The sequence below is a fragment of the Microchirus variegatus genome (assembly GCF_963457635.1).
Source record: "Microchirus variegatus genome assembly, chromosome: 13".
NCBI lineage: Eukaryota > Metazoa > Chordata > Actinopteri > Pleuronectiformes > Soleidae > Microchirus > Microchirus variegatus.
Window position 1 is genome coordinate 15,521,690 of NC_139814.1, and position 121,479 is coordinate 15,643,168.

A 121,479-nucleotide genomic window follows, 5' to 3' on the forward strand; every position below is an offset into this window, starting at 1 on the left:
CGATAGACTCAGCTAAAACTGTAGCTAAAACTGAGTTTTAGCTACAAAAAGAAGATGCACAGTGGGAGATCGTCATTAACTGTTTGATTTGTCTGCTTTGACTTTCAGCAATTTCCTTTGTGTCCTTGTCAGCAGGAAACAGCCCAACCTGAACAAGCTGATACCAAGCACCGTTGGTACTGTAAACAATAATTTATAATTTAATTACAGAACAACAAACAAAATTAGAGAGGTTTCTGTTCAGAAAGTAAAGACAGGGTCTCATCTGTGCCATTTGTATTTTCTCATGTACAAAACTACTTGTTTAATTTTTATATCACTATTAGTGTTCAATAAAACAGTTTATGGCCTTGTTTCAAAGTTCAATTAGACTTCTACATATTCCCCATTCCAAAAACGAACACAAGGTGGCAGGACTGAGCTGTATCTCAACTCAACCCAACTCAGCTCAAAGTTCATTTATAGAGCACATTTTAAAACAACCACCAAAGTGCTGTACAGAATGAAGTCAAATTACCAAAATAGAAAACAATAAAAATAGAAAGCCTAGACACAGAAAACACTGAAAAACAACATAGAGCACAGTAAAACACATACAAAGCAAAAAAAAACAAAGACCAGACCATTACATCCAAGACACCAGTTTTATTGTGTCATTAGTCTGTAGTTATTAATCTGGACACAACAACGATTAAACTAATAAAAGTCGACTATGTTTTAAACCTCATTATGTTCAACTACTGAGCTAAATCACCCAACACTGCTGTAGTGCGTCAGCCACAACCCTATGCTTGATCGTCGTGTTAAATCTGGCAATAACTTTCCATCCAGTGAACTGTCAGTGAAACCTTCGGATCAAATGTTTCTCTGATCTATGATTAGAGTTTTTCTTTAGTGACCGCCATTCAGGGCCGGCCCAAGCCTCCATGGGGCCCTAAGCAAAATTTGATCTTGGGGCCCTCTATTACTGCCAAATAATAATGATTTTTGAGCATTCACACACCTACTATACTAAAGATATTCTACTTATTCTCTCTGTCACGAATACAAATACCCTTATAAAACTAAATGTGAGAACTTTTTGTTGCATGGAAGCAGACACCAGATTTGCAAATCTTTCAATTATTATTATTATTTGGCAAAATCTGCAACTCCCCCTAATCCATTCTACACAGAGAATCAATACATAAAATATAAAATATAAAATAAACTGTTTATAAATAAAATATTAAGATATTAAGGTTCTGAAAATCTAAAAATGTGCACAATCTTTGGGCGGGATTCAAAAATTCAAAAATTCAAAAACACAGCATTAAATAAAATAAACAAATACATATCAAACAAATACTCAACAGAGGCACCATGAACAAGGTAATAAAAATGGTTTATAAATAAAATATAAAGTTAAATAATCACATCTGAAAACTATGTAAAAACTGTGAAAAAGCTTTGGTAAAAATGGGGAGAAAAATTCTAAATAAACTACAGCAATCCAAACTTTTTTTTTTTAGTTAACTGCTCTTGGGGGCCCTCTAGTTGTCGCGGGGCCCTAAGCAGCAGCTTAGTTCGCTTATGCCTTGGGCCGGTCCTGCCGCCATTCATCAGACAGTGCCTCCACTTTCTTTATAATGTCCTGTTAGTGCAGAATTGGTATTCGTGCATGATTCCAGAATTGTTCTACGTTATCCAAAGTGTCTGTAGAAGCAACTCTTGTTATATGTTTAAGTTCCATGTGACAATGCAAAAAATAGCTCAACCCTTGTCCTTTGGATGGGAATTTGGCACCAGTTATATTCTCCTCGAGGACAACACATCCGAGAGCGGGGATTTTGGAAGCCATAACAGGTTTTCACAGGGGTTTAATTCAAATGATCACTTAAACTATTTGTCATCAAATTCTCACAGCACAAATCAGTGCACATCGAACAATGACTCAGCAAACCATGGACACCTGCAAGCAGCCAGTCAAAACAAGAATGTCCTGTGATTTGACAGGAGATTCAGACGTGATGTGAGACAGAATAATAGATCGTGGGCTTTACCCAGACATAACAAACTTTCTGCCAAAATATGTCAAATATATGTGTACTTTGAATTTAAGAGATATGCATTCATTTTCATCTGGTGCTGCATAGCAATCTAATCTAATCTAATTTCTGCATTTGGCTTTTTAGCATTGGAATCAAGTATTATGATTGATCACATTGAACACTTATACACTGTTATGTTTGTATTATTTATTTATTTATTTATTTATTTAACCCTAACATCTGTGAATTACCATTTTATGTATCTTAATTTTCACAAATATCAATAATAAATGTCAACACCGTCATAAACAGCTTGACGCAGAACACCATTTCCAAATGAGCACATTTGAGTCAGTCCACTATACCTATACATCTCTCTATATAATCTATATAAATGTATGTAATTTGTTCTGTTCTCGTGTCAGAAATGATCAGAAGCTCTCTCTGCCTGTAGGGAGCGTCCCATGTTACTCCAAATGACCCCTGATATCTCCTGAGCCCGATTGTAGACCAATGTGTCCAAATGTTGCTTCATTAGTTCACTCCTGAGAACAAGTTGTTCTAGATTACGTGGATTACTTCAGCCCAAAAATGACTGGATTGCATCTTCTCTCATCTGCAACATCCACACAGCACACTCCTCTTTTTCCTATAATGAGACAAAGGACATTTCTAAAGAAACAAAACCATGTCACAAATTCAGCTTAAAACTATTACTATTTAATCAAAGTTTACCATATTCATTTTAAGTGAAGAAAACCTTAAATTGTTATCGTCAACAGTAAAGCCCCTTGAAAAATCTAAGTATATGAGTTCTTCTGTATATGCACTTCTTCTGGCCATGAGAGATTGCCAGGACTGGAAGTGTTGTCACTCCAAGTCAATATATGGTTCGGAAACTTTTACTTTGAATACAGGAAACAGCATTAGTTAAGACTGTCCAACTTGGCGCTTAACGGGATTTAAACGCAATTTGTATTATTTATCAACTGGGGCCGCTTCATCCATTCAAAGACAGACAACAGAAATCCTTTGAACAGTGTCTATGTTCTTAAATCGTTACTGTGATCACAACTGCACTTTATGTTTATCTAATTGCAATTTTATATTTCAATGTTTTGGAAAATGAAGAGGATTATTTACAATGTAATGCATATCTTTTTTGCTCAGTTTATATATGTTTTTTTCCCAGTTATTTACAGTATTTTATTGTTCTTTACATTTATATTTTCACATTCTATTTAATTACAAGGTTTTTCCATGTTATTTCATTCATTTTGAAAAAAAAAAATACTTTGAAGTTGGTGTCAGATTATTTATAACATAATGGTGATGAACACTGGTTGAAAGGGCCCTCTAGGAATTTTTGCCTAGGGCCCCAACAGACTCTACAATCGCCTCTGGTCATGACACACACTGATATAAATACATGTACCAATTCTGCTAAGCTGCTATATTATATGCACCTGTCACACTTCAGTACATTTGGCCTTGGGTTTTTATCAGAAATGATGGCGCTCATGAGCTGTTCCTTGGGATTGTAGTATTGTTACAAATGTATTCACTGGTAACAGACTGAGTGACTCACACATTTCTCTCAAACTTTAATCAAAGTCTTGTTTTGATCAAATATGCCAAATCTGCAGAATCTCTAACACTACATTAATAAGAAATATGAGTAGATGTCATTAAAGGTAAACTTAACTGCACTAAAACATCATTTATATAATATTTTATAGTGTCCCACACCAAGTTGTTGTTGGTAGAAATGGAGATTATGTAGACTAAAATAATGACTGTAAAATACTGTAATAATAATATATATCACATGAATACAACTGTCAAATAAAGATTAAATAATGTCATCTGAGTGTTTCTTAAACGCAGTACTCTTCACAATTAAATATACACTCCAGTGTGAACAATGTTATCATGAAATTTTATTTTATTTTTTTTAATAAAGACATTCCACTTGTGAATGTTTTCTTTCTTTTGGTTACAAAGTGCATACGTATAAACAGAGGGAACGTTTCCAAGGTCCCATGATGCGTGGGGGGTGTCCACTGAAAAGCAGGCAGTGGCAGACCTTATTCCCAGAAATTTGGTCACACTCAGACCAGTCTCATCCTCTCCTCGTCTCATCCTCTGCGTCCTATACTCTCAGGCTAAATCAATAGAGTCTTCTTTCGGTTATCACCTATACCCCTTATGGCGAGTGGTATGGTGAGTGGAATGGTGAGTTCATGTTCAAGTTGCTTAACATGCTTGTGGTCAATATTGATTTATCTTAATTTATCCTTTTTTTTACTTCATTTTTTGCAGGACCTGTGCTTTGGATTACTTCAGCCCCGTGGATCGAAGATGTTTTCCTCATGGATCTGCTTGACCCTTCTGTATTCAAGTGTGTACACACTGAATACAAAGATTACCTGAAGTTTCCCCGCGTTTGTCTTTCTCTTAATAATTTATGACATTTTCTCCTCAGTGCTGTTCACGTGGACCAGTGTAGACAGTTGGACTTACCACCGCTCCTCAACCACCATGAACTGGGATAACGCTCGGACCTGGTGCCAGACGCACTACACAGACATGGTGGGCCCCCGGAACCAGGAGGAGGCCAAGCATCTCATTGACTGGCTGAGATCCAAACCCGATTCCGACTGGATTGGGATACGAAAGATCAAAGGTGTCTGGACCTGGGTCGGCACTAAGAAAGCTGTGACAGCAGAAGAAGCCAACTGGGCAAACGGCGAACCAAACAATGTCAAGAGTCCACCTAGCTACGAGGGTGAAGACTGTGTGGAAATGCGCAGTCAAGGCAAGTGGAATGACTATCAGTGCAGGGGAATGAGAATGGCTCTGTGCTACAAAGGTGAGTAAATGTTTGGAATTAAGATTCTTGTTCAGGGAAGCTATTCATTGAACAATTTAGATTTCGATCAGCAAAATGATATAGTCCTTCTTCCCTATAGCTGTCTGTAAGAAGGACTCTTGTCGCAATGGAAACTGTGTTGAAACCGTCAACAGCCACAAGTGCGCTTGTTTTAAAGGCTACGGTGGAGAAAAGTGTGAGCAAGGTAAAAAAAAAAAAAAAATACAATGATTTTGCACTTTTTTCATTAACAGAAATGCTTTTTCAGGAGAGTGACGTCACTGGGCGCTCCCCTTGTTCTGGCTGTGCTACACACACACACACACACACACACACACACACACACACACACACACACACACACACACACACACACACACACACACACACACACACACACACAAAGTCAAAAAAGCAGCTACATTTTGCAGCCTTGAAGTTGAAAATGAAAATGCAGTTTCGAATATTGATTATTCATTTTATTTATGAGACAAAAAAAATGCTGCTACAATTTCAAAGTGAAAAAGCATTTCTGCTAATTCATTTTAATGTGGAATATGAGACACATTTGCTATCATAGTTTCACAGCAACTGAACGTGATGTAATCCCTTTTCACAGCGGTTCAGTGTCCGGTGCTGTCTTCTCCAGCAAGGGGCTCCATCAACTGCTCAAATCCCCCGTCCAGCTTCCTGTCCACCTGTGTGTTCACCTGTGATGAAGGCTTTGAACAATCTGGTTCTTCTCTCATTCTGCAGTGTGGAGCGTCTGGTCGTTGGACCGCTTCACAGCCGTCTTGTGTTGGTGAGCTCATAAACTGTATTTGATTTTAACTTCCTGGGTGTAATTGTCAAAGAAAAAGGGGAAAAGGTTGTTGCTGACCTCGTCTACTGTTTTGCAGCTATCCCAGTGCCTGCTCTACAGGAGCCAGAGAACGGCTTTGTCAGCTGTGGAAATGTGGACGAAAAGTTGGTCCCCAGAAGATCCTGCAACTTCAGCTGTGCCTCTGGCTACCGCCTGGTGGGTCAGGACATGTTGACGTACACATCAGCAACTGCACTGAGTGGAAAAACCCCTCGCTGTGAAGGTGAGGATGCACTTTCAGTGTCATCCCTCATATGCATATGATATATGATGTCATTCGATTTCTGTGCCTTTGTGACCAACACACTCAATATATTCTGTTTCAATGTATTCCCCTGCATTAGCGATCACTTGTCAGAATCCAGAGGGAGACACTGAGCTGATCCCAAAGTGCAGCAACTCTACCACTGAGCTGCGACCAGGCTCCACCTGCAGCTTCAGCTGTGCTGCAGGCTTCAAACTGGAGGGAGTGGACACGATTCAGTGTTCTGATGACGGGCAATGGAGCGAAGCTACACCGAGCTGCCAGGGTATGGAAGCATATTTTCACATAAACCTGCACAAGTGATGCTACTTTAATTTTTTTTTCTTTTCTTTTAGCCATAACATGTCCTGCTCCTGAGGTTCCAACAAACGGCCTGATCAGCTGCAACCTTTCACTTCCTTCACCTTCTCTCAACGAGACCTCCTCTCACCCGTTTGGTATGATCTGCACCTTTAGCTGTGATGAGGGTTACGAGCTCCAAGGAGCACACAGCGTGGAGTGTGAGCATCCAGGCCAGTGGACTTCTGCACCACCAACCTGCACAGGTATATAGATCTGTGTGTTTCTGCGTTATATGAACTATTACCTGCTCAGATGTTTTATACGAGTTAAGAATTCAATGAAATATGGTGTTGCTGAACATGTTGTAATGTCTTTTCACAGCGGTTCAGTGTCCGGTGCTGTCTTCTCCAGTGAGGGGCTCCATCAACTGCTCAAATCCCCCGTCCGGCTTCCTGTCCACCTGTGTGTTCACCTGTGATGAAGGCTTTGAACAATCTGGTTCTTCTCTCATTCTGCAGTGTGGAGCGTCTGGTGTTTGGACCGCTTCACAGCCGTCTTGTGTTGGTGAGCTCATAAACTGTATTTGATTTTAACTTCCTGGGTGTAATTGTCAAAGGAAAAGGGGAAAAGGTTGTTGCTGACCTCGTCTACTGTTTTGCAGCTATCCCAGTGCCTGCTCTACAGGAGCCAGAGAACGGCTTTGTCAGCTGTGGAAATGTGGACGAAACGTTGGTCCCCAGAAGATCCTGCAACTTCAGCTGTGCCTCTGGCTACCGCCTGGTGGGTCAGGACATGTTGACGTACACATCAGCAACTGCACTGAGTGGAAAAACCCCTCGCTGTGAAGGTGAGGATGCACTTTCAGTGTCATCCCTCATATGCATATGATATATGATGTCATTCGATTTCTGTGCCTTTGTGACCAACACACTCAATATATTCTGTTTCAATGTATTCCCCTGCATTAGCGATCACTTGTCAGAATCCAGAGGGAGACACTGAGCTGATCCCAAAGTGCAGCAACTCTACCACTGAGCTGCGACCAGGCTCCACCTGCAGCTTCAGCTGTGCTGCAGGCTTCAAACTGGAGGGAGTGGACATGATTCAGTGTTCTGATGACGGGCAGTGGAGCGAAGCTACACCGAGCTGCCAGGGTATGGAAGCATATTTTCACATAAACCCGCACAAGTGATGCTACTTTAATTTTTTTTTCTTTTCTTTTAGCCATAACATGTCCTGCTCCTGAGGCTCCAACAAACGGCCTGATCAGCTGCAACCTTTCACTTCCTTCACCTTCTCTCAACGAGACCTCCTCTCACCCGTTTGGTATGATCTGCACCTTTAGATGTGATGAGGGTTACGAGCTCCAAGGAGCACACAGCGTGGAGTGTGAGCATCCAGGCCAGTGGACGTCTGCACCACCAAACTGCACAGGTATATAGATCTGTGTGTTTCTGCGTTATATGAACTATTACCTGCTCAGATGTTTCATGTGAGTATAGAATTCAATGAAATATGGTGTTGCTGAACATGTTGTAATGTCTTTTCACAGCGGTTCAGTGTCCGGTGCTGTCTACTCCAGCAAGGGGCTCCATCAACTGCTCAAATCCCCCGTCCAGCTTCCTGTCCACCTGTGTGTTCACCTGTAATGAAGGCTTTGAACAATCTGGTTCTTCTCTCATTCTGCAGTGTGGAGCGTCTGGTGTTTGGACCGCTTCACAGCCGTCTTGTGTTGGTGAGCTCATAAACTGTATTTGATTTTAACTTCCTGGGTGTAATTGTCAGGAAAAAAGGGGAAAAGGCTGTTGCTGACCTCGTCTACTGTTTTGCAGCTATCCCAGTGCCTGCTCTACAGGAGCCAGAGAACGGCTTTGTCAGCTGTGGAGATGTAGACGAAACGTTGGTCCCCAGAAGATCCTGCAACTTCAGCTGTGCCTCTGGCTACCGCCTGGTGGGTCAGGACATGTTGACGTACACATCAGCAACTGCACTGAGTGGAAAAACCCCTCGCTGTGAAGGTGAGGATGCACTTTCAGTGTCAACCCTCATATGCATATGATATATGATGTCATTCGATTTCTGTGCCTTTGTGACCAACACACTCAATATATTCTGTTTCAATGTATTCCCCTGCATTAGCGATCACTTGTCAGAATCCAGAGGGAGACACTGAGCTGATCCCAAAGTGCAGCAACTCTACCACTGAGCTGCGACCAGGCTCCACCTGCAGCTTCAGCTGTGCTGCAGGCTTCAAACTGGAGGGAGTGGACATGATTCAGTGTTCTGATGACGGGCAATGGAGCGAAGCTACACCGAGCTGCCAGGGTATGGAAGCATATTTTCACATAAACCTGCACAAGTGATGCTACTTTAATTTTTTTTTCTTTTCTTTTAGAAATTACATGTCCTGCTCCTGAGGTTCCAACAAACGGCCTGATCAGCTGCAGCCTTTCACTTCCTTCACCTTCTCTCAACGAAACCTCCTCTCACCCGTTTGGTATGATCTGCACCTTTAGCTGTGATGAGGGTTACGAGCTCCAAGGAGCACACAGCGTGGAGTGTGAGCATCCAGGCCAGTGGACTTCTGCACCACCAACCTGCACAGGTAAAAAAGAATAAATGTCTCATGAAACTTGCAATTCACATCACGCAAACACAATTGACGCATTTAAACTGTCAATTGATTCAAAGTTTCATCATCTTTCCACAGCCTCGCCACCGAAGTTTGCTGCTCTTGCCGCTGGTGTGGCAGCAGTTGTCACCCTGTTGATTGCTGCGTCTCTGGTGGTATGGTTCCTGAAACAGTTCCGGAAGCAGAGAAAAGAGCCGGAGCAGTTAGGAATTGAGATGAGCACGTAAGACCAGCATTCATTTGTCTCCTGTCCTGTCAGACTAAAATAAATACAATAAAAAAAAATAAAAAAAATACTTTTTTGTCTTTACAGCTTTCCCAACCCCGCCTACAGCACTGAAGGGGTCATATAGAACGAGGTTGTATGATGACTAGGGCTGCAACGATTACAAGTAATTCGAGTAACTCGATTACAAAAATTCGTTTTAGCAGATGTTCACCCGTATTTCAGCTGGTCTGATGGCGTACCACAACAGCATGTCCTCAATGATTTATATTATGACCATTATTATTTCTCATATACATTAATGATTTGTCTAATGTCTCTTATATCCTTTCTCCAATAATGTATGCAGATGACACAACTCTAGTTCTCTCTCATTCAAATTTCACACACACACATTACACACTCACATTTTTTGCTTTTATATTGATGTTTGTTATTGTCATTATTGTTGGTATTGCAACTGCTTGGGGCCCCGAGCCGATACGGGGGCTCCCGACACTCGGAGCCTGAATGCATCAGTGAGCAGCCGCATCCCCGGAGACGGGTATGGCTGCAGCCCGGAGCCTCCAGTTGCGAGCCCTCCCGTTGCTAGCCCTCCAGTCTCAGGCCTGGGCGTGTACAACCCAGAGTGTACAGCAAGCACACGCAGTCCAAAATACAATTCGCGAATTAGATCTCAGGGAGATTTACCGTTAGGTGGCGGTATTCCACTAACTTAAGCAATAGTGACAACCAAAAGAAAAGGAAGAAGAAGTTAATCTTTCGTGATGACAGGGAGGATGACGGAGTCACAGGTAAGTTTGTGAGCTTGTTTTCTGCAGTTCATTTCAAAACATGTTAACTCTTAAAATAACGTTTTTTATTTCCATATAGTTTGCAGATTTGCGCTACTATTTGCTATCTACTCCGAAGATCCCCACCCTGGATTCTGCAGCCAGTTCTACCGGAAGCCAAAATGGCTGGCAGTATAAAAACACAAAATAAATAAAACAATTTAATCCAACTCTAATAGTATGTGATTTTTTAAATGATATTTTACGCACAAACGGTATTCTGTATTCTGTGTAAGAATGACTTCCCACGACTCTTATGTTACTTCCAATGATGTGGTTATCTGATATAGATGTTGAACAATACATTTTTTTTGCACTATTTACTATTCATTTTATGTTCTGTATATTTTTTCCATTCCATTTTTTCGTCTGGTATTTTTATAAGTATTAGTATACGTATATACTAATAAGTATTAGCATGATTACTTTTACTCTTTGTTTAAAACACAATTATTAACAATACCGAGCTTTTATTTTGAAATTATAAAATAAGCTGCAGCTCGTTGGCACGAGATGAGAGGCTCCAGACTGCAGCCACACTTTGGCCTTTACTGAGGCATATCCAGGCAGGTTAAAGTGTGGAGCAGACATCTCATGTTGAACAATACATTTTATACAATTTACCAGTGTCATTTTATGTTTATGGCAACAGACGAGCGGTTCCCGACGCGAGCTTTTATTTTGAAAATTATTTTCCTTGGGGGCGTGGATTCTTAGCTCAAATCGGGAGGGCTCGCAACGGGAGGGCTCGAAACGAGGGGCTCCGGTCTGCAGACATACACTCTTGCATCCCCGTCCCCCTTAAACAACAAGGGTTGATTTGCAATGACATCTCAGTAGGAAACCTCCCTAACGGGGCCCCACGTCACCTCACGTTAACCTGTGTGAAGTTATTCGTTCTGCAAGTTGTAAATGAAGCTGAAGGAAAATGAAGAGGAGTTATCAATCAGGTCGTTAAAAGAGGAAGAAAAAAAGAGGATGAAGAAAAAAGAAAGAAAGACACACAGTTGTAAGTGGCGCTATTGGCGCAGATAATGATATAATCATAACATTAACAGTCACTGTCTAACTAATGGGGACACAGACAGCAGCTAACATTAGCGTCAGAATGCTAGCTGACGCTAACGCTAACTAGTAAAAGCAGTGCGTCAAAGGTGCTGATGAGGAATTTCCTGCTTTGGGTTTAGTAAGAAAACTATTTAACTTCTATACTTTATATTTTGTTTATAATGTGAGTTATTTACAGTGCAATGTATAGTTTTTTTTTAAAGTTATTTACAGCATTTTATTTTTCTATTTATTTATATTGTCTTATAATGTGTGTTTTTTTTTTTTTTACAATGTAATGTTTATTTTTAACTAAGTTTGTATAGGTTTTTACAAGTTATTTACAGTATTTTATTGTTCTTTACATTTATATTTTCACATACTTTATTTATCTCTCCGTTCCTACAACAATATAAAGAGAAAATTTGATATTTTTTTGGCATATTTACGAATGGTAATTAATCGTGATTAATCGTGATTAATCCACAGCTACCCTGTGATTAATCTGATTAAAAATGTTAATCTTTTGACAGCCCTATAGTTTTTATTATTTAGTCTTGGCTCACTGTGTCCTGTGGCTCTTCAGCTCTCCAGAGCCATGATGGAGCAGTGACCACGACAGGCTCGCCACAGAGCTGGTGTCGGGGCTTGTTACAGCCTCAGGAATTTGTTTGATTTATTAATTATTTGTGCTACAAATAAGGGATTTAATTTGTATTTTGTTTAATAATGATTTATTGTTGTTTAGATTCGTTTTCTTATTCAAAAAACATATTGTTTGATGTGTGTGTGTGTTTTTTGGATATTAAAGTGTTACGTTTAGCTGTGAGTCTATATATTTACCTTTTTTGTCTTTGTGAACAGGTGCTGTGGGCCAAAGCGACCCAACCCCTGGTACTGCGGTCAAGCCGTCTTGGGACTCTCATGAGATTACCTCATTTTGATTATGTTTTACATTGTGTTAATAAGTAAATATGAAGTGGCTGTTTGACTGTACAGTTGTTTTATCCCCAACATAATGCTGTTTTCACACACATAAATGACTTCTCATTCTTTATATCATGTTCAAGTGCTCTGCATCTCCGATGTTCTATAAAAAACTCCCATTTGTAAATAAAAAAAATAAAAAGCATGACTTTAGTTGTTAATGTTGGAAATGTAAGGACTGATTAGGTTGTGTATGTAAATGATGGACTGTGACGTGAAACAGTACCGCTCAAAAAGGGAAGTGTCTGAAAATCTATGCGCGGTCTGATAATCATCTCCAAAGAAATATTTAATTATCTGCGCAGTAATGCTTTCATCCACAGGATCAAAGTCAAAAGGACAGGTCATGGTAGTGAAATGAACGAATGAGGAAATCAAATACCGTGTGTGTCTGAAAGAGGGCGGAGACAGAGAGAAACTCCAGGTTTGTTTGAATCAAATTTTGACCAAAGCGGATTTTGCTCAATATTTTCTCAAAGTAAAAAGTCTGACAGCCATGGCTGTAGAAGTCCAGTTTTCACCGTCTTGGCATCAAAAAAAGTCCAACTCATTCAGAACATTTATGCTCACATTTAACCTTTTTTCTGCTGTTTTTTAAAATATTTTTCTACTGAAGAATGTACATTTTCAAGATTTGATTTGTGTATATCTCCCACCCCAGTATTTTTAGTCATAGAACACTATAAATGTAGAGCTTGATTGATATGGGTTGTCTTTTGACTAATGCAGGGGAGTCGGTCACCTGAAATTAACGCCTGCTTTGTGTGTGTGTGATAGGAAATGTGGTGTCATCAGAGGAAGAAGTACTCTGTCTTAGCAGTGATCCTTCTCGCTGGAGGATTGTACTTAATTTCAACAGTAAGTCGAAATGCACACTCGCACACACACTCACAGGTTGACTTTAGGGCCATTACTAAATACACTTGAATTTATTACTCAGCATAGTGTTGATTTAACATGTCATAACTGATTCAGAACTGTCTTGTCTCAACTTGTAACTTGATCGATGAATTGTTGGTTTTCTGCTCCTGGTCTCTCTCTTCTTCCTCTCTTCTGTCCCCCATTTTTCCTTTCACCCCAACCGGTCGAGACAGTCGGTCGAGATGGCTGCACATGTTTGAGTCTGGGTCTTCTCTCCACTGACGCCTAGAGTTTGCTCATTGTGTGAACTGTTTGGTTTCGCTCCTCTCTATAATGTAAAGGTTGGAATTAAATTGAATTGAATTGATTGAATTTACTGCAGATGGATGAGAAAGTATTTCATAAGAAATACTGTCCCCTAAAATAGCTGCACAATTTGGATGTTATGTAATAATTTGCTACTCAGCTGTATACTAGACTCGTCTCTACTCGGTTTGGTATCGTCACATGATTTTCCACTACTTCATTGTACCTCCTCAATGTGGGAATCACATATGGCGGGTTTCCACCGGCTCGACTTGACTTCCTTTCGGTTATTTTGCGTTTCCATCAGCGATAGTACCTGGTACCTGGTACTTGGTACTTTTTTAGTACCTTTAGAGCAGGGGGTGGGCCAGCTGTCAATCATAGTGGCACTGGCCCACGTTAGCCCTTATGTGGCTCCATCATTTGGTCATTCTGTTGACGGCGCTACAGCGTCTTCCTCTGCGTCTTCGAACCAGGCTCGGCCTCTGGCTCTGCTGTTACGAGCAGGCTCACAGCTGTCGGACGGCTGCCCGACAGAAACTTCTGTATAGCCCCCCCCCACTGCCTCTTCTGCCTGTCCCGCTTAGTCCTGACACCTGACCTCCCCTCGGACTGAACTGACTGCCGTTAATGTGACATAAACAACGTCACGTTTTTTAGTGAATTTATAAATATTGATATATTAACACTGGAATAAAGTGTAGATGACATTTGTATATATATTTTTTTAATTTATTTTTTAATCTATTTTTTATTTTTTTGGTCCCTCTGTCTGGGCCCCTCCTACCAATCAGGCCCTAGGCACGTGCCGAGTTTGCCTTTGCGTTAATCCGGCTCTGGCCAAAAGCACAACAATCTTGCGTAGCGACCCCTACTGATCGGGCGGGAAATTGCAGTGCGTATCCGTCACCATGACGGAGAAGTATGAAGGATCGAGGGGTCTCCGTGGTTACGCAGTCGGATAACGCATTACGCAGTCAGAGAAGTATAATGTGGCCTTAAGGCTCCACCATGCAATACCAACACCACACTGTCTCCGAGCCTCTGAAGATGTGCGTAACCATGTCTTCATGCGGCGCAGAGTGGAAATGTTCTCTCTGATGATTACCGGGAGAGAGTCGCTGAAGACGTCTCGTGGTACTGACTATGTGTGATGTCGCCAGACTGCCGACTAATGATTCGAGTGACACAAGAATCAAGCCGAACTGTAGATCAGTTAAAAAGACTTAAATAAGACTTCATAATCCTAAAAACGTGAGTTAATCTAAATAAATGATTACGAAGGAAATGTCTAAAATCTCAATATTTAACAGAGGAGTCTGGTGTATTTAGCGACAGCACCACTGATCACGAGCAGTGTCACAAACCCTTGCCAGTGTATTTCAGTCCAGTGACTGTGTCAGAAGGAGTCTGTGCTCCGGTCAAGGAGGAAGTGCTGAATAATTATTTTCAATTAACTGATTGATTCCGATGATTCAGTTACACTGAAAACAACTGCTTTATAAGTCACTGGTCACTCATTTGTGTGTTTGTGATGCGTGTAAAATGAAGTCACAGCAGTTTCATGCAGCCATGCAGTGATGACTCCACCCACATTGAGTAGGTACTATTGTAGAGAAAAAAAACCTGGAAACAATGTGAGAGAAATCCATATAGATTGCGATATCTAAATGATTAAAATATATACTATATAGTTTTATTTTGGAGTTGAAGTTTCAAAAATATATATTTTTTAAAGGGGAAATAAGTAGTTTATAGTGCCATCTAGAGGAGAGGCTGAAATTTACAACAAAGACCTGCTGCTCTGCTCACCCCCTCCCTTCCCTGAGCGCTACGGTGTCCGCAGCTGGTCAAATGTCGTCCTCGTCGTCTTTCTCCTTGTCAGCAGATGAGGTTCGTGAGGTGAGGGAGAGGGCGAGCTACCGCGGCCGTAGCAGACGAAGCGGAGAGAGAGGAGGCGGGACTTCCGCTACAAGTAAAGAGACGCTTGTTTTGTTCTCTCGCGTTTGTCCTTACAGGCTCCGGTAGAAACATGGCGTCTCGCTGCTAACAGTGGCTATGCAACCGCGGTCCGCGGTCATGTTATTTAACATGACTTTTTGAAACACTACGAAAATGAAACAAAAACTATTATACAGCGACTAGACAATGCAGGAGCACATAATGTGTATAAAAAAGTGGATTTTGGGTCATATAAACCCATAAATACTACATATTGTACCTTTAAAACATTTTAATAGTCAATAAACTGATTTACTTTTCATTTTCAAGTTCAGTGTAGAAGGGTGCCACAAGTCGCATCACATCTCCAACACAAGTTAGAGTTCCTAAGTCCGAAGTCATTTTGTACTTAATCATTCGGGTCCGCACTTCCCTTTATACTTTAAACCATGAGCCAATAATTTCCCCCCATACTTCACCATATATTACTTTCCATAAATCTGTCTCCAGCATCTATTGAGGCTAAAGTTGTAAAAACATGACGTTTTCCTTTTGGAGTGTCTATAATGTACCAGTCTGTCCTGTATTTCAGTTCTGAGTATGAATACCACATGTCTAAGGCGCATCATAACTACAAGTACTTCCAAAAATCCTTGTTTGGGACTTTATGCTTTTGCTTTAGTTGTTCTCCATCAAACAGGTCCCTGATATAAATAATTCCTACTTTGATCCATTCAGCCTTGTCGCTTCCCCGGAAGTTAAAATTAAGGGGCCCCTTTAAAGATGAACTGTGATGACATCCGGACGTACATCACCGTTTACATACTACACCACACATTTTAGGTGTGGCCTTCCTTCTTTAAGAACAACAGGTGGTGATATGATGATGCAGAAAGAGACGCCACTGACTTTAAAGAGAACTCTGTTCTTAAAATGACCATTCACGCCTCCTTAAGGAAACATTTGAAGACAACACCGTGCGCTGACATTATGTGGTGTGTTTCTTTTCAGGGCTCCACAGGGTCACATGAAAACAGTCCTACTCAGTTATCTTGGCAAACAGAGAGGCTGGTCAATAAGAAGTCATGGGTTGAACGCGGAGGTTACCTGCCTCTCAATGTGTCCTATCAGCTGCTTGCTGGAGCGCCATCTATGCAGCAGAGTGAGTGATGCATTCTTTATTTTTTTTTTTACTTTATGTTAGTGGTGTGTGCGAGGTGAAACACAGTGATCAGATTGGGAATTGAGGTCGAGGTTCACACTTGGATTTAAAATTTGTACACAGTGAATCACGACTTATGTTTTTTTAGGTGAGTGATTATAGGGTGATACATTATTGGAGCAGTTCAAAAATTTGAAAAAAAAATTGGACAATTTTACAAACAATTGTCCAATTTGTTTGTAAAATTATGTTTTCCATTATAATTCACACTTTTATTCATCAAATTAGTTTCACAATGAATAGAAAATATAGTCAAGACATTGACAAAATTACAAATAATGATTTTTATTCAAATTAATAATTTTGCCCTTCAATCGTCAACCAATCAAAGAACCAGCAGCTGTGCTAACATCATTGCACAAGGGTTTTCAAGGGTTTTCTAATCATCCAATAGCCTTCAAACGCCATTAGCAAACACAATATACCATTAGAACACTGTAAATGGGCCTCTATACACCTATGTACATATTCCATTAAAAACCAGACGTTTGCAGCTAGAATAGTCGTTTACCACATCAACAATGTATAGAGTGTATTTCCGATTCATTTAATGTTATATTCATTGAAAAAAGTGGAAAAAATAAGTGACCCCAAACTTTTGAAAGGTAGTGTTTCACGAGGCGTCAGTTATGTGAGTGTTTTTTGTTTGTGTAGTCTGTTAGTTGTTTGTTAGTTGGTTTAGAGTCACGTTAAGCTCATGTCACATTTTTGGTGTTGGGTTTGATTTTCACTTCCCCTTTTATTTTGGTGATGTTCGTGTCTTCCTGTTACGTTGTCACCTCGTCCTCCTTGACACACCTACCCTAATTCCCTCATGCACTTCACCTGGTGATCCTTAAGTAATCACTCACACCTGCCCTTGATTCCCCCCTATATAGTGTTCCCAGTCCCTCAGTCATGTGTTAGTACGTTGTTTATGTTGCCAACCGCACGCCCGGCAAGTCAAGTCTGTCAGCTTCTAGTTCTAGTGTTACGCTTTTTGTTAGTTCTTATCTAGCCATAGTGTTACGCTTTTTGTTGTTCCTTTCTTATCTAGACATAGTGTTACACTTTTGTTTTGAATTCAAGAGACTTAAATAAAGACTCTTAAGACCTTCCAGCATGCCTCCAGTCTCAAGCATTTGGGTCCAGCTGTGTTCTGCCTCCCTAACACAGTGTAAGTGAAACAAACCAAACCTTTTTGTAAACTTATTTTCTAGTTAGTGTTTTGTCAACAACCGTGCAGTATATACATTGTCTTCCTGCTCAATCCATCTGGAAGCAACATTTATAAACAAAGCGGTACCAAAGTGTCAGCGTGATTATGTAAACAAAACTGTAGACGCTGCAGAGTCACAGAGTTGTTATTATGCACCGCACAGGGAGCATATTTTTTTTTTTTTCAAAACAAGTTCTTTTTAGACTAATAGTCACATGTAAATAAAATTAAATGGGTTTTAATAATTTAAAACCCACAGATGGTGCCAAACTGTGCCAAGAGAAAACGCCTAGACATCTCTTTACTAAAACCTCTGTAATTTCAACAGCATCAGACTTTGCACAGCTCATGTCCACATGTTGTTACATGACCTCCATGTGTTTTTAAGCTCCTGCTGCATATTTTAAAGGTGATATTTGCTTTAAAATGCAATATTTTTTTAGGCGAGAGAAAAAGAGCCTTAATTTATGTTTATGCTATGTTCCATGTGCATTTACTCTGACACAGTGTCATCTAGAGTGAAACTTGCACCTGTGGTGGAATCTCACAAGTGTTATCTGTATTTTGATACCAAGATAATCCACATAGAGCTTGTAACTGCAGAGATTTACTCTATTTAGTTTGGGCATGTCATTTTCGAGCAGGGACTCCAAAAAGAGGGTCAGGGAAGAAGAGGTTAAGATGACTCTAATTATTACTTACTTACTTAATTAATTAACTTAATTAATTATTTAATAAATGATTATTAAATAATTATTTAATCAATGAATTACTTGATTGTTTGTAATTTTTTTGGGGTCATTTGTTTCCTTTTTTATGCACTCTGCTAAAAATCCCTCAGCTCCACTCTGATTGCATACCCAGGTTTATATAGAAGAAAAGTATTTCTTATTTATTTATTATTTTACCGCCAGAGGAAGCTCGCGTACCACTGGTGGTACACGTACCATAGTTTGAGAACCATGGACATCGAGAAAGGTTTGTTGCCGTGTGATGTGAACGCGGCATCAGGTTTAAGACGAGAACACATGTAGGCACATAAATGACACAGAATAAGTGCGTCATTATGTTAAAATTGTTATTTTTGTGTTGTGGTTGGAACGATATAAACTCTGCTCCCGCTTCTCATTTCCGTTTTCAGGATTTTTATGTATCGGGTTGTCATCGGTGAAGAGGAAGAAGGAAAGCTACCTCATCTCCACCCTGCAGTCCCTCTTCTCGCAGTCGTCCCCTGACGAGCGCTCCTCTATGGTGGTGGTGGTGATGCTGGCAGACTTTGATGTTGCCTGGAGAGTCGCCACGGTGACAGAGATCAAAACTCTGTTTGCCTCAGAGCTGGAACAAGGCCAGCTGGTGGTCCTCCATGTTCCTCATGACTGGTATCCTCCTCTTACAGGTGTGCAGCACAATGTGTGATATTAACAGTGCATTAAAGGTCACAAGATGTCAGGAAACGAATGGTATATAGCTCATGTGCACAAGACAAGCGCATTCACAATCCATTAATGCCAAGTTTTCTGAATGCTCCGGGTTCAGAATGTCTGTAGACAACGTGTATGTTGCAATTACAAGTTCACTGCTCCAATGCAAGAATACACACAGTGAGAAGGAAGGCAAATCAAAAGAATCAGAAAGTATGTTGTCAAAGTCATGTCAAAGTATGTCATTCAAAAGAAAGCTTGTTTTCTGCATAAACTTCAGACAAGGAGAGATTAATAATATTAATATTGGTCAGACATTTCCAGAGCTCTAAGAATGACTCGGAGGTTGACCTTTTCTTTCTGGACTAATAAGTAACTTGGTGTACACATGAGGAAAACATGTGGCAGATGTGCAAAAGTGAAAGCACTCGAGAAGTAGTTAAATCTCGTCTTTGTCCACACTGACGTATGCTTTTAAACTCCCATCATGCAGATGAAGTTCCTGAATCAGTTGAAGGATAGGATGCGCCCAGGCCATTTTTCTTTACTTTTGCAAGTTAGAATTTCCTTTTTTACATTTTATTTATAGTTAAACATGTTTTGTGTATTCAGTGAGGCTGCAGCCACTATCGGGGAAATCCAATATATGTACTAAAGTGGCATTTATTTTTATGATAGGAATTTTTCCACATAAATGAAAAACGAAACACATGCTGAAGTTGCACCGCCTTAGCACGCCATTTGACATCATCGGTGGCCAAGCATTAATTCAAGATTTGAGCTACAACACTAGTATAGCTGCCAACTCTCACCCATTGGCCGTGAGACACACGCATTTGATTGATGTCTCACGCTCTCACGCCACATCGCCACTCGTGATCGATAAGTTATGCCTGCAAAGACTATGAGTATCAAACTGTCTCTGGTTCCGAAATATTTTTCTGGCACCTATTCAAAAGTGGTAGCTCGGTGGTTAAGTAGACGGACTTCCGTCGGGAAGGTAGTAGGATTGAAAATGTTGTTATTGTTTTCCTTTTTATTGTATAAAGCATTATGCGTATTAAGCATTATTAATAAATAAAGAATATTGTGTAAAGCATTAATAAGCTTGGGATGTATAAAATATTACTATAGCCATACATTAGCCCCGCATGCCACGATGTCTCGCTCCAAGGTTTTCTCAAAAGTTGGCAGCCCTGCACTAGTTCTGCACTTTTTAGACAAGACTTCATTCCCAGAATGTAAACACAGTGTCCGCCATCTTTGCTAACAGTTATGACCGGCTCTGGCTCTCTTTAATTTAGCCTTGTAAACTGAGAAGACGACGACAGAATGTCGTTTTCAAACTGATATGGCTGCGAGGGAAAAGAGCTGCTTTTCGAGTTTCCAGGTTTTTTCTTCAGTGTCTTCTCAAAAGCTCCAAACAAGCTCAGCTCTGAATCCCTGACCGGCAAATAATGGGAACTAACTGCTTGTTCTTGTTTTTACTGCACGTCCAGGTATAATTTAGCACCATAGAAAACAACCCTGTGTAATTCGCAGGTCCGTAATGTATTTGCCAACTAATTCCTCATGGGGATTTTATGTCACGCCGTCTCCTTCACTCGGTAGAAGAAGTGATGCACTGGAGGCATCGCGGGACTATCGTGGGGGCAACGAGCGCAGTGCATTCTGGGAGTTGTTATCATTGGTGTACATAAGCGAAGTATAAAATGGTCTGCCTTTCTCAGCCAAGAAGGCAATTCCTTCAAATATTATTTCACATTTGTACTACATAGATGACTCAGTTTTAATAGACATTCATCTTTTGAACAGTGAAATAGCTCTTTAAGTATTGCTTATTGTACCTTTTTATTTCATTCACTTCCATCTGATTTTGTTGATGCTGTGATTATTGAAATATCTCTGCTTCCCCCTGCAGGTCTAAAGAGCAACTACAGAGATTCTCCTAGCAGAGTTTCATACCGCTCCAAGCAGAACCTGGATTACTCATTTCTGATCCACTACAGTGCCAGTCTTGGCCAGTACTACCTCCAGCTGGAGGATGATGTCTCGTCGGCCAAACACTTCCTCACCTCCATCATGAAACACGTTGGCGAGCAAGAGGCGAAGAAGGACACTTGGGCAATGCTGGAATTCTCAGAACTGGGCTACATTGGAAAACTCTACAAGTCAGCGGACCTTCCTCTGCTGACCCGCTTCCTCTACATCTTCTACCAGGAAATGCCCTGCGACTGGCTGATGTCTCACTTTCGAGGACTGCTGACTCAGAGAAAGCGGATTAGCTTCAAACCCTCGCTGTTCCAACACATGGGCACTTTCTCCTCATTTGGCGGGACATACAACAATCTCAAGGACAATTTCTTTGTGGAGGGTGTAGCGTAGCAGAAGCCTCTCAAAACGAAAGTAAGTTTGGGCGCCAGACAGGACTATTAAAAAGTCGAACCTGTCAATTTTTATAATTTTGAAATATTCATTTTTTAGGAGAGGTTACCCAGTTAGCTTGTCTCTAAGCTACAAAAGATGCCAACATCAAATAAATATACAACCAATCATCATATTTTCATGGAAATTATATGAGAAATAATAACTTAATGAGACCTTAAAAGTCAATACATTTTACTTTTCTTATTTGTCCAAAAAACTTCAGAATCTTCTTAATTGGTCAGCACTCCTACTCCTGCTTTCATTCCACCTGCCAGCTGCATTTGTTTGTTCCCTCCTCCTCCTCAGCTCTCAGGTGTGACCTATTTATCAGTTCCCGCCTCCCTTTACTTCCTGCTCAGGTGAAAAATCTGATTGACCACTCCTTTCATCGTCCATCCTCCCTACTCGTTACAAGGGTCTCTATAGCAACCCAGATGCTGAGGTCTTCGCTGACATGTCCACCTACCAGGAACACGTGCCCCTTTTAACACGTTCCCTCGATGTGCGGCCCTGGTTAGCTTGTAAAATAGATACAATGGGGTTCAGAAAATATTCAGACCCCTTCACTTTTTTCACATTATGTTGCAGCCTTTTGCTAAAATAATTACAATTCATTTTTAATCTCATCTATCTATATCTCCATACCCCATAATGACAAAGTGAAAAGAGAAAGTTTTTACCAACCAGAGAAGTGATTGTAGGAGCCAATGTGGGGTTAGGTTTAGTTTAGAGTTGGTTCAGGTGGTTGATGCAGGATTACTTGTTACGGTGTGATTTGTGAACAGCTAATGTAGTTCATTTCAACTGTTGGCCTTGAGCCTTTGATCAAATATGCATGGCTTTGTGGCCCTTTGTTGTTAATTTTGTTCTTTAGATAAAAGGTACCATGGACACTTGATATTTTTGACGGTTATGATACAAAGAGTGATCGGGAGATATGTACTGAATATATCTAGCAGGTTGGGGTATCTCTTTTAGCTATACTAAGTTTGGTGTAATAAGGTTTTTTGACTGTAAGGTCGCTACGTGATATTGGATTTTGTCGACTTACTGTATGAACCTATTGACGTCACTTCACAACCTCGAACATCAAGGTAATATTTCTATGCATCGGTGATCAGAGGTGGAAAGTAACGAAATACATTTACTCAAGTTACTGTATTGAATACTTAGTTACTTATAAATCTTATCCGTTACTGAGTAAAAATAAAAAATCAGCACAATGAAAAAATATACACCAGAACCAGACGAATGATGATGTGATTAGCACCAGCACTGGCGCGTGAACATAGAGTGCACGCCAAAAGTGACGTCATATCCAGTTGCGCCGGGTGCGTGAGCTCCAAAATAGTTTTGGATTTCTGAGCCCTTGTCATATTTCTACTACCCTCACACCCCACCCAAAGTTACTAAGTAACTTTTACTTAAAGTACATTTCAAATGAACTACTTTTGACTTCTACTTGAGTACATTTTCAGATGACTACTTTTCTACTTGAGTAATATTTCATCAAAGAATTGGTACTTTTACTTGAGTACAATATTGAAGTACTTTTTCCACCTCCGTCGGTGATCCTAGATAAGCTTGGATACATGTGGACAGGAATGTAACTTGGATGTACGGTTGAGCATCCAGTTACGGTAAAAGGTTTTGGCGAAAAGGAGAGGGGAGTGACGTCAATTTAAGAAGTCTGATGCTTTCCTATGCTGATACCTAGAGTCGACCTTGGGGAGGACTGCATAGTTGAGATATCGTGCGGTGACGACCTCACTGCTGGACTGAATTGTCACTGAACTTTTGCTGTGTAATAGTAACAATGGGCACTCGAACACACCAAACCAACTAAAAATGACTAAAAACACACGCAAACACAGATTTTGCACGGGCACTGCACTAGTATACAACAAAGATATGATGAGGCACACTCTGTAGACCAGTGGTGCTCAAACTTTTTGAGTCGCGATCCCCAATTTAAGCCGCGACCCAACCACACACACACTCACACACGCTGGTGTGAACGCATGATAGATAAAGCGCTGTCCGCTGTGCTGAAACAACGCCCCGATCAATGCACCGTAGTCTACGTCACATTTACGAATCAGACAAGCACTTATAATCACAATGTAAACAAACATCGCAAACTTTATTTTTATTTTTAATGAAATAAAACGATAATCAGCGCGTGCTAAGGCCTTAACAAAACACACATGGGGAGAAAAACAGCCCATGTTTCGTTTTAAACATCTATGTTGCTGAGAGCTTAAACATGAAAAAGAACGTCAATTAAGAGAGAGAGCTGTGTCTGTATGTGCGAATGAGAAGGGAAGATGTGAGACTAGTGGACAGGTTCGTTGTTATTGTTTTGGTGTAGTTACGGCCGACAGTAACTGGTTTTGAGTAATAAAATTCTTGAGCTTGAATGTTTGAGCCCAAACGCTCGTCGTCCTTCTAACGTCCAGTCAGACGCTACATTCATTTTTCATAAAAAATAAAAATAATAGTAAATAAACAAATCAAAGGTCACATAGAGTGGTCCTGTTGCACATAAATGTTAGTTATGGAGGTATTTAACTTGTTTTTATGGTCAAAAACATCCTAGTTGCTGGAAGCGATGTTTCAGAGTAAACTCTCACACCCAGAAGACAGAGTCTTGTGATTGGCCAGTACTATTCAGCACACCCGCTCTCAGAAGCACAGCTCCCCCCTCTGGAACGGTGGATGCACTGCTACTCATTATCAAAACATTGTTTTAACAGTGTTTAAAAATAAAGTCCCTTTTATGACTTTGACCCGGAGTCAGAAGACACTGTCGCTCGTGAAACACCTCCACAACGGACGTTATTCTTCTTCTGCGGTTCAATGTACGCAACCGGATGTGCCCGGACTAGTGCCCGGAGCAGGACGATCGGCTGTTCAGGAGAACCGATGTTTACGTAACTATAACGGGATTTTCAGAGATCTTGCTGAGCCCGAGATTACAATAAAACACAGCGATCTCAGCAATGGCTGAACTGTTTGTTTCGAAAATTCAGGGCTTCATAAACAAGGTAGATGACCCAGATACACACCAAAAAAACAGCGTTAATAGGAATTTCCGGTCTAGGTCCGCTTTTAAATTTTTTCCAAAATGATTTGGCGACCCCCAGAAATCATCTCGGGACCTTCGGGTCTATGAAAGGCCTATGAAATGGGCTGTTACCTTTGAGTTGTCAGAAGAGAACAGACATCTGCCTTGCAACAACACAGATGGGATTTCAATTTTAAACATTTTACTGAAGTCCAGTATCATGTATACATATTTATTTGTCATCTTTTAAATCCATACTCTCCCGGGGTCACCAACTGTAGGAGCCAATATTGAGTTAATTTAGTTTAAGGGTTAGTTGTGTGTTAATTATTACAGTGTAATGTGTGAACAGTTAAAGTAGTTAACTGGAAATAAATGGTGCAAACCCATCACATAACTCTTTCTTGCCTTGGTAATTGAAGATCAAGCCATTACTCCAAATTTTGGGAAACTTCTTTTTTTCTTTTTTCTTTTTTTTTTTAAACAGAAGATGGCATCAGAGAAGAAGACGGAGCCGATGCGTGTCCTGGTGACAGGTGCATCTGGGTTGATCGGCAAAGCCATTGAGCATGTGGTGTTTAAGGAAGGTGGCAAACTTGAGGGAGAAGAATGGTTCTTCATCTCCTCTAAGGATGGAGATCTGACGTAAGTTACTTTTCATGATGAAAAATGCTGCAAAACATCAGTTTTGTTTACCCTTAGCACATTTTTTAATTTTAGTAGTGATATAAAATAACTATGATTGTGCTGAAGTCACAAAATGGACCGCTTTTCTTTTCTTTTTGTTCATAAAACATTTTGAGTACTTTTTGCTCAGGTGTGCTTATATATTTAGTGAATTAGTTTTGTTTTGTTTGTACTTATTTTTCCAAATATGCAAATAGTACAAGGCTTCCCAATTACTACTAAACAAATTCTTTGCACAACATAATATAGAAATTAAATTGAGGGACAAAATAAGAATAAAACACAGGAAAGACAAGCTAAGACACCCTACATTGCACATTCTTATACCCTCTGTATATACTGTATACACAGAATGCTCTGTGTTCTAAGGGTTAAAACACCAGTGCAGCCAAAGTCAGAGTCGGATTGAAATCCATTCATTAATTCATGCTCCTGCTTGGACAAACAGGATGTCAAACTGATTTTTTTTTTCGTTCTCTGTTCAGTGATCTTTATTAAACAATGCATTCAAATAAAAACAGGGATGTTGAGCAGACCAGAGCTGTGTTCGAGAAGTATCATCCCACCCATGTCATCCACCTTGCTGCCAAAGTGGGAGGACTCTTCATACACTTGAAGGAAAACCTGCAGTTTTTGGTGAGTTCATGTTGACAATGACATAACTATATCTCTATGAACCCCACTGTAAAAGTGAAGTCTTGTATCTCTTTGAACTGTAATGGCCTGTGAGTGACAAGTCTGACTTCATTACAGAGAGACAACATAAAGATCAACGACAGCGTCCTGCATACTGCCCATGAGACGGGTGTTGCCAAAGTCGTGTCTTGCCTGTCCTCTTGTATCTTTCCGGACAAAACTACATATCCCATTGATGAGACAATGGTAAGTATTCACATTCACATTCACATTTATTCACAAGTGGACCTACAAGTGCGGAGTGTTTTTGACTGAGTCACTGAGGTTTTTTTAAAAGGTTTTTTTTAAAGCTGACCTAGAGCCGAAGTTCCAATTAATGCTGTTTTTTAGTGTGTATCTGCGTCATTACCTTGTTTGTGAAGCCCTGAAGGTTCAAAACAAGCAGTTCAGCCATTGCTGATAACGCTGTGTTTTAATGTAATCTCGGGCTCAGCGAGATCTCTGAAAAAACCCGGTCCGCTTACGTAAACAGCGGTTCTCCTGAACAGCAGATCGTCCTGCTCCGGGCACTAGTCCGGGCACATCCGGTTGTGTACATTGAACCGCAGAAGAAGAATAACGTCCGTTGTGGAGGTGTTTCACGAGCGACAGTGTCTTCTGACTCTGGGTCTGACTCTGGGTCAAAGTCATAAAAGGGACTGCGGCGGGGAGTCGTGACAAAACTATTTTTAAACACTGTTAAAACAATGTTTTGATAATGAGGAGCAGTACATCCACCGTTCCAGAGGGGGGAGCTGCACCTCTGAGTGCTGATTATGTCACTTCTAGATTTCTATCAGCAACTAGGAGGTTTTTGACCATAAAAACAAGTTAATTTATGTTAGTAGACCTCCATAACTAACATATATGTGCAACAGGACCATTATATGCATGTGAGCTTTAAAGGAACATTTAAAAATTAATTTACACACAAACATTGTGCTCTTATCTAAAAAATACTAATAAAAAACCTTGTTCTCACTCTCCAAGATACACGATGGGAAACCCCATGAATCAAATTATGGATACTCGTATGCCAAAAGGATGATTGATATTCAGAACAGGTAAGCAGCTTTGTAGGTGTGTGTGTGTCTAATGTGTACTTTCATCTGAGACTGAGGACAAATGAGTGGAGGTTTAGCGCTTGACCACACAAACCAGATCAGTTCTTTTGTTGCTTTTATTTAACCAATATCACCTTCATTTGCATAACCTTAATTTAACTTCCTTAAAGTTTCAGCTGAATGCATGCCTGCTTCATGACCTCTCTCTCTCTGTGGTGACAGGGCATACTTCCAGCAGCATAAGCGTTGTTACACATCAGTCATCCCAACCAATGTCTTTGGTCCCTTTGACGACTTCAGTGCAGAAAATGGCCACGTGCTGTCGGCAGTCATCGGCAAGACATATAAAGCCAAACGTACGTAACAAATCCACAAATCCACCTTCTGTAATGCAGTGACTCCAATCTATAGAAAACTTTTCTCCTTTGTCTCTCACAGAAGACGGAACCCACTTAAAGGTGTGTGGCACTGGAAATCCACGAAGACAGTTCACCTACTCTCTGGTAAAAGCTGTGTGCTATTGTCTGATAGTTCACAGTATAGGATTAATAAAAACAATTTAAAAAATGTATTAGACCACTACCCAAAGGCAAAGCTGCCCTTAATTAACAGCATTGGGAATCAACAAAATATATATATGTATATATATTTTTTTAGTAAAGCACATTATTATTTCTTGATTAAAGAAAAAAAAATGGTTTGTGTTCTTTTGTGTTGTTGAGAGAAGTCACAAAATAGACGTATTTCCAAATTTCACAAATTCAATCCGATTTTAAACATTTTGAGGACTTTTTGCTCAGGTGTGTTTATTGTTTTTTGGTGAAAATGAAATGAATTTCATCAGATTGCCTAGGTTGTGCTGTCTGTATGTATATACCGTACGTTTTAACATAGTAATAGATAAAAATCCACCAAAATACTATTTTTTGGTGGATTTTTATCGTTTTGAAAGATTTCCCTAACCCTCACACTGCTTGAGGAAGGTCAGAGTTCATAGTACAGGTGAATGAATTTGGATGACTATTTGTTTTCTTATTCCTGTCAGCCAGATTTTTGGTCAGCTCCTGCTCCTAGACCTTTTGAGATATCTCCACCGGTCCAAAGAACCGGGCCAGAACTGGTGTAGTGTGGAAAGTGCGGAAGATAGTGTTACTGAACCTTCTCGTTCTTGCGCCATATTGGATTGAATAGAAAGCGGAACTATACTTTCACAGGTCACAAATTTTGTCCGATCTTCACGGAACTTGACGTTCATGATCCTTGGACCAAGCCTCACAAAAGTTACCAGAAGGATTTTAGATTTTTTTCGGAAGCATTTTGCCCGTCACAGCCAGACGAAATCAAACAGGAAGTTAGCTCACATATCAGGAACGCTTTCACGTATCGAAAACCAATTTTTGTACATGAACTCGGGACTCCAATATGAGGAAGCACAACATCTGAAAAAAAACAACATTCAAATTTCATGGATATTTCACAGATTTATTTACATGACCACACCAAGGCAACTGTACACCTTTGTCACTGCCCCTACACTATCTAACCGTTTACAAGTGAAGCTCTGCCTTGCCGCGCATTATCGGGCTCGCATTAGTGAAATTCCCCCGAGCAAGCACACTCTGCAGTTCCCCCCGGAAATGCATTATAGTTTTATCTGTCCTTTTTTTTTTTTTAAGATTTCTAAACTCTTTGTTTTCTGGCTTCTATGGCAGGTGGTATAATACATTTGTTAAGCACTGTGTATTGCTATTTCAATGTCTTACAACAGTGTAAACACATTTCAGCATGTTGACACAAACTAATTCCCACTGTTATGTTTAATCTCAGGATTTAGGCCGCATACTTGTCTGGGCCCTGAGAGAGTACGACGACGTGGAGCCTCTTATCACGTCTAGTGAGTACACGTCTCACTCTCAATACAATGTGAGAAAGATGATGAACTGTTTAATTCATTATTAGCATTTGTCTAAGTTCATTTATTTACATTTCAGTTGGGCCGGAGGAGGAAGTTTCCATCAAAGAGGCCGTGGGAATGATCACAAAGGCTTTGGACTTCAAGGGTGAAATAGTCGTATCCTTCAAACATGTCCCAGTAATCCAGACACCAGCACCTGCTCCCACAGGCTGGTTTTTGATATTGCATAAATGGAGTGTTTTTATTTTGAGCTATAAACAATGACTGCAAATTAAATGAATGAAAACCCCATAATGTTTACCCTTGACACTTCACACTAGTATGACACCACTATGTCTGATGGTCAGATGAGGAAGACAGCGAGCATTGAGAAGCTAAAACGCTGCCTTCCTGACTTCACCTTCACACCGCTTGAGGAAGGTCAGAGTTCAGAGTACAAGTGAATGAATTTGGATGAATATTTGCCTGTGTTTTAACAGTTTCCTTTTATTTTATCTGTCCTTCCAGCCATCAAGCTGACCTGTGACTGGCTTGTGGCCAATTACGACATTGCCAGAAAATGATGTGATGAAGCACTGAGCTGAAAACACTGCATGTTCTTGGTGTTGTTGTTTTTCTTCTTCTGTGTTGGAGCCAATGATCGTTATGTAGATTCAGATAATACCTTAACCCTGAATGGAAATACAGGATTTTTTTTTCTCAGAAATAATAAACATACCGTCTTTGGCAGAGCAGATTACACTATTGAAAGTTTTCAATAATGCACTAATAAAGGAGGAACACCCAAAGCATGGTATGGAGAATAAAGAAAAGACACAACTGAATGTGAGGGATACAGTCCAGTTAGTTGATTATGTAATGATCTGAAAACAAATAACAAATATAGTGGCTCAAAGAAGCAGATAAATGAGGAGGCTTCCATCAGGAAGGGCATTTTGGTTGTGGTTCTCTGGATATTTTAAAACAAAAGAGAAAATTAACTTTGTCTTTCAATGTGGTTTTATGCAGCAGAAGCGACAGTCCTGTTGTAGGGTCCAGTCATCAGCATGTTATTGATTAACAGCGCCACCCTATGGCTCCCGCGTGTAACCGCAAGTCGTTAATAATTGAACTCTAATCGTGGCGGGTTGAGGCGAACTTAACTCTTATTATGATGGTTCATGAAGTGTTGTTGAAGTGGCATATTTGATACAATTGACCATTGGCTACAGTCAAATTGTGTCAAATTTGCCTAAACCCCAAATCCTGTGTGAGCAGCTCCAGAATGAACGGAGCCAAAGGGGCGGTGCTCAATATTAAATATAGAGCACCCCCGCTCTATATTAAATATAGAGCACTGCCCCTTTTGGCTCCGTGACGTCAACGAGGCGGAAGAGTGACTAACGTTCACAGTCGAGGTTTCCAGTCGACAACATGAAGTACCGTAACAACATCCGTGAACGAGTTTCCACACACAAATACCGCAAATGAACGACGTGTGGGTAAATATCTTTGTACTGGGAGTTTATTAATGCCATGGATGTATAATATGAACTGGATAGAGCACCGCCCCCTCTGCCTTGAAGATCATTTTTACATGGTGGCCACTGTGGGTACTGCAACAGAAAACCCCATGGAGCCCAAAAGTAATTTTCCCATTGACCGCAATAGTAAAAGAGACGCCTGTAAAAGTGTCCACAGGACACCTCGAGACATGGACACGGGCTTTTATAGATGTTTATATGGTATTGACACTACTGCGCATGCTCTATGGGCCCCATAACCCGGAAATAAAAAACTATTGAGCAGCTTCATAGGAATGAACGGAAGCAAGGGGTGGTACTCTCTAGTTCAAATAATACATCTGTGATTAATGCCCGTGCTGGCTGTTATTGAGTGTTCTTTCATTTCACATAAATGCATCGTTGGGTCAAACGTATTTGGCCATTAACCGTTAGTAGTAGCAACGCAGCTAAACGTAAATCCGCTACTTACCTTCGCACCAAGAGCTACAGGAAACCTTACTAAAGTCGTTTTTCTTTATTTTTTAAAAGTCAGCCCAGTAAAAGATGTTATCAACTGTACTTACTGAATTATCTTACTGTTTCAAGATTAATTAATCTTGTCAACCTCAACCTGATTTTAATTTAACCGTGCACGTGTGTTGTACATTATTTGATACCAAAATAATGCATATGTGAGTTTTCTGTGTAATGCATACACGCAGTTGACTAATTAGCCCATTTTCTACGCTCCACCTCGTGTAAAAATCTATTGTCAACGCGGTTCTTTTTACAGCAACCAAACCAAGAATCTCTGTGATTGGCGGGAGTAAATCCAAGAAGAGAAGAGCGGTCATGACACTGCGGTCAAGGCTGCCATGGTTAGCGTTTGCCTGGTCAAATCAGCCGCTCGTTTTTTTTTTTTGTTTTTTTTTTAATAGTGCGCGAATCTACTAACATTTACGGTAATCGTAATGAAACCACACTTAAAGGTGAAGTAAGTAGTTTAGAGTGCCATCTAGAGGAGAGGCTGAAATTTACAACAACGAGCTGCTCCCTCCCCAACTCTGCTCACCCCCTCCCTTCCCTGAGCGCTACGGTATCCTCAGCCGGTCAAATGTCGTCCTCGTTGTCTTTCTCCGTGTCAGCAGATGAGGTTCGTGAGGCGAGGGAGAGGGCGAGCTCCCGCGGCCATAGCAGACGAAGCGGAGAGAGAGGAGGCGGGACTTCCGCTACAAGTAAAGTGACGCTTGATTTGTTCTCTCGCGTTTGTCCTTACAGGCTCCTGTAGAAACATGGCGTCTCGCTGCTAACAGTGGCTATGCAACCGCGGCCCGCGACCGTGTTATTTTACATGACTTTTTGAAACACTACGAAAATGAAACAAAAACTATTATACAGCGACTAGACAATGCAGGAGCACATAATATGTATAAAAAAGTGGATTTTGGGTTATATAAACCCATAAATACTACACAGTGTCCCTTTAAGAGACGACTGTTTGTACACTGGTTGGAGTGGTACTTTTACTGTGTACTTTTTGAGTAATCCTCTGTCAAAATCCCTAACAGAGGACAAGATTAAGTCTATTTATTTAAGCTGCTTATTCCATGTTAACGTTGGGAGAAATAGACTTGTCCTCTGTGAAGGATTTTGTCAGAGGCAGCGGATTTTTCAAAAAGTACACAGTGAAAGTACTTCATATTATTCATGCAGGTAGTCAAAACAAATGCCTGTTTTCTCCATAGATGGACAACCGGAGGTATTTAAGGAGGCCCCAGCAGCCAAGCAAGTGAACAGAGTTTGAAATGGTCTGACAACAGTTTCTCACGCACAGTATGTATTGCCCACATTGAATGTGTCCTAACATGATTTTTACATTTGTTTCATTTGCAAGAAATAGTTACAAAGTTTATTGGCCATGATGGTGTTGATTGTCTTCATAAGCTGCTCATATGCTTCACAATTGTGGAACAGAGTCCAACTCTCAATACACATTCATTGCATTGAGAAAAAAGGCCTCACAATTACTCTTATTGCACATAACAGGCAATAAGTAGATTCTGCTAGTATATGTTACAAAAACCCATGTCACCATGTCCCATGGGGATACGTTGCTTTTTCACTGCGCTGAAAAAAGAATCCATACCATACGTACACGATGTTGACTTGCCTTATAACAAATGTAAACATTCACGTTTATCTTCTTTTCTTTGAGTTGACTGTGGAGACAAAACATCTCAATCGCCCCTTGGTGGCTGGCTGTAGTATAGAACATAAAGCCGGCTTTCTCCATGTTGTCTGGTTGAGCAAGGGCCAAACTAAGAAAAACTCCCTAGTACATGTACATTATTTTAAATTATTTATTTTGGTGGTTTCTGTCATTATAGGTAGTTCTTAAGCTGAAGTTACTTAAAGATGAAAAAAGTTTACAGTGGGATACTTTTAACAGAATTCACTGAGTAGGGCTGGGTGATATGGCCTAAAAATAAAATCGGAAAAATCGATTTTCATTTTTTTTTTCATCATCAAAACTAATAAATCCAATTTCGATTTGAAATCGATTAATCCCCCAGCCCTCCCACTGAGTTTCTGTTTCCAGTTTTGCCATTGCAATTCATGTATATCGAGGTCTCGTCAATGTAACTTACTTGGAGAGCACAGTGGCAGCTGCTTCAGTATGGACAGTACAACACGAAAGTTATCAAAGTCACATTAAAGGATAAAAGTGGCGCAGTGTTTACTTGTTGGCCTGTGAAAAGAGCAAAATGTGCAATACTTTTCTGTTAATAACTATGGACCATCTATCCACTTCTAGAAATATGTATATATATATATATATATATATATATATATATATAGTGTGCTTCACTCATAAAATGCATTTAACACTTTATAAGCTGCATCCCATATGACATAGATAATGAACAATGAAGTTGGTTTTAAAGCTGCTGAGTAACTTTTGATTTGTTAGCGAGAAGATACACCATGTAAAAATGCATATTTAATAAGGTCAGGAACTTACAACTATAAGTGGATTTTGCGAGTATTGTGAAAAATAGCATGTATGAAAACATTTACATCTTGGGTTTTGGATCGAAATATAACATGAACTCCAACACATCAGTCTACATAATTTTACTGAGCACGGATCGAGAAACGGTTACCGTCTTTGAAATCAACTGAGAAACATGCTTATCTGTTTATTTCAAGCCCTACACAATTATTCCATGATGTACAATCTAGTTTGCAGAAGAATTTCACACAACTTCATTTACATGAGCCTGGACCCAATCATTATTCAATAACTAATTCTAACTGAAAGAGAAATAGAGAGCCACTGATGGTGATAAAGAGGAGAGCCTCAGGCAGATAGAACATATAGAACACATTAACACACTTAATCTCTAATTTATCTATTTAGAAAGATGTCTGTTCTGTGGTAGTTAATTAATGATTGACTGATTACTTAACTCTTTCTTGTGCACCTTAAAGTGCCACAAAACACATTTGCATACTTTTATCATTGCATCATATGCAGTAGGTACTAAGTGTGTATGGCAGGTGTAATGATCTTATATTGCAGTGTTGTCAGAGCAGTTCTGGTGTAAAGTACCACTCATAAAGGTCATTAACTACATTGTACTCTTTGTATTTGGCTATGTGGTCACAGGCGAGGCAGGTGGGTTGAATGAATTGTTTTGCCACTGTCAGAAGATGAGGAAGGACATCATAGTACTTTCTCCACTCAAAATAAGCCATGTATGCTTCATCATCCTTGTCCAGCTGCTGTAGAAACTCTGCCATGGATTTTGCATCAGGGAAATCATTGACGTGAATGAAGGAGCCATTGGGAAGGAATTGCTCGTAGTTTTCTCTTGGTGAACCCAGAACGACGGGGACTGTCCCTGCTGCGAGGGGCCCATTGACCTTTTCTGTCATGTAATCTTTGAAGAGTGAGTTTTCAAACGAGAGGTAAAACTTACAACTACTGATGGTTGGGTAATAGTCTTCAGAGCTCAAACGGTGCCCGGTGTAAGCAGATCCAAAGAGATCCACCTTTATGTGTTTAGAAAGTTCACTGTAATATCTTGCCCGTGTCGTCGTTCCAGTTCCTGGGCTATTGTTACTGACGATCCAACACACCAGTTTGTCTTTCTTGGGCAGAACAAAGTCTTCCTTCATCTCTTCTTTCCTGATAGTCACCTCATCCCTCATCACGATGTCAGCGTCTCGTCTGTAGCTCAGTGTTAAATTGAACATGTTTTCTGAACCTGGTTTCTTTGCTGTGTTCCTCGGAGATTCCTCATTAAGCCAAATCCACCTCTGAAATGTTGGCCGTGGATCTTGAGGCATGTTTTTAAAATCCCAATCAATATGTTTGTGGTAGAAAATGACTCCTTCTGCTTTGCTGTACATGGATCTATCATCAGTCAGTATGCAGCTGTCAATGTTGAAGTAGGTTGAGCAGGTATTGAAATCAAACTTATAACCAAAAGGCCAGAACCACAGCAGGACGATGGGCTTTTCAGTGGGAACTGTGCCTTCAGAGGTTTTTTCATCAGTTAATGTAGACGTAGATGGACACAAAGGAGGTGGTGGCTCAAAAAAAATAAAGAATGCAATAACAGAGCAGGAAAGGCCAACTGCAGCTAATGTAGCCAGACGTAGAGTTTGATTGGAACATGCCATCATCTGTGGAAACAAAGAAGGGAACATTGTGATCTCATAACAACATCATGAGGAAGTCAAAAATCTTGCAATGCTATAATGACCATGCAATATAATTATTTATTTCCCATTTGACCTACTACCCTTATATTTATATTGTTTATAACCATAGCATGGCCCAAGTTCTCTTCAACTTGGAGTGGAACCTTATTAATTAGGGTTAATTCATTAATTAATTATTTGTCCTAATACTTCATGTCACAAATATCTGCTGCATGTGAAATAGACATTATGTTGCCAGCTTTATTCAAGACACGCTTGAGCATTACATATACAGTACATGTTGTATGAGTTAAACTCATTGACAGCTTGATAATATTAAAATACCAACTTACATTATTCCAGTCCAAATGCCAATGATCCCAGAATTTGACAGGCAAAAAGGGATTTATGGCTCTGGCTCACTGTTTTGGATCTTTGTATAAAATGTGTCTTAGTGTAAACTTCTTTTGACTTGTTAATCACGCAACACCTTTTTATTTGCGGTACAATAAAAAACTAAGCAGGCTACAATGAATTCCATGCAAAACTAAACTACAGATATATTAATATAGAAACACTTTTACAAAACAAGTTTGAAGTATAACCCTGCAGAGGACTGCAGAGTGCAAATTTTTGTAAACAATATTTCTTAGAAAGATAGAAAAACTCACCGTTGGCACACGGAAAAAGTACAGCAGTAGCAGCTTTATGGCTCTCATTGTCTTTTGTGAAATTTGCATTGGGGAACTGGCTCATAGCTGCAGTACTGACACTGCACTCACGTGAAATTAGCATATCAAATATGCCTCTGTTTGAAAACCTGTAAGGCGTCTGACACATAAATGCACTAGAACTGTATATATATATATATGTATAGATACATACGTGTGTGTGTATATATATATAAACATACATTTGTGTGTATATATACACACAATGCACACTTACATGTATGTATATACACGCAAATACATATACACATACTTTTTTTGGCTCAGTATCACTATATTGTGACAGCAATACGCAATATTTACACTGTGGCAGCAAAACCCTTCCATGCTGTCTGTGTCATCAGTTGTCAGTTTCCTGCTTAAGTTTAAACAAACCCATCTACAAATATGAAGTCACTTCTGTCATCACATGTAAGTCACATTCTTACATATGGCACCTTTAAAACAAAAGTTAATATATATTCGTTCAAAACAAATAAAACTTTCTTACTGTACAAAACAAATAACTTAGGCTAGTTGCCTTTTTCTCCCAGAAGTTAGAAAAATAAACTGTACACAATTAACACAAACTGGTGTTTTGTGTGGTTTTTCAAAATATAAATTAAAAAAATAATAATAATTTTAGTTTATTTTAATCGATTCAGAATCGTAGATGATTAGAATCGCCATTCCTATGTGAATCGATTTTTTCCGCCAGCCCTAGTATTAACCCTTACAGCTCCCATGTCAAACTCAGCTACACATTCCAGGAGGTTTTGAGAAATGATCGCACGCTCATACCATAATATAATAATTATCCCTGTGGTCTCTCTGTAATTATTGTAAGGTCTTGACCTTACTATGTAAATGCGCAGAATTTGATGTTAGGAATGTCTGGTAGTAACTATTTAGATTTAAATAATGCTTATAATAAAAGCACTTCCACAAAGTGCAGCTGTGTCATTAAAGCACCGCCTTTGCTTTATCGCCACGTGTTTGACTACTAGCGAGCCTCTTTCCCCCTGTTGACCTCAATAAGAGGGACAATGCATTGATTTCAGCTATAATGCCTGTGTTTTGTTCGCTTCTCAACTCCACTGAGAGGACAAATGTTGTCATCCAACAACACATAGGGCAAACAGCGTCATTATTTGAAATGGAAAAATGAGCCAACCTGTCAGAAACGCAAACACAATTGTTTGCTCAGATCAAGCTAATAACAATACCCACTCACAAAGATGAAAGATCAGAGATAAGTCCTGCAGACCACCTGTCAGGTGCTCATGCATTACATTCACTTTGGAAGGAAGCCAAGCTCAACTTCTCCAGCTTAGGCTTGACACACATTTTGTAATCGAGATTAAAGCAAACAGGGAATAATCATCCATATACGCTATTGCGAGGGCTGTGCCAACATCTTTATTCACCGATGACTTATAACTTATTATTAATATAAAGGTTTAACGTTGTTCCATGTGCCTTCGTTCTTTGGTTGCCAGACTTTCTTTGCCCCCTCTTCAAATCCAGACTCAAAACTCACTTGTTCAAAACAGCTCTCTCTGTGGTTTCACTGTTCCATTTTCTGTTGACGGTGTCGTCCTTTGGTGCTTCAAAAAAAAAGGCACTTATTATAAAAAAGTGCCTTGTATAAAATGTATTATAATATATATTTTTAATCTCCTATTGTTTTTTATTGGACTTGTTTTGTCTGTGACAAGTACGATATACATAAATATTTCTGTATACATCTGTGTACATCACACCAACGCAACTATTTTAAAACACACGGCAGGTGTGATTTTCTTTGTTAGTTTTATAATTATCGCTCCCCCGTTATGTGTCCACAGAAAAACCCAGTGCAGATGTCGACAGTGCAGTATCTAAACACTGCCGGTGCAGAAGTTAACATGTGGCTGGTGGTGACAGGAGCCAGGTTGGTAACTGGAAACAGGGAACTGGGTAAGTAAGGGGTCAATTGTGTCTGTTACAGTTTTATAGAAACATTTTATTTATTCATTGATTCACATGTCATTGAATCCCAGCACACACAAGGCAATGGTGCATATGTTACCAAAAGTTAATAATTGTTCATGGTTATTCATGATCTTCTGGATGTATTTTACCTATTTATTAATAATAATAATAATAATAATAATAATAACATTAAAAAAATAAAAACAACATATTCACGTATTAAACTCCAAAAACACAGAATACAGCATCACACACGAACCCACCTGTGTGCCCTTTGCTGACACTGCATGCAGTTGCGCTATTAATCCACTAGGTGGCACTTAATATTCATAATAGTAGGTCATTTCTAACTCTTACTCACAGTCATAGTCACCACAGTTCTCCTAAGCTTAGTTGGAACCAAACCAAAGACTAATGTTTAGAGAACGTTCCCTCGGGGTTATGCTGAAGCCTAACAAATGTTCTCCTGTAGTTGCACTGTGGTCTACACACGATGTTCACATTTGGTTGCATTTTTTTTACTAAAAGAGAATGTTCTGAGTTTAGAAAGTTAACTTAAATTAAAGTTAATTAAAATGTTTAGATATCATTAAATACAGGTTTGCAATTGCTAGATTCACCTATAGGTTGTAATTTAAGGTTATAGCGAACCTTTTTTTTTGCAGACAATTGTATACTCGAATTGTATTTTTGGGTTGGTGAAATTATGAATAAATATGAATATGAAAATTTATCTTTCCAGTATTTACTTGGTTAAGTCTAAGATGGGTTTCAGTGAAGAACTGAGGCAAACGAAGGAGTTCCTCTTTGTTCCTCAGTCAAGCTAAAGTTACTCTGTATCATGTAAATCATCCAATCCTAGTTTGGAAATGGATCAAACCTTCAGTTTGTGTTGTTCAAAACTTTTCAGTAGAATTCGGATAACTGATCCTAAAAAAACAGGATTACCCTGATGCCAACAAGGGGTAGGATTTCAAGGTGGATTTCAGGAAGAAAATGCAGTAAAACTTTAAAATTGGTCAAATAATACATTTGTATCATTCAGTGTATATACTTTTATTTATATTTTGCACTTGACTTGTTTAACCGTTACAGTGATAAAGTAGACATCGGCTACCAATTAAGCCTTTCAGTATAGTAACGGAAGTGTCATAAATCTTGTCCCCATGAAATAAACCCCAAAACGGATTTCAAACAAACAAAAATAATATATTCAGTTGTTCATCTCTGTCAATGTCATTCATCACTGTATATTAATGTCAAAGAAACAATCATCAGATATGAACCTGTCAAAAATAATTTTGAACAATTGCATCCCTTACTACACGTCCAGTCAGTCCCTCATTCTGACAGAATGCCAGAGGTTGGTCTGGTTCTTATGTTTTGTGTTTCGTCCCAAAATAAACACTTAAAGTGACCCAATGTTGGCTCTTCTACCTGTTCTTTACATAGCTGGTTATCCGGATTTGGTTATCCTGAAAGCTGTGTATCTGGATCAGGGTGATCCAATCCAATGTTGCTTTGAAAAACCGACTTAAAAGTACGACGGATTAACTGATCCTGGATAGCAAAACATGGGATTTCCAAATCCTGATCATTTTGATCCGGATTACATTTTTTGAACAACTAGCCCCAAGTGACTGAATCCCCTAACTCTGCGTAACTGTCAATCACTCTCAGCAACTTTGTTCCACGTGTTCTGCAGATGAGAGATGACAGGGTGAGACTGCATCTCTGATGTTAAACCAGGGGATAAACACATGCTAGTGGAGTGAAGGGCCGGCATTATGTGACATTCTATACTGGAGAGGCTCCAAACAAAACAGAGTAACTATCCAAAAATAACAGTACAACTTTATCAATAAAGTGGCTTTAATTTGCGAGCATTAGGATCAATTTCAAAACAAAAGTCCTGGTGTAATGGCAGGAAGAACACAACGGGGGTCGATGATCCAAGTTCACAAACTTCAATAACGGGTGTGTCCACCATTAGCCTCACGCAGAGCGGTACACCGGTGACGCATGGACATCACCAGGTTGTCGATCGTGGCCTGGAATGATCGTGGAATGATGCACATTCAGTTGTGTTGCCACAGCTGTAAACGCTCAACCCAGCACTCAGCATTAGCCAATGGCATTGCTCCCTCATGATTTGTGACATCTGTGGCATATTAACAAGTAACAAAAGTCCACATTTTGGTGTGCCCTTTTAAGGAGTGTCTGTGTACTGGTCACTCATATTAACCACCACTCTGCCATGCTCCATGACTCTGGTGAGCTGAAATGCTCAATCTGAGATTGTAGTCAATAGGAGTGGCCAAGTGACACTGGACTACTGGGTTTGAGCAAAACAAATCATTCCATAAACAAATGCATCAAGAATCAGAGCAAATGTCATGACATTCTATTTTTGTTCACCATTTCAAGTTTGTGTGTTTATGTTTTTGTTGAGTATAAATACACTAACTGTGTGTGTGTGTGTGTGTGTGTGTGTGTGTGTGTGTGTGTGTGTGTGTGTGTGTGTGTGTGTGTGTGTGTGTGTGTGTGTGTGTGAGTGAGTGTGTGTGTGTGTGTGAGTGAGTGTGTGTGTGTGTGTGTGTGTGTGTGTGTGTGTGTGTGTGTGTCACATGTGTTTCCGTGTTCCTGTGTTGAAGTCTTGAGCCAGAACCCTACCAGCATAGCAAAGAGATACAGCTGTCCCATACTCGAGGTCAAGGTGAGTTTAAGAGGTTTGTTTGTTTGTTTGTTTTCATGTGGTAGTGATCTTATTTCTTCCTGAGAATCAGATAAGAGTTCTTGAGTTAAGAGCAGGGTTATTATAGTTTTGAAATTTTCATTTGTTTTTATTATATATATGTATGTATATTTCAGTTAATTAAATTACTTTTTCACTGCTAGTTTTAGTTTTAGACTTTGTTACCTATAATAACCCTGGTTAAGAGTTGAAATCCTTAATGATGATGAATGATGAAGCTACACCCACTGTTCTGTATCACATGTGCGCTCTTATAACTCGTGTTGTGGAAGTTAAACTTCAACTTCAATTAAAGCTACTTCTTTACATTAAACAAAAGTGACATTAAACACAGTAAACTGCTAAATATTGACATTGTTTGCATGAAAGATACTATACAATAGTATACAATATACTCCTTATAGTTTCTGAACAAAGGTGATAAGATAATAGAATGCAAGCATCAACATTACGTAAGTAACGATTCATGCTACGCTTCGATTTAGTGTCACAAACTCTCTAAGTCTGTTACCACAAAAGATTTGAAAAAGGTCGACAATGAAGCTATTTCATTTTGCCAATGAAGTGTAACATGCTTTGTCCTCTTCAGCTTAAGTAACCATGGTTCTCAGACCAACCTGCTTTGCAACATTGTTATTGCCCAACTAACAACAGATACTAGTACTTTGTCTAATGTAGAAGCTGGTACCAGGTTTTGTGGTAATCTATTTCAGGCTTTTTAGGGACAGAAAAACAAAAGGCTGCATCTCCATGCTTTGTTCTGGGAGTAGTGAGCAGACCAACAGGTCTGGGAGGTGGGTTTATAATAGTGAAAGAGGTCAGGAATGTAAAGAGTAATGTATTGTGTCCTCGATCACCTCTGTGGGTGGTTTGGTCAAGGAGATCGTGAGATGTCCTCAAACGTATTTTACTGACAGGTATCAATGGGGTATCAAATGTTACTGCTGTAGATACAAAGCCAATCTTTCTTTAGAAAAGAGAAGAACAGTATTTTCTTTTACATTTTGCCCAGGTAAGCGATCAGAATGCCTATGTTGGCTCTATGCAGAGTTCTGAAATGTGTGATTAAAGTTGATTATTGCCGCTTTTCCACTACATGGTCCCACCTCGGGACCCCGGCACCTCCTCAGCGTGGGCGGAGTCATCCCTGCACGGCTGCATGAAACTGCTGCAAATTTTGTTTTATACGTGACACACACGAACGAGTGACCAGCGACTTGCGAAGCAGTTGTTTTCAGTGTAACTGAATCATTAGAACTGTGTTTCCCAACCCCGATCCTCAGGGAACCACTGCCTTGCCATGTTTTAGATGTTGCCCTGCTCCAAAAACACCTGATTCAGATGAAAGATTACATTTTTGAACAACATTCAACAAAACAACAAAAGTTGAATCATACTTTTTTTTTTTTTTTTTTTGTTAATTGTCAAAAGTTGAAACATTAATTGTTTTTGGGAAAAAAATGTAAATCTAACATTTTTATTTTTGATGACAAAAGTTAAAACAACATTTTTTTAATTTTCTTTTTTAAACAAAAGTTGAAACTTAAAATGAAATTATTTGAAAAAAACAGGGCAACATCTAAAACATGGCAGGGCAGTGTTCCCTGAGGACCAGGGTTGGGAAACACTGCATTAGAATACAGTGGCAGGGTTTGTGATGCGGCTCGTAAATATTGAGATTTTAGACATTTACATGCTAAATGTTGGAGATGAACGCAAGTAATCATGTCTTTTTAATTGATCAACAGTTGGGTTTGATTCTTGTGTCGGACGTCTTGCTCATGACTCGTCCTGTGACGGCAGTCCGACGACGTCACACATAGTGTCGGCTCAGCTCGCTTGGAATCTCGCTAAGCCGGTCCTAAAAAAAAAAAAAGTACCAGGCGTGCCAGGACCATATAGTGGAAAAGCGGCATATGTCATTTAGGCATGATGTTGCAGTCGAAAAGTTCACAATGTTTTCTGTTTTGTCTCCGCAGATGACAGCCTTCAGAAAAACTATGTATATGGCAATGGCAATTGCTTGCCTCGTCTGCTCTGTTATTGCATTCTTGTTTTTTTTCAAGCCACTACCTCCTTTGTGTCCATCTACGTCTCGAGTCGCTGAAAAGCCCATCGTCCTGCTGTGGTTCTGGCCTCTTGGTGTAAAGTTTGATTTCAAAACCTGCTCAACCTACTTCAACATTGACAGCTGCACACTGACTGCTGACAGATCCATGTACAGCAAAGCAGAAGGAGTCGTTATCTTCCATAAAAATGTTGCATGGGATTTATCAAACATGCCTCTGCACCCACGTCCATCTTTTCAGAAATGGATTTGGTTCCACGTGGAATCTCCGACAAACACGTTGAGGATACCAGGTTTGGAAAACCTGTTCAACTTAACACTGAGCTACAGACGAGACGCTGGCATTGTGGTGAGGAATGAGGTGACAATCAAGAAAGAAGAGATGAAGGAAGACTTTGTTCTGCCCAAGAAAGACAAACTGTTGTGTTGGATCGTCAGTAACAACGCTGCAAGTACTGGAACAAGTACAAGAGAGCAATATTATAATGAACTATCCAAACATATAAAGATTGAAGTGTTTGGTTCTGCACATACAGGGCGTCGGTTGAGCTTTGAAGACTATTACCCGACCCTTGCTAGTTGTAAGTTTTACCTCTCACTTGAGAACTCGCTCCACAAGGACTACTTTGTAGAAAAGGTAAACGGGCCCCTCTTTGTAGGGACGGTCCCTGTAGTTATGGGTCCACCAAGAGAAAACTATGAGCAGTTTATTCCCAATGGCTCCTTCATTCACATCAATGACTTCCCTGACACCAAATCACTGGCAGAGTTTCTACAGCAGCTGGACAAGGACGATGACGCGTACATGGGTTATTTTGAGTGGAGAAAGTACTATAAAGTTGTTCCTCATCTTTTGTCAACGCAGAATGAATTCATTCATCCCATCTGCCTCGCCTGTGACCACATTCCAAAAGACAAGGAGTACCATGTAGTTAATGACCTCTATGAGTGGTACTTTACATGAAAACTGCTGTGGAAACACTGCAATATACAGAATTGAGCACACGCAACGAGTATGTTTCAAAAGTTTTTATCGTGTCTGGTGCAGGACTTGAACTGTTTTTTTTTAATTGTTGTATTGGAAGTGATCAATGTGTGTGTGATGTGCCTAATAAAGAGATCAATGGTGTGTGCCTAATGAAGTAAGTAATATTGCTTTATAATGTTAAGCTCATATTGCCCACTATGAAACAGTTGCGGGTTGGGAGATGGATTGGGAGAGAATTGTGGTGGATGAAAATATGTATTAGAAATACAGACACTGCTGGTGATTGTAGTTATGCCAGTTTCCCTTTAAAAATCGCAATGAACTCGCAATATTTGCCTCCTTCGTGTAAACGCTGGACTTAAGTTAAACTGAAGATGTTTCACAGTTTTGGCTTCTTCAATGCTTTTATCGCGCGCGTTATGCGGCCTGTTCAGCGCAGGGATCATTGTTTCACACGGACCGTTTTAGCAGACACACCCGGATTTCAGCTGGCGTGAAGGCGGAGACGAAGAGTGAAACAGCCCGTAAAAAGCAGATAGTGTCCAAAGTTTGGGACCATTTCACGCTTAACCAAGAATCCAACAAGGTGAAGTGTAACCACTGCAAACGACAACTGGTGTACCACAACAGCACGTCCTCAATGATTCAGCATCTGAGCCCTAAGCATCCAGTTGCTAATGCTAATGCTAACGTAAATGTTGATGTTCGCTGATTTAATGTAATTTACCAGAGCGTACTGTATTTGTAGCGATGTCGTGACTCATGATGTGACTAGAAATGCTGTTAATCTTTATTTATTAAACAACAAACTTATTCATGGTAAACTGCAAGAGAGTATTATTGCCTACACACTCACACTCATGTGGTATGTTACCACACCACCATTTCCATTATGCATTATATATATATATATATATATATATATTTTTTTTTTTTTAAATAGATATTGTCTTTTGCTAGAATACTCGATTACAAAAATATTTAATAGCTGCAGCCCTAACTGTTATACAAAGCAAACAATCTGGATCTGTGCAAACGTAATCTTCATGTATCCTCCTGCTAAACATATAGTACCTGATAATTGGTTTTGGACCACAAAGGTGTTATTTAATAATTACAACATTGTAGCATGGTATTTACTTCCAGGGTGTTTTGTATGTGTGCATTTCAGAGAGTAGTCAAGCAGGTTTCTTTTCTGAGCTGCCTGCCGAGGTGGTTGAGGAATGCTGTGGGCCAACATGGCTGCTGAGAGGTACAGGTGTGTCACTGCCAGATCCAACCGCCTTCTATTTTTGTAAGAGATGTGACCAGAGAAACTTTAGCTTGACTGAGGAACAGAGAGGAACTCTGTTGTTTGCCTCAATTCTTCACTTAGACCCATCTAAGACTTAACCAAGTAAATACTCCTTCAAAGATTAATTGTCATATTCATATTTATTCATAATTTCCACAACCCAAAAATACAAATCGAGAAAGTGGAATATAAATATATTCCTCTGTGGTTCATATGTACAATTGTCTTTTTAAAAAAAGATATAACCTTAAAACCTATTATAACCTTAAAAATACACTTTCAAACCATAGAACATTCTCTTTTAGTTGTAAAGAAGATGCAACCAAATGTGAGCATCGTGTGTAGACCACAGTGCAACTACAGGAGAGTATTTGTTAGGCTTCTGCATAACCCTGAGGGAACGTTTCCTAAACGTTAGTCTTTGGTTTGGTTCTTACTAAGCTTAAGAGAACCATGGGCTAACATTCTTTGAACATTCTGTGCTAATCAGGTATGTGGGGATAAACAAACAAAAAAACTGTTGCATATATGCCCTGAGAATTGGTGAAAACACAAATGTGTTTGCGTGTAAAGAAAATCTACTGCCACACACACAGAAACAGTCTAGAAATATAGCACCAGAAGAGTAAGATCATATATTTGTTGTTATTCCAAGAAAGAGAGAAAGAATACGCTGGAAACGTATCTTCAACAAGCAGGTGGTATTTTTCATTACAGTCGGACATTAAACCTGTTATACATACAGCAGAACTTAACCTGTCACCCTTCATGCTATTTTTTTTTTTTTTGTCCAGTAAACCACATTACCATCTTTGAGTGATTTTGATATTATTGGCTTCACTGATGATGAATGTTATTTAAATGGTTGAAGGCATTTTTCCTATTCAAATTAATACTAATACACAGACTCCAGTGTCACTGAGACACCCACTTCCACAGATCACGAACCACTCTATACTCATTGGTGAAGCCAATATGGCGACAGGCCTGACAGACGGCGAGTGTGAACTTGTGATGCTCATCAGTAAAATGACGCCTGAGAGAATAGAATCGATGCCAAGTAAAGTACTTTTTGTACGCCTCTTCATCGTCGTCCAATTTGAGGAGGAATTCGGCCAGTGCAAAAGCATCAGGGAAGTCTGTTACATGTATGAAGGAAGTACCAGGGACAAATTTCTCATAGTTTTTTCTTGGTGGGCCCAGAGCTATTGGCACAGTTCCAATAGCGAGTGGACCGTAGAATGTTTCTGTGATGTAATCTCTGTGATTTGATTCCTCAAAAGAAAGAAAGAACTTGCAGGTGCTAATGGTCTCAAAATAGTTTTCCCCGTTCACGTTCTCAGCTGAGATGTGAAACACATCCACCTTCATGTGTTTTGTAAGCTCGTTGTAGTAGTCGTAACGCTCCGAGGATTTTGTGTTGAGGTCAGTGCTGTTAACAATCCAACAAAGCACTCGTTCTTTCTTTGGTGGAACAAAATCTTTGTCTGGGTTCTTCTTGACAGTTAGCTGCCAGCGAACAGGAATGTCTGCATCCTTCCTGTAGCTCGAGGTTAAGTTAAAAAGGGCTTCCATACCAGCGATCTTGCGTGTGTTTGGGGGCGTGTCCATGTTCAACCAGATCCACCTTTGAAATTTGGGTCTTGGTGTGGTGGGAAGGTTGGACAGGTCATCTTTGATATCATTGTGATGAATCAAAACTCCATGAGCTTTGGAGTATAAAGATCTATCATCTGTGAGTTCACAGTGATCCATTTCCAAAACATTCTTACAGTCCTTCAAATCAAACTTTCTGCTTTCAGGCCAAAACCACAGCAGCACAAGTGGCTTTTTGGTCTTTGGCCGAACTGTGGCCACTGACTGTTTGTGACCAGCAGCTGGTTTGGGGGCGGGATGACATTTTGGAACTGGAAAAGACCTGAAGTACATTGAAAATAGGATGATGATTCCAAACAGCAGCACGGCCAAGATGGACAGGTGTCGCAAATTAGAAGTGGGAGTGGAAGCCATCGTAAATCTGCAAAGAAAGATTGAATTAATATCACATAAGTTATAACAAAGTTAATGTTAATTGACTGTTAAAGTTACAGTGTAATTAATGTGCCATTAAACCAAATGGATAGTCATTATGAGAAGCTTGGATCACTTAAAGAGGACCATATGTGACAACACCATAATGCTTGGTTCACATTGGAGGCCTTGAGGCTGCATTTTCATATTGACTTCCATGTTACTGCACTTATTATACAAATGAATGTTAGTGTCATTACTGTTATTGTTTCATGTTGCTTTGTCTGTCCACTCCCCATCCCTATGTCCGGTCCGGTTACCCACATCACAAGCATGATATATATGTGTACATATATATGTATATATATATATGTATATTTACACATATATGCATATGTATATGTATGTATGTATAGAAACGCAAACTAACCCTGACAAATAAACGACAGTGCCATGGTTTCTGTGACTTGTGTTTTCAAATTGGCTTGTTTAACCTGTTGCTCGTTGTACGCACATTGTTTCAATCCCTAGATTAATGAGTCAGAGGGCGAGGTGACTTTTACCTGACATACACCTTGTTGCGTACCATCAAAATAATCTTTAGACATTATTTAAAAGTTGGAAAACCTACATCACGTGTCAAACTCAAGGCCCGGGGGCCAGATGTGACCCACCACATCATTTTATGTGGCAAAAATTACGTGGCAGTGAAAGCCAGCTTCCGAGACCCTCTGGTGGAGGATAAAGCGGTAGATAATGGATGGATGGATGGATGAAAGCCAGGTTTATTGTGGCTAAAGAAATCACCCGTGCTTCAAAGTCTTTTTCTGAGGGTGTGTTTTTGAAGCAGTGTGTGAGCAGGTCTGACCCCGACCAGATACAGACTCTTAAAACTGTTAGTTTGTCAAGAAACACCATCGCGGACCGGGTTACAACTTGAATAAGTCATAAATACAGAAAGTTATTTAGCAATATGTTAAACAGTAGTTACCCTTAGTTTACATTATATTTGGTTACATTTATTCTATATGACAGTTATCTGGCCCTTTGAGGGTAACCATTATGCTGATGTGGCCCTCAATTTAACAGTAAACGTGACCCACAAATAATGCACTGTTTGTTTTATAATAATATATTGACGCAATTAGCATTTCAAAATGGCAATCTAACCAAATCTAAGCCACACAGGAGAGTGAACATGTGAAAAAAATTCTAACTTTCAATCACCTCTGGAGTTAGATAATCACATAATAGGAGGTGTAATGCGCAACTTCTATTTAACTCTGATGCCTGCATTAGAGTATTTAAAACTGATGATTTAAATTTAACTTAAAACAAAAAAACAGTAAATGAAGGTCTCACCGTTGTATATGATGTGCCTCGCAGGAGTTCTGGTGAGCTTCTGTAACCTGAGCACAACTTTGAAGAAAAGGAAAGTGGTCAAGCGCACACACGTCACATGAATAGTGAAAGTAAGTAATATTTGCCATATCATTCGTGGATGAATCGTCTCACCTGCTCCTCTCTGACACATCCGTGTTTGTGTTCGGGCAGAATCAGGAAGAACGAGACGTCAGATCATGGACGTATGACAAGAACTGTGCAGAACCCCGCCCTCTCAGCGTTGAAGGCTTTTTGGTCCAGTGGCCACTCGTGGTACTGCAACACAAAATACTCACGCGGCTTAAAAAGCATCGACCACAATAGTGATAAGGAGACGCATGTAAAACTGTTCACAGGACGCCTCGAGACATGGACATTGACATTTAGAGCAGTGTTTCCCAACCCCGGTCCTCAGGGAACACTGCCATGCCATGTTTTAGATGTTGCCCTGTTTATTCAAATAATTGAATGTTTCAACTTTTGTTTAAAAAAATCAAAAAGGTTATGTTTTATTAAGTTATGTCATTTAATTAAAAAAAATAAGCTATATTAAAAAAAAAAAAAAATTAAGAAAAAATAATAAAATAAATTAATGTTTCAACTTTTGTCACAAAAAAATATATGCTTCAACTTTTGTTGTTTTGTTGAATGTTCAAAAATTGAATGTTTCCACTGAATCAGGTGTTTTGGAGCAGGGCAACATCTAAAACATGGCAGGGCAGTGTTCCCTGAGGACCGGGGTTGGGAAACACTGATTTAGAGATCTTTATACTCTATATATATATATATATATATATATTTTTAATTCATGGCATGCCAATCAAGTTGCATTTAAGGGCAACTGATGCTTCTCTGTTAGTGAACTCACTCCCAGTATTTGCTTGCCCTTTTTTTTGCCTTGCTTTTAGTCAACTGCTTTATTTATTTATTTAGTTAAACTTTAACAGTTTTACTTCTTCTTGTTGACAAAAGTGTCAATAAATGAATAATGTTTATATTGTTGTGTGCTTTTTCTGTTACACCCAAAAAAATCCATGCAGTTTGATCTTTGTTATAATGCGTGAAGACAGTAAACAGGAGTACTAGTTTACTAATGTGTTGTGTACAATTTACATGATATAATATTTCACACAATGCTCTCTTGTGATACATGTCAAGGGGCCCTCTGTTGGGGCCCTCTGTTGGGGCCCTCTGTTGGGGCCTCCATTAAGGCCACAGTAGCACTAAGCAGCTACATTTATCTAGTGTGTGAATGTGTAGATTTTGAACTGATCGACGATCAATCGACTTGCTGCAGAGTAAAAGCAGTTCCTACAGGACACAGAATTATTAAGGGGTGTGCTCCTGTAAGCTCTTCTGTTTCAGAAGAGACTTAATATTTTTTAGATTTTTTTTAACAGAATTTTTAAACATAAAGCAGGAAAACTGACAACTGATGACACACCAGACTAAATGTATCTGTGTGTGTTGGTTATTTTATGTTATTGTTCTAACGTTATTTCTATCAGTCCTGACTCAGTGAGTATATGTAACCGAATAGAGTTAGAAATGACCTCTACTGTGAATTTCACCACAACTGATGCGCCTGCCTGAATGTTTAAGTGCCACCTGGTGGATTAATAGCGCAACTGCATGCAGTGCCTCAGCAGAGGGAACTGCGCTCTTGTCACAGGTGGGTTCGTGTGTGATGCTGTATTCGGAGTTTTAATACTTGAATATGTCGTTAGTGACTGTGAGACATTTCTAATGCATTCAAATATTACTAGAACGCTCTGTGAAAGTTGCAGACATTTTCTGTGCTGAAATAGTAACTTTATCCAAGAGTAGACGATTCAATTTGGCTATGAGCTAAGCTAATTAGCTACCCGTGTTGTGCTAGCTTGTTCTTGCTCTTGATATTGACTCTTGATGATTTCAAACGGACATTTTCTCACTTTCTTCTTGTTACACAGATATGAACCTTTGCAGTTGCTTGACACAGCTGTGTGTGTGTGTGTGTTTTATTGATATTCACCAGGTAGGCAAATGTGTACCTCTATTATTTACTCTGTAAATGTTTGTACTACTGTTAGTGTGAAATTGTTAGGAAGGTGTAGTGGCCAAAATACACTTAATTCCAAAGCCACTGAAAGTCTTCAGCTACAGTAAGGTTCTAATGGGCTTGACTCGTAGGCACTGTTTTAATTCATCAATCACGAAGGCAAGAGAAAGTCATATGAAGGGTTTGCACATTTATTTCCACTTACCGTACATCCAAGTTATTCCTGTTCACATGTATCCAAGCCTGTCTAGGGTCACCAATGCATAAAAATATTTCTTTCAGTGGCTTTGGAATTAAGTGTACTTTGGCCACTACAGAAGGTGTTACACTGCTTGGACCCAAATGCACGAGGCCGCAGGCAAGATGAAAAATTCAAGAGTCTTTATTCTTTCCTCTTGATACAATTAAACAACAATTCAGGAACATGTCATCCTCAAAGTAGAAAATAACATAAAATGTAGCACTTGAGTTAATACACTCAACAAAAATATAAGCGCACAAAGAAAAACTTATAGTTATTGTTATGTGACAAAACAGAGTAACTATCCAAAAATAACAGTACAAAGTGGCTTTAATTTGCGAGCATTAGGATCCATTTCAAAACAAAAGTCCTGGAGTAATGGCAGGAAGAACACAATGGGGGTCGATGATCCAAGTTCACAAACTTCAATAACGTGTGTGTCCACCATTAGCCTCACGCAGAGCGGTACACCGGCGACGCACGGACATCACCAGGTTGTCGATCGTGGAATGATGCACATTCAGTTGTGTTGCCACAGCTGTAACGCTCAACCCAGCACTCAGCACGAGCCAATGGCATCGCTTCCTCGTGATTTGTGACATCTGTGGCATTGAGTGTGACCAGACCGTAAGGAGTGTCTGTGTACTGGTCACGCATTTTGACCACCACACTGCCATGCTCCACGACTCTCTTGAGTTGAAATACTCAAATCTGAGATTGTAGTCAATAGGAGTGGCAAAGTGACACTGGACTACTGGGTTTGAACAAAATAAATCACAACCAGCCTTCCACTCACATGGAAGGCTGGTTGAGCAGGTCCGCTTGTATGCGCATTTGTATGACTCTTCTGTGCACCGACACAGTCACATGAGCTTATATTCATGGAAGGAGATTGTTACAACGTTACAAAAAGACGATGGTTTTTGCCGTAGGACGTGAAGAAAAACGAGGGGGATCGCTTTGTGAAGGGCAAAAGACGCGCCTAGAAAGAGTGGTGACCCAGGGGGAAAAGCCCTCCCGGTGATTCTGGTGGATTATGGGATGTTTGTCCAAATACGTGAAACACCGAGAGACAGACATTTTGAGACCAACGTACGGGATATGCGGAAAGTGGTTGTTTACTGCTGTTGCTAGGCAGCGGACATTTACCGGCAGTACAAGTTGAATATTTTGGGTGTACGCCCCCTGCCGTTGCGGCGAATACTGCAACAACTGAGCGCGCCCCCACAAATGCCCCCTTACATACTTCTATGTTCGCACTCTGTCTGCGGAGCCCCGCACTACGGCCTCACGCGCGAGTACACTCTTAATGTTTACAGTAGCCTGATCAGACCAGCCAGAGCATGTTTTGCGTGTTTTGAATGGGAGGCCTGCCAAGCGACCAAAGAACAATGACACGCCTCAGGAATCAAAGAAGAGGAGATGAAGGGAGACTTTTGCACTCTATGGGCACTCGTACCAAGACAACAAAACAAACAAACAAAAAGACAACCACTTTTAAAATCAATTCACCCTTCCTCTTTCATTCTTTTCCTCTTTTTACAGTAGGAGCCCATGCACCAGCTTTAACCTCCACCCTGAATGCGAACATTCTCATCCTCAGATGCAGGTGGCTCTTCTGTGCTGTGACCCGCGTTTATGCAGAGGCTGAGCTCAGGACACTCCTCACTTTGCACTTCACATTGCACGGCATGAACCACATTGCTCTGATTGTGTCTGGGGATTTTGTTTTGTGGAGGAACCAGTTTTACCAATCTTAAGATTAGAGGTAGAGTCCATTATTTGTCCCGCAGTGGCGAAATTCACAGCGGCAAAACAGTCAGGTAAGGTAAGGACCATAAATTAATAATAACCATGCATTAACAAAAAAAAGTACAATATAAAAAGATATTAACACTGACGCTATATTTAAAAAATTGTATATTGTATGTATATATATGTGTATACATATACACACATATATATATAATGTATATATATGTATGTATATATATAAATATATATATATATATAAGGCCCAGTTTCGAGCAGAAGCAGTGCTTGTTTGGTCCTGCCCCCACTTTACAATATCATACAATTACACAATTAAATTGCATGTATGCATACTGCATAACACAATGTACACCAATGCAACATTCTAACATCATATTGTACAATAATAAACTGACTAATAATAATTAAAAAAAAAAAAAAAAGTATTAACACAGAATGAGCATCGCTTGCTAATATTTCATGTCTATTTCCTGTATTCCCGCAGCATTTGAGCAGCGTCCACTGAGTGGGCAGCAGCTCTGTCAAGTAAACACGGCTCTTATTAACTATTAAACACTTCAGTGCAGCAACCAAAAATAAGCACACACACACATAGATGCACATATGCAAGTAAATTCAAAGTTTGTGTTTTTCCTCCAGCCTCAGTGAAATTGGATCTCTCACCATCCTCGGGGAGAAGGTTGCACAGTAGCTGCCAGGTCATGTCCTGTTGGCCTCTAATGGATGAACGGATTAATTATTTTGGAAGCAGAGCCTGTATATAATATATATATATATATATATATAATTTTTTAGCTTAAATACTGGTTTGATTGCATTGTAAGAAATGTGTTGTCTCTCTCAGGGCGTCAGAACAAAGTTATTTGTGTGCAACAAATAACTTTGCACGATGTGCAATGTTGCCGTCTCTCCCAGTGCATGTTGGTCCAGAATCAGTCCATTTATGATGAATTACATACGGTAGCTGTAATGAAAACTGTGCAGATGAAAAGAGCTAAAGAAACAAACCATGTCCCGATTCATGCTCTCTGACAGGAGATAACTCATCGTTCACCTTCTCTATCATCTCTACCCTCACCTCTTTGTCGTCACAGACTTCAAGTCCTGCTTTGGTGAATAAACTTGCTCCATCGCTTTCTTGGTTTTTTTGTCATCAATACCATGACATTTGTCTGTGGCTTTAATGCATAACTCTAATAAATAGATTCTGTGCTAATGAGAAAAAAATCCAGGACTAGAGCCATTTCCCACAATGACTGCACTGAATCAAAATTATATATATATATAACAGTGTTGATATAAGTTGCTAGAAATATAAATAACAAAATAAAGTACAGATAATGTGATTTTTGTACCTAAGCACAGTGACAAAGTAATTGTACTTTGTGACATTACAATTCTTACTGTTTTTACTGTCCTTATTTGTTTCCTAAAGAAACACTCTCTCATTCTGCCTGCACTTCAGTTGTATGTTGAGTTGAATGACAATAAAGCTTGATTTGATTTGATTTGAACACGGCACAGGAGCCTTGTCGTGCGAAGCTAAAACCATCAACTTGATGGGCTGCCAGGTTAAGCATCAACAAGAGGCAAACATTTCTGTGTAACCAGTTCAAGTGCATTGATGTGTTAGAGAGAGATAGGACAGCCCACTCCTGAGTCCCCAGACTCTGCTTCCTCATTGGAAGACGTGTCAGTGGGATTGAGGTCTTTGAAGAAATCCCGCAAACGACATACAACGTCCCGGGTCGAGGTCAGCAGCACCCCATCCCCACTGGCCGGATCACCGACCAGAACCTCCTCGAAGCCGTCCCCGAAGTCGTTCTCCATGGCCTCACCAAACTCCCCCCACGCCTGAGTCTTTGCCATCCTTATCGTGCAAAGCTAAAACAAGGCAAACATTTCTGTGTAACCAGTTCAAGTGCACTGATGTGTTAGATGCCTGCCACAAGTTTTCAAACAGAGGCACTCCTAATTTTTTCAAAAAGGAAAGGTGAGTAAATACAATACATGATTTTATATTCTTTTAAATATAAAATAAGCTGCATTTCCAAATTATAGCTGAGTGCTGCAGTAGCCCTTATGTGGCTGTTTTGTGAGGAGCTGGGTGCACGTTATCGAAATCTGTTGCTTTGTTCGTTATTGTAACCACGGACAGTCGTGGATTGGTGAATTTTTTTACTGCCTTGTTTCTTGTGCCACCATGGTCTGATTTACACAACAAGGATAATCACAAGAGGACCCGCTTGTTGGTAGAGGGAGTGACTCACCTTCATATCATATCTCCATATGCTTTTATGTGGCAGAAATCACAGAAATCCGTTTGGACATTTACTGTCACTTTATCCAGTAACTACAGAGAAGAGAAAGACTTAGGAAGTCACCAGCTTTGTTGTTTTTATGTCCGTCTAATTCTGGGATTATTGGTATTTGGACTGGAATAATGTGAGTTGGTCTTTAATATTATCAAGCTGTCAATGAGTTTGACTCATACAACATGTTCTGTATATGTAATGCTCAAGCGTGTCTATTTGTTGATATGAAGTATTAGGACAAATAATTTATTAATGAATAAACCCTAATTAATAAAGTCCCACTCCAGGTTGAAGATAACCTGGATCATGCTATTGTTCAAATATAAGAGTAGTAGGTCAAATGCTTGTCACTTTAACCCTTAAGAGGTGTTTTTTTTCTGCATACATGTTTTGTATTTTCTTGTTGTGTAAAATGAGAGAAATTAATAATTATGTTGTACGGTTATTATATCATTGCAAGACTTTGGCACAGCACATACTTTCCTCATGACGTTATGAGATCACAATGTTCCCTTCTTTGTTTCCACAGATGATGGCATGTTCAGATAAAACTCTACGTCTGGCTACATTAGCTGCAGTTGGCCTTTCCTGCTCTGTTATTGCATTCTTTATTTTTTTTGAGCCACCACCTCCTTTGTGTCCATCTACGTCTACATTAACTGATGAAAAAACCTCTGAAGGCACAGTTCCCACTGAAAAGCCCATCGTCCTGCTGTGGTTCTGGCCTTTTGGTTATAAGTTTGATTTCAATACCTGCTCAACCTACTTCAACATTGACAGCTGCATACTGACTGATGATAGATCCATGTACAGCAAAGCAGAAGGAGTCATTTTCTACCACAAACATATTGATTGGGATTTTAAAAACATGCCTCAAGATCCACGGCCAACATTTCAGAGGTGGATTTGGCTTAATGAGGAATCTCCGAGGAACACAGCAAAGAAACCAGGTTCAGAAAACATGTTCAATTTAACACTGAGCTACAGACGAGACGCTGACATCGTGACGAGGGATGAGGTGACTATCAGGAAAGAAGAGATGAAGGAAGACTTTGTTCTGCCCAAGAAAGACAAACTGGTGTGTTGGATCGTCAGTAACAATAGCCCAGGAACTGGAACGACGACACGGGCAAGATATTACAGTGAACTTTCTAAACACATAAAGGTGGATCTCTTTGGATCTGCTTACACCGGGCACCGTTTGAGCTCTGAAGACTATTACCCAACCATCAGTAGTTGTAAGTTTTACCTCTCGTTTGAAAACTCACTCTTCAAAGATTACATGACAGAAAAGGTCAATGGGCCCCTGGCAGCAGGGACAGTCCCCGTCGTTCTGGGTTCACCAAGAGAAAACTACGAGCAATTCCTTCCCAATGGCTCCTTCATTCACGTCAATGATTTCCCTGATGCAAAATCCATGGCAGAGTTTCTACAGCAGCTGGACAAGGATGATGAAGCATACATGGCTTATTTTGAGTGGAGAAAGTACTATGATGTCCTTCCTCATCTTCTGAAAGTGGCAAAACAGTTCATTCAACCCACCTGCCTCGCCTGTGACCACATAGCCAAATACAGAGAGTACAATGTAGTTAATGACCTTTATGAGTGGTACTTTACACCAGAACTGAACTGAGAACACTGCAATGCACGAGAAAGAGTTAAGTAATCAGTCAATCATTAATTAACTACCACAGCACAGACATCTTTAGATGTTTCTAGATAAATCACAGATAAATTAGAGATTAAGTGTAAATAACGACTGGGTCCAGGCTCATGTAAATGTAGTCACATGAGCTTGTAGATTGTACATCATGGAATAATTGTGTAGGGACTGTTCTTGACATGTGCTCAGTAAAATGATGTAGATTGGTGTGTTGGAGTTCATGTTATGTTATGTTTTTAAACAGGAAAGAGTGCAATGTTATTGACGGACATGTTTTCATTCATGCTATTTTCCACAATACCTGTAGTTCCTGAAATGAGGCTTTGTTAAGATTTGTCAAAAGTTTTGTTTGCACCGTGAGGGAAGATGACACTGATATAATGTCTAAAAAAATGTTAGTTCACCTTCTCTATCATCTCTACCCTCACCTCTTTGTCGTCACAGACTTCAAGTCCTGCTTTGGTGAATAAACTGCTCTATCGCTTTCTTGCTTTTTCGTCATCAATACCATGATACTTGTCAGTGGCTTTTTACGCATAACTCTAATAAATAGATTCTGTGATAATCAGAAAACATCCAGGACTGGAGCCATTTCCCACAATGCTTGTACTGAATAATATATATATATATGTATATGTATACATATATATGTATATATACATATATACATATATATGTACACATACAGTATGTATATATATAATATACCCTGGTATATACAGTTGAACAGTATTTCTGATTTTCTTCCAAGTACCACAAGAGGGAGCTACACGTACCACAGTTTGAGAACCATGCGTATAGAGCACTTCGACATATAAACATACACACACACACAATCGGTAAAACCTTTGTTAAAGGGAACATGTATTTAGGTACATTACATATCCACACACCTTTACACGCGATACACACAAACGAGGCGAGGCGAGCTGGTGGAAACACGCCATAAGCCAACTGATAACATCAAAGTTCAACTGCAGCTCCCAATGGTGTGGGGTGGTACTGCAGGTACGTATATTTCAAAAAGATAAGTCAGGACACCACATAAACCACATGCGTCAAACTCAAGGCCCGGGGGCCAGATGTGACCCGCCACGTCATTTTATGTGGCCCGCGAGTAATTAATTGGTCTTAAAAATCTGTGTTAAAATAGGTCTATGCTGCTTTAAGGCGTGCGTTGACCATAAACTTACATTTCCCACAATGCATGGCGATTGCATTACCCGCAAAGTAACAGCATCCCGCCACTAGATCGCAGTGTGTCATTGTATATGCATGATGAGACGAGTGAAATTGAGATTGAGACTGTGATCGCAGCAGAATGTGTTCACAAAAGCCACAACCAAAAACGACGTGGCAGTGAAAGCTCGCTTTATCGTGGCTGAAGAAATCACCCGTGCTTCAAAGTCTTTTTCTGAGGGTGTGTTTTTGAAGCAGTGCATGCTGAAGGTGTGTGAGCAGGTCTGACCTGACTTTTAAAACTGTTACTTTGTCAAGAAAAACCATCGCGGACTGGGTTACATAATGCATAATATTTGTAACTTGATTAAACCTTAACACACCTACACCTTTTTGTGTTTTTCACTTTTTCTTTTTAGCATATCTTTTTAATTTTTTCATGCATATTGTTCAAAATTTGCTAGGTTGTGTATTTTTGGGTGCTTTAAAAAAAGTTCATGTGAATTTTTTTTTTAGTCCATTCTAAACAACTGTGACAAAAATAGTCACGTCAACACACCTTTGCACCAAAGTGTGCTCATTGAAACCCATTCAAATCACTATTGTTGATCCTGCTCAAAAATAAAGTAAAAAACATGAATCATCTAATTTTTATCACATCATTTGAAGCAAAAGGCTTTAAATGTGTGCTCTGACACATTTCCATCAAGATTACGTCATTTTCTTTTCTTGGCACATGGAGAAAAAAACTGCTTTTTCTGATCGAGGGCACTCCCACTAAACCCCGCCCCCCCTCTCTCAACATAAGGTCTGAGGCAGAAATTTTGTGTGGGTGTGTGAGTACATGTGTGTGGGCATGTGTGCATGTGCATGTGCACATGCACGTGCGCGCGTGCACGTGCCTTTAACGTGCACAGTGCAGTTACAGTGTGACACAATGCGTAAAAGCTTTCAAGTGGCACCTTTTCCATGCCCTCCTTTCATGTAAAAAAATTTTTTCAAACTTTCAAAGCACCAAAACTTCAAAGTACAGTCTCCAAAGCACCCCGACATCTAAATTGTGGGGTCCCCACAGCTTTTGAAATATCCATAACGCAGGCGATTTCCCAGCACATGAAATGTACAGCAAAATACAGGCATACAGGTGATGAGGTGTCTGTGCAGAGCTAAGGAGCATAGCTGGACTTTGCATGTCAAACCACACACAATGAAGCATCACAGCGGCACCACGGAGGCGCTAAACATGGTCATTGAAGACGAGCGCACGGAGCGCAATGCGTTCCATCAGCTATGGACACCGACACAGCCGATGAAGAGTACTTCCCGGGGGCTTTCCCGTGTCCCACCAACTCCACTGACTCTTCTGACTTTGGGGAAGAGGTGACACTAGCGGACCTTTTATGGAAATCCAAAAACGGAGCGATCTGGGCACCCACAAACACCCTGACGCTCCAGTTCAAGCCTCCAGACTCAGGCCTAACTCCAGAACCTCCCCGCTTTGCCGTGGCCATTGTTAGTGAGCTGATTGACACTTTTTATTCATTTTTCAACACGGAGATCACAAAACTTATCATGGAATGAACCAAACTGCATGGGAGAAGGACAGTGCCCGAGTGGAAGGATCTCGATAACCACCACCGTGCGTGCTTAGTTTGGACTCCTTCTGTTGGTGACTATTGGGCAGCTGGTGCGCTGCAGAAACAAAACCAAGGACAGAGAGGGTCGTGTTGGACATGACGGAGGGGCTGGGTGGGTGACTGTGACTATTGATCATTTATTTTCCTCATTTGGGCTGGCAGAGGAGCTGCTGCGACGAAAGATCACCATCTTTGGCACAATGCGTAAAAACTGACCAGAGCTTCCCCCTCAGCTCCCGAGGCTCCTCCATCTCTCCATTTACTCACACCCTGCTGTCCTACACTCCGAAGCAGGACAGAAATGTCCTCCTGCTCAGCAACAAACACCGGGAGCCGGAGATCAGCAACGGGAAAAAAAAAGTGGCCCAGAAGCCCCAGATCATTCTGATTATAACCTCTGCAAAGGAGAGGATACCAAGGATGGAAGTTCTTAATTACAGCACAAATTTTTTTTTTTTTTTTATTTGGTATCTATAATGAGGTCTAATGTTGGTCTAAGAAATAAGAAAATAAAAAAACAAAAATACATATGTACACAATTTGTATAGCTTGTATTTGTATGAGCACACATTGGTGCTATAGGTGTGTTAACTGAATATTTTATGAAATCTAACATTATAAAATAATAATAATGCATTTTTTTTTTCTGCTAATCTTTCACATATACTAGGCTGCAATAATACCAAAGAAAAAAAATCCAGTTTGCATGAATTATATTGAAAATATTTAATTTTTTGTCTTTTTTTCCCCATAAAATTAGGTGCATCATGACTAAACCTGGCAATTTAAGGGTAAAAAATATAAAAAATATATTAATATTTGATATGTATAGAAATAACAGATGTTGGTCTAAACCTAAAAAAAAAAAAAAAAAAATACAAATGTATGCATTTGTTATAGCTGTGTACTTTATGAGCACCATTTGGTGCTCTGGGTGTGTTAACGTGATTTTATGAGACAATCTGACATTACAAAGAAAATAATAATGCAAAAAAAAAAGTTTTTCTGCTAATCTTTCACATATATCAGGCTGCAATAATCCAAACAAAAAAAATCCAGTTTGCATGAATTTTATTGAAAATATTTCATTTTTTTGTCTTTTTTAAATCTTAAAATAAGGTGCATCATGACTAAACCTGGCAATTTGAGGGTTAAAAATAAAAAATATATATTAATATTTGATATGAATGGAAAGAAGAGATGTTGGTCTAAAATAAAAAAAATAAAAAAGGCAAAAATACAGATGTATACTATTTTTATAGCTGTGTACTTTATGAGCACCATTTGGTGTGCTAGGTGTGTTAACGTGAGTATTTTAGGCCATCTGACATTACAAAAAAAATAATAATGCAAAAAAAAAAGTTTTTCTGCTAATCTTTCACATATACCAGGCTGCAATAATCCAAACAAAAAAATTCCAGTTTCCATGAATTATATTGAAAATAATTCATTTTTTGTGTTTTTTAGATCATAAAATCAAGGTGCATCATGAATAAACCTGGAAATTTAAGGGTTAAAAATAAAAAATATATATTAATATTTGATATGGATGGAAAGAGGAGATGTTGGTCTAAAACCTAAAAAAAAAAAGGCAAAAATACAGATTTATACTATTTTTATAGCTGTGTACTTTCATGCGCACCATTTGGTGCTCTGGGTGTGTTAACGTGATTTTTTTAAAGGCGCGTTTAAGGGTTAAGTAATAAATACATAAAGTTATTTAGCAATATGTTACAGAGTAGTTACCTTTTTTTTACATTTTGTTACATTTATACTGTATGACAATTAAATTACATGTGGTACCATTATGCTGATGTGGCCCTCGGTGACACCCCTGACATAAACCCTTTCAAATAATGACCTATCTCAAAAGTATCAACCTAAACCTGTGCATAGCATGTCCTCTTTAAAACACTAAGAACACACTATTTCATTCTTATCTAATTCTTATCTTAACCTAAGGCACGCCCCTAGTGTAGGATCTTCTCCGCCCTTAGCTAGAATATAATTTTATGACTTCCATATTTGTTGTAAAACCGTGGTGGGATTTACACCATAGGGAAAATCACAAGAGGACCAGCTTGTTGTGTCAGGAAGTGGACTTTTATGCTTTTGTGTGGCAGAATCTGTTTGTTTTTTACTTAAACTCAAAGGAAAGGTGAGTGTAAGAGATATTTCGGTGGCCGAGGTGGTGATAATCCTCTTTTGTTCCTGATAATAAGATTTGCCAACGCTCTAAGTTGTAGGATTTGCAAACGTTATACTTGCGTGAGTATTTTTGTCGAAACTTGGACGTTTTTCTGTATCCCATACCAGGTTTTACAGCTTCAAGATACAAGCACATTTGACAAAGAGGCAGATTGTGAATTGCGGTGAAATGTTTTCAAAGTTTTAAAAATGTTTTTTAAAGAAAAAGCGGTAGAGTGAGTGAGTGAGAGTTGAAAAGAAACAAAGTCAAAACATTTCACGTCATATTTACAAATATATGTGTATATATGTATATATATTTACAAATATATGTATACATATATATATACATGTATATGTATGTGTATATAGTACTGTGCAAAAGTTTCAGGCAGCAGCTCTGTTGTTTTTTGTGCCTGTCAAATTCTGTGATCATGTGAATTTGGAATGAATTGAGCAACTTAAAGCTGGCCTTATATATTAGCGAGCTGTCAATGAGTTGAACTCACGCAACGTGTATGTAACCTAATAGACGTTTTTAAAAACAGATGTATCTTTAAATTAAATATTAAGACAAACACGGGATTTACCAGTAACATGAACTAAGGTTCCACTCCGGTATTGTGCTGTTAGATCGCAAAAGGACAGGGACTTTTGTTTCAAGAAATAAAAAAAAAGAGAGAGAGAGACATTTATTTTGAAGAAGTGACTTTTATTTTGATAAGTGAGTAACCAGGAAGTGCTGAGTTTTTCATCTCGAGGCGCATGTAGTCAAAGGCTGTGTAGATGGATGCTGATGTAATTTGATTTGATTACCGAACTGGGGAAGAATATTATTTGCTGGAGATGCTACTGGTGAGTTTTTGATTTCGTTTTTGATTTCGTTTTTGATGTATGCTGAGAGTTGAATGTTGAGACTAAAATGGTTCCTGAATGCTGTGATCATGACCTGGCTGTTTTTGAGTAGTGGTGTTCAGTCAAACTAATGTATAGTGAAGAAAACGGTGTATTTGTTGGTATATTTATTAGTAGGCAATTAAGTGATTGCTGTATTTTGTGTGTTTGTTTTCTCCTTTTCTTGTAAAGGTTTTCAACCTAAACTATCTTCTCACTGAACCTGTAAATAAACAGAGAAGGAAGATTAAAGAAGACAGCGTTTGAGTTGTTCCATTCAACCCTGTTTATTGCCAAAGCCTTTTTCAGGTTCAGTTGTTGGTTTTTTCTGATTTTTATTTTAATTTTTGTTTTATTTTTTTAAACAACAAAAAACTGCATACATATTTTCTGGATGTGTTCCAGTAAAGAAAAAAATTGAAATAATTATCCCCTATTGTCGTTATAGCATTGCTAAAACAACAAATCTAATGGTGGCCTAAGACTTCTGCACAGTACTGTATATATGGTGATTTTCTTCTCCCCTATATTGTGTAACGGTTTTTAACCATGTTTTGGAAATGAATGTCAAAGAGTTTGAATTAAGAGGTGGGTGATAATTTATACTATATGCTTTATAAACAGTCAAATCAGATGAGACAATCGGGAGAATTACAAGAGTTCAGTCGTGATGTGATGTTATGAGATCACATTGTTCCCTTCTTTGTTTCCACAGATGATGGCATGTTCCAATCAAACTCTACGTCTGGCTACATTAGCTGCAGTTGGCCTTTCCTGCTCTGTTATTGCATTCTTTATTTTTTTTGAGCCACCGCCTCCTTTGTGTCCATCTACGTCTACATTAACTGATGAAAAAACCTCTGAAGGCACAGTTCCCACTGAAAAGCCCATCGTCCTGCTGTGGTTCTGGCCTTTTGGTTATAAGTTTGATTTCAATACCTGCTCAACCTACTTCAACATTGACAGCTGCATACTGACTGATGATAGATCCATGTACAGCAAAGCAGAAGGAGTCATTTTCTACCACAAACATATTGATTGGGATTTTAAAAACATGCCTCAAGATCCACGGCCAACATTTCAGAGGTGGATTTGGCTTAATGAGGAATCTCCGAGGAACACAGCAAAGAAACCAGGTTCAGAAAACATGTTCAATTTAACACTGAGCTACAGACGAGACTCTGACATCGTGATGAGGGATGAGGTCACTATCAGGAAAGAAGAGATGAAGGAAGACTTTGTTCTGCCCAAGAAAGACAAACTGGTGTGTTGGATCGTCAGTAACAATAGCCCAGGAACTGGAACGACGACACGGGCAAGATATTACAGTGAACTTTCTAAACACATAAAGGTGGATCTCTTTGGATCTGCTTACACCTGGCACCGTTTGAGCTCTGAAGACTATTACCCAACCATCAGTAGTTGTAAGTTTTACCTCTCGTTTGAAAACTCACTCTTCAAAGATTACATGACAGAAAAGGTCAATGGGCCCCTCGCAGCAGGGACAGTCCCCGTCGTTCTGGGTTCACCAAGAGAAAACTACGAGCAATTCCTTCCCAATGGCTCCTTCATTCACGTCAATGATTTCCCTGATGCAAAATCCATGGCAGAGTTTCTACAGCAGCTGGACAAGGATGATGAAGCATACATGGCTTATTTTGAGTGGAGAAAGTACTATGATGTCCTTCCTCATCTTCTGAAAGTGGCAAAACAATTCATTCAACCCACCTGCCTCGCCTGTGACCACATAGCCAAATACAAAGAGTACAATGTCGTTAATGACCTTTATGAGTGGTACTTTACACCAGAACTGCACTGAGAACACTTTACAAGAAGGTGCACAATAAAGAGTTTAGTCCAGGGGTGTCAAACATACGGCCCGGGGGCCAAACTGGCCCGCCAGAGGGTCCAATCCGGCCCACAGAATGAATTTGTTAAAATGTCAACGTCAAATACAATATTTTTTAGTGCTATCAAACGTCAACACCATTGTTTAATGGCGTCAACGTTAATGCATGTTAACGGACGATGCGTTTCCATGGCGACTGACTGGAAAAAGACGCGCATGACGTCATGTTTACGTGACTCCCTGATTGTTAAAATGAGTCTTTAAAGTAACGCTAAACTTTCAAAACAGAGGCACACATACGCAGTACACAGGTACGCCGTTTATTTGTAGTGCTGCTCTTTTCCTTTAATAAACGGGCCACTCCAGTTCCACTGTAGGCGCGCTAACGGCGCTAAAAGGAGCTAATGCAGCTAACGGAGCTAACTGGTAAACGGTGCCTGGACGCCGGTGTCGCCGGTGTTCTATCTGTCTGAGGCTCTCCTCTTCATCACCATCAGTGGCTCTCTATTTCTCTTTCAGTTAGAATTATTAGTTATTGAATAATGACTGGGTCCAGGCTCATTTAAGTGTAGTTGATATGTGCTTAGTAAAATTATGGAGATTGACATGTTGGAGTTCATGTTATGTTACTTTTTTTTTTTTTTTTTTTTTTTTTTTAAAGGAAAGAGTTGAAGACAATTGATGGAACTCTTTTAACAAAACCTGCAACATTCACTCTGCTCTCTTTGCAATTTGTGGTTCTTAGTGTATCTGACCTTATTAAATATGCATTTTCCTCTTTTTCATAGTTTCGCTTGCACCATGAGGGAATTCAATGACGATGGAAATCAAGCTCAGTTTAGATCTCGTGTTCGGCATAAGCTCAACATACACGTACCCAAACACGTGATCAAAACCAAATAGCTATATGTAACGCAAAATAATGTCTCATATTCACATTTATAATAAGTAAGTGTTGTAAATGCAACGCAAAAACAGGTCAACAGGTGTCAGTGTGTGTGCATTTTATTGGTGTTCATTGTTTTATTTCATGTTGTGAAATATCTGTGTGCGCGTGCGCGTGTGTGTGGTTATGGATAATATTAGGTATAATGATCTAGTTATCTTGTCCAAATGAATGGAAGTCAATGCAGTGTCCTATTTCAAAGAGAAAATCCAGATCAGGTCACCTGTAACCTTTGATAGCATGTGTGTCAATATAGTGAGTTCTAGTGAAGGGTGGAGCCTCTTTATGAGCCGTGAACAGCTCCCGAAGAAGAAAAGTCCCCATAGTGAGTGAAAGGTTTCTCTTTTGCATCCGTGTAAGCAAGGGTCTGATTAGGAAAACTGACATGACTGCATGCTGTTGCTGGCATGTTTTACTTTTAACTGCTTAATTGCAACAACAACGTCATTCACATTAGATTTGTACAATAAAGTAAATATAAATACAAAAATATATATATATATATATATTTTAAATGTTTTTAAATAGTCCGAGGGAAAAAAAATATATATATATAGATATATAAACGGTGCACTTGAATGCACCGTGAGCTGTGCGTGTTCACAACACTTTCGTTTTACCATTAAAAAAAAAAACGTGTAGACGTGCAGCCGCTACATACTCACTTATTTTGCGCGCGCGCGCGCGCGTGTGTGTGTGTGTGTGTGCGTGTGTCAGTGAAGGTCGTCCGTCGGTGACGAGCGACTGCGTGCGTGGTGTTTCGTTTTCGTCTTAAATGTGTTGCTGCTTCACTTCTTCACGCAAGAGCTTTTGTTTTTTCAGAGATGCGCTGCCATGTCGGAACCTAACGGACTCATGAAAATATAAAGATTTCTGCCTCAATATTGTATCAAATCACAATTCTTACTTCCTCATTCCGCCTCAGCTGAAAGTACCGCTGAGGAACCGGTGAGTTCCTATTAATTAATTATTATTGTTATACTATTATTATAACGGATGAAGACGTTACTTTGGAGGAATGTTGATGGGGCGCAGGATCATATTTTTTTCATTCTTTTTCACCAGTAACTGAGAGGAGGAGACCACCCCCCTCGGTCCAAGGTAGGAAGAAATTATTCTTTTATTGTTCACAGGTTGCTGAAACAGGTGTAGCTAACAGGAAATACAGTAGTAGTTGGCGGCTAATCATTTAATCCTTTTTTATAAAAGAGAAACATAATAGCGAAGGGTTGGGTTGTTTTTTGGGGTTTTTTTTTGCTGTGCCAGCAGTTTCTGGAATTCTGACACTGTTCAGTGGTGTTTCCAAAATATCATTTCTGTGTTTACATGATGCAAAGAGTCTCAATGATGACTCTTGAACTTGAGCTGTGCCACTGAGCAGCTCCATGGACGACCCACTGTGTAGTACATCTGATATACTACGGAGTATATATATATATTTATACTGTACACAGAAATGACACTCGTAAAAAGATTCCCTTTTTGAGAAAGTCTAGAAAGGCGTGCCTCAGTCGTGTGAGGAGAGATTTAAAGAAGCTGATGATCCCTGACTGTAGGTTACAAATCGATTGTGATTTAATTTATATATTTAGATGATTAAAAAGAATTCTCCCCTAAATAGAAGTGCTTATACCAGGGGAGAAGATCCCATTTCAATGCTGTATTTGATACTTTCTCCCTGAGCATGTTCAAATGTTTTAAATAATTATATTAATTGGTCCTTATTTGTCCATATGCGGCCAGTTTTTGTATGTTCAACCTGCAATGCAAATATGTTAGTGGGTGGTTACGTGGCAGTGAAATACATGTTCAAATACAGATCTGACTGAAGGAAATAAAAAAATAAAAAAGTTCTGCTTGATTAGAAATCAAAACTCAAAGGTGTCACTGTGTCGCCTGTCTATTGTCCTCCTCTTACAATACATAAAGAAACAGCTAATGTTGTGTCAATGCTGTCAACGCCATGAACAAACATCATTTCATGCCCTGGTGGAAAATGCAGGTGCAACAGCGAACGGTTATTGCCAAACTCAAGGTCCAAGTATTTCAAACACAGGGTGTGTGGCTCCACCTTTGAGTTTGAATCCATCTTTTCACAAATAGTAGTACCCATAATGACCATAAAGATATTATTTTTGACTTTTCACTAGTTTTTTTTTCTGTTTTATATGAGTATGATTTATCTTTTTCTCTGTTTTGGGGCCTTCTATACTTTATTTCAAATTGTAATTCCTTTACGCAGTCAGAACTCTTGCCTTTGCAGCAAGAAGACCCAGTCAGAACAAGGGTCTTTCTGCATGGAGTTTGCATGTTCTCCCCCGTGTGTGTGTGCGCGGGTTTTCACCAGGTTCTCCGGCTTCCTCCCACAGTCCAAAAACATGCAAAATGGGGACAAGGTAAATTGGACACTCTAAATTGACCGTAGGTGTCAGTGTGAGAGTGGATGACTGTTTGTCTCTATATCTGTCCCTGTGATGGACTGGCCATCCGTCCAGGGTGAGACCCCGCCTATCGCCCTATGTCAGCTGAGATTGGCACAGCTCGCCCCGCAGCCCTCGTGTGGAGGATAAAGTGGTAGATAATGGATGTCATTTCCTCTCGTAATACACACTGAGGTTTGTGAAACACTGCACTTGATATCTTACAATATCTGCTGTGTCATTGTGCACAAGAGCACAACAGCCACTATTAATTAATTAATTAATTAATTCATTTATTTAATTATTTATTTAATTATTTAAATAAATAAATAATTAATTAATTAATTATTAAATTATTTATTAAAACAATAGACACAAATAAGGGGAAAAATGTCTGTATGGACATGTATAGCTGTTTACACACGGCACTTAACATTCTGTGAATTATCTAGTTGACAGTCATGCTTTGAATAATTCATAATTTCATGATTCATAATAAGCTATAGACGGGTTTTGATCTGACCTGAAGTGTGCCGCATAAGTTACCATGGTGCTATCGCCAATTCAGAATTTAACCACTTGGTACTTTTCCAATGCGCACTCCAGTGTTGGAACTCGACCATGTCAACAAGTTGTGAATGCCTTTGTTGGCAGTCGTTTGGGCAAGTGCTTTATTGTAAGAAGTAATTTTACCTTTGTTTGGCAAGGTGTTAAAGGGTTGTCAGATTGTTGGTTGTGGTTTCAGGTTTAGCCGGTGTAATTTGTCAGCATGTGGAGTGTTGTCTTAATTTTCTTTGTACTGGCTTTTTCTATTGGTATTAGTCAGTGGCGGGGATCGTGTTGCATGCACAGAGCGCTGAGGCCTGAGACTCTAATCCGACTGAAGGTATATTCTCCCTCGGCTTGCCAACTGCTCTGTAAAATAAGGATGTGTTCCATTTTTGAAATAAAAATACGTGGTCTGTGTTGAATAGATAGGAAATGGCACTTTGTTCCTTAGTTTTGATAACTAAGTCACGCGTCGTAGCAACGGAGACGAGGCGAGATATAAAGATAAAATGACTACATGAGGGAATGCAGATATGTTAAAACGTACGGTACCTACGAATCAAGCCCATAGGAAAGACTTTAAAGGGGACAAAATCAACTTTTTAATCATTTCGATTTTTTGGGACTCTGGAGACCCAATGAGTAGGTAAAGTGTGAAAAAAGATCACTCAGTCATGTTTTTGTGGTCCTCCTCAGTCTAAGTATAGGAGATAAAACATGCGATGTTGACTTCCGCACTCATTGCTACGTACGTTACAATAATACAGTCAATAAAGCCTCGCGGAGCTCCACTTTGTCCCTAAAAAACACGAGAGTGCAGGCGAGGGCAATATTATCCGGAAGAGTGGAACTCTGCCAAGTGTTCTATTCTTGGCTGCACAGTGCAGCACAGAGTTCTATACAAACTCCCAGCCTCAGAGGATTTACGCATTGAGTGGATACATTTTATAAATGATGGCTTTTCCAAATGCTAACTGCTGTTAGCTGCCCGGGGCCTCAGTGACGCTGACGTAGTTTCCTGTGTCTCATTTGATTTTAAAGAGACAGGCACTCAAAACAGAGCGTTCTGAACAGGGCTGTTTTGACAGGGTCCTTATTTTCTTGGTTTACTTGTATTTTCAAAGTCTTTACAACAATTCCTGTTTTCATGTCAACATACTCTATGTTGTAACGCAACAATATCCAATGTTAAACATATCTACATATCCTGCTTTGTAGTTTAGGCCTCTTCTCTGATGAGTTACTGTCACTAACCTATGATTTGACTGCTTTAGTGGTTGCTTTTAGCTATGCTTTATTTGAATTGCTGTCAATTAAGTCATGATGTTTCTATCTTTCTTACGTTCTTTTTTCTTCCCCACAGATGATGGCCCTTTTAAGTAAACCGTCATGTCTGGCAAAAATAAGTGCAATTTGCCTTGGCATCACATTTATTGGATTATTTCTATATTATGAGCAACCGTCTCCTTTGTGTCCAACTACATCTTCAGTAGCAGTTGAATTAAACTCTGACGGCACTGAAAAGCCCATCGTCCTGCTGTGGTTCTGGCCTCTTGGTGTAAAGTTTGATTTCAAAATCTGCTCAAACTACTTCAACATTAGTAGCTGCACACTGACTGATGACAGATCCATGTACAGCAAAGCAGAAGGAGTCATTATCTTCCATAAAGATATCAACCGGTTCTGGAGTAACATTCCCACGGACCCACGTCCATATTTTCAGAAATGGATTTGGTTCCACGTGGAATCTCCTACAAACACGTTGAGGATACCAGGTTTGGAAAACCTGTTCAACTTAACACTGAGCTACAGACGAGACGCTGACATTGTGGTGAGGAATGAGGTGACAATCAAGAAAGAAGAGATGAAGGAAGACTTTGTTCTGCCCAAGAAAGACAAACTGTTGTGTTGGATCGTCAGTAACAAAGCTGCGTTCACTGGAACAAATACAAGAGAGCAATATTATAATGAACTGTCCAAACATATAAAGATTGAATTGTTCGGTTCTGCACATACAGGGCGTCGGTTGAGCGATGAAGACTATTACCCGACCCTTTCCCGTTGTAAGTTTTACCTCTCACTTGAGAACTCGCTCCACAAGGACTACTTTGTAGAAAAGGTAAACGGGCCCCTCGTTGCAGGGACGGTCCCTGTAGTTATGGGTCCACCAAGAGAAAACTATGAGCAGTTTATTCCCAATGGCTCCTTCATTCACATCAATGACTTCCCTGACACCAAATCACTGGCCGAGTTTCTACAGCAGCTGGACAAGGACGATGACGCGTACATGGGTTATTTTGAGTGGAGAAAGTACTATAAAGTTGTTCCTCATCTTTTGTCAACGCAGAATGAATTCATTCATCCCATCTGCCTCGCCTGTGACCACATTTCAAAAGACAAGGAGTACCATGTAGTTAATGACCTCTATGAGTGGTACTTTACATGAAAACTGCAGTGACATCGTTTTTATTAGAAGTTATTCGGCAGTGAAGAAACTGAATAGCTCAGGGTTGTTTTGTTTAGTTTGGGCGTGTTTCTCGCGCCTTCCTCAGCACTGTCACCTGATGTGAGGTGGTGGCGTGCCATATCAGCTGGAAGTTCACAGCTTTTTTATGAGTGATGTTTATTTTTTTAATCATTATTATTATTATTATTATTTATAAATGTAAATCTTTTATAAATAGAAATCTGATTAAGCTAAGTATTAAGGGGCTGAGTCACTGTCATGAATTTCCCATACTTTGAGGTGACGGGTGACAAAGTGTCATGATCATATTCACAATACAATATATGAGTTTTTTTTTTTTCTCTGTAAAATTTAAATTTAACTGCTATTTAAATAAATAAACAAAGGTGTGAGCAAACTGAGAATAATTAATTTGAACATGTGTTCTTTTAGCTCCAGGCACCTTTAGTAAACTGAAAGAAACATTTCACATTCATTGTTGTGCCTGCTGTGACAGCTTTGCAGTTCCTGTATGACTAAGGAGTGCATGTGGAGAGACATCGTCTGAAAGGGATAAAAAACATATATGTTTGTATCTTGTATGTGAGACGTGTATGATACATGTCCCCTTTTGTATATGTGGGAGAAGACGAACAAAGCGCGCTGTCAATCTATAGACATTACCTGTGGAACTCAAATAAGAAAATCTGGACTATTTGCCATGTAAACACCTCATTCACATTTCTGAAGAATGTTCGCAAAAACGCCTTGAGTTGGTGATAAGATAAGAGCCCCAACAGAAAACGTGCATGCACTAAAGATCTTGAAAGGCGGCATGTTACTTTAATCAGTTACCGACATAAGGTAATAATGTTTGACTTTGGAATGCACTTTTTTAAGCCTGAAGGTCTTTGGGCCACATGTGGTCCTCATATTATTTCATGCAAACTTCCACTAAATAACAACTGGCCCAGAACCTCCTCTTGCCTGTAAACACAAGGTACACAGTGAGAGGGAGGAGGGCATGACCCTTATACCCTTTGTTGATTCGAACAAGACAACCAATCAGACGCAGAGTAGTCAACGGTCATTTGAGTGTGGTTTAGCACAGGAAGACAAAGAGGCAGCAATGAGCAGCTGAGCTGAAAGGAGGAAACTGTGGTGTGCTGCATGCAAAGAAACAATCTTCTAGATTAAAGATTAACCAAAGTTGGCCTTGAATCCTAACCAGGTTTTTTAAAGTACGCTGCTGCACGCAGTTCTTCAACTCGGATAAAGGTGAGGTTTGATGTAAGAGTAACTGAATCAACGGAGACTCATTCCAGTTGCACTCAAAGAAAAGCTCATTCAGGTTTAACCGTCTTTTTTCCAGTTCCTTCAGAACTCAACCCTGTTCAAACAATATGAAGAGTGGAGTTTCAGAGCTGCATTTGTGTTTGGTTTACGTTTGTCGTAAACCTGCGGCATTTGTCAGCGCCTGATGCACAACCACGGATTTGAGTCTGTGTAGCACAACGCTTTTCCAGCCCAGTGGGTTCAGAGGTTTAACTATAAATTGCTTGCAGGTATGAATGAGTGAGTGAGAGTGACTGGTTGTTCGTCTCTACGTGGCCATGCGATGGACTGGCAAACTGTCCAGGGAGTACCCCGCCTTCCGCACTATCTCAGCAACCCATGCAAACGGCTATGCAAATCATAGCAGCAGCACGGCAGCTTGTGCGATTTATTGTGGTGACGGTATCTTTGGAGGGGGTTGCACACATTTGACTGCTTATGGATAGAACGTGTTCTGCAGTCTGGTTGTGTGTGCCCTACTGGCGTGTTTCCACCGGCTCGACTCGGCACTGCGCGGTTACTTTGCGTTTCCAATAGCGATAGTACATAGCACCTGGTGCTTTTTGTAGTACCTGCTCTGGCGAGGCTCCAAGCGAGCTGAGGTGATACTATGCATGATGTCGCCAGACTGCCATGCACTGATTGAGGCGCGGAGATGCAGTGTTCTCTGTGGCCGCTCAATGGCGGCCTGGTAGATCCTAACCAGCAGCTTTTGGGGGACTTGAAGCTGCTTCCGTTTCCTGAGGAAGTTCAGTCTTTTCTGATGTGCAATGTGCGCTGACCAGGGAAGATCAGCCACGATGTGGACTCCCAGGTATCTGAAGCAGTCCACCCATCGCTACTTCTTCTCCCCTGATGTAGAGTCCAGAGTGCTCAGTCCTTCTCCGGAAGTCTATTATGATGTATTTGGTCTTTGATGTTTATTATTATGGGAACATCGCTGTAGGAGGTGTTGGCTGTTTTCGTTGCTCAATGTCAGGGTGGCTGAGGTGTAGCGTCCCAGCCTGACCCTTCGAGGCCTGTGCCTCAGGAAATCCTGCACAGGAAATGAATCCATGTGCAGAGAGAGCTGCCCAGCCTGCAGGTTGCTCAGTTTCACGATCATTTTATGTCTGGCATTTGTGTCTGGCATTTAGTTGTGATGGTTAAGGTTAAGGTAAGGGGAAGCACTAATAGTCTTCACTAAGACAGCTGCACAAGTGTGTGTGCGTGTGTGTCTTTAGTATGCTGTCAAGCAAACCAATCTTTGTGAGGACGTTTTTGCTGGTCCACACAACTTTAAAGGAGACATATTATACCCTATTTCTCCAAGTTAACCTAGTTCCCTGGTGTCCTAATGAACATGTCTGTGACATGCTTTGGTCAAAATACCTTAAGGATGAAGCACCACAGCAGTTCAATCACTCTGCCAAAACAGCCCTGTTCAGAACGCCCGCTTTTGAGTGCCTGTCTCTTTAAATGCAAATGAGACACAGGAAACTACGTCAGCGTCGCTGAGGCTCCGGCAGCTAACAGCAGCTAGCATTTGGAAAAGCCATCATTTTCCGACTCCAGCCGGCACATTGCCGTCATATATAAAATGTATCCACTGGGCACGTAAATCCTCTGAGGCTGGAAGTTTGTGTAGAACTCTGTGCTGCACTGTGCAGCCAAGAATAGAACACTTTGCCTACTCATAGGGGCTCCAGAGTGAATGATTAAAAAGTTGATTTTACATAATGTGTCTCCTTTATTGTGCTTTGAGAGGATTAAGACCTGGTTTTACAGTTATAAGGGTTAGGATAAGGTTTAGGTTTGAGTGTCCACACCAAGGGTGCAAAGCCAATGTGTGTGTGTGTGTGTTTGTGGCCTCTATACTCTTTACCAGTACTCCTAATGGAGACCAAAGCCTCAATCAATCAATCGATCAATCAAACTTTATTTATAGAGCACTTTTCGTACAGTGCAAGCGCTTCACATAATAAAAACAGAATCAACCCCCCCCCCCTTTCTCAACCCCTTCCCCTCGACCCTTTACCGCCCCTGTCAGTGAGAGAACGTGTGTGATCAAATATAACAGGTAATAATAAAATGGTTGATAAGTCTTGGCACAGGTCCGCAAACCTGCGTGTGCGCATCTGAAAGCGGGTGAACTTCAGCAGATAGCACCCCCCCATCCCCATCTCTCTCACTCTCTCCATCTCTCTCTCTCACTCTCTCCTTGCAGCCACAGATTTTGTCCTCCTATAGTTTTTACTACTTTATCACTCTCTAATCTTCCTCTCCCTGCACTAACTTTGCCTGGACTGCCACATCATGCTTTTATTCTGGCCAGCCATGGAGCGGTAAAAAAAAAAAAAAACCGCGCACCGCGAGGCTCCACTCCTCCACCTCCTCTGTCCGCCTCCTGTCTCCTCACCGTCCAGCAGGAGCTGGAGACATGCCCGCGGCACGATGTGCTCCAGTCGCAAAATCCTGTGGAGCCTGCTCTTGCTGTCCGTGGTGGAGGTTGGCTTGGGTGTGGCGAGCATCGTGCTGGGAGCCGTCGGCATCAGCAGGGTCCGGGGCGAACACAAGCCGCAGCAGGGCGACGCGTCCCCCGTCTGGAGCGGACTTTGTGTGCGTCCTTGGAACAAATCCTGTCCCTTACATCCTACCTTGTTTACTCAGAAGGATAAGTATATCTCCGTGGATGTTAGTAAGGATGTTTTTTTTTTCTTCTTTCAAGATGCTTATTCGTCTCTGTAGAATTATTTGAAAAACAAAGTAACACAAATCTGAATGCAAGTGAGCTCTTTAAATGAAAACCCAATGTTCCTATGGAGTAATGTGTGGTTTAATAAGACCAGGGGATGAAAGTGATCACTGTTCAGTGTTGGTGGTAGTTGTTTATCTAACATTAATCACTGAGATGCCTCCAGCTCTTTCGGGTAAGTAGTATCTGTTTACTCTTGGCTTTATTGTGTTAGATGTTTGCGATACATTCATTTGGATGTCTGGAGACTGGTTTCATTCAGTTATGCTTGAACTCTTACTCTCGTGCTCAGGATGAGTAAAATCATTTGACGCACAATCACTATGCCTCTATTTTCTGCTCATGCCCCCTCATGTTTCAGTCAGTGCACCTCCCTCCCTCCCTCCCTCCCTCCCTCCCTTGTTTTGAATTTGCTGCTGACCCATTGAAAGTTGAGTTTCTCGCCTCTAACTGACCTTGAGTCAGCCACAACTGCCACCTCCAGTTTATTCAACACTTGCAGAACTCAGTATATATAGAACCCGGAGAGTATAGGAGACGTTGGTGACTTGCATTTACATTATACTGTATATATTATATTTGCATGACCCCCCCCCCCTCCCCCAACCACACACACACACACATTTGAATGCTGTGTTAAGCTATAACGCAGTCTGTGTGTTGAGTTGAGCTGTGTCAGCTGTCTGTGGAAACAAAAAGGTTTGCATGTCCTGGAAGTCACACTGAGACCGGTCGACCACTGTCCCGTGATATAATCAGCTTTTAGTTTGTTTTTGCTCAGAGGAAAAAACGACTGTCAGTCACGTGTTTGCAAACTGAGATTTTTATTTTTGTGTAATTTCAAATTTTGAATCTTCAGAAGTCACTGATATACAAGCAAAGACAAAACCTTATGTCCTTATGTCCCCTGTTGTGGCTTTACTGATGAAGGCCACAACGTAGACTCTTACAAAGATCAATAAGTAGACTTTAAGCTGAAAGTGTGTAAGAATTAGTGATGTAACAAAGACACTCACCATCCGTCTCTCAAAGCATGTCGGGGAAAGTGCAGCGACGTTCGCGCACGAGAAGACGCTGTCCTCCTTAGTTTGGGTTGTGTGCGTCCACGATGTTTCGGTTGGTTTGTCCTTTCCGATGTAGAGAAATGTAGAGACAGCAGCTTCCATTAACCAAGGGCATACATAAAATACTTCCTTTAAAGGCCTTTGTGCACTATTACAAATAAAAGTGCTAAGTCGAACCATATAAGGTTCTTTGGCTTGTCCTCATCGGAGAACCCTTTTTGGCTCCAGGTAGAACCTTTTTATAAAGGTTCCACCTGAAACCCTTTTGGAGGGTTCCACCAAGAACCCTTTTAAACCCCTTTATTCAGGAAAGGGTTCTCTGGATCAAAATGGTTCTCACCGGAACTATAAGTGTTACCAAGAACTCTTGAAAAACCCTTCCTTCGGGAAAAGGGTTTTTCAGAAGCAAATGATTCCAGGTAGAACCTCAGCCCTTGTAGAAGGACCCTATTGGAACCCTTATTTCTAAGATTGTAACTGTGACACAGTTTAATGTTATGTAATGTAAATGTACATTTTACTGAATAAGAATGAAAGGAAAATAATGTTTAAGCATCCTTGGTTCAGGATGTCCTTGTTAGATGTGCACGTCAGAAGCAAAACTTTGAAAAGCCTTTATATTGCTCAGGGAAATTCCGTACGCTGATGTGAAAGCTTTAACCTTTAACTGAACATATGCACACTACACTAACACTCATTCACTCTGCTTCTGTCAATTTTCACCAAATTACTGTGCATCTGTACGTGCACTCGGAGCAGAGGCGCAACTTGTGAACAGTCAAGGCAGGCAACCGCATGGGGCCCCGAGCCGATAGGGGGGGCCTCCCCGTCCCCCTTAAAAAACAATGGGCGATTCTCATTTTATATATTTTTTTCAGTTATTTACAGTATTTTATTGTTCTTTATATTTATATTGTTTTATAATGTGGGTTCTTTACAGTGTAATGTCTTTCATTCACTTCAAAAGAAGAAAAAAATATTTTGAACTCTATTTGAACATTTTTCGTTGTCAGATTATTTATAACATAATGGTGATGAACACTGGTTGGAAGGGCCCCCTGGGAATTGTTGCTTAGGGCCCCTACAGACTCTAGAATCGCCTCTGACTCGGGGCCGTCTTCTTGGTTGCAGGCCACAGTGACACTCTAAATGACCGGCGTGTAAAGAATACATTCACCCTTCCTGTTGTCGGTAGAGCGTGAGGAGAAGGTGAACGTACTGTAGAATGTTTCTTATCCGTGTCGTTTCCCCCGTCGGACAAACTAACAAGTACTTTTGGTTCTCGTTATTTATTCATAACATGTTATTCTTCTCTCAATAGTTTCTGGTCTGTGGGATGTGTGGAGTGCTGTGTGCTCGAAAGAGGACAGGTCTTATTGTAAGTACTTGATTTGTTCCCCTTAAGATCCCATGTCTTTTTTTTTTTTTTTTTTACGCATGTCTATTTTCTTTAAATCGTGGTCTCCGTGTATAGCGCATTTCTGCCTGGAGAGTCGTTTCGAATGAACAGTGGAACTTTTTTGTGTTTCTGTAGGACAGTTGATACCACTCTTGTGTTTGTGCAGTGAATATAAGGCGAGAGACAGCAGACATGTACATATATGCTCTGTATTTATATAGCGCTTTTGTCGTCTTTACCGATTCAGTAATCCAAACACTTAGTGCAGTAAAAACAAACAAGCTAAGTCCTGAGTGCAAAGGAGTCTTCAGGAGCATGACTTTCTGTCTATACAGCACTGAATATAATTTCCTGACACTGTCGTGTAGGGACAGGAGGTAAAATCATTTTTAGGGAGGACCCTATTGTAATTCAAGGAATTATTATTATTATTATTATTATTATTATTTTCTTCCTCTCCACTCGGAACTCGAATTTGACCCCCTAAACGTGCGTGAAAACGGACAAAAATTGCCACGCACATCAGAACTGGCGAAAAATTGTATAAAAATAATGTACTTGTTTTAATTTATGTTTTGCTTTAGAAGCCTCATGGGGGGTTTCTTACCAACATGTCTATAGTTCACATAAAAACATGTCAAAACTGCGATATATATCACTAAAGCCTTTTAATGGCTCAAATAATATGCCTTTCAATGTGATTGGTCAGCAATATCTGGAAGTTGTTGCACCATTTGACCAAAAACAAAAGTAGTCTTTGTCCCAAGCAAATATAAATGTCATGGTAATATATTTGCCAAAATAATATTCTTGTGACATTTGTTGATTGCCCACGACATGCCACACTCACTGTCAATCAAACTTAAGAGAAACAGAAGCATTAGAGGAGACAAAAACAGAGAAATGCCGGAGATAGAGCCCAAATAGTTTTTGTAATACTATGGACTGAAAGCTGAATTCTGTCAATAAGCGAATAAATCGAAAAAACAACTGCAAATATTGCAATGACAGGAAACCAGAGAAGGCAAACTGTCACTGTCAATATCCTTTCTGCCTGTGATCACCTCATATTCTCCCAGTGACTGCCAGAAGTCCTTGTGTTTCTCAATGACTGCATTTGTCTCCTACGGGAGGGCATGATGGATCAGTGTCAGTCTGCTGTAACAGAGACATCTCTCAACCTTTCTCTGCCTCTGCCTCAGCGCATCCATCCCCACCCCCCTATTATCTCTGCTGTCGTATTTCTCCTCACGCCTTTCCCTCTCCATCACTCGCGTTCATCTCCACATTCAGCGTCATTCTCACCAGTGGTTTCCACACTCTGCCTCACTCAGTCCCCCCCCCGTTCTTGTCGGCCTGTGGGGCGATGATTGCATTAGGCTGGGTTGGCTCCAGACTCTTGCCAGCAGCTTTGCACACTTCACCGGATGATGACTGAAATTGGAGATGCCCTTTTCCATGCAGTTAAAGGCACTAAAGGAGTCTGTGTTGGAGGCAATGAAAGAGAACCCAGACACAATACACACACATGCAGATCTCACTGGAAAACAATGGAATCCTCCTCCTGCAGTTTCCTGATAATTAGAATAAGAATGTAATCCATGAAATGTAATTGATTAAAGTGAGTGATGCGATCATATTTACAAGCTGGGCAATATTTCTGGAAGAGAGTATGTGCTTTGAGAGCTATCCAATTTTCTACTAGGAAATTAGATTTATTTTGACTCATACACATTCCTCCCAGTGGCCAACACCCAAAACAGCAGATTGGTGGAGATAGGAGCTCAATAGCACTTTGTGTATCTCCTATTTCATCTCATTTGTCAGTTTGTTTACAGTTCTGCTGAAAGGATATCAATCTTGCCGTTTCCCATGAACATAAACTGATCTTATTTGCTGTCTCTCTCGTGTCCTCCAGATGATCCTCTTTTCAGCATGCTGCATCTGTGGTCTGATTGGTGGCATTCTGAACTTCCAGTTTGTTCGGGCGATGAACAAACGGCCAGACTCGATGCACTCAATCCACCTGGCTGCCATGACTCTCGCCTGCCTGGGTAAACAAACATAATTTACGCAAGGTATAAACCGTCGTCAAAATGACTTCACAACAATGCTGATCGAGCAGTGTCTGTGGCGGCGTTCCAGCGCTGTGCACGCACAGTAATGCACTTTCAGGTTTACAACTGAGCACAAGAGTGCAAGTAAAGTCAGACAGCTACTGGATTCCACTGCTAAAAATAAACCTGGACATGAAAGCAGCAGTCCAGTCATAGTTTAATCGTGATCGCATGGTTTTCCGATAACAGTCCTCCTCAAAACAACTGCTTGATTATGTCTGTCTGTGTCTGACATCTGACCAAGATGCACTCTGGACAAGCAATGCCATTTTAAAAGAGAGATAAACAACTGTACTGGAAAATAACACTTATTCCTGATTTACTAATCTTGAAAAAATGCACATAATCAATCAGGCTGCCAAATCAAGGCAAGATCGGACAAAGAAACTGCAAAGGAACTCGTATTTTATTACATGTGAGTGTGTTTTGCAGTCAAGACAGCAATGCTCGGAGGCGTTAGCGCATCACACCGATTCTGTATTCCCCGTGCGTTACCGGATTGATTTGAAAATTATTTTATTCAAGGTCACTAAGATCTGCAGATCAGCTCTCTTGGATTGTCCCAAAAACAAGGCTGAAGCTTGGGGGGGTGAGCTTCCACCCCACATCAGGCAGACCCCCAGAGGTTGTTTTTTTTTGGCGGCTCTGTGTGTTTGTTTGTGCTTCCTCTCTTGCACTTGCCCCTATGAGCAGCAGAGGGCGCCAGAGGCTTGTTGCGTGAATGCCATCTCTGATCGCCTTGTTTCTTATTGTTTTTAGAATAGAATAGAATAGAATGCCTTTATTGTCATTATACAAGTTGTACAACGAGATTTACTTGACTTCACCTTGAAAGTGCATACAGCTAACAACGAAGAACAATAACAACAACAACAACAACAACCAGAGTATGGGTCAAGGACATTAAAAAGAAAAAGTGACCCTAGTTAACGTGAGGTGGGTTTTCAGTTGCAGCGTACTACATTAAAAGGATATACAGCCATCAAATCCTTATTGCACAATATGAAATAGCAGGTCTGTAGCAGAGTTTAAATATAAAAAGTGCATTTCTATGAGACGTGACCCATAGCAGGGTATAAAAAATAATAAATAAGACTATTTCCACAGTATGAAATGTAATTTTTTTTTTTTTTTTTTTTTTTTTTTTTAACAGTATATGAAATATAGAAATATAAATATCACAGTGTGAGATATGATTTTAGCAGCATATAGAATATAAATATCACAGAGTGAAATGTAATTTTGCAGTATATAAAAATAGAAATATAAACATTTACACAGTATGAAAGTGATTTTAGCAGGGTACCATTTAAAAATATAGATATTGCACAGTTTGGAATGTAATTTAAGCAGGATAAAAAATCTGTATATACAATATAAGTAGTGCACAGTATATAAGTATTGCCTAGTGTGGAGTAAATTATTAAATAAATAAGCATTTCAGCATGAAATGTAGAGTATTGCACATGCCAGAATGTGTGAGAGTATGTGGTAGAGGTAGGATGGTCAGTGCATGTCCATGTTCAGTGTGGTTATGGCTCTGGGGAAGAAGCTGTCCTTAAGTCTATTTGTCCGAGCTCGGACACACCTGTAGCGTCTGCCAGAGGGCAGCATGTCGAACAGATGAAAGCCGGGGTGGGAACTGTCCTTAACAATGTTCCTCGCTCTGTTCAGGCAGCGAGAGTGGTAAATGTCCTTTAGGGAGGGGAGAGTGCAGCCGATGATCCTCTGTGCTGCGTTGATGACTCTCTGAAGACCCTTCCTGTCTGCTTCAGTGCAGCTGGCGTACCACACTGTGATGCAGTACAGCAGCAGGCTCTCTATGGAAGAGCGGTAGAAGTTCACCAGCAGCTTCTCATCCAGGTTGTTTTTCCTGAGCACTCTCAGGAAGTGCAGGCGTTGTTGGGCCTTCTTGGTGATCTCCGTGATGTTCGGGGTCCAGGAGAGGTCAGCCGAGATGACGGTGCCCAGGAACTTGAAGGTCTGGACCCTCTCTACACAGACACCGTTGATGTAGAGGGGAGCTGGGTCTGCGCGGTGCCTCCTGAAGTCGATGACGATTTCCTTTGTCTTTGTGGCATTCAGTGCCAGGTTGTTCGCTGAACACCACGTTGTCAACTTTAGGATCTCATCCCTGTAAGCAGACTCATCTCCCCCTGAGATTAGTCCAACCACAGTGGTGTCGTCTGCAAACTTGACGATGGTGTTACCAAGGTGGGTTGGGCTACAGTCATGGGTGTAGAGGGAGTACAGTAGTGGGCTCAGCACACACCCCTGTGGAGAGCCGGTGCTGAGTGTGCGGGTGGAGGAGATGTGGTTACCAAGTTTAACAGTCTGTGGACGGTTCGTGAGGAAGTCTTTTATCCATGAACAGGTGTGTGGGTGGAGGCCTAAATCCACAAGTTTACTGACCAGAATGTCCGGGATGATTGTGTTGAAGGCTGAGCTGTAATCAATGAAGAGTAGCCTCACATAGCTCCCCTGGTGTTCCAGGTGGCTCAGCGCAGTGTGGAGAGCTATGGCTATGGCATCCTCCGTGGATCTGTTTGCTCTATAAGCAAACTGATGTGGATCGAAGGTCTGAGGAAGGCTGTCTTTGATGTGGTGAAGAACCAGCCTCTCAAAGCACTTCATGATGACCGGTGTTAGGGCGACTGGGCGGTAGTCGTTGAGGCTGTCTGTGGATGATTTCTTGGGCACGGGGATGATTGTAGCTGTCTTCAGGCAGGATGGGATGGTGGCTTGAGACAGGGAACGGTTGAAGATGCAGGTGAAAACTTGTGAGAGCTGGTCTGCACAGGCTTTGAGCACCTTCCCTGGTATCCCGTCCGGGCCAGCTGCCTTCCTTGGGTTTACTGCTCTTAGCACCCGTCTCACTTCAGAATCCTGTACAGTCAGTGTGACGGTGCTGGGTGCTGGTGGCTGCGGAGGTGGTGAGGCTGTATGGGGCTCAGTTTTCTCAAATCTTGCGAAGAAGCAGTTCAGCTCCTCTGCCAGCGAGGCGTCTGGGTTCCCAGGTGTGGTGTTACAGCCCCTGAAGTTTGTGATATGCTGTATGCCTTGCCACACCTGTCGCGGGTTGTTATCAGAGAGGTGGTCCTCTATCCTCTTCTTGTAGGCCGACTTAGCATCCTTGATACCTCTCTTCAGGTCTGCTCTGGAGGCACTGTACAGTTCCCTGTCACCTGACTTGAAGGCAGCGTCACGCTTCCTGAGCAGCATTCGGACCTGGCTGGTCATCCAGGGTTTCTGGTTGGGAAAAACCCTGATGCTCTTTTCCACAGTGACGTTCCCAATGCAGTACCTGATGTATGACAGTACTGCTTCTGTGTGCTCTGCCAGGTCCTGGTGTTCAAATACCTCCCACTGAGTGTTCGCATAACAGTCCTGTAGCTGAGAGAGTGCATCGTCCGGCCAGGTTGTAACAGTCTTTTTGAGAGGTGTAGTTCTCCTCCTGAGAGGGGTGTATGCCGGGGTAAGGAGCAGAGAGAGGTGATCTGACTGGCCTAGATGAGGTTGTGGTATGGCTCTGTATGCATGCTTGATGTTAGAATAAACATGATCCAGTGTGTTTGCACCCCTGGTTGGACACTTAACGTGCTGAAAAAATTTCGGAAGAACCGTCTTAAGGTTCGCCTGATTAAAATCTCCAGCTATAATGTGAACTCCGTGTGGGTGCGCGCGCAGCTGTGTGTTTATTGTTTTTAGCAGGCTAGCGAGAGCTATGCTAACGTTAGCATCCGGAGGTATGTATACAGCTGTAACTATCACTACTGTTAGCTCTCTGGGTAAATAATGTGGTCTGCATTTAACTGACATGTATTCTATGTCCGGGGAACAGTGTTTATCTATGATTTTGCTATTGTTTGACCAGTCATTATGTACGTAAATGCAAAGACCTCCTCCTCTGCTCTTACCGGAGTCTTGGTTTCTGTCCCAGCGGTGGAGAGAGCGGCTAGCTAGCTCTACTGCGGCGTCGGGGATCCGCGGGTGAAGCCAGGTTTCGGTTATAATCATAACACAGCAGTTCTTAACATAGCGATTCCCAGCCAACTGTAGTTCCAGCTCGTCCATCTTGTGAACCATAGATCTCGCGTTTGTGAGGAACAAGCTGGGTAGGGGAGGCTTGTGTGGCTGTGTCCTGAGTTTCACCAACAGGCCTGACCGGCGTCCTCGCTTCTGCTTTCTCTCCCTCCGCCGTCTCCGACGCCTGCCGGACCCGATAACAATCCACGGAGAGCCCGGTTGCCTCGCGACGTCGTCGGGTATATTGTGAGTTCGTTGAAAGTCACTTGTGGTGGGTAACTTATGCCTAAAACCAACGTCGAGTAAGTCCTGACGGCTATAGCAGCGATTTGAAGACGTACTTACAAAAAAAACGAACGAAAAACACAGAAAATAGCACAAAAAGGGAGAGCCGTGAGCCGCTGCGTCCGTGCGCGCCGCCATCTTGGATCGAGAAGGATCCAAGATGGCGTTTCTTTTATTGTTTTCTGTTGTATGTCTTGCACTTTGGTCGACCCTGTGGTTTAAAATGTGCTTTATAAATAAAGCACAAATGTGCTTTATAAATAAAATTGGATTGGATTGGAATAACAAGACCATACTGGGCTTATACCAATACAGGGCAAGACCAAGTCAAGATCAAGGTTCAAAGATATGAAATAGTCAAGATGTTGCAGCCCACTCTTTCTTTGCTGCCCTTGGTGTTTTACCGGCTGGTTTCCCTTTTCCCGTCTTTTCCAGGGATCTCATCATGTACCTTATCCACGTGGCTGACCTGTCGCCTGGCCAGCTCTGAGCAGCAGAGGATGTTTCTGGAGAGGGAGCACTCACTGCATCACTCGCACGAAATGACTGAGAAGGTAGCGAAACATGGAACAACAGCAGCTCCAATAGTTGCATCCATAATTTAATTAGTTTAATTATCAAGTGTGCTTGTGTGTCCTCGCAACAGGAGATCCTGGACAACTCCAGCAATGGCATTTCTCAGATCTCCTACAACGGACACGCTGCAGCATCCCCGTGATTCCATACCACCAAAGAAGAGAAGTGCACACTGAAACAGAAACTGTGGCAATGAACTGGTGGCTGTCAATATTCAAATGTAGCATGTCCACTCGCCTACAGTCCTTGTGGGAGCACACAGTAAGTGTACTCTGTGTGTGCATGAAGTGAAAAAGTGAACTTTTTGTAGCCTGAAAGCAAGCGGGAGCCGTTTCTGCTTCTGACTACTTATGCAAACATGGGTTCAAACCTTCTCATTTCAACTTAAACCAAAGCCAGGATGGAGGGCCACCGCTTTGGTTACCATAGAGTTGACAAACATCTGCTTGACATCATCTGACTGAAGATTTAATGCAATCAAATGCCTCAAAGTGTTGACAATACACCAAGCATGCAGCTGATTTACTCACTTTAAAGAGACAGCGTTCTTAATGTCCTTATTGTCTGTCTTTGTTATGGGTTCATGGAATGCAAACGATGAGTTAGCCTTAAGTAAACTGCATATCTCTTCTGATAAAGGAATGCTTTGGCATGAAAATACAGTGATGCGCAGTGTACTGAACTGTATATCCATACTTGTATATCAGGAATCTAGTCCTATATCTATACAGTAAATGAGATATTTTTTTATAAATGCTTCTTATAAAAGTAAATTCAAATAAAGTGTCACAAATCCGAGTGATGTTTTTTTTTTTCCTAGCAAGGATAATTTTCACACAATTATTGACATTCTATTAATTTTACAAACCAATTAGCTACTGCATTCCCACTGTTTAACACTTCTTTTTAACACTACTTCAATTTTCCCTCCGGCTCTTCTTTGGTGCATAAACTTTGAAATGCATGGTGAAGCTCCAGTGACTCCAGGAGTCCCAGGCACCATAGAAGTAAGGGGATGCATTGGGGAACATGTGTCCAGGCAGGGGAGTGCCTGGCCTGGGTAGGAATCTGGGTAGAGCCCATGGGGCTCCCTGGAACTCTAAGGAGAGAGGACTGGCCCCGTTGAGCTCCCTGTGGATTAAAAGTGGAGCTCCATGGAACCCAATGGGTTGCAGATGACTTGGGTGCATGGCAGATTTGCATTGAAGTGCCAAAAAAGGAAAAACGTTTCAACCCTTTGAGTTGTACAGTCACAAATACGAGATCATTCTAGAAAACATTTGTCGCCTTGTGGCCATTATTTTAGGAACAAGCCTTCACATCATTATGGTGATTGTTTACTCTAGGAAGGAAATGTGTGTGGGTGTGTGTGTGTGTGTAAGCATTAACAAGGGCCACAGGGAGCTCCTGCTGTTTAGAAAACCATGTCATTATTCATCGCCGTGACAACAGGCCGAAGCAGGAAGCTCTCGCACCACTCCCCGCTGAATCACGTGACCCTTTGTGGTGCTGCTCTGTCAAAAACAAGCAATGACACAAGTTTGTGCACAGTTTGTGCACGTCTGTGTGTGTGTGTACTGTAGGATTTTTCAGGTGACCTTAATGATCTTGATGTAGATGAGAACAGGATACAGAATCAATACTGGTTGCACAAACAGCCCTTTGTGCTGACCTCATTGCTCAAAGGGCACATTGAATGATGAATGATGATGAACGCTGTTGATGCCACACTCCTTATCAAGACTGGATGACGTTCTCAGGCAGTAAATATCGTCACCTGGAACTGACACTATAGTAGCTTCTTTGTTCGGTTGGAACAGGATGCAGATTATTCCTGCCGAGCGTGCGACCATAGACTTTTGAACTATGATGTGGACGTAAGTAGCAGTAGACATTTTGACAACTTTTTCCAAACAAGGACAAAACCACCGTCTCTAATTTAGGAAAAAGGTGATATTTGGTGGTTAGGATTAGTATCCAGCTATACTTTGAAAGTAATTAAAACATCATTTAACTTCCCCATCTGCCACTCTTCCCTTCATACACCCACCTCGGCAACTGAACATCTGCCACACTGAATGCATCTGCACCTCCTAGTGTCACTGAGCTGCAAGTGACTGAGGAAAGAGTTGTATTTATCTTGCACACACAAATCATATATTTTAGTTTAAAATTAAGAAATATTTGGTTGGAGGTTGTTTTTTTTTTTTTCTCCACTTGGTCAAAAAGCTGCAGGCATTATGTTGCCTGTGTACAGTCCATGCAGATAAATCAAACATTTTTTTTTTTTTTTTTTTTTTAATGAAGTGAAAGATGTGTACCTAATTTATTTGATTGTTTGTTATTATTTGGCAGGATAGATAGATAGATAGATAGATAGATAGATAGATAGATAGATAGATAGATAGATAGATAGATAGATAGATAGATAGATAGATAGATAGATAGATAGATAGATAGATAGATAGATAGATAGATAGATAGATAGATAGATAGATAGATAGATAGATAGATAGATAGATAGATAGATAGATAGATAGATAGATAGATAGATAGATAGATTTGTAGTTTCGCCTCCTGGCCAGCAGGTGTCCTTCTACAAAACAAAAAAAAGGAAGTAATCATCAAAGCGGAAGTCGACTGCAGCTAGTCTTCCGGTCTCCCCGAGCAGCATGGCGGACGTCGAACATAAGGAAGACGACCCAAAACATGTGCCAATGTCCGGTGAAGCCCCCGCCGCCGGTGGCCAACTCCAACCCGCCGGACTGTCCTCCGCGCCGGGCACAGATGCGTATGCGACCCCGTGCGCTATCCCGTCGTTTGCCGCCGCCTCTGAGCTGCTGTCAGCGCCGTACTCGTGTCTGGTCATGAACACGCACCGCAGACACGTCGTTTTACCGCCCATGTACCTGCACAAGAAGAGGACAGGTATCCAGGGAGAGCTGGAAGCCGAGCTTCTCAAGTTTTCTGAAAGGTAGTCACACTAAAAAAAAAAAAATCTAAAAACATGACAAATCCACTCGCGTTGTCCATAAGCACAACAGCAAACCAGTGTCAGCTTTCTAACGTCGCGTCATATGTAGTTTGTTTATGTTGTTTTTGGGAGTTACTACGTCCTCTGTACTTGCTGTGGTTTGGGGAACTGACAATAACATGTTTCTCAACATTGATATGAACGTTCCACTAAATCACCGAACAAAACTGATTGCGCGTCGACGTCGCACGTACGGTATTACGGTAAAGGCGTGTGAGCCACCGATAGACGTCATGGTGCTTTCAGGGCCCCCCGGTAAAACTGAGTCACAACAATGACCACAAGCGTTATTTAACGTACTTTTAAATTAAAAATATGTATGTTATTACATGTGGGTTTCTTCTGTTAAACGTAAAATTGAATGTTATGCACCCATATAGTCCAAGGATGCACAGCTACTTTAAAGATTTTACTGTAGCATTTTATTTTTAATCACATGTACTTAAAACACTGTCTTTTCCTGGATAAGGGGATTAAGTCTGCAACTAACGATTGTTTTCATGGACAATTGATGAGTTATTTGCTCCATAAAATGTCAGAACAGCATTGTAGTTTTGATCACTGTTTCCCAAACCTAAAAATGATGACCCTGTCAAATGTCTTGAGTTGTCAACAAACAACATTATTTATTATATGTTGTAATGAAACCAGTGAAAAATCACATGAAGCTGAAGATCGGAGAGCTTGTATTACTTTAAAAAAAAAAAAAATCTTAGTTGATTGTCAAAATAGCAGTTCCTTTAATAATCATTAATGATCGGTTAATCTTTTTTTTTTTAATTGAAAAATCCATAAAATTGTCAAATCATATAATATAAAAACACCACCTTGACTGGAGATTTACATTAATCTTGTAATAAGGTGTATCATTTATTCTCATGAGCTATTTTACGCTGTAAGATTACCACAAAATTACATTAAACATAATAATGAGTTCATTTAGTTTCTTGCTATTTGTGATACGGTCATAATAATATTGGAATAGCTTGTTATAAAGTGAATAACATGGCACTTATGGAATACTGATTCCTTTTTTTTCTGGTGTGGCAGCAATACAAATCAGTGTGTTCCTGTGGATGAGCGCAGTTTCAATTTGTGTGTGAATGTATTTAGACATTAGTGGCCCAGCTCATTAAGTGCTATGCAAATTGCTTCTTTGCGTCTCTTGCAGCCTGAAAGGCGTACCTTTAGCTTATGACAACATCAGGATTGTGGGCCCGCACGGAAACGTCTATGACGACAGCTGCTACATCCACATGGACGTAGAAGCCAACTTTGTTGTGTTTCAACCCACAAACGGACAGAAATTGCTGGTGAGATTTGCATTTACACCATTTGGTGTGTATTGTCATACTCCTGAGTGTTGGCACATGTCTCTCCAATCATGCCTTTTATTTAGACAGTTTGTTCTCAGTGATGTGCAAAATCATCACACAGTTATTTTCCATTGTGAAACATTGACATGGTTGCCAAAAAACTAGGTGTGGATATCAGTACTGGTCTGATACTGGGATACCGAGATCACTGGGACAGATAAAAATGTAAAATCTGATGCAATCCAAAAATCCTTTTCGTGCTGTTGCAGCTTGGTCAGAACAAAGCTAAAGTGCCCCTGTGTTTCTGTTCCCAGGGTAAAGTAAATAAACTAGGAATAAGCCACGTGGGCTGCCTGGTGCATGGCTGTTTTAACGCAAGCATTCCCAAACCAAAACCGATCTCTGTTGAAACATGGAGGGACGCGGGGCCAAGGATCGGAACAGATCTGGAGTTTGAGGTGACTGCACTTGATTCTGACACTGCCGGTGTGCTGCTGATCAGAGGACAGCTGGATGGAACCAGGCAAGTGTGGTTGTCTGGATGCTCTTTTGCTAATCAAACTGATGTTTACACTGTTTATTTGCATGTGTGTAATGCTCTGCCAGGTGCAGCTGCTCGCTGAATTGATTTGTGTGTATGTCTGTGTCAGGCTCCAAGAGCTGATGGCTGTGGAGGAGTGCGAGACATGCGTCCCTGCAGACCAGCCAGACACGGCAGACACGGAACCAAATCCAGACACTACAGAGGAGACTCTTGATGAAACCCCCAAGAAAAAGAAGAAAGACAAAGAGGCAAACGGCAATGAAGTGGGTGAGAAAAAGAAGAAGAAGAAACATCTGAAAGAAAAAGAGGAGGATGAAGTTGAGCTCTCCACTATGGACATCCACGGGAGCGACTCCAGTGGCTACCTCAGCGACAAGCAAAGCAAAAAGAGGAAGCGTGCAACAGATAGTGATATCACATCGGGTTTTAGTGAAGATCCCGAGCCATCAAAGTCCAAGAAGAAGAAGAGGAAAACCGGCATTCAGCAGTTTGCCTGAAAACTGACAGTTTGAATATCTGGTTCATTGTGTAAAATAACTGTGGTGTTATCAACCATGTTCAGTTCAGTGGAATATACAGTGGTGCCTTATCAAGTAAAGACACCTTTAGTGAACAAGGTTGTCCCTAAAATGACAACAAATGTAAAGTGTGCATTTACTGCAGTAGAAGTCTTGTTTTGGAGCTTGTGCCTAACAAAAGGATAGGTACAGAGTTGTCAGACCAGTTTATTCACACTGGGAAACAAAATCCAGGAATGGCACGCGTCAGTTTTCTCTGGCCAGTGAAATATGCAAGACAACCAATGCTGTCAAATTCAAAGAAGTCTGTCAACATATGACTCTGATTTCCTTGAGTGGACTGTTCTCAAACTCTGTGTCAGTTTTAGAGTAAAACAGATTAAAGATACAAATATTTTTGACAATGCCAGTTCTCACCTGTTTTTGATTTTTCGCTTCACTCCCACAACAGTAGCTGTTGGGTGATGAAAGGCTGAGAGACAGCAGTGAGTTGTTGAGTTTGTTCGATTAATCTCTCAATTATTTTCTCGATTAATTGTTTCAGCCAGAAAATGTTAAAAAACGTTGATCAGTGTTTGTCAAACCTGGAAATGACAATGTTCTCGAATGTCTTTTGTTAATGAACCAAAGTTTTTTTTGTGGAGCAAAGAAACATAAAATATTCACATTTAAGAAGCTAAAACAATTAGAAATCTTGTTTTAATAATAAAAAAAAGCTTCAAACCAAATAATCGATTATCAAAATAGTTGATGATTAATTTTGTAATTGATTAATAATCAAAAGTAATTGTTAATTTTTTCAGCACTAGTTGAGTTGGAGAGCTTATCAGGACCAGACACTGTACAGTTGACTCTCCTTCATCTGTCACATATGATTAGCACTGCCAAGCCCAAAAAAAGATCGTTGAATTTAATATTACTGTGGCACTGAAGTATATGCACGGTCACAATATTTATTCAAGTCTCTTGTGATGGAGTTGAATTTCTGGTGATTGCTTGGTACTATTATCTGAAAACAACAGTAGTGAATCAATCATGTAAAGGCAACTTGAAGTGACATGAAGCCAGACCCAGGACAGTTAGAACAACAACACTGTCTAGCTAGCTTTTACTGCCCTCTACTGGCCAAACTGATTCTGGCATTTGATAATCTCAAGTAATAACCTCGCTGTGGCTGTAACAGGCTGAATAAAATAGACATTATGAACATATATTAATAATTTGTAAAAAAAAAAAAAAATGCCTACACATGTCCAAACAAAAGAATATTATAATAATTAATAAGTAATAATAACATCATATGTAACGCTATGGGGCCCAGTATTGGGACCGTGTAGTCATACGTTGTTTTTGTTAACTTTTATTAATCGATGCAAGGTCGTTTCCTCAATTAAAAACAAATCATGATTTAAGGGTTATAACGAGAAACTAAGACAAGTAGACTTGGCAACACTTGAAGTACATTTTTTTAGTATTGCATCAAAGCACAGGACTGCACTACAAGTGTGCTATTTTTGAAATACAACAAAATGTACTAACCATACTATTTTGAGACACTTTAAGACATTGAGACTTTAATATCAGCCTTTTGGCCACGATCAATTGTAGTATACGTTTCTATCTGAGCGCAGCCTGTGGCCAAGTGGAAGGGAATTGGGCTAGTAACTGGTTGACTGCTGGTTTAAATCCTGGGATAGGTCAAAGGCTGGGTTACCCAATTGCTGTTCCATCAATGCATTCTGAGCAGTTAATTGTGGCCAGCTAAAAAAATATGAATCAGTTTGAAAATAATAATGATAATAGGTGGGTTGCCATGGCAGAATCGTAAGAAAACTCACCTGCTTTTGACTCAATGTCTACTGCTTTATCCTCCACATGAGGGGGGCTGGAGACAATCCCAGCTGATACAAGGCGAAAGGCACAGGGTCAACACTCGCATTCCGACCTTTGGTGAATTTAAAATGTCTTTCTGCTTATTTTTTGACTGTGAGACCTGGAAAGAACATGCAAACCTCACACCGAAATCATCATAAATCATTTATCAATGCACGCAGCATGGTGAACTATGGTGTGGTAAGACTGCACATCAAAGGCAGGTGAAATTCTCTGTTCTCAGATGAGCAGGCAGAAACAGAAAGTATATGACATCAGCAAAAAGCTGACCATCACATCATTATTTCATAATTATGCCTTTCATGTTATGTGTTTGAATGTCATTTGATAACTGAGAAGGATGGAAGGAAGGAGAACATAGTAAATAACCAATGCTGTGTTTAAGGTTAATGTAAAGGTCAAGGGAGTTATTTATGCAACTGCTGTAAAACTCCAAAGAAGTAATTACTGTTTTACCAAGTATCAACGGTGTCAGTTTTGTGATAACATTTTCTGTTTGCAACCAAGTGTGCAAAACAGCAGAGTTTACAAATGGAAGGACAGTCTGCATTTGAAATTCAAGCTCCGTCTTCACAGATGACAAGAGAGACTGAAGAGTCTCAACTGCCATCGTCTTTGTCAACTGAGGTTTCATCGGAAAATGAAATAAATGACGCACAAGTTGACTTGAAAGTGGAAGAAACTGAAGTTGAAACTGTTGAGTCTGCAGTTGAAACTGAAGCACAGTCTTCACAGATGACAAGCGCAGAGACTAAAACGTTCCAACTGCCATCTTCCGTATCAACACATGTTTCACCTGATTATGAAACCAATGAAGCACAGGTTGATGGGACAACTGAAGAAAAGTCTACAGTCGAACTCTCCACAGAGACTGGCTATGCATGCAATAGCTACGCTGTCGTCTCCCACCAAACGCCAGCTAACTATATCCACCAAAGCACAGTTGGCTCCGCCTATCAGGGACCAGCTAACTATGTCCACCATAGCACAGTTGGCTACACTTACCAGGGCCCAGCTAACTATATCCACCAAAGCGCAGTTGGCTCTGCCTACGAGGGACCAGCTAACTATGTCGGCCAAAGCATAGTTGGCGCCGCCTACCAGGGACCAGCTAACTATGTCCATCAAAGCACAGTTGACTACGCCTACCAGGGTCCAGCTAACTATATCCACCAAAGCACAGTTGGCTGTGCCTACCAGGGACCAGCTAACTGTGCTCGTCAAAGCAAAGTAGGCTACGCCTACCATGGTCCGGCTAACTGTGTCCACCAAAGCAGTGGTGACCTCGCCTACCACGGACCAGCTAACTATGTCCACCAAAGCATAGTTGGCTCTGCTTACCAGGGACCAGCTAACTACATTCACCAAAGCACACTTGGCTCTGCATACCAGGGATCGGCTAACTATGTCCTCCAAAGCACGGTTGACTCCACCTACCAGGGATCGGCTAACTATGTCCTCCAAAGCACAGTTGGTTACGCATACCGGGGACCGGCTAACTATGTCCACCAAAGCTCAGCTCACTCGACCTACAAAGGTCAGCCCTCTTATAACTTCAGAGGTCCTCTTTCCAGAACCTTCAAGGGCCCATACTACAGGGGCCCAACCTGCAGTAACTACAGAAGAGCCTACAATAACTACAGACATAAAGCCTATAATAACTACAGACATAAGGGCCACAATAGCTATAGATATCCTGCCAACAATAACTACAGACACCAGGGATACAATAACTACAGAATTCAGACTTACAATAACTACAGACACCAGGCCCATAATAACTACAGACATCAGGCATATAATAACTACAGAGATCCAGTCAACAACCAAGGTCCAAAGAAGTATACGTGGAAAAAAAAGTCGCTGGCTGTATCGGTTCATGCTGAAACGTGTGAACCAGAGGCTGTTGTGAAAACAGAAACCCAGTCTGCTGCAGACGCCATTGCACAGACGACAAATGAGAAAACGAACATGATCACAGAGCTAAAGAGAAAAATTGCCATGCTTGATCTGAAAGCCGAATCGGACATGAAGAAGGAGACCAATACCAGCTGCACCAAACAGGTCGAGAAATCCACTGATCACGAGTTGGCCTCTCTTCTCATCAAGCAAGAGCAAGAAACCTCATCCTTGGCACTGGTCCGGATGCAGGAAGCCCTGGAAAAGCAAAGGCTCCAGTGGCATGGGGAAAAGTCCCACCTTGTAGAGTCTTTAAGAAATGCCACGCAGGCCTTGGATGACAAAAAGAGAGAGACAACTGAATCTTGGGATGAACTCATGAATAAAGTAATGACCTTGGATAATCAAGTCAAAGAGATTGAAGAGATTAAGAGAAAAGGGAAGAAGGGAACCATGAAGAGATTTGTCCTCCAGCTCCTCAGAGGGCCGAGAGGGACCTAACCTTTGCCCAAATCTCCCACACCATCACCCCTAAACTGTAAAACACCAAAGAAGAGCCTCTAAAGTGTTCACAGGAGAAAAGGGCAGTAATGCAAACACGATGCATTGTGCTAACTGCTGTAAAACACCAAAGAAGACATTTTTAAACAAACACATAGTAGTACAAAGTCTTGCTCCACACCATAGCTTATAAAACCTCTTATGAAACCCAGTCTGCCCAGTCCAATAAGATGATCACTGAATCATATCCAGGTTCGACCAAGGGCCTTACTGCGTAGGGTTTGCATGTTCTCTGGTTTTCTATGTTGGCCCCATGACGTACTGGTCACCTGTCCAGATTGTGTACCCTGCGACTTGCCAAATGTCAGATGGAAAATTCAAAAATAAAATTGTAAAGCAAAAAAAAAAAGCAAAACACTTCTGAGTTTACTTTGTTTTACCAACAGCATGGTGTGGTAAAGACACAGAAGTGGTTCTGATGCAGTTCTCAGAGTTCACAGTTAAAAATGTAATGTATTTAATCAAAACAATAATATACATGACACGGAACACAATAATGTTTTAGCCTTGGGGTTGACCTTACATACGTCTGTATGTCCAATTCTTACGAGTGATATCTCAAGATGGACTCTTCGATCAGCTACTTAGATTTTGTCGCTGTGGCCTCACAGATCAGATTCTTTTCTGCCTTGGGAACATAAAGTCTCATGAACACCTTGAGGGAATTTCTTCAAATTTGGTGCAAAGCTTCAGTTTGACAATTAAAGTAATGTTAAAAAAGAGTCCAAGGTCAAGGTCAATGTCAAAACAAAAAACACTGCCTTGTGAATGAATCCAATTTAAAGGTCACAAAGGCCTCACATATCATGTTTTTGATCTCTTTAATGTTATTTTTTTGAGTCTGAGAGAAAAAACCATTGGGTGGTAATTGTAGTTCTCCTTAAAAACATTAACAATGGATCAAAAACGGCATCTGTCTTTGATCGACTCTGCAGAGATACCTTGAGTCATTATCACGTTGCTGAGTTCTCCACATGAGACAAGTGTGTGTTATAACAGGCTAAAAGCTATCCAAGTGATGCGTTCTGTTACGGCTTTGTTGTTTTTGAATGTCCCTGTTGCAGCTTGAGAGACGATTATTAGTTCCGAATCATATTTGAAAGTTACAATGTAGTGGAACTCGCTGTGTCGACTGTCACGACAATGGTCAGTGTTGTATAATAAAAACACCCGGGCTTTGATAGCAGAATGCTACGTTCTAAGAAGCACATTTCAAACTTTCTCCAGAAAGTTTCCAGTTTATCTTGTCAATATCACTCCCTCACAGTGACTCCTCCTCTTCCCCATCCTGGTTTCCCTTCTCCTCCTGCTCCTCCCCCTACTTGTCTCCCTGATTTATAGGAGGCGGTGTGCAGTTCACACACATTCCACTTTTGACAACACCCCCGCCGCCCCCTAACTCCCCGCCACTGAACTCTCATATCTAGGCACGGTCATTCATCTTCATGAGCCTCGGATGGAGAGAAGATGAAGGAGGGGTTAGAGGAATGAGGCAATAGGAGAAGTGCTGTTTCTGTTGAGCTGGCCAAACTTCTCAAATCTTTACATTGCTGCTTTAATAGCCGTGTTCTCTCTGTTGGTGCTGTGGACTCAAAATTTCAAAACTACCCAAGCCACCCTCTCACTAACTTTCACTCTAATCCATGCGGACACACCACAACAAATCAACAGATCTCCACCCTTGCGCACCTCCATTAGCCAGGCCTAATTAGTTATGTGGCGGGCACTGTGCTCCATCCCAGAGCCCCAAATGGCAGCAGGTCATAAAACCTTAAGTGTTCCACCAGTCAGCGCCGTACAACTGTGGCCATATATCCACCAGCGCAGTCCAGACAAGACGGAGATGTATCAAAGCCCCGTCTCTCACAGGCCTACTTACGACCATGAAATCCCTTTATGGCATTTTCAAAGGTATTTCTGAGAGTTTTGGCACCTCGGCTTTGCACTCCCTCAGGTAGGCAAATAGCCCATGCGCACACGGAGACAGGCCGACTCGAGCGTCTCTGCGTGTCTGCGCACACCCGTGCACAAGCACACATGCGCACACACTGTTAACCCCAAAAGTAAACATTACTTTTGGTCAGTGAGCTTAGATTCCCATAGTTGGTGTGTTTCCTTGGCACCCGACACCCACTGTCCTGTCCTCAGTAGCCCCGGCGACCGCTGACAAGTGTTTCCTGTGACACCATAATGGGCATTTTTGGGTCTACGTACAGTATATGTCTACTTTGTATACAGTTTTGCAGATTCCACAGGGAGTCATCAGTGAATGTGTCGATGAAGCGACTGAGATTAGTCCAGTGATCCTTCAGTGATTTAATTATGTTATCTTTCCTTCTCTGATTGTGGACGGAGGTGCACTTTAAAGGTGCATTATGTAATAAATCTAAAGCAACTGGCCATAAAATTCTCCTAATATGTCACAGAGACTCAGGAATAATGTTCATATAACAAACTGAACTCAACAACAGTACAGCAGGCATATTTGCATTAAAAAAAATATTTCGCAGACTGCAAATCATATTTATGTTTTGAAATCATGTTTTGGCATGTAGCGCCACCTAACGCCGTCTACCGATCATTGCAGTCAGTAGAGTCTCAGCTGCCAGGCAACCACGGGTTGCCAGTTACGTCAGAAAAGGAAACCTAAAAGACCTCGGTATTTTGAATTTGAATGTAGTAACCGTTTTTGGCCACATTCTTACATATGGCACCTTTAAATAAATCTAATCATTTTAGTTATATGATGGGCATTTTACAGTCCATTTAAATGATACTGGAGCATATTAACTGTAAAGTTTAACTTAAAAAAGTTGCATTTCTACTCTACTCATAATTATTTAGTAACATCTGTGAAAATTAAATGTTCAAGAAACTAAATTTATAGGCCTAGCATGGGAACCCCCACATTTAAACCTCACTGTTATTAATAACCATTTTGATATAAACCCATTCAGGTTCTAAGGTGAAATAGCACATTTATTTTATTGTACAGCACAAGGCAAACAATCGACCGCTATTTTTATACCACAGACTTCACAGATACCAAAAATGTTTTCCTTAAAAGATGGAAGATTAAAAGAGCTCAGTGTAATCAGGAGGTAATGGGAGGTTCATCTGCGTCTAGACAGTGTTCTGAGCAAACCGTTACTCCTACACCCAAAACACAGGAAATGTGGCAGTGACAAGACAAAAGGTATATAAAAAAAAGAATAATTAATCTGAACAGTTTGCAGTTATTATGATAGTAACATCATCTGCAGAGACTACATTAACAAAGTATGTAGGTCATCCCTAGGAACATAAATGAATAAGTGAAGTTTGTGATTTACTGTGAATGTAAAAAAATAATAATAATAAAAAGAAGCAGAGCACAGAAATATGGAGAGGAGTATTGAGGGGTGGGGTAAAGGGAGGAACACACAGCATATCATCAGATTTTCAGCCACAACCTTCTAAAACCACAGAAAAATAAATAAGCCAAGAGCGAGAGAGAGAGAGGCGGTGGGGGGGGGGGGGGTGTCAACGAGGCTTTGGAAAAAGTGATCTCATGTTTAGCCGTGTGTCTTTACAGGACAATACCCCGGACACAAGCTAATATTTCATTATAATAATTTTATGACAAACTTGTCAAACTGCGGGGGGGGGGGGGGGGGGGGGGGGGTGTGGACTCTGTGTAGGAAAAAGGGCACAAGAGAAAGGAGAGGAGAGAAGGAGAGATGAAGAGGAAAGTGAAAAAACATGGGTGGTCAATACTGGTGATGATGATCATGATGATGATGGTGTGTGTGTATTGGAGCCGATCACTGGAAAAACACTTATAAAGTCGTTGACAGGAGGATGAAAGAAACCAGTGTGATCAGCGAACTGTCCTCTGAGGTTCAGAAGCAGGCTGATTTTAACTAATAAAGACCACGTATGACAAATATTTCATTTAGACACAAACATCCTCCCAGTTTCCCTCACAAAGTTTAGAGACTCATGCTTTAACCGTCAGTAGTTCTTTACGCTGAAATTGATTTAATATACTAGATGCAGTGTGTTAAGAGCTCAAAGTTTTCATATTGTTGTTATATTGGCTCCACCTTAAGACACTAAAAGGATAAGCAGCAGGGGTGTTTCAAGAGACACTGGGAGCCCAGGACAAAAAGGGCAAAGGGGGCCCTACAGTACATCAAACTAACCCGAAGCAAGCTTAGGTGCTCTGGGGGTTTCTCTTGCCAGCTCCGCAGTTATTGACCTAGTTAGAGAGTCCATAGTGAGTGAATGGGTGAATGTCCTGCTTCCTGCATTCTCAAGCCAGGCTCCACCCCCTCATCTGGATCCTGCAGAGATTCGCCTGATATTACGAACGCATCTCGCCCGGACAATGTCCCGAAATGGTTAAATGCCGATGATTTCTGGGCCAATATGTTTGGAATAAATGCCTCAAAAGCTCTAGTCAGGGGTTTTCCAACCATGGCGTCACTGCAGTTACTTGTACATTGTCAGTCTTGCCGATATTTGACGGCTGACCGGAAAAAGACGCGCGTGACGTCCTGTTTACGTGTCTCCCGATTGTTAAAATGAGTCTCTAAAGTAACGCAAAACTTTAAAAACAGGCACACATATTCAGTACACAGGTACGCTGGTTATTTGTTTCGCTGCTCTTTTCATTTAATAAACAGACCGCTCCAGTTTGACTGTAGGTGCGCTACCAATACTAAAGGAGCTAACTGAAACGGTGCCTGGACTCTGGTGCAGCGGCATTTAAACATGGCGTCCGTAGCATACTAGCTCTTTATTAGTAATCATTAAGCATGTATTAACCCCTTATTCGACATAACCTTATTCTACCTCTATTACGACATGAATTAAGATTTTTAATACATGTGTTAATACGTGCTTAATATTTACCAATAAAGGGCTAGTATGCTACTTATATGCATGTTAGTAAGCACCTAGTTAATGGTGAATATGTGTTCAGTAACCAGAGCAAAGGCATATTGGGATGTTGTGAGGCTGCTATGCAGATCTTCTTTTAATGGTGTTGTGTAGCTGGGAGACTAAATATTCAGTCATTCAAATAGCTGTTGTTTTTTTTCAATATTATTGTGTTTGTGAGAAATAGCAGCAGTGTTTTTCTTCGGCACTGTTCATATTTTTTACGATTTCTGGCACCAAACTGCGAAGAAAAAAAAAAAAAAAGAAGTCTGATCTATCTGGAGCAGTGGTGCGTAAACACATTTTCCTTAAATTATGTCAGCATAAAAAGAAGAAGAAAAAAAAACCCAGTGAGTTAACAGATTATGACTTACACAAACACACTGGCAGTCAGATGGCATGAGGACAGGCCTGCTGTGCCAGCGTCCATGAGGGCTGCCGCTCTTCATCATCGTTATTATCACGCATGTTGCAGTTTAGCATCTATTTGTCTGGCGAAACAGGCGCGCACCACAGCTGGGGATATAATCCAGAAAAGCAATGAAACACAGCACCCTCCAAATACACAGGAAAGACTGGGTGAACCTTTTTCTTTCTTTTTTTTCAGAGAAAATAAACACAGACATTACTCAGACAGCAATGGGGGGGATGGGGGAGAGTGAAGGCAAGGTGCTGACATGGGTAAGGATGGGTGGGGGAGTCATGCCATGTGATGAGATTTTTAGTGTGGCTGCAATGTGGGAGCTAAATTGCTGGATTAATAGGAGGAGGAGGAGGAGGAGGAAGGTGATTCTGAGGAGTGGCTGAGGGCACACAGCGGTTTGGCAAGTGGGAGGTTGTGGGGTTGGAGGAAGAGGGTGAGCAGAAGGTGGGCGAGTGAGGAGATGTATGATGTGGTATTGGGGTTTATCCAACCTCCACACGCACATGCATACATGCGTTAGCCCTACCTCTATTCTGGCCACCCAGCTGTGTAAACAGAGCGCTGGCCGGAGAGCCGAGCCAATCGGAGGGCAACGTGTTAGAGGAAGGTGGTACAGAAGAGCCAATGAGACGACGTCTGTGTGTGTGTGTGTGTGTGTGTGTGTGTGTGTGGAGAGAGTCAAAAAAAAAAAAAGGAAAGTCACTGTGACACAATGAAGAAGAGGCAGATAGGTCAGGAGTTAAACTCATCTCCCCTACTCCCACTGTCTCCCACTCTCAGCCTCCCTCACACTCTTAAATTTACACACAAAAAAAAAGATGTGTGTACACACCTCTACTTCAACTATAGTGACATAAAAAACACTTTGTCACCAATCTGCAAGAGCAGGATACACCACAAGTGAGTCTGAGTGGAGAAAACAAGCAGTAGAAAATGACAGAAGTGCCGACCGAATGGACTCGGTAAAAGGAGAGAGAGCGAGAGAGAGTGAAAAAAGTAAGAAAGCGACAGAATGAGAGAAAAGTGTCTCGTTTCAGATTTACAATGGTAGTGGGAGAGATTTGGCTGTGTTCTTACAGCACACTGAGGACAGAGCCAGAGGAGGAGTAGGAAGACAGATTTACATGGTGAGAACAGCTCTGGCTGCTCTGGAGTAGCACAATGTTCTCTGGTGATCTCTGTATTAAAAACCCTACTTCACTGTAACAGCAATACATACATACGACAACCGATTTTATGATGATATATGGACCCGATGTCCATAGAGACATTCAGTGTCAGGAGCGTCGTTGTGTGTAAGGTGGCTTATATGCTGTTTTAAGACCCTGTCCACGTGGAAAGGGAGCTGAGCGTAAACTAGCTTTTTTCTTTGTCGTTTTTGTAAAAGTGTTTCGTAAACTTGAATTGTTTCAGGAAACAAGGAAAGAAAGTGAAAGTTACCATGACGAGAACACGCCAAACAAACTTCAAATACAAGAAGAGTAAGAAAGATAAGCAACAGAGAGGTTGGATTATGAAATCGCATTTTGAGATTCCCCCACTGTGTAGCATGTTTTCAGGGCTCCCAAAATGCCGTTTCCATGTGGGTAAAACACAGATACGATGAAAAACATAAGCAGATTCACCTAGGCTCGTGTGAACTGTCTTTAAAGTCTTTAACATTTCAGGATTTTTCAACTTTTCATTCCCTCATAAGAAACAAAAAAAAAGTAGTCACATGCTGCTGTGCCAATGGCAGTCGGTCGGTGCATCAGTTCCAGACTATCCATGCTCCACAGAGGATGAATAATAACTTCTTTTGTGGATAATCCTCAGATTTTCAGTTTTCATTTCTCCGGGAGAAAAATAAGACTGGCTGCAATGGATTGGCACTAAAATGAAATCGTAATAAAAGTCAGTTACCAACTCAGTTAATGCCACCATAATGACGACAGTTGTGATTTTGAGAGTTATGTCTCAGCGGGGTCACCAAACACTTTTGGTTCCTTGACACACTTGTTTGACTTTGGTGATTCCCCCGAATGTCAATTTGAACTTTATTTCCATAGCCCAAATTCTCAAATCACAACTCCCCAAAATACTCCAACTGTCCTCGTACCTATGACCCATAGGTATGTTTTTAGCACACCGGTGTTTTTCCAACTTAACTAAGTGTTAGTAATGTTAGGGTTAGGGCTGAAAAAAGGCCTCATAGAGACAAACAACCATTCACTCTCACGCTCACACCTACAGTCAGATTTAAAGTGTCCAATTTGCCTAATCCCCAAAATCTGTATGTTTTAGGACTGTGTGAGGAAACTGGAGAACCCAGAGAAAACCAACGCACGCACGGTGGAGAACATGCAAACTCCATCCATCAAAGTAAGTGAACGGCCGGTGGAAACCTCATTGAAGCAATTTCTTGGCGACACAAGGTCCCAGATTGCTGTTATTTATACCACTAGGGTTTAAAAACGCATACATATGTGTTGTATTTCCTGCGTACGACCCATAGTTACGTTTCGTTGGAGGACAGTGTCCATTGTACTAAATTATGACAAAAATTATGCTATCTGATGATGTATACAATACAATAATACGTGCGTATTAATAATCATTTCCCCTCTATCGCTATCATCAGGTCAGACAAAGGACTATTTTGTCCAGTGATACAAAATAAACCAGTGGCTAAACCTTTGACAGTCCCACAGTGTAATAGTAATAGTGGGTGTTAACACTTCCAGTTTCACACAAGAAAAAACATTTAGTCCGTTTGTTTGAACATTCAATCGGATGGACAAGGTTTGGGATTAACACTAAAGTCCCTCTTATCGAACCTCACTGTATGATCGCTCATATTCATTTGCATAATCAATAATAACAGATCAGAGCAGTAACTCTGCCATTATTAATGTTTGCCCTGTGTATTTCCACAAACCTGGGGCCACAGCCATGTGTGTGTGTGTTTGTGTATCTCTTTTGGGGTTTTACTCCTTATTTAAGACCAATATTTACTCAGCAGCCCCAGGGTGAGATTACCTCATATTCTCCCACCCAGCTGTGCTTTCTCAATGTTTCCACGACAACGCGGCGGAATGTCCCATCATGTTTATCTGCCTGCCAGGGAAACAGAGAGAGAGGAAGAAGAAGTGGCGGAGGGAAGATGGCGAAGATACACTTCAGCTGAAATGTGTGTACAAGACACACACACACACACACTTGTGTGTATGAAATCATAAGAAGAAAAAGAATGGAAGTGTTCTCATAGATGTGAGCTCAGCGAACTACAGGAAGTTAATCTCAGTTATAACTGGTAAACAGTGAAATAGTTTGGTGGAGTTTCTGCTTAGTTTTTATTTGTGGTAACGCAGCTGGGCCTTTTTTTTTAGCATTTATACAAACATATTTAATGGATTATAACAACTACATATTTATATATAACCTCCTCCTATATCTTCTCACAATAACGTACAGTAACAGACAGAAATGTGAATGAACGACTACAGTACAGCATGACTACACACATGGTCAATGATGCACTTCGTCCTCTTTCAGCTTCTTCTCTCGCACCAAGAAAAAAGCAAAGGAAAAATTCTTTCTTTGCATTTTCTTTTTTTTATTATTCTATTATTTTATTTTATTTACTTATGATAACAATAATGACAATCAATATTTATTTATTTTTAAATTAGACCCTACAGTATTTCAGACACAGGCCTCTACCAAACGGTTGAGACGTCTGTTCATAATAAACCTGGTTTGCGTAATTCATAAATGTACAACATTTAGTGTTAGTGAGTTCAGCTTGATGCATTTTTCACTGAGATATAGTGACTTAAAGTGTGCTCGACCAAATGGTTGAGTAGAACCTTAAAGGGTTAAAGGTCGCCACAGTCTTGCCCTATATCCTCAATGCTACATAATTATTATTGTTATAATATTCACTGGTATTTTTTATTCTCTTTTGTAGATGGTAGCTCAGTGATTGTGCGAATCATCCTTCAACTTGAAGGTTGTGGGATTGAATCCCCGTCTCCGCTAGTCTGTGTGTCTTGCTCCTGCCGACAGCGTGTGAATGAAAGATGAGTGATAGAAAATGTGAATGGGTTAATGGCAAAACTGTAGCGTAAAGCAGCTTTTGAGTGGTCATCAAGACTAGAGAAGCACCATATAAATACAGAGATACATTTATGGGAATTATAATTGCAATAATAATTTATTGCATATATTTATATATATATTTATTAATAATTATATTGTTTTAGCTGCTTTAATTTCAGGGTCCAATGTATGCATTAGTATTTCTATTTATGTCATGGCCTATTTTGCCATCTCACAATGTAAACAGTTTGCTGTGTTACAATTAAACTCCTATTTAATATGACCATTTAAACCTAATAGCGCCACAGACCATAATGTATTCAAAGATTAGTGACTGAGAAAACATATATGCATCTTTGGGGATATTCTGACCAACCAGAGGCGCCAAATCAAAGCAGAATACCTCTGAAATCAGTCAGATTTGTATAACAATCTGTATTTATGCGTTTGCGTTCAACCCACCAATGCTACTCTGGCTGAATTCAGCAACTTTTACAACACAACACACTGCTCCTTTAACCACAAAACTGGAGTACCCTTGAGTAAACAGTTCATCCCTAAAACACAAGAGTAAATGTTTCTGCCCTGGACATACAGTAGTTACTGTGTGTGGATTTGTGTGTGAACAACTATATTTCCTGTTCCCCCACTGATTTGTTTTGTGAAAGTCAGATATGGCATTTGTGTATTTGCACTTGAGTTAACCTCAACAACGAGACATTACAAATAAACCTTTGTGTCCAAGAGAGATAACAACACCTGCACAAAATAGATGTTCAATAGATGAACACCGCAACCAAAACAAGCCTTATATTTAATTCCCACTAATATCGATATGATTAAAATTTGCAGCACTGAAGTGGAGCGCTTTAAAGTGACCGCTGAAGCCCTCAGTTACACCATGGGCCTTCTCAGCAGTTTCTGCAGTGTGGACACAGTGTCTCTCCATGGGAACGAAACAGTTAGGGTATTTGCTTTAATTTGCAACAGAAAAGCTTGTGGTGTAGTGACTGTTAGGGAATGTTCTATTTGGTCTTCCCCTGGCCTGTTTAAGTGATAAAAGTGTCATTATTTAGCCTCTGAAGCAGAGGAGAGAGCGCAAACAAGACTGTATGACCCTCTGTCAAGAGCCTCCGTTCTTCAGAAGCTCATTAAGTGCCTGGAGGACAGCACATCAATTGGCGTGGCCCTCTAGTTTCCTCTCGACCTTTTTTTTTTTTTTTTTTTTTTTAAGCCATTCTGCTCTGATTCAACCTGCTTATCGCTGGACTGGCGACAGAAATGGACCCAATTTAGAGCCAGGGGGAGGCAAAGGTGTCGCGCTGTGAAGTGGCATATTAAAACAGCAGGGCCTTGGATTTGAGCCAAATAGGATCTCACCCTGTCGAGCTTTGTCCGGATTTGGATTTTTGAGAAACTCTCCGGTCTGCTGAGAGACATGAGACAGATCTGGACGCTTTGATTGGCGTCGCGACGCATAAAAAGTGACATACTGTCTGCAGTTGGGTTCAGAAGATGGAGCTCCAAGGCCGCTTGGTGGACTCCACGTTAATACATTTAGTCAGTGACATGAACCTGCTCGAGTTTCCACAGAAGTGCACTTTGGGACCGAAGCAGCAGGTGGTGAACGAGGCTCCACCGAGCCCGGACACCCACTCAGCCTCCTGGAGAACGGGCTCGGAAAACGATGCGTGCTCCGCGGACGAACATCTGGAGGTGGACGCGCCCAGGTACTGCAGTCGCGGAGCCCACGACCACAGCAGGTCCAAACGCAGGCGGATCATCACCGTGGTCCAGCGACAGGCGGCCAACGTGCGGGAGAGAAAGCGGATGTTCAGCCTGAACGAGGCGTTTGACGAACTGAGGAGGAAAGTGCCCACGTTTGCGTACGAGAAGAGGCTGTCCCGCATCGAAACTCTGCGCTTGGCCATCGTCTACATCTCCTTCATGATGGACCTGCTGGAAAACACCTGAGACTGCACAGTGAAGGGTTCGTTTTACCCTTATCTGGACATCATGGACTGTGTTGACTTTACCTCGGATATACAAGGACACAGCTGAATGAACTGCTGAGGTGAATCAAACATTATGTCAGCATATATAATCATAACTGCAAGTTTTCTGAAATACCTCAGTGTTAGAGCCTCTTTTTTTCCCCGATAGTTTGCCATATCAGTGATAACATGATTGTATTAAATTATTAGACTGACAACAAAGAACACTTTCCCTAAAGATTTCATTTAATATATGTGTTTGGGGTTTTTTTTGTATTATTATTGCTTCAAAATAAACAAATAGCATATGGTGATGTATGTGTTTTTATGCTCCAATATGATAAAAAAAATTAAAAACATGTTCAATAATAACAATAATTGTAAACGATTAATCAAATCAGTGCAAAATTGAGCTGTCAGCCTTGTTCTATAATAGTGAAAATGCCAGGTGTGTTTCTCAGCACCTTGGACAGCGACCTAATCGTCACCTGGTCGTCACGTGAAAGCTCGAGGCTCCCCTCCCCCCCCAAAAAAATGCAAGCAAATGGTCAGGATCTGAACCCTTATCAATTCCGAAATGAAGTGGATTTGAAAAGCAAATCCGGGCTCTCGACATGACCCTGGATGTTGTCTTTGGCGCGTAGGTGTGAATTGAGTCAGTGACGTCAGCGATATGAGGAGAGAACTGGGGCGAGGTGGCACACTTACACTGACCGCTGTATGAAATACAGAGATTGTTGTTTGAAAATGTCTGAAAAGAGCTTGTAGTGTGTCTCCATGGCGACCAGGCCTGACTATAGCCTTGAGGCCTTTTGGCGCAGACTACCTCTACAATTTGCCTGGTCTAGGCTTTGTGGTATTTCTGCTGGATTATGCTGGGTGGTCATGTGTGTGTGTGTGTGTGTGTGTGTGTGTGTGTTTGGTCTTTTTATGAAGCTCTCTCTCTCTCTCTCTCTCTCTCTCTCTCTCTCTCTCTCTCTCTCTCTCTCACCCCTGGTCCATCTTTATCACCTCCAGTGTTTGTGTTGCGCTTCAGCCGTACTCCGCCTTCAGCGCCCCGCTGTGCGCACGGATCCGCCCTGAGAGCTCCCTGGGACGGTCCGTCTTTTAAACCTGAGCCGCGGTGTCGAGATCCCTGCGTGAGTGCGACCCATTTAAGCGCATACCTCAGCGCGGGGCTGCTGACGGGAAAAATAAACACGTCGGTCTGCGTATAAGAGCAGAGGCCTCCCGCTGTGACATCCTCCTGTGTTTCAGTATAGGCCTGATAGTTTTCACCACTGCTCCCATGACAAACAGCAGGGTCCATATATACCTGGAAAATCATCAAAAATGAATGAAAATGTTCGAAATTGGTGTCCATATATGAGTCTGTTTATTTTACAACGGATTCAAATGTTTCAAGGATTATAGATAAATATGGATGGAGCAGACTAGAGGTAAATAATAAATTACTTAACGCTTCATAAATCTACACCTATATGATTCAGTAACACCGCCTCAACTAAAGCCCCTTTCCCATTCCTGGGTTAAAAATGAGCCCCCACTTCTTAGACCCACTTCCTAATATTATAACTAGACCTCTCCTTCTGACACAGTATTATGTTACACTCCTCCACCCAATCACAGCGCGCCCCAAAATCCTCCTGCCTGCTCCTATAAGAGCCCCGATCATCTCAGTCTGGCAGCCTCCTCTACTTCTCCGTGGCGCACGAGAATTAGGGTCATACTTCAGCTCACACCCCATCGTAGGCCTCACTTCCCATTACCTGTGCGGTTTGTTGATGTTGTAACCAGTTCAGGGAACCCCGGGTCATTCGCGATTCTCTGAGCCAAAGAAAAGTTTTGGAACAGACGATGCGGGAAGAGGACTTCTCCCCGATGGACAGTGCGGGAAACAGCGAGGAGGAGACTGACCGTCAGCTGCCGCGGAGAGGCGCGCGGAAGCGGCGAACGGCACGCAGGAGCGCGGACACAGAGGAGGAGGAGGAGGAGGAGGGAGACGCGCAGAGTCCGAGCCACGGGAAAAAGAAGAAGTGCAGAAAGAACTGCGACGGTGGAGGCGGCAGCGCTGGGAGCGGCGGCAGCGAGGCGAGCAGCAGCCCCGCGCGCTCCTTCGAGGACCCTCAGACGCAGCGCGTGATGGCAAACATACGCGAGCGGCAACGGACACAGTCTCTCAACGACGCATTCACGTCGCTACGAAAAATCATTCCCACGCTCCCGTCGGACAAACTCAGCAAGATCCAGACGCTGAAGCTGGCGGCGCGGTACATCGACTTCCTGTGCCAAGTTCTGCAGAGCGACGAGCTGGACGCGCGGGGAACGAGCTGCACCTACGTGGCGCACGAGCGCTTGAGTTACGCGTTTTCTGTCTGGAGGATGGGAGGCGCGTGGTCCCTGTCCACTACATCCTAGCAGGGCTGACGTGCATGGGATAAACGGTAAGATAAAGTAATTTCACTTTTTTATCCTGCACAGACAAACTGTGCCAAATTTAGCCTGCATGGGCACATTTTACGCACTGTGCCCAGATGTTCATGTTCCAGTAGATTCCATGTTTTTTTTCGAGAATTTCCCTCCAACTTCATCTGCAACTCTTTAAGAATGTTTCATTTTCGTTATGACTTGGATGTAGGTCGCGGTGGTTGTTGCAAAACCTTAATTACGCACATTATTTGCTAAACGACCACAATATTTCACAATCAAAACATTGGAACTCCACATGTGTTACAACACCGATTTCCCTTAAAATTTCACACACGTTACACCATAAACCATGGAAGAGCTCTAAAATGTTTTACTATCTTGTTATTAAATGATTGCTTTCTCCACAGATCATCCATGCTGATGTGCCAGTGGGTCGGATCAACCCTTCAGACAAACAGGCCAATCACAGCTGAGCACAGACCGCTGTGCGTCAGGACCTGAGAGGAGAGCGGGATTTTCCTGTTGCTTGGACTGTAACGTTCAAAGGAGCACTTAGCACAAACAGGATGGACACGAAGAGAGACCACTGCGACTATGAATGTTGTGAGAAGACATACAAACAAAATTGATCTCAGAGGAACTGCTCTGCTTTGACACATTCTCTGTGACAGTTTCACTGTAGATGAAGTATTTTGTATTTATTTTTATACACAGCAACGTTTCCTTTACCCACTCTCAAATAAAAGTTATTTATTTTCAGGAATGCTGAGTGGATCTGGAGTCTGTAAATATTTGGTAAAGTCTTGAATAAAACACGAAGGCATCTTTCATTCCTGTGAGTTGTTTTGATGTTCGTTAGACTCCAAAGAGGCTGCATTTCAACACCGTCGGCTGACCTGATATTTTTGAAACAGACGTGTTTTCCATAGTCTCAGTCAAACTTATGGAGAGTTTATTTTCATTTGTTGAATCCCCAGTCAACTAATCAACAGTGGAGGGGGGGACAAAGGAAAACATCTCATACCAGTGGCTTTATTCTGTAGTGATTTCTTGAGCTCAGGGATCTGGGAAACCCATAATTAGTCTGTTTGAACAGGGTGAATGTGGAGCTGTGGGAGGCATGTATGATATTCCCAGATGTCCTACGAGCCACAGGTCAACAGCCAAGCAAGGAGCTCTGACAGATAAAAACTCATAATTCAGATTGCTTATAACATGATACACCTTTCATTTCAATTCAAGAACATACAGTTACATGTTAACCTATAAGTGCTAAATCGAAGCAAACCAGAATTGCAATTAAAAAGTGTCATTTAGACTGCCTCTCAAATCATCTGTTATAATTAGGGCTGTCAAAAGATTAACATTTTCAATCAGATTAATCACAGGGTAGCTGTGGATTAATCACGATTAATTACCATTCGTAAATATGCCAAAAAAAATTGAATTTTCTCTTTATATTGTTGTAGGAACGGAGAGATAAATAAAGTATGTGAAAATATAAATGTAAAGAACAATAAAATACTGTAAATAACTTGTAAAAACCTATACAAACTTAGTAAAAAATAAACATTACATTGTAAAAAAACAAAAAAAACATTATGAGACAAATAGAAATAAATAGAAAAAATAAAATGCTGTAAAAAACTATACAGTGCACTGTAAATAACTCACATTATAAACAAAATAATATATATTATTAAACAGGGTTGAGCGATAAATATTTTATCATTATGCTCATTATTTTGATAAATGATTTTTCAATGCCAGTTAAAAAGTTTAATTACATATGTTGGGAAGATTTCATTTCTTAAACTTAATTTAAAGACACTATCCTCAGAACAGGGGTGAGAATTGTGATGGTTTAACTTGGGAATGCTCCATTTTGACTTAAACTAAAATACCCAAATCACTCGTTAGATGGGCTCTAGAATCCTTTTATTTACATCCAAGATGTTCTTCCCATAAATGTACTAACATTTGATATCGTGTGAATATACTGAAGGAATAAGTGCAGTGATATGATGACGGTGACATAATAAAAGCTTTCCTTTTGTCCGGCGCAGGTTGCGCGTGGAAGGTAAAGTCATCAGCTCTGACCCATGAGCGCCTCACCAACCACTGGGGGGAATCAATTCCCACCCTAAGATCACCGTGGCTGTGTTATCTTAAACTTGAGGCTGTTGCTCTGACATGGAGGAATGTCACCTCTGACGCCCTGAAACACACACACACACACACACACACACAGTTGTACACAACGAGGGAGATTTCTCACACCTACCAAACAGAGAAATACATTCCACACAGACAGAGAATGAAAAAGAGAAGGAGAGGAGAGGAGTGGGGGGGGGGGGGCTCCTGCAACTTAGCTCCTTCCCTGCTTTGATGTTTGAAGGTGATTGGACGCTTGTTATCAGTGTGGGGGCATCTGGCACTCTGCAGTTCAGTTTGCTATGATTTATAGACTCTTTGATGGCTGACACTCACGCTCAAACACACCCTCTACCTCTCATTAATCACAGTTTTATATCTGCCTTTTTTAGTCCTTAGACAAATCTAACTGTCCGCATGTCAAAGGTGCAGGCCTGTGTGTGTTTAAATGGTGGCGAGAGCCATAAATCTTTGTGAAAATGCGTCTCTCAGTCATTGTGAGTCAACGCAGTAGGTTGTGTTGTGCTCTTTTTTTTTTCTTTTTTTTTTAACTTACTCTCAGCTTTGTGTCTCCCTGACGTCCATCTTCATCTGAAGTAACAGACCCTGGTTTATATTAACCCTCAACACTCTGAAAAGACAGGGGGAGAGGAAGTCAGACTGACACACACTCTCTCACACACACACACACACACACACAGGAGGGGGGGGGGTTGCAACAGAGACTAGACTAGATTACAGGTCTGGTTTCCATCAGCGTTAATTATCAGTTTCATCTCAACCTGAAGCAGTTAGAATGTGAATGTGTGTGCGTGCGTGCGTGTGTGTGTGTATATGTTCATTATGATCGTGTTTATCTGTGTATTTGTTTGTGTGCAATGAAATACGCTCGCCTGCTTTGGACGCTTGCACCTCATATCATGATGAGCATCGATATGCTACATCCTCAGGATGAAACCTGCAATGAAATACTGCTGAAACCCAGTGCCTGTGCTTATTGAGCGTATAACCTGATTTGTCATTGGCCTTTAGTTAAATATACAGTATTTCAAAGTTTTTTATGTGCTAGGTGTGCTAAAAATCATGATTGTAAATATCTTGCCAAAGTTGTCTTAACATTCACAACATTATCAGATGCTTCTGATAATGGCATTTTGTGAGCTGTGGATATAATGAATGAGTCCGAGTTCTGTTTTAATATGAAAGTCCAGTAACAATTTAGATTAGAGAACACATATTCACCATTAAAGGTGCATTATGTAATAAATCTAAAGCAACTGGCCGTAAAATCCTCCTAATATGTCACAGAGACTCAGGAATAATGTTCATATAACAAACTGAACTCATATAACAAACTGAACTGGACTGCAAATCATGTTTATGTTTTGAAACCATGTTTTGGCATGTGGCGCCACCTACTGCCGTCTACCAATCATTGCAGTCAGTAGATTCTCAGCTGCCGAGCAACCACGGGTTTCCAGTTACGTCTGAAATACAATGGCGGAGAAAATGAAACCTAAAAGACCTCTGTATTTTGAATTTGAGTGTAGTAACCGTTTCTGGCCACATTCTTACATATGGCACCTTTAACTATAGGTGCTTATTAACATGCATATAAGTAGCATATATAGCCCTTTATTAGTAAATATTACACACATATTAATGTAGGAAAAATCTTAATTCATGTCTTAATAGAGGAAGAATAATGTCATGAAGAATAAGGTGTTAATATGTGCTTAATATTTACTAATAAAGGGCTAGTATGCTACTTATATATGTTAGTAAGCACGTAGTTAATGGTGAATATGTGTTCCCTAATCTAAAGTAAGACCGAAAGTTCTAAGATCAGAGGTCAGGATCAGGACAGGTCTTGGCCTTTGTTGCATTAATTATAACAAACAAAAACAATACTAAATCATCAAATCTCCCTGCAGCTGCAACCACTATTTAAACTTAAATGCACCGAGCTGCTGTCATTACACACTGTCAACAAAATAAATGTCAGTCTGAGTATTGTTCAAGAAGAGGAAGGTGTGTGCAGTGGCGCAGCAACTTGGCGCGCGCACACACACTCTCGGGGACACACATGTTTCTTGCAACAATCATTTTTGACCCCGCGACCCCCCTCGAGCTGACCCCGTCCACTGACGACAGCGACCCCCAGCTGGACCACAAGCCACCGCGTTCACCTCCATGGCATGGCCACTAATATGTCTCAGATGCATCATGTCCTGCGTCCTGCATGCATACACATACATAGGGACACGTTTGAAAATAAAGAAAATGAAATAAATAATTCAAAGGGGAGAGGAGGAGAAATCAAGTAAAAAATATAAAGGGGGGGGGGTTGGGGTTGTGGGCAGGAAGGAGGGAGTAAACTTTATAGGAATCCTCTCAGTGCTCCTGCCCATGGCTGTTTATCCTGCAGATTGAGTTAAGCACAAGCCTCTTGTAACTCTCCACATACCAGACAATATCACAGTGGCCCCGCTTTACGAACATAAACACAGGCGCTTTATCAAAGGCCGGCAGGGTTCTTTTCAACACATAGGCTCTTTCTCCTAACTTAATTTACTGCACCCTATATACAAAGTCCCTTGATTGAATTTAAGCTGTGTGAATGTTTGATTTTGGCTGAAAATTTGGGGGAATAGTTAGAAGGGGGGGGGGGGTCTACTGATGAATGTTAAAAATGGGTTTTCTCCATGTTTACCTTTTAAAAAACCCACACACTGCTCTCTTATCGCGCGCGGATCTACGGACTGTCGCGATGTGGAAAAGGCCCACAGGTCACGCACATAACACAGCGTGTGTTATTTCCACAGAGAGAAGGCATTGTTTAACCCCAACACAGGGGCATTCACCGTGATGGAAGTGTGCTTTTTGTTCGATAGAGGGGGAAATGTACGTTTCCTTGTTGTGTTAACAGTGGAGAGGATTGTCTTCTGCTGTCTGACACACACACACACATACACACACACACAGAATGAGAGAAACAGAGAGTTGCATCACTCTATATTACATTTTCTCAGCTTCTTTTCAGCTTCTCTGTTTTGAAAGCAATAACCAGAGCACAGTCAGTGTTTGGAAGCTCTCTCTCTTACACACACACACACACACGCACGCACACGCACGCACACACACACACATTCTTGTACTTTCTGCATACTGAGGACCAAGTTGCTGACAAAGTGAGGAGCAGCAATTCCACTTTATAAATCAACACAATTACAAATATCTACTTCATGAATGACATCTATAAAGAACTACTGGGTGCAATACCATAAAATATCTGCAGGTGGAGCCCCAGAGCAAAAAGTGTGTGAAACACCAAGGCTGGAAAACGGGTTTTTGTACCAAATTGAGGACCTACAATCAGAGTAAAGCATGTTTACAACCTAAGGAAGTTATTTTAAAGGGGACATATTATGCTAAATCAACTTTTTAATCATCACTACTCAGTCTAAATACAGGAGATAAAACACGCAATGTTAACTTCCGCGCTCATTGGGACGTCACAACGCGCTAAATTCCTGGAATTGTTGTCTCGCGGAGCTCCGCTTTGTCCGTAAAACATGCAAGAGTGCTGGCGAGGGCAACGGTATCTGAAAACTGGAAGTCCGCAAAGTGAAAACAAAGTGAGGACCAGGAAAAATGTCCTCACTTCGTAAAAAATGACCTCACTTTGTTGGTTAAAAACCCTCACTGGTCCTCGGTATGCCGCAAGTACAAGAACACACGCACACACACACACACACACACACACACACACACACACACACACACACACACACACACACACACACACACACACACACACACACACACACACACACACACACACACACACAAGGGTAAAATAAGGGATGACTTGGCAGTAAGAGTTACTCCAGCCTCAGAGTAAGTCTAAGTGGAGCTGTGTTTGGAGAGAAATAGACGTTTAAAAATCTGCACTGTTCCCTCCGGAGTTCACTGTGAGGTGGTCTCCGTTTCTGTCTCCACCTTCTTTCATTTCTTTCTCCCACCTCGGGTCCCCTCTTTCATTACTTTGAGGTGGTCTCTTTTCCATCCCAAATCCGCCCCTTCGATGCGTTTTGGCCCTCTCTTGTTTCCCCCCGCCGTCGTCCTCAAAACCCACCCATTTTTGTTTACCTCAACATGCTAATATAAATAACAGCAGTGTGCATGCAACGCAACACGGGAGAGAGAGAGAGAGAGAGAGAGAGAGCGAGTGCATAACATTCTGAGAGAAGAAGAAAACTGCACAGAGACCACGAGGGGACTGGGACTGTAAGAAAACAAGGTCTTGCTGATGCAGAGATTATCACTGGCCAGCATTTTTCTTGCGCGTATGAGACTGAGAGGGAGCGAGTGTCTGTGTGTGTTTGTTTAACTTTGCAAAACGTTTAATATTAGAACATTATATTTGCTTTCCTGTCTGTTGTTTTTCTGTCTGCGTTGCTCTCAGAAGGTGTTGGTTTTGTGATTTTATAGGCCTGCCATCTGGTGTCATATGAACCACTGTATGTTTTTTCAGGTCCTGTAAAACAGGCCTAAATGCCCCATAATTCTCTGCCCCCGGCCTGGTAAAGGGTTAGTGCCAATTTTCAAATTCACACATTCTTTGCACACCATTCTCAGTTCTTCTTTCCCTTACCTTAACCCTAACCTTAACCTAAACGTAATTCTAACCCTAAAACCAAGTCTTAACCCCAAGAAAGCGCCTTGAAGTTGTGAAGAACAGCTAAAATGTCCTCACAGGGTCAAAATGTACACACAGACACAGATTTGAACACATGCACACACTCTTTTTTTTTAATTGGTAGTGTTAATTTACACTCGTCCTGTCATGCCAGGACTCCAGTTCGTGTGTGTGTTGCCTCTTTCATGGCATTAACACTGACCTTGTCAGGACCAGCAGTCCTCATGGAGACCAACACCTGGTCCTAATGAGGCAGAACCTCATTTATAAAGAACTGGTTAAGTTTAGGGCTAAGTTTTGAATTCTGGTTTAGGGTTTAAGGCTTTGCTTAGGCTGTTCAAAGTACTGCGCAAACCTGTGTGTGTGTGTGAGAGAGAGAGAGAGGGGGGGGGGGGGAGCACTTGCCTGTGGGAGAGTTCTAAATATTTGGATCATCTGGAGTACATTAGAGGTACAGTGTTTAAGTGAACAGGTCCGCTACCTGCAGCCACAGAAACCTCAGAACAAACGCTGCCAGACCTCAAGCTGGAAGGAAACAGAGAGAGAGAGAGAGAGAGAGAGAGAGAGAGAGAGAGAGCACAAACCATTAAAGTAAAACTCATCAATAACTGTGACGTTATTAAGCAAAATAATCACAAAACAACGGACAAAGAGACTGGGCGGGCATCAGAGAGGAAATACTTCACATAACACAGCCTGACTGTGGTAAATCCCACTTGTCTGCAGCTTTATGATGAGCGAGGGTTATCGGATTAAAGGTGCCATATGTAAGAATGTGGCCAAAAACGGTTACTACATCCAAATTCAAAATACCGAGATCTTTTAGGTTTTCGTTTTCTGACGTAACTGGCAACCCGTGGTTGCTCGGCAGTGTGCAGTGTGTAATGACAGCAGCTCGGTGCATTTAAGTTTAAATAGTGATTGCAGCCAGCCAAAGCTGGCAGCTGCAGGGGGATTTGATGATTTAGTATTGTTTTTGTTTGTTATAATTAATGCAACAAAGGCCAAGACCTGACCTGATCCTGACCTCTGATCTTAGGACTTTCGGTCACACTTTAGATTAGGGAACACATATTCACCATTAACTACGTGCTTACTAACATATATAAGTAGCATACTAGTCCTTTATTAGTAAATATTAAGCACATATTAACACCTTATTCTTCATGACCTTATTCTTCCTCTATTACGACATGAATTAATTAATTTTCCTATATAATATGTGCGTAATATTTACTAATAAAGGGCTATATATGCTACTTATATGCATGTTAGTAAGCACCTATAATTAAAGGTGCCATATGTAAGAATGTGGCCAGAAACGGTTACTACACTCAAATTCAAAATACCGAGGTCTTTTAGGTTTCGTTTTCTCCGCCATTGTATTTCAGACGTAACTGGCAACCCATGGTTGCTCGGCAGCTGAGACTCTACTGACTGCAACGATTGGTAGACGGCGGTAGGTGGCGCCACATGCCAAAACATGATTTCAAAACATAAACATGATTTGCGGTCTGCAAAAGATTTTTTTAATGCTGTTGTTGTTGGTGGTGGTGAGTTCACATGAATATTATTCCAGAGTCTCTGTGACATATTAGGAGGATTTTATGACACTCTATAATCCATAGTTTAAGACATTCACACCTCTATTTGTTCAGTTTTGTATGGTCCAAAGTACATATGTGTATGCTTTGTTTTAAACATATAGGTAATTCTCCTTTCATTGCATCGTCTGTCCAAGTTGGCCACTATTATAAGGTTCCCAAAATCAGAAAATGGGAGGTAAAAGAAGCAAACCCCCCTCACCTTAACACACATACACTGAAACCTGAGCCACAGGAAGTCGTCCTGCCCAGCATCATGTCAGGGTAGACAAATTATTCACCGTTTTTTTTTAAATGCACTTTTTCTTCCCTGGCTTCCTCGTATATCCCTGACTCTCTCTCCTTGTCTCCTCTGCGTTTATTGTTTTCATTTCACGTCCTCCAGAGAGAAGCAGTCGAGGAGACTGGGGAAAAAAAAGCTCTCTGCTACCTGTGTTATCTCAGAATAAGCTGCATTCAGTCACAGGAGAAAGCTGCTGCTGCTGCTGCTGCTGCTGCTGCTGTGGTTGCACAGGCCCTGAATTTCCAGGAAATATTATTCTATACAGTGTTCCCTGAAGATTTGTGGTATTCCTGCCCACGGGATCCCACGGCGTTTTTGTGGAATTTCTTAAATGGATGAAAAACAGGTTCATTTTGGAGTATTCTGAAAAGTGAAATGTAGAGTTCCAGTAACTCTGTGTGGCTGTATTAGTTTACTGGATAAACCCAAAAGTAAAACAAAACAACAACAAAAAGCCAAGGGAGAGTATAAAAATAGCACATCAGGCAATTAACAGAGTAAAATGTCCACCTGCAACTTTATGGTGTGTCCACAAAACAGGAGGATCCTTAAAGCAATATTTGCTTTATTAACTGACTGATTTAATATAAAAATCTACAGGGAAATGACATGATATTAACTACACTGATCTCTTTCACGGCTCTGGACCCTTTGTATGAACTTTGATAATGAACTATGACGCAGTCTCTGTGTGCCTTCATTAAATTCTCACAAAACCACAGCCGGGGAAATGTTTTGCTCTACTGCAGCAGACATGTTTTCCTTCAGTCTATACATAATTAACAAAAAAATATATTCCCTGTGTTATTCTAATGAATCTGCCCTGTCTTGTTGAGCAGATCTTTAAATTGGACTTGAACGATGTATAACTCTAGGTGATTGTATATAGAAGTGCAGACACGTCCATGTTAGTCTCACCATGAGTCTAATCTTCCCAATAAAACTGCTAATCTATATAAATGCAGTTATCTCACTGTATGTTGCTCTAAACCCTTGTATATGAGAGCGGTGACAGCCAGGCCTCTGCTGTAAAAGACAAGTAGTCATTGGGCCAAAAATAACTGCAGTGAAAAATGTCATTGCCTGTGGTTACAGCTTTGCTTTTTTAATTTCCTTTTCTCTGTGGGATTGCTATCCAGTTTTTTCTGCAGTGTCATAAAAAAATGTTATTGTAAAGTATCCAAATGATATTGCGCGACAGCAGTTACTATTGCGTCACAGGAATGAGTTGTTTTCTCCTTTACTCCTCCAGGCCAAGACTGTCAGTACATGACATTATTTAAAAAAATCATTGTAGTTAATCCAACTAAAACTAAACAAAAAACAGTGTAACCATGTTCGGCCAACTGATGACTCAAAGTCGGGCTGACACACCCAGGAAATGAGATTAGTGGTCTGTCAGACTCGAGCTGAAGAGGATTTTTAAGTTTTATGGATAGTTTGAGGACTTGGAATGGCGCTGACCATGCTAATAACTACACATATTAAACTGCCTAATACTAACACGCTGAAAGGGAGGATATTTCAGTGGGTGTATGCTGGGACAAGGGCCTAATCCATGCAACCACAACCGTGGCGCAAATGAAATGTGCATGGAGAAGGTTGTGTTAAGTGGAGTTTAGAAAAGCAGCACCCGTGCACGCTTTTCCCTCAGGCGAGTGGTCAAGGGACAAGTGATGGTGACACACACACACACACACACACGTCCAAAAACAGTTGATTTTCAAGTAAACATCTTGCCCCATCAACAGCCACAGTGCCTCAGGCCATAGTTGGCCCACTGGCCCGCCCTGGTGACCCTTGTTACTGTGGTGATTAGATATTGGGAGGCCTCATCTGCAAACATTTAGCCAGTGTCACCCCTAATCTACCTTGTGTCACGCTGCCACCATGGGCACAGTAGCAAAACACACACACACACACACACACACACACACACACACACACACACACACACACACACACACACACACACACACACACACACACACACACACACACACAAACACACACAAGTATACATCTTCTCTGTGTTACTGTTGCCAAATAAAAAAAAATCACCCTGCATGAAATCTTTTCAGCGCGTGCGCACAGTACAAGGGGAGCGCCCAGTGACGTCACTCTCCTCCGCCGCTCTGAATTGCCAACTAACTTTGAATTATGGGACACTTTTGGCGGGCGAACATGAAAACGAAAGCATTTCTCTCTTTGCTTTGTCTTTTAACTAAGTCACAGAATAAGCAGCCTTGAAGTTGACAATGAAAATGCAGTTTGGATCATTCATTTTATTTATGAGTCAAAAAACTTAGCTACATTTTGAAAATGAAAAAGCATTTCTGTTAATGCATTTGAACTTGGAATATGAGACACATTTGCTTTAATATGAAACAACACGTCTGAACTCCAACATGAAGTGAACTTTGAAAAAAGTGCAAAATCATTGTATTTTTTTTTTTTTTTTTTACCTTGCTCACCCTTTTCTCCATTGTAGCCTTTAAAACAAGCGCACTTGTGGATGTTGACGGTTTCAACACAGTTTCCATTGCGACACGAGTCCTTCTTACAGACAGCTATGGGGAAGAAGGACTATATCATTTTGGTGATCGAAATCTAAATTGTTCAATGAATAGCTTCCCTGTGTGTGTGTCTATCAGCACAAAATGCTGCAAAATAATATTGGATTGTTTGTCTATAGCACATGTGTCAAACTCAAGGCCCGGGGCCCAGATGTGGCCCGCCACGTCATTTTATGTGGCCCGTGACTGATTAATTGCTCTTAAAAATCTGTGTTAAAATATGTACTATGCTGCTTTAAGGCGTGCGTTGACCATATACTACATTTCCCACAATGCATGGCGATTGCGTTACCCGCAAAGTGACGGCATCCCGCCACTAGATCGCAGTGTATCATTGTATATGCATCATGCGACGAGTGAAATCGCAGCAGAATGTGTTCACAAAAACACAGTTAGTTTGTCAAGAAACACCATCGCGGACCAGGTTGCAACTTGAATAAGTAATTTAGCAATATGTTATGGAGTAGTTACCTTTATTTTACACTATATCTGGTTACATTTAGTTACATTTATTCTGTATGACAGTTACATCTGACCCTTTTGAGGGTAACCATTATGCTGACGTGGCCCTCAGTGAAAACACCCCTGGTCTATAGTTTAGGTTTTATCCGTCTACATGCCAGAAGTTTCAAAGGGACTGATAAACACCATCATAACATTGTCGTGTTGTGTTTTATAGCTTTAAACTTAATTTAAAAAAAAAAATCCAAATCTGCTGTGACAGAACTTGAGGTTGTTTTTCCTTAATGATGAAGAGGTGACATTTTGGGAAAAGGATTTCCTTCGTCATTAAATTACCAGTTGCTGTCACATTCCGCTTCCTGACCTCTGAACTCTGACACACCGGTCCTCCTCCTCCAGGGCCTGGCCATGATCGACTCGATGCCTCAGGTCACTCACGGGCTCCTCACACAAAAGAGTGTGTTACCTCTCAGTCAATGACTCCTTTAAATGACAAATTCGTTCGGAGTTGTCAAGCAACTTGTTCGACGTGGTCACTCAGCAAATGTGTTGACTTTACTATTACAGCTTTATGTCGAGCGAAAAAATCCTTATTAAAGAAAAACATTATTGTCAAATCATGACAAATTGACTATTTAATCACCTAAACCCTAACCCACTGATTGACTGTGAGGTCACTCACTTACAGCTTTGCCATTAACAGAGATGGAGCAAATATTGATTCTAATAGATCATTACTGCGCTTTTGCTCTCTTTTTCAAATATCTTTTATTCTGACAGTGGTAACAGAAAGTTTGCAATTATGGAAATGAATGACAGGCAAAAAGTGATTTATTTGAGACATTTCACTCATGCTTCTTTTTTTGTAAAACCGTCCACTCATCCTAATTTGAGATGGATTGACAGTGACCTCTAGTGGTACAGACTCACTACTACAGGTTAGAGGCTCACTACTGTACACTTGCTGTGGTTGCTTTTGAAACTAAATTGTGGGGGAAAAAATGTGCATATCCGCAAAGCATGCTGGTCATAAAACCAGTGTTGTCAACTATGTAAGAAGTACAAATACTTTGTTACTCTCCTTAAGTACAACACTGACTTTACTTTGTTATTTATATTTCTAGCAACTTTTACTCCACTACATTTCCTCTTAACTATCTTTATTACTCGTAACCACCTCGACGCCATCCCTGATCTCTCTTTGCCGAAACATATGGTGCAGCTCAGGTTAATGACAGTGCCACTGACTGCAGTGATGCATAATGCATCATCACAAGGTCTGCAGATGGCCACTGGTCAAAGCATGTGATCAAACCGCACTCATGTCTCTTTTGCTTTGTGGATTAATGATGCACTCTGTGTGACTGAAATCACGAAAACGTTTGTGGTATGGTAGTGGTTATGTGTTACAATGGTTGTTTTTCTTTACATTTCTTTAAATTAAACGTTTTATTTTGATGTCGCTGTTAGAGATGGAGCTATTATTGCTTTATTTTGTTTGAGTAAGTACATGTTTGTGTTTTCTTTTTGTTTTCTTTTTTAACTGAAGACATATATCAGAACAGCTCTCTTCTTCGCTTTCAATTTTATTAATTAAAAAATGAAAAGAGACGTCTACTGCAGATCAAACCATGAATACAGAGGATAAGTGCAAAATCAGGTATTTAAATAATATTCAAAGTATGTAAAAAAAGATTATCCAGTAAGGATGAATTCTAAAATAAAAATAAGAAAAAATATTAGAATAAATATGTGTTAGGGTAATTCACTTTTCTTCGAAAAATATTTGTTTTACAGTTTTTATACTCAGATTTTAAAGTGCTTACATATATATTCTTGGTCGACATCATTCATCAGTATTTTCTTTTTATCATTCACTGCCCTATTTTTAAGGGAGAACGGGTCGAATGGACAGGTGAACCTCTTGAGTGTTGAAGTAGCAGCAACAATGAGAGAATAAAACCAAAAAAATTAAAGGTGCATTATGTAATGAATCTAAAGCAACTGGCCATAACATCCTCCTAATATGTCACAGAGACTCAGGAATAATGTTCATATAACAAACTGAACTCACAACAACAACAGTACAGCAAAAATATTTTGCAGACTGCAAATCATGTTTATGTCTTGAAATCATGTTTTTGACATGTGGCGCCACCTACCGCCGTCTACCAATCATTGCAGTCAGTAGAGTCTCAGCTGCCGAGCAA

At 40.8% G+C, this 121,479-nt stretch overlaps 10 protein-coding genes across 10 annotated transcripts; 9 read left to right on the forward strand and 1 right to left on the reverse strand.

Moving 5' to 3' along the window:
* Positions 1–4,238: 4,238 nt before the first annotated feature.
* On the forward strand, positions 4,239–9,170 carry LOC310935585 (E-selectin-like; the record flags this gene model as incomplete). Its single annotated transcript, XM_083899515.1, has 16 exons — positions 4,239–4,265; positions 4,353–4,431; positions 4,516–4,902; positions 5,003–5,107; positions 5,522–5,704; positions 6,109–6,294; positions 6,365–6,574; positions 6,693–6,875; positions 6,973–7,158; positions 7,280–7,465; positions 7,536–7,745; positions 7,864–8,046; positions 8,144–8,329; positions 8,451–8,636; positions 8,707–8,916; positions 9,022–9,170. The coding sequence occupies 16 exons, from the start codon at positions 4,239–4,241 to the stop codon at positions 9,168–9,170; spliced, it is 2,856 nt and encodes a 951-aa protein (XP_083755641.1).
* A 778-nt stretch (positions 9,171–9,948) lies between these two features.
* On the forward strand, positions 9,949–22,206 carry LOC310935586 (alpha-1,3-mannosyl-glycoprotein 4-beta-N-acetylglucosaminyltransferase C-like; the record flags this gene model as incomplete). Its single annotated transcript, XM_083899516.1, has 6 exons — positions 9,949–9,963; positions 16,156–16,306; positions 18,706–18,960; positions 20,907–21,361; positions 21,828–21,887; positions 22,198–22,206. 6 exons carry the CDS (start codon positions 9,949–9,951, stop codon positions 22,204–22,206), a joined length of 945 nt encoding a protein of 314 aa, XP_083755642.1.
* A 2,763-nt stretch (positions 22,207–24,969) lies between these two features.
* Positions 24,970–29,383, forward strand: LOC310935904 (GDP-L-fucose synthase-like; the record flags this gene model as incomplete). Its single annotated transcript, XM_083899901.1, has 10 exons — positions 24,970–25,124; positions 25,688–25,802; positions 25,920–26,048; positions 26,832–26,905; positions 27,128–27,261; positions 27,344–27,408; positions 28,733–28,799; positions 28,897–28,976; positions 29,141–29,240; positions 29,328–29,383. The coding sequence occupies 10 exons, from the start codon at positions 24,970–24,972 to the stop codon at positions 29,381–29,383; spliced, it is 975 nt and encodes a 324-aa protein (XP_083756027.1).
* A 4,509-nt stretch (positions 29,384–33,892) lies between these two features.
* On the reverse strand, positions 33,893–46,813 carry LOC310935587 (uncharacterized protein; the record flags this gene model as incomplete). Its single annotated transcript, XM_083899517.1, has 2 exons — positions 33,893–34,996; positions 45,731–46,813. The coding sequence occupies 2 exons, from the start codon at positions 46,811–46,813 to the stop codon at positions 33,893–33,895; spliced, it is 2,187 nt and encodes a 728-aa protein (XP_083755643.1).
* Positions 46,814–55,095: 8,282 nt separating this feature from the next.
* Positions 55,096–56,199, forward strand: LOC310935588 (4-galactosyl-N-acetylglucosaminide 3-alpha-L-fucosyltransferase 9-like; the record flags this gene model as incomplete). Its single annotated transcript, XM_083899518.1, has 1 exon — positions 55,096–56,199. One exon carries the CDS (start codon positions 55,096–55,098, stop codon positions 56,197–56,199), a length of 1,104 nt encoding a protein of 367 aa, XP_083755644.1.
* Positions 56,200–58,698: 2,499 nt separating this feature from the next.
* Positions 58,699–70,336, forward strand: LOC310935589 (4-galactosyl-N-acetylglucosaminide 3-alpha-L-fucosyltransferase 9-like; the record flags this gene model as incomplete). Its single annotated transcript, XM_083899519.1, has 3 exons — positions 58,699–58,788; positions 62,935–63,119; positions 69,517–70,336. 3 exons carry the CDS (start codon positions 58,699–58,701, stop codon positions 70,334–70,336), a joined length of 1,095 nt encoding a protein of 364 aa, XP_083755645.1.
* A 3,768-nt stretch (positions 70,337–74,104) lies between these two features.
* On the forward strand, positions 74,105–84,622 carry tmem196 (transmembrane protein 196; the record flags this gene model as incomplete). The annotated part of the gene is made up of 5 exons (XM_083899275.1): positions 74,105–74,269; positions 76,791–76,847; positions 78,787–78,922; positions 83,732–83,850; positions 83,943–84,622. The coding sequence occupies 5 exons, from the start codon at positions 74,105–74,107 to the stop codon at positions 84,012–84,014; spliced, it is 549 nt and encodes a 182-aa protein (XP_083755401.1). The 3' UTR covers positions 84,015–84,622.
* A 1,917-nt stretch (positions 84,623–86,539) lies between these two features.
* Positions 86,540–89,649, forward strand: polr1f (RNA polymerase I subunit F). The gene is made up of 4 exons (XM_083900318.1): positions 86,540–86,846; positions 88,078–88,219; positions 88,537–88,745; positions 88,873–89,649. Exons 1-4 carry the CDS (start codon positions 86,545–86,547, stop codon positions 89,261–89,263), a joined length of 1,044 nt encoding a protein of 347 aa, XP_083756444.1. The 5' UTR covers positions 86,540–86,544; the 3' UTR covers positions 89,264–89,649.
* Positions 89,650–104,579: 14,930 nt separating this feature from the next.
* On the forward strand, positions 104,580–105,038 carry LOC310936101 (protein Fer3-like; the record flags this gene model as incomplete). Its single annotated transcript, XM_083900139.1, has 1 exon — positions 104,580–105,038. The coding sequence occupies one exon, from the start codon at positions 104,580–104,582 to the stop codon at positions 105,036–105,038; it is 459 nt and encodes a 152-aa protein (XP_083756265.1).
* A 1,877-nt stretch (positions 105,039–106,915) lies between these two features.
* On the forward strand, positions 106,916–108,012 carry twist1a (twist family bHLH transcription factor 1a; the record flags this gene model as incomplete). Its single annotated transcript, XM_083899719.1, has 2 exons — positions 106,916–107,502; positions 107,896–108,012. One exon carries the CDS (start codon positions 106,916–106,918, stop codon positions 107,474–107,476), a length of 561 nt encoding a protein of 186 aa, XP_083755845.1. The 3' UTR covers positions 107,477–107,502; positions 107,896–108,012.
* Between the last annotated feature and the right edge of the window lie 13,467 nt (positions 108,013–121,479).

What these genes read in the sequence shown, in the direction of transcription:
- polr1f (XM_083900318.1), top strand. Translation starts at nt 86,545, where the DNA reads ATGGCGGACGTCGAACATAAGGAAGACGACCCAAAACATGTGCCAATG. An exon ending in CTTCTCAAGTTTTCTGAAAG is followed by an intron (nt 86,847 to 88,077) that starts GTAGTCACACTA and finishes CGTCTCTTGCAG; the next exon opens with CCTGAAAGGCGTACCTTTAG. An exon ending in CAAACGGACAGAAATTGCTG is followed by an intron (nt 88,220 to 88,536) that starts GTGAGATTTGCA and finishes TTCTGTTCCCAG; the next exon opens with GGTAAAGTAAATAAACTAGG.